This window comes from Paroedura picta, chromosome 4 (genome assembly GCF_049243985.1).
Source record: "Paroedura picta isolate Pp20150507F chromosome 4, Ppicta_v3.0, whole genome shotgun sequence".
NCBI lineage: Eukaryota > Metazoa > Chordata > Lepidosauria > Squamata > Gekkonidae > Paroedura > Paroedura picta.
Window position 1 is genome coordinate 60912266 of NC_135372.1, and position 144179 is coordinate 61056444.

At 41.6% G+C, this 144179-nt stretch overlaps 1 protein-coding gene and 1 long non-coding RNA gene across 5 annotated transcripts; one reads left to right on the forward strand and one right to left on the reverse strand.

Moving 5' to 3' along the window:
• Window positions 1–2826: 2826 nt before the first annotated feature.
• Window positions 2827–61715, reverse strand: PKN2 (protein kinase N2). 4 transcript variants are annotated; one of them, XM_077333076.1, is made up of 22 exons: window positions 61392–61715; window positions 37690–37990; window positions 27888–28039; window positions 24495–24612; window positions 21784–21929; window positions 21480–21693; window positions 19472–19657; window positions 18720–18829; window positions 15823–15966; window positions 15646–15721; window positions 15159–15333; window positions 14832–14961; window positions 13384–13541; window positions 13222–13297; window positions 12900–12991; window positions 10657–10833; window positions 9693–9755; window positions 8934–9010; window positions 6743–6885; window positions 6240–6347; window positions 5453–5533; window positions 2827–5374 (listed from the first exon to the last, which is right to left on the reverse strand). In XM_077333076.1, exons 1-22 carry the CDS (start codon window positions 61440–61442, stop codon window positions 5171–5173), a joined length of 2982 nt encoding a protein of 993 aa, XP_077189191.1. In that variant the 5' UTR covers window positions 61443–61715; the 3' UTR covers window positions 2827–5170. The 4 variants fall into 4 exon arrangements, with proteins under 4 accessions (XP_077189191.1, XP_077189190.1, XP_077189192.1 ...); XM_077333075.1 differs by lacking the exon at window positions 61392–61715 and adding an exon at window positions 61106–61342; XM_077333077.1 differs by lacking the exon at window positions 61392–61715 and adding an exon at window positions 37141–37184 and having other exon boundaries at window positions 37690–37807.
• A 217-nt stretch (window positions 61716–61932) lies between these two features.
• Window positions 61933–80042, forward strand: LOC143835457 (uncharacterized). The gene is made up of 3 exons (XR_013230154.1): window positions 61933–61947; window positions 62375–62584; window positions 76948–80042. It is a non-coding gene; the product is annotated as an uncharacterized LOC143835457 (long non-coding RNA).
• Window positions 80043–144179: the final 64137 nt, after the last annotated feature.

Consider the following 144179-nt stretch of genomic DNA (forward strand, 5'->3'; position numbering starts at 1 on the left):
ATTTGAGGTCGATAAAAGGGATATAGAGAGGTGTCTCCCTTGAGAATTCAACTATAAGGTGGTCAACTATTGCAAAATTATCTGATGTGGAATAACCCTCCCAAAGGCCCCTTGCTCTTCCACTAAAATGTTATTTTGCCCCAGCCAATCTCAGTGCCTGGTTTAGAGCGTAGTTATCGTACTAAGCAGACTTATTGGTCTGTAGTTTTTTGGGTCTTTTCTACTGACCTTTTTGGATAGTGGCATCACAACTGCTACTTCCCACTCTTTTGGAAGTCTGCCTGTTCTATCAACAACAGTGAACAATTTGGTCAATATGGGAATCCCCCATTCAGTTTTCTTCTTGATTAGACTAGGAGGGACTAAATATAAGCCAGAAGCCTTCCCTGTCTTCAAGGTTCCTATCAGGCTTCTATCCTCTGAAGGTTTGATTTGTGGCCACATTGGTAAATTGCCCATATATTTAATATCAGTCAGCAATGATGGATTTAATTCTGAGGAATATAACATTTTGAAGTGGACTTCATATTTTGGATGAGATTGTTGCAAATTAAAAAGGGCTTTTAGGGCAGTCTCTAAGCAGCCTCCAAATCTAGGTAGAGTTTTTTTGTGAAACTGCGTGTCTAATTTGTTCCTAACCTTGAAGCTGCTTTCTTTTTAAAGAGTTTGGTTCTTCTGTACTTTTGTTTCAGTTGATGGATTAATTCTATAGCTAGAGTATTTATCTCTTATGCCCCCTTTAAGGGTCCTACACTCACTATCGAACCAAGTTTTGGAGTAACAGTTAACTTGATCATTTTAGGTTTTATGCCAACTAAGGTGTTCTGAAAATCCTTGACTAAGTTTTCATAAACAGAAATGATTGTATTATCCTCTTCATTATCCAAGAGTATGTTCTGTTAACAAAAGGAAATAAACCAAACAAGTTACCAATAATCCTTTCTGTCCACATATTCATTAACTTGTGGAAAATGATCTTCAGTAGAAAGACCTGCTTTATAGGTAAAGTATAGAATAATGTGAGAGGGAGATGGTCACTATCACAAAAAAAAGGAAATTCAAAAGGCCTACATTTTTTGACACAATGATATGATGAAGAAGCAGAAGAAGAGTTGGTTCTTATATGCCGCTTTTCTCTACCTGATAGTCTCAAAGCAGCTTACAGTCATCTTTCCTTTCCTCTCCCCACAACAGACACCCTGTGAGGTAGGTGAGGCTGAGAGCCCTGATATTACTGCTTGGTCAGAACAGTTTTATCAGTGCTGTGGGGAGCCCAAGATCACCCAGCTTGGTTGCATGTGGGGGAGTGCAGAATCAAACCTGGCTCACCAGAGTAGAAATCCACACTCCTAAGAAGAGTTGGTTCTTATATGCCGCTTTTCTCTACCCAAAGGAGGCTCAAAGCAGCTTACAGTCACCTTCCCTTTCCTCTCCCCACAACAGACACACTGTGAGGTGGGTGAGGCTGAGAGAGCCCTGATATCACTGCTTGGTCAGAATAGTTTTATCAGTGCCGTGGTGAGCCCAAGGTCACCTAGCTGGCTGCATATGGGGAAGTGCAGAATCGAACCCGGCATGCCAGATTAGAAGTCCACACTCCTAACCACTACACCAAACTGGCTCCTTGCAGGATGATCCCCTTCTACTGAACCATTCAGTACTGCTAAATCTAACATGCAAACCATCTGAGCCTGCATTAGACCTGAGTAATTATATTTCGTATCTTTGGATTCTATACTGTATGGTAAGCCAATAAAGGTTTTTGAGTCTGGTAAGCCTGTTTTTCTTTGTTAGAGAAATACAAATATATCTAATAAAAAGGGAATGATCATCATGGCTCGTCCATGCATTAAAGTCTCTTCTTGTAAGGGAGATTATCACCTCAGACCGGTTGCCACTTTCTTAACCTTTATGCTTTTAAATATTATGCTCAAGGTCAGGGAGAATGAACAATATCCCTGTGGAGACTCAATGCAGCTCCAATTCATTCTACTCTGCTGGTATGACCAGGTATTAACCAAGGTGTTTTCGTGCATACAGACATTAAAGCCACTCTTCCCTCTTACTAGATTGTCTAATGTATTGTCCCCCCCCACAAGGTTGCTTAATATTTAAATACTAACCAAAGGGCCCAAACCACTATTTTGAATGAAGTGGCTAGTGCTTGCTCATTAACCCTGGACATTACCTTCACAATGAAGACCTAAGAAAGCTTTCATCTCTCCCCCTCTTGTCTCTCTTGCCCATCCTACAAACAGCAATATAGGCTTCAATAAAGCCAGCCCTTTTAGGAACCTCCGCTGCCCATTGCCATTTGTCAATGGTCCTGGTTTGCATACAGGAATGAACAACACATTTATAATGGGAAAACTTAGTATTAGTTGCTGTTTGCATCTGTCTGCCTAGATGATGAACCCTGTGGAGTACTTACAGGTCCAGATGCAGCCTTCAGGTATCCAGCCCCTAAGAGGGTGCCCTGAAGCACCTGCAGGCAGATTTTTATGCATACAGCCTCTACTAGATGAGGGACCATGCAAGAAAAGCTGTTGCGTGTATGTGAACATGTAAATGCAAAAAACACTTGATTTAATCTCTGCCTATAAGTGCAGGCAAGAGGGCTAATGGCTCAGATGTTGAGTCTCTTTTATTACAATGCTGGAAGAACTTACTAGAAGACTTTCACATGGCTTTGTCACTTATATACATTTATCTTAAATTCTAGAAGGGCATGGATAGTATTGACAAAGTCAAAATTTCAAGCAAAGAACCTTCTGTCCATCACCCTTAAGGTGCCATTAAAGGCAACATATTAAGCAACGGGACTCAATTTATTTGGACTAGGGGGGGAGTTTTAGAAACAAGCTTTTCAAACCCAGAAAGGAAGTATAATGCAGCCAAGTTCCACAGACATTTTACGCTAGAGAAATGTAACATACAAGATTACAAGATTCAGTTAGTAAATCATTTTCATATACAAATTTTACTATTTAAACTTTAATTTGTGATAACTGCATGACAGTTTGTAGTATGACAAATGTTAAAGGCACATTTCATTTAATGCATAGTGTACCATTCTAAAATATCCTAATTTCTTTACAAAGTGCTTGAGCAGCCACATACAAGTACAGCAAAATATATTTACAATCTAGAGTTTAAAATCTTAATTTGCCTAAATATTTTAAAACTAGATAAAATAGTGCTTTCTTTCAGCTTAAATGTGTGAACATACCCTGCCTCTAATATTTTTAGAGATTTACTTAGATTACAAACATTTCTGTACAAGATGTTCTTACAAAAGTTATTTTCTGAAAGAGTTTAAATTTGAAGCACCCTTTTGGGACCCAGCCACCTGTAGAATGGTCATTTGCAAGCAGACAGGGCTAACAGAGTACACCTCAGTGTGTAGTGTTTAAAAAAATAGACTATAGCTTCTATATGAAATAGGGAACAGCAAACCAGCATCTTGAAAAGGCCTAATATTTTTAAAGAGTTGTATTCCTGATTATTTTTAAGAGAGTCTCACCATTGTCACTTTTTGGACAAACTTGCACATACATTATTCTAGTGATCCTATGATACCTTATACTCCAGTACTCTCTTTAAAGACATTATTAGTAACCTAGGAGATCACATTCAGATCAATTTGACAGGACAAATCTCAGCATGTAACACCTTTGTGTTGCACTGTCTCCACTCAAAATCAACATGGTTTAGCAAGTACTGCTAATCTTTCAAGGGAAGGAAAATGTAGATAAAGCGGTTAATTTGAGTGAAATTAAATCCCCTAGAAAAATAGTGGTGGGTTGAGGCTGATCGCAAATGTTGATAAGCTGAAGTGGAATGTTACTTTCCACAAAGACTTGTACAGAATACTGGGAAAAGTAACCCAAGTTTGCAAGGAGTGCCCACAGTGTCTGGTCAAAGATAAGTTAACTTTTGAGGTACAACATAGTGTTATGAGGCTTAAAATACATGTTTTATCAAAAATATTTATACACATTCTTTTAAAACATTATTGCTTTTTTACCCCTTTTCTTAGTAATTGCCAATGAAGGTTGTGGAATTCAGTGGCCTTGTATACAAGAGTGTTTCTTTTCCAGTAAGTCTGGTTTTAACAATACATTCACATGGCCACTGGACAAAAACTAATGGGAGTGGGACATGCGTGAAAAAACAGTACACACATTGTGACTTCCAAATATACATGTACATTGCATGTATACACTGAAATTTCTCATTCAAGAAAAAAGATATGGTAACACCAAGTTAGCACATACAAGATGAATGAATGTTAGCCAATTGGGGGAGTTATTTACCTCAAGAGTGAGAAAAAATATGACTGAGAGTACAGAACAGTGACTGGATCTGAGGGAATGAATCCATTTAGAAAATTTCCGGGTTAAGACTGAAGAGACACATTCTTATCCATTACATTCTTCATCTCTGCTGATTATCTCTGAACCATGTTTAAAGATATTAAAGGCAAACAATGTTTGGCAAGTGACTTTGGTAAACTTTTCAGGACCACCATGGTCTCTCTGTATTTCAAAAATGGAAGCATTTACTCTGTTTTCATATAGCTAAGGCTTGAAACATCCCCCACCCTTAATAAATACCATAGGAAGGTTACCAAAAAACAAGGCATCTGTTCTTAATCCTCATTATTTTAAAAACTCAAGTCAACAGTGTGCTTAACCATCTTCACATCAACAGATTTTGGAGACCGCAGTAATATTTCCCCCCATTTCTAAAAGAGTCAGTTTTTGCCTTCTTTCAAATGAAGCCATGGTAGATGGTTGTCAGTTGGGTTGCTGTCCCACTTTTTAAGGCATATAATTTGCATGTCGTCTGCTGCAAACAAATTAAGGTACAGAGGACGTGTGTGCTCATCGGTGAATGGGACACGAACTGTACCCAACAATTCAGTTTAAAAAGCTGCAGAGAACTGCTTTCCAGTGCTCAAGATTTTTTTTTTTAAGAAAAAGGTTATACAAGAGGCCATTCCTTGGGTGTATTAAAAACAGTACTTTAAAAAAATCTTCATGTGGTTTAAAATCAGAAGCTACAGGTAGCAGAGAGACCAATCCAAAGGGTGGTATTCTTCTTGATCGGAGGGGGGGGGGTATCGTGCTCATGAGCCAGTCTGCAGGATTTCACAGCATCTAAGGAATTAACACCAATCAGCAATGTAGTCAAAGTCTCTGAACATTTCCTGCTCATCTTCTGAAAGTATCCGTGGCTCCCGGGGTGGAGTGAGAATAGGCGCTTCTGAGGTAAATTCATCATCAAAATTGCTGACATCTTCTCTGCCTCTTATGACTGGTACAAAAGGAGGCTTTACTTTCTTGGCAAGTAAGGCAATCCAATCTATCAACTAAAAACAGAATACTCGTTAAGTTTCCCCACTTCCAACCTCTACTGGATTTCACACACTCTTCTAGCTGGTACTCACCCGGAAAAAGTGATGCTTTTTGACATCTTCGGCATCTTTCTCGCCAGCTCCAAGACGCCGTTCTGGATTTCTTCTCAGAAGCTAAAAACAGTATTAAAAACTTGTGAATTAAAGTTCTGTGAAGATTTCTGAAAATAAAATTTCAATATAGTTCAGCTGGGAGTTCAATCCCAGCAGCCGGCTCAAGGTTGACTCAGCCTTCCATCCTTCTGAGGTCGGTAAAATGAGTACCCAGCATGCTGGGGGGGTAAACGGTAATAACTGGGGAAGGCACTGGCAAACCACCCTGTATTGAGTCTGCCATGAAAACGCTAGAGGGCGTCACTCCAAGGGTCAGACATGACTCGGTGCTTGCACAGGGGATACCTTTACCTTTACCTTTAACAATTCAAAGTTAAAATTCTAGAGTTAAATTTCATAGGGCCAGAGAAACACTATATACATAATGTGAATAGCCATGATCTGTTTTAATGAGAGAATGTCTAACTTTCCAAAACCTTTGCTCAATAATAAAGAAAGCAAAAAAGAGCACTGTCTCTTTGTACTATTTCATTAAATTTTTGTAAATTAGCCATTAAGAGGAGCGTGTTATTCTAAATGGTTAACTAATACTCTACAAAAATGTACCATTTGATGCTTAACTTTACATGAATTTGAGAGTATACCCCAAATAAAATATGGATGGCTTTAAAATTAATTGCTCCGTCTTTATACGGTGGTCACAGATCAGTAGACATACATTTGGCACTAATTAAACAGGTACATATGCACATTAGAATGGTCTTACCCGTCTCATTATGGAGATGGCTTCTGTAGAAAGGAACCGAGGATATCTAACTTCATCGTTTACAATACTGTCAAAAACCTCCTCTTCATCATCTCCAGGAAAGGGGGACTGCGGAAGTCACAAGTATCAACAATTACCAGAAGCCACCTCTGAATGTCTCTTGCCAGCACTTTCCTCCATCACCATCAACATTATTAGCGAAAGAACTATTCAATTCTCACCAATTACTGAATTAAACGGATCCTGTATTACATTCAGCACTATTCAGGGAAGGGGCAGAGAGGATATGTGAAAACCAGAGGCTGTGTCCCAGCCACGGGCTTCAGCTCGAGGCAGGAAATTTCTCTTCCCTTGATGCATTCTGGATATAATACATATTGTAAATCAGAAGGGTTCTGCCTCTCCCAAGCACGCACACCTTTTCCCTCCCCTTCCATGGACTAAGACCTCTTAAGGTCTCCTAGATCAATAAGGGAAATGTTTATATACTTTCTGATGCTCACCTCACCAACCAGCATCTCATAGATGAGCACACCAAGACCCCACCAGTCCACAGCTCTTGTGTAAGATGTTTCTGTCAACACTTCTGGAGCAAGGAATTCTGGAGTGCCACAGAATGTGCTCGTTCGGTCCCCGAATCCCATGCCTGAAAAATTTAAATGCAATTTCAGAAAGTCTAAGTCAACTCACTTTTGTTAAAAGGCAAGGAATTTCTTGAGTGACTCATATGAGAGTAAAACAAAAAGTATTGCTGTGAAAGCATAGAAACCTTTGACTTCCCTGATTTATTTGTTTCATTACTAAGATGTCCCACCTATCCATGGAAGTATCCACAAACTATCTTATAAAAACAAAACATTAAAAAAAAACCCTGCCAATAAAATTAAAGCAAGAACAGGAGCAAAACGAATACATTGGGAAGAGAGCCTAAAATAACCAGCACAGAAACCAAAAGCAAGCATTCTAAAAACAGCAGTGAAATAAAAGGCAAGATTCTGACAAACTTGGTGCCAGATGAGCCCATGTGGGAACGGAGTGCCAGAGACTGGGTGCTACCACTGAGAAGACTGTCTCTGGTACCAGCTTCTAGAAGCAAGAGCACACAAAGCAGGGCTGCTGCTGAAGACCTTAGTTGGCAGACAGGTTTATATGGGATAAAATACTCCTAGACTATGGACAATAAAAGGAAAACACCACTCATGCCCAGAAATGAGTTGGCAGACAGTGCAAAGTATTTAAAAATGGTGGGATACCTAGTCACTGCATTCTCAACTGGATGAACACTCTGTGGGCATTCATAATTAGGATGGGCACAAACAAAAAAAGGGTTTATTTTGGAACTTGTGGTGGCCCATGAATCAATCTAAGTGGCCTCCACCTAAATTCAGTTCAGCCAGCAAATTCAGTTCAGCCTTAGCCAGGAAAAAACAGTGAGGATCACCTGAGAACGATTAAATGGCATTTCACTTGTCTATTTCGCTCCCCCCCCATGCTGTTAGGTTTAAATGGCCCCCCACACCGAAAGTGAACTGGACAGAAGGTGCAGTAAATGTTTGGAGCTCCAAATCAGTCCAAGTTCATGCCCATCCCTATTCATAATCACTGTTTACAAGTATCTGAAAGGAATAGGTTTTTCTCCAACCCACCTTCCATTCAATAAAGCAAGGAACATTTTGTTCTATATTGCCTATAAAATGTAGCGTCAGAAGTCAGTCTTGTACACAAGACTGTGACCACCGAAGAAGCTACCATTTTCATCTTCCCCCACAGAAGTGGAAGTGGTAGCCAGAATGGAAGTGGATATAGGTTTTCTCTCCAATCTTTACAATGTCACCTGGGAATGCATTGCTTCCTTCTAAAGCCTGATCAGTCACTTCCAGTCTAGAGAGATGTCTGTAATCTTCATTCATTACAACAGTAGGAGAGGTAACTATTGGCATTTGAGAGTGTAATTGAAAACAGTAGGCTACAATGTTTACCAGGGATTCTCAACTGGGTGTCCATGGATACTTTGGAGGGGGTCTGTGGCTTTCCCCCTCCTGCCTTAAATGTTAGTGAGTTCCCATGGATGGGAAGAGAAGAGGGAGCCTGGGATCAAGTGGGGAGATCAGCTGGGGGGGGGGGGGGGGAGAAAAGAAAGAGGCATGATCAGAATGAGGCTCGCCTGTGATGGCTGCATTGGCAGGGCCCCGTCTCCTCCTTTTCTCCCCACCCCTTGCCTCAGTATTGTACACACCCTGTTTAGGTGGCACTGTCATGGAGCGAAGGAAGGAGCTGGAATACTCCAGCCTAGTTGAGGTGGCACTGGCGGCAGGCTCCTCCCTTTTCCCTACCTCCCTAGGCCCTCCCGACTCCAGCTCCTGCTGTGGCTGTAGCCATTTGGAAGGCTATGTAAGTAGGTGTAAAAATCAAAGGGGAACGAAGAATCAGTTGTGATGAGTTATGGAGGGGTCCAGGCTCCTGCCCTTCTTTCCAGCTTACACAAGGTGAAGCCACTATTGTACTAGTAAAGGTGGAGTGAGTGAAAGGAGGGCAAAGAGTGCAGATGGTGATGTCACTTCTGGGAGGCATGGTCAGTTGACATCACTTCCAGGGCTCGTTGATGTCTGAAAAACCATTTGAGGGGCTCCTCCACAGTCAAAAGATTGGTGGAAAAGCCTTATCATTATAAAGCATAGTTTTGAAAAGGCTTACCTTCCTTGCAGAGGCCAAAGTCAGCTATTTTCACAAAGCCTTCTGTATCCAGCAACAAGTTATCCAATTTCAAATCTCTACAAATACAGAGAAAACAATCTTATATTCTGGTCCTAGGCAGATCTAAAGTACTCAATGCAACCCTTTAAAATGCTTAATCGATTCCATCATGATCATCATGATCATGATCATCATACTTGGAAACAGTTTACACATTGTACAAATATCTCATGGCAAAACCTTTTATTAGCAAAGAAAACATAACGTTTTAATTTTACTTTGAGACTGTCCAGTTATTTGGCCTTTTGGGGAGAAAATAGAGATGGGCGAAACATACCAATTTTGTATTATGACATTCACTGATTTTTGAAGATGCTATGTACTTTTAAACCATTTGCCTGTCTTTTGGAGGCTAATGCATAGTCAATTAAATTGGATCCTCTGTGCCTTTACCATTGCTAAAAGACATACTACACAATGAGCAAATAAATGTCTAATTCCTGGAATCCAATGGACTTCACAACCAAATCATCATTTGAACGTATAGCATACAGAGGACAATGGAGCATGAGCATCTTTTTAGGTATTTGGAAACCTGTGCAGAGGCTTATCTGTAGACTTTCCACCATTTTTGTTATATTCTGAGTTTCTTTTCTGTTTGAGGCTTACAATTATTAAAAACATAAAAGGCACAATAAAGCAATATATAAGATTCAGACAGCAGTAAGTAATCCATACCTTCTGCGTTAATGTACTTACCTATAAACTATCTTATGCTCATGCAAATACTGCAATCCAAGAACCACACAGGCAGCATAAAATCTGTTTAGAGATAACAGAATTTGTCAGTTCTTTGTTTATACTTCTACAAAAGGATAAATGCTGAACATCAGATGAATAAAATCAAATCCTGCATACATCAGAGGGCCAAAACTCAAAATCACAAATAACTTTGAGCATTTATTTAGAAAGTGGATTTACAACCTTTTCATCAAATGTATGAGGGAAATAAGTTACATGAAGGACTCCTCTGTTCATGGTTACCTTCATGCACAGAAGATTCTTCTTAGGGTGCAAGTCCCCGTGCTAAACAACCCTAAAAAACTGGGTGCTTAACATTTATATGGACACATGGCTGCTACTGATTCATAGAGTAGCATGTACTGATCCAACTAAAGCACATGCTTTGAGCAGGCAGGGTATGCTTCGCAGTGCCTGTCAAATTGAAAGGCTCATTACAGCACACAGGAGAGCCCAGACTGTGTCACAGTGTTCCAAATTCATCAGGATGGTGCCTGGATTCATCTTGAACACCCCTTGGCTTGCCTAAAATTTTCCTTCTCTATTGAAATCTCACAAGCATAAGACAGTTGCACACAACTGCTGTTTTCTACATGGGAGAACATCTTGGGCACACTTATAAAGTTGGCCAATGATGTCTCGACTGCCACAGGCTTGAATGTCATATTGCTGCAACAATTATGGCCAGCATATGTGCTCCTGAATCAGCCTCACCTCCAAGACCCTGTTTCTCCTGCTCTATTTGGTATGTTAAACATCGTTCAGACTAATTGAGGTTTCTCTTAAATCAAGTCCTGGAACCTGAGGCAGAGCCAGTGCTATGCCTGGGCTGTTCCTTCACAAAACAAAAACACCAAAACGAAGCTATTTACTTCAATGCCTATACACGTATTTTCGGCCAACAGAAAAGAACAATACTTACACTGCTCTTGGTTCAGAAAAGACATCTGTGTGAATATGCATCATGAGGTCCCCACCAGCAGCATACTCCATTACAAAGCACACATGATCTTTGGTTTGGAAACAAGCAAAGAGGTTCACCAGAAAAGGGTGCCTTACACTGTTCACAGTTTCAAAAATCCGCTTCTCACACATCAGACTGAAAAAATAAATGTTTTAGATCAGTTATAACACGGCCAGAACTGACATTCAAGAGATTCCAAAGAGTCCAGCAGTCACATTTCAAGACAATCTGCAGAATTTTTTTTTTACAAATGTGACTTGAAAAAGTCACATGACAATCCCTCAATGTCTTTCCAAAATGAATCTGTATCCAGGTCTTGTATAAATATTACCTCTATCAAGTTGTTTCTTGCAGAAATTAGGTGCCATGTGTTTCAGGGTTGCCAACCTCCAGTTGGAGCCTAGAGGACTCCTAGAATTGCAACTCGTCTCCAGACTACAGAGATCAGTTTCCCTGGAATAAATGCTGCTTTGGCAGAGGTACTCTATGGTGTAGCACTCTGGTGAGATCCCTCTGCTCCCAAAGCCCCACCTTCTCCAGGAATTAACAGCCCAGAGTTGGCAACCCTAATGTGTATATTAAGTTTAGACATTTTTAAAATTATACTGTTGTCTTGCTATATTGTAGGATTCTAACCCCCCCCTCCCCCCCCGGAATATGAGGCGTCCTAGCCTATAAGTCTGTGGTCCCATTCCAGTTCTCACACATGTTGTTGATTTCTTATTACCTGTATGCCAATTAGCTATTTACATGTCTTACCAAATGTGTTCTTCCAATATTAGCTATATTTATTGCTTGGGTACTTATGCAGCTTGATTCTAATTAGCCCTTCCTGGAAACGAAACCCCCTACCCATATGTAACATTTAAAGAAATCTGAAGGAGAGCACGTGTACACATGCTAGGCCTCTCAGTCCCCACTTATACCCAGAACTGAACTATGTTGGTCTTGGGGTGCCATCAAACTCAAACTTCCTTCTCACATTTTCAATAGATCTGTATGCTAATGTACTGCCATTTATTTGTATCTTTATGCTAATTTACTATCCATATATGTCAATTCACAGATATGTTTGCTAATTTACTGCCATTCACAGATCTTAACTGCCTTAATCAAATCTCAGCTCTAATCACCCAATTTCTTATGCATGCAATTAGCCCCTCCTGTTGATTAAACCCCCCACCCGCTCTGTACTTCTGGCTGAAACCCTGGAGTTTCTTGATATCCTTGGAAGGGGGTCCTAAATGGTTGGGAGTTAGTTAATTTTAAATATATATATATGTTAAAATTGCTAAACATTTATCAGTTGATATGACCATATATGGCCATGTCTACCCCTCCTTTTATTATTTATTTATTTATTTATTTATTTATTATATTTATATACCGCCCTCCCCGAGGGCTCAGGGTGGTTTACAGAAAACAGGGAGGATACAATGAATTTTGCCATTGATAGGCCTGGAGGGAGTAGGAAGGGGAGGTCTCCGAGTGGGTGTGTACATAGCTACGCTTCCCAACCATATTCTGCACAAGTGCACCAATTTTGAGGTTTCCCAAAGCCTGTTCCAGGGGTCCCTCAATGCTAAAAAAGTCAAGAAAGGCTGCTCTATCTATACGTAATGGCTGAGGAAATTTCTTTTCATTGTATCTGAAAAAGTGTGCATACACACAAAAATTTATACCATGACTAAAACTTAATTGGTCTTAAAGGTGCCACTGGACTCAAACTTTGTTATGGGGCTTCAGCACATTAATGACAGGTGGGTCACCACTATTCTATCCTAGCAGAAGCTCATTTTACTTTATACTCTGAAGCTATGGGTGTACACAGATGCTGCTCAATCAAACACTGGCTTGTTAATCACAGGTATGAACTTTGCTTATTCTTCAGCATGCATGTTCCTGTTCCTATTGTACAACCAAAGCTGTTCCTTATCACTCTGATTTGGAATGCTTTAACAAGTTGCAGTTTTTCTTGACTATGTATGAGGATTCTAAACAAGCATTGTAGCAGAACTGCAGCCACATCCATACCCAATATGACACGTTGGTTTTGAAACTGGGAAATTTCAAGAGCAAGTTTGCAATATAACTGTTGTCTGCTGCTCTAAGGGGGAAATATCCACTGGATGCTTACAAGACACTGGCTCTCTCTAAAAGAGTCAAGACACATTCTGAATATTTCTCTCCTTCATACTGACCTGTCTACTTCATCACGAGCAACAATGTCTCCTTTCTTTAAGGCTTTAATAGCAAACATTTCATTTGTATTTTTATACTCAGCCAAAAGGACCTGAAAGAAAACAACAGTGAATGAGTGCACTTTTCAGCATTGTGAACACCCTCACCACCCCAAATTTTTAAAATTGTTTTGGACTAATCAGCACATTGACTGAGCATGGCAAAACTGATTTAGCTTACAACATCCAAATTCTTAGGTTTGCTCAAAAGATGAACAGTTTAAGGCCAGGAAACAAAAAGATGGGGGAAAGGGACAAACGTAATATAGACCATCCAACATACCTTTCCAAAGTGTCCTCTGCCTAGAACAGCACAACATCGGAAGTCTTGTAAACTAAACTGAAATCTCTGTTGTGTTCTGGAAGACAGCAATTTTTTTTAAGTGAGTAAGAATTTCTACTGTATACGAAGCCAGAGATGTTACAAAGTCAAAGGGCAACATACCTTCTATCTTCAGGTTCTCGTATAGTATATTCTATATCAGAGTTTGACATTTGAGTCTCACAAATAATTTCCGGTGGAAGTTTGGGGACAAAATTATTTCTGTCATGCTCAAATTCAAACGTTTCTGCATCCTGTGAAATGTGTAGAAGAAAAAAAATCTGAAAATTTAAAAAAATGAGAGTTGCTAGAAACTGGGAGGAGTGCACTCTCTCTAAACGACTAACTCTACAGCAGCAGGCTTTCACATGAGACTACGGAATTCAGGACCTTAGCTTAATGCATCTGCAAACTTTCCTTACAAGTCCACTCTCATAACAAAGTGACTGAAACGGCTGCAAAATTGTCAAAAGTCTGCCTCCCCCATGCTGCACCCTCATCATTCCCAGGCATGTGCTTCTGGGGACGCCTTTACAAAAGGTCCACTTTAACAGCAATGAGAAAAGTGAAGGGACAGAATTTTTCTCTTGCTGGCCTAATGTTTTGGACCACTCTGCTCCAGGAGAAACACAGAGAGCTTTCTTGTCTTGGAAGGCTTTTCATAGGATTCAAGGGCTGTTGATATCAAGTGGTGACATCAAATACTATTTACCTTATTACATTTTAACAAGTCTGTATTATGACATGAATTTAAATTATGATTTAAAGGAGCAGAATACATAGTCCAATATAAGAAGTTGCCTTATACCAAGTCAGATCACTGATCACCCAAGGCTGAGTATCCTTTGTGGAGACTGGCAGCAGTTCTCAGGGATCTCAGGGCCAGATCATGAAGAAAATTAAGCCCTTCCAACAGCTGTGTAAAACAACACTGCGAAAAACAGCTATATACAACTATCAACCCTCAGACTAAGGTTAGGTGAATATATTCTATAAACTGCCCCCAAGATGGTATGTCCCAGAGGGATGGTATATAAATCCCTAAATAAATAAAATATTTAAAAATTTTCAGGGCAATAAAATCAGGGATCCCAACACCCATTCACCTGGCTCTATACAAAGAAGAATGAATGCCTTGGACTTTTATTCCTTGACAACATCCTCTCATGCTCTACCAGCAAAGAGTGTGGAAATGCAAGCTGCAAACACTGTCTGCAACATGGAGCATGACACAGAGGTACAACATGTCTCCTTTTCCAGGAAAAGTAGCCCAAAAGACCCATTCTGGATACAAAACATCCAATTATTATTTGGATTATGGCCTAATTGTCTACTTTCCCAAAATATATTAAGTTTTTTTTTGGGGGGGGGCACACTCAATGGAAATGGTTCTACATCATGATCTGATCCTATGAACACTACTTATATACCCTGGCTGAGAGAAGTGCAGACGAAAATCTCAATGCTAGTGAACTCAAGGACAGCATACTCATGACAGCACGATACTTAGGAGCAACATTTCTATCAACACTGCAATCACCTATTCAATTATTCCAAATGAGAAGCCTTGCCTGAGTGGGTGTAGCTGGAGCCTTCGGCTCAGGTGAAGGTTCACTTATTTCTCCGAGAGAAGAAGCACGCGGTGGAGTAAGTGGGGATTCGGATTCAAGTTCAAATTCCAATTTGGCTACAGGGGAGTCGCTTAAAGAAAGCAATTTGCTTAGTGAGCATGGTGACAATTTTGGCAAACAAAACTAGATATGCTAAGCACTCGTTTACAATTTTCATTCACGGTAAAAATATCTTCGACAAACAAGCTCATGTTCCCTTGTTACATTACAGTAGTTTCCCCGTCACTTTTTAATGCAAAAGGCCCTCAACGTTTCTTTGCCATTTACCTAGCTGCTGACGCTAGCTCAGGAACGCGAGGATCGACCACTGGCACTGGAGCAGGCACAGAAGCTTGAGGGCTGAAAGTGCCAGTATGATTTACTGTAGGAATAGCTCTTCTCACCAGCCTTCCCCAAGTGGCAATATTAATATTCATTTGAGGAGCTCTGAGAAATGTTTTGCCTGTGGAGAAAGAAATCACAGTGCAAGTAATCTTGCTTATCATCAAAAGCGATAATTAAAAGAAAATTCATATTCATTAGTTTATTATTTTCGATGAATAAACTAAACACGTAATCTTCATATTTTCCTAAATAATGACTTTAAAAGCCCTGATTTTATTATCTGAAGCCCTATCGATAGATTCTAAATAAACATTTTACAGAGAATTGTAACCATTAGATTGGATTTCTATTCAGGTGGTTGGGCTAAGAAATGCAAGTCCATTTCAAAATTAATTTTATATCACAGTTATCCATATAAAAATTATGTTACCTTGCTGCTTTGAGAAAATTTTCTTCTGCCTTTGAAGTTTTGGTCTTCTTTCAATAACTGGATTAAAAAACGTAACCTGAAATTCAAGCAAGTAGTTTTAATATTCATTTTCAAAGTACCGCCTCTCCCAACTTCTTATTTGTCTCCTAGGAAGGCGTGCTGTCCTTGTGTTCTTACCTCCGCAAACAGAGTGCCCTGGGGCTCAAGATAGAGACACATCCCATGTCGCTGATTATCCAAGAAGTCTTCTAGCCTTAGAAACTTCACTGCACAAAGGGATCTCCAATCACGCCAATAGACGGAAATTTCTAATTCACGGGACTGTAAGGAAGTAAAAACACAAATGTTAATATTAAATGTGTAATTGCTACATTCCTAAAGACAAATTTTTTGTTGGGGGGGGGGGGTTAGTTGAAGGTCAGTTTATAATCTACCATCAGAGATCCACTTGAGCAGAGCAACACTACTCTGCTAAAGTAACATAAAGGTGGGGAAAAGTCACATTGGCAAGGCAAGGTGATGCAGGTCCTTTCTTCACTATTAATTGTACTCTGGTGATTTATAATGTTGGAGTGGAAAAGTAACTATACTGCTGTCCTTGCCTATGACTCCTTTGTACTATTTGGAACCAGCTTGCAAGTGGCTGGTGACCTGTGAACCACCCTTGATAGTGATCTACTAAGGATGGGCAACCAAGTTGTTGAATCATAAGGAGCCATAGAGGAATATTTCTCATGCACCCATGGTAACATTAAAAAAAACATTTCATTCAGATGTTTTTACAAGGTCTTTTGTAAAGCTCAAGGAACACGTTCCCTGGCTATTTAAACCTGAGACTATAAAAACACCCACATATAGATTCAATAACATTTACTTTAAAGCAATTCATTTTATGAAAAAGGTGAGTTATAAAAATATATGACTTTACAAGATAAATACAGCTTTAAAGAGCCATTTGCAGCAACTTCCGGAGAGGCAGAACAAACCAGCACAAGTACTCCAATCCTCAAAGCACCAAAAATGCTGGAATCAAGCAATTCCATTGTCTGCCTTCTCAACGATAGAGAGAGAGAGAAAAGCAATGCTACCAGATGTTTATTTCAAAAGCAAATGTTTATCCTAGAGTGCAAGCTAAGATATGCATATTTTATAACCTAATGTTGTTTCAAAGAGAAATTTCAAGTGTCAGGACACAAACAGAAAACTACTGTTTTGTCCTTTTCATAGGACACCCTCCCATCAAGAGGTTACAAAGTGAAAACTAGGTACAACTTTCAGTCATTTCTATTATTACCGGAGCCATCTCCTTTTACCACTGAGATCACACTGAGACTTTTCCATGCAAATCTGTTCACATACATTAGATGAAGAAAACCAAAGTAGCTGGACCGATAGCTTGTTCCATGTGTGAACAGATTTAACAGTCAGACCTTGCCTGTGTCATGTATGCATTCCAGAAGAATTTTCCCAAAGTGAATAATCACTGAAATCTGTGCTACCTGAGTTTCCAGTTCCACGCCAAGGTCATTTGAAGTCAGTGAGTTTTCTATACCTTTCCCACAGTCTCACACATGATGATGATGATGTTATCTACAAGGAAATCCCAACTCTTCCTTGAACAAAGCATGCCTAAACATTTTGTCAACTAGCCTTAATTCAGATAAGGATTTGGGGGGGGGGGGGAATGTGTCACATTTAGCCTTGGAACAATTTCTAGGTTCTGGCCATGTTTTTGCCCTCTTATAAAAACCAGCTGGAAGATTATGAATATCGAATTAAACATTCTTTTGGCTTTAAGCATAATTGGAGAAGCTTGATATGACATTTTACTTCAACTTGACCTGTTTCAGTCTCATAATTCCAGGCCTATTTCATACATTCTTATTAAAGGAAATGTTTTCTATCACCATGAATGCAATTAAAAAACTAACAATAATGTTGGTCTTCATAACCACATGCACTTAAGGACACATTGCAAGAGTTTCTTAAGTGTAATTCTGCCAAACATGTGGTCTATATTGCTCAGCACTTCTCTCCCCAAAGAACTTATTTTTCAAAACTGTGTTTTAAATTTATTTTAGAACACAGAATCAGAGTTGGAAGAGGCCATACAGGCCATCTAGTCCAACCTCCTGCTCAATGGAGGATCAGCCTAAAGCATCCAGGATAAGTATCTGTCCAGCAGCTGCCTTAAGACTTCCAGTTAGTGGGAGCTACCCACCTCCTTAGGCAGCTGATTCCACTGCTGAACTACTCCGATTGTGAACATTTTTTCCCAGATATCTAGCTGGTACCGTCCTATTCTCTGCTGTCATACTGTAAGATAGCGATCCCCAACCTGTGGGCCATGGACCACATGTGGTCCGTCGACTAATTGGAGGTGGGCCGCGAAGGACGCCTTCTCTCCCCCCCCCCCCGGGCCCTTTACAACACACTTCGGGTGTCATTGTCTCCCATCACTCCCAGATGAGACTATCTTGTTGCAGAGAAACAAGCTCAAGGTTCCCATTGATTTGTCATTGTCATGAGTTAAAATTTCCATGAAAATAAAATGTTCCTTATGTTCATTTTTGTGGTGTGTCTGTATCTTATTTTGAAGGGATGTTTAAACATTACCATAGTGATCAGAGAGTGTTAGGGCAGTGGTTGAGAGTAGAGGAGTAAACTACCCCCCCCACCAGGCCTCAGTAAAATTGTCAAGCGTTAAGTGGTCCCCGGTGATAAAAAGGTTGGGGACCACTGCTGTAAGAGATTAAATAGTTTTCCAAAACCTTTGCATTCAATTTACTATAGCTTACAAGAAAGTGACACAGATAAGGGTACAAAAAGTTGTTGGTTAGCAGTTCTGACTTCTGTGGCAAATGCAAATCATATTTGGCTGTTCTGAATTCAAATACTGAACCTGTAAGAGATGGAGGAAATCAAAGCACACGAGAAGCGGCGAGCATGCATGAACTGAAGTGTTGTTCATGTTACAAGCCAGGGTTTAGCATTACATATAAACTTATTATATCGCACACAAAAGTAAATTATTTAACTGGCAGGTACTGTTAACCAAATGAAAAGGTTCTTACTCTGTCTAACTCCAGTGTAAACTTCTGATCCCATGACTGATTGGAAATAGGCTTCCAGCTAGTTTGATCAACCACAGTATTATCCAATTTCAGAACAGCACAGACTTCATCTGTAAATAAATACGCAAACTCAACTTAAAACTCTAAGAGGATTTTTCAGATACAAAACATTTGAGTGTTAGAACTTCTCTCAAAAACACTGGCAAAGATCAATTATGTAATTGGAATGGTGGAAAAAAACACCAAAAGAAGACTCAAGGATTTTTAAGCACTGTTAAATATAAAGCCTACTTAAAACAATCCCAGTTCTCCAAACCTTCCCATTACCCTATAGCAACCTTATACGTTCCTCTTACTGAAATTTCTATAGATGGTTAGTAAACCTAACATCACTAACGGCCTCTTTAATTACCTAATCCTTGTTTAGTTACCAGTACTGATGGTGACAAATTCTGGAATGCCAGAAGTGGCTTGGGAAACAAGCCACCATTTCAGAACACAAAATTGAATCCCCCTTTAATTTGTGGATCAAGTCTTCCCCACTACCTATTGAACAGCTGGTCCTTTCATTAAATTTTACACAGAAGGGGAAAATGGCTGGAACTGAAGCTTCCATTAAGTTATTTATTTATTTGATTTCTATACCGCCCTTCCATATGGCTCAGGACGGTTTACATACAACATCATGGGGGGTTATACATGGAAAGCTTTTATGAAAATGCACTCAGTTTTAGAAAGTAAAGATACTCAACTGGACAGATCATCTGTTTTCAGAAGATTCCGGCTACTCCCGCTTTTGCTTTTACTGGTTCGGCTCATAAAAGATGATCTAGCTTCGCTTGGACTCCATCCAGGAAGAGTAATGGATGTGGCTTTTGATCGACCAGGTACGTTCTCCAAAATATCTTGGCATCCCATGAGTCTAACTTCCAAAGTACCTGAAACAAGACAGCCTTCATTCAAATTTCTAGCAAACCACCAACTGCAGCCAATAAGAACATCTCATGAATGGTGGTAGTGCTGACAGCTCAAAATTTTACAGAAGACAGTCTAAACCTCTTATATGTACAAACCTTATTTTTAACTAGAGAAGAAGACTATAATGAAAGGGCTGCTTCACATATTAGCAGAGACAAAGATTTTAAAACTGTACAGTTTCTAAGAAACTGTATATTCTTCAAAAATATGAACTTGTATCTTGCGCATTATCATTGCTAGCATTCACAGAGCAGAACACAATATACCAATCTAGGATCCATGTACTCTAACTTGATGCATACTATAAAATGTGAGAATGGTAGAATGAGACACTAACTACTGAGTGTGTGTGTGTGTAATCAACTAGTTTTGCCACAAGTTCAGTTTAAAACTAAATTCATTTTGGGAAACACAAGCTAACAGCTGTGCTAGTGCTTCTAATTTGGTTGTTTATTAAATAATTTAGTAAACAACATATTAGGAACAGTTTTTATTCAACACCTGCTCCAAGTTAGCAAATAAAATCTTCAGGGATATATTTAAGATCTTCATTAAGCATACGAGATATCTTGGAACTTATTTCCTTTATGAAGTACTGCAATTACAGAAGCACATACAGATTGTCAAGAGGAATGGCTAGACTATATAGTTTCAACTTTCATAACCCCTATGCAGACATTTATTCTTCTGGAATAGTGCCTCTTAATTTCTTGTATTTAATTACTTTAATCTAGAAAACTCATTAACACAAGTAAATGGGAGATGCATTTTTATGCATTGCTGCTATATGTAATTCTCTTTTCAGGTTATTAACAAGTCCTAAAATTTTGTAGAAATCTCACTGGAAGTTTTTTTTTTTAATTTCATCACAGCTTAGTACCACTGAATGAAGAACACAGTTTTATGAATACTGTTTCTAAGTAGAAGTAACCCACTTAACCTGAAAAATAATGGCATGGATGTATTCAAAGCATTCTAAAAACTAAGTACATTGTATCAATAATTCCAAAATGATGGGTCAGGACCCACCAACAGATAATAGCAACTTGCTGGTAGGATATTAAACTATTGGTAGTTTTCAGTTTGCACAAAGCACTGGAAAAGAGACTTGGGGACGTGATCTGTAAGTTACTTACTTGGACCATTTATGCCAGGGGTAGTCAAACTGCGGCCCTCCAGATGTCCATGGGCTGCAATTCCCAGGAGCCCCTGCCATCAAACGCTGGCAGTGGCTCCTGGGAATTGTAGTCCATGGACATCTGGAGGGCCGCAGTTTGACTACCCCTGATTTATGCACTGGAGGTTTCATGCCAGGCTGCAGGCTGGAATTTTCATCGTGGCAGGCTGCCCCACCTCTTCCTGCACCCACACGGGGGAGCATTTGGCCCGGTGCACCTCATCCGCTCTCGATTTATACTCCTGCATTAGAGCTGGAGCAGTGAAGTTCCCAGTGCATAAATGGTCTTGGTGGTTTCATTATGAACTTGTTTTGGGACTGCTGCATTATGATCTTAAGAGAGCCTTTTCTCAAACATCATCCATTAAGAAAAATAAATCTTTAAAATCAAGATCCATGGAAATCAACATTTTAAAAATTCAGCAGTTGAAACATGAATAACAATATAATGAGCACAAACAATTCCCCCCCTGAAATAAAATTAAAAAACAACCATCACTATTTTACATGCTAAGAGAAGCTCAGCACAACAGAACACTGAGTTATTCCTTTATGTTTAGAGGAGAGAAACAACACTAAAATACATGTATACTATTCCTACTAACCTGTTAAAGCTGCTGGTTTGGATAACGTACTATACTGATTCTGCGTAGATATCATGCTTTGCCGCGGACTTAATGTTGGTGATGACACAAGTGAAAGCTCTTCTATAATAATACTGCTTTTGGGATGGTTCTTAGGGAGTTCATTAAGTCTTTGTTCTAATGAATACTTTAAGAGGTCCAATTTCTGGCTTGATTCATTGAATCTTGCTTGAGCCTTGTTCAATAAAAAGAAATAATTAATTAGGACAAATACATTCAAAGACAACTGTTGACTTTATCTTAAGATTTATCATTTTATAATTACTTCTGAGAGAGCTTTTCTATCAGTAACTTTTCCCGATCCAAGCAACTTCATAACATTTTTTGCTCCTTCTGCTACTGCGTACTCTATCCTAAAATGATGCCGCAATTCCTCCATCCGAAGCTCAAGTGGGCTTATCACAGGCTTTGCTGCAAAAAAAAAAAAAAAAAAAAAAGCACACAGATATTCAATATGAACTGGTTCTTTTAATATCCAGAATTGTCAAACTGATTAATACAAGAAAGATAACACAGAACTTTATAGCAATAAGTCAGGCCTTGACAAATTGTCTTTGGATGCAAAAATCAAGAAACCAGATTCATTTTTCAAGCCTTCAGAGCTTTGTAGTTTAATGACCAGCTTCTCTAATTATTGCTATCACAAAACCTCATTCTAACCTCTTCCTGATCATTTTATTAAAGTTATTTCGATGATGGTGTAGGATGCTGTATTTATATATTTTATAGTATTTATATATAGGGCTAACACTGGTTGTCATCACTGGAACGCTCACTATGCACAAGGTCACCCCCGTCAAGGAGGGAGATGAGTCAGTGCAATCAGTTCTTAATGAGGTTTCTAGGGCTTTGCTGAAAAGACCATTCCTTACGCACTTGCTAAATACTGACTACTGGCTGCTCCACCGAGGGCTACTTTGCTACATTAACAGCAAAGAATAATTTCTTTTGCAATTTTAACTCCATGTTTGCTTTTTATCACCCCCCTGCTAATGCCCTCCCTTTGGTGTATAGTTCTCTCTTTGCCCCCTGCAGCATCATACATGTATCAGAATCACATCCCTCAGCCCTCTGCCCCACCTCAAAAGTTACCTTTCCCTCTCTCGGTCCACCCAAAGGTCCCTTTACAGCTCAATCTCCACTATTCCTTTTTTTTTTGTTTCTGTGACATAGGGAACTTTTTTTTTTTGCACCAACTCAAATCTTTCTGTATCCGTACAACTAATTTTGCTTCCTCCTGTTTTTTCTTCAATTCCCCTCCCATGTTCTATTCACCTCTGTTCATTTTTACTTCTCACAAGGTTAGAGGCGACAATAGTCTCTCCCAGGTTACCCCACACTGTCATCAAGCACGGTGCTGTGGGAGGCAGAGATGCTAACAGACCACATGTTTGAGTGGGGGAAAAGGATACCTTATTTGGCCTTTTCAAACTGAACTAAGGAGCAGTCTCAGAAGGTCTTCTACACAAGGTATTATTACCTAATGTGCATGGTGCTGACAAACAATGAATGTATTACTCAGCAAAGACTTACCTAGAAGTTAATTTCTCATTTTCTTGGTTATAATCACATACTTTCTCTGTAGTTATTAATACAGTTAGGGGAGTGCTAATGATCATGTTATAGTAACAAGCTCTACCTGCCAAGTTCATTAATTTCTAATGTGAGATAAAACAGTTTTAAAGACAGACTGATATTTTTAGGTTTTAAATGATTTTTTAAAACATCTGTGAGTTTTAGAATCATATTACTAAAATGTACAAACTGAAATGGACATTCTTTACTTTGTGTTGTTGGTTATCTCCTCCCTTGCTTATACTGGGCAATTGTATGGCTCAAGCCTTTAGCTGATTTCCCTCACTAAAACGGATAGCACTGAAATGGGGACTGGTGGGATCTGCAGCTATTAGTTTTGTCATGGAGTGCCCTCCCACCCTTTTTAGGCAAATTTCAAAAAGAGCTTTCTCTGAGCTTTGGAAAGAGGGGAGGGGTGACTTTGGCCCACTAGCTCACCTTTGTTCAAATGTTATTTGATCTAGCCAGGAAACAAAGGAGTTCTCCCAGCCGCTTTCCCTTCTAGAAGCAGGTATTTGGGGGTGGGTGGAGACTTCCCAGAATGCACCAGAGTGGGTGGGACACAGAAGATTATTTTAGTTTCCTTTAACTAGGGGAAGGTGTCTTTTGCATGATGATCATCAAAGCAGGAGGTTGCTCTGATTTGAGAAGAGATGGCCAACAGGAACTTGTAACCTCTTAAATAAGGGGCCCACTCTATTTTTAACACCAGGGTATGTTTTAGCGGTGAGACAGGATTCTGTTTTATCCAATTTCTTTTGGACTCTTTTGCTTAAATCTGTGTGAACTATATGCTTTTAAACCTTGTCTGTTTAATAATAAATCCTTTATAAATTTGAAGCTGGCAGTGATTCTTTGATACACGAAGTGCTCCCCCATCTCAGAAATGCTAGTCCAGGGCAAGAGGAAGCCCCGGAGCCAAGGGAAGGACCTTGGGAAACAGTGACTCCTTTGGAAGTGTACCAAGTAAACTGTCCCCATGGTGCTCAGGTGCTGGCTTGTGGGAGACACAGAGGCAAGGCCTTGGAATAGAGAAGGGAAGCTAGGAGCAATTATACAGCGATCAGTTGGTGGAAGTGGCTACCCAGAGGGGTATGTTGAAAACCCTTCAAGGGGGTGGACAAGGTAGAATAGGGCTTGCAAATGAAAGCAAAAGCAAGCCTGTTCCATCACAGCTTCTATCCTGTATTAAAAAGGGATGTGTCAAAAGACTAAGTGAATTCTATAATAATAATTGAAAATAATTCAAGTGTAAATATGACCAGAAATACTAGCCCTTCCCTCAGCATTCACAAATACTAAAACAAATAGATGTATTCACATATACAACCCCCATTCAAGATTCTATCCCATTCAAGAGTCTAACAACAGTTTAGAGGAAGGTCTACTCTAGTGCTTCACCATTATCAAAAGCCAATTCGTTAGTCTGGGCCGCCTGAAGAATTTGCATCCTTATAACTTCAATCTTTGTTTTGCTGTCCTGCAGCATCTGTTGAGCTGTTGCAAGAAGCTTTCTGTCCTAAAAGAAAGAAATTTTTAAGAATGTGAATTCATTCCAGACCAAAGAAGCAGTAGTCCATGCTTTCTCTGAAAAATGTGGATTGTAATATGAAAACTTCAAAGGAAATCAGATATTGCCAACTTTGTTTCATACTTCTCCCCCCCTACCCCTATTTTGACATGGAACCAGATTTCTTCTTTGGATCTATTTGCCACAAGAGCTGATGCACTAAGGAGGACCATGCTTAATTGTAGCACACTGAGGAAAACAGCTACTGTCTTTCCCAGTACCAGGCTATCAGACAACTAACATTCTGACCCCATATTTGCATTTCTCATAAACATGTGGACTGCCCAGTATTGTAGTAAAATACTCCCTACCAAAGCCACATGCCACCAATCAAACAACAACTACCAAACACCCCCCCACCACCACCACCCACACACACACCTTGCTTGGAGTTTTTCCTTCTGCTTCTGTATATGGAAATACTCCCAGCATACTACACACATCTTTAAACAGCCCCGTGGCGCGGAGCGCCACGGACTGAATAAAGCAGTAAGGGCACTGTGGGAGGAGTTAGGGCGGGCCCTGTCCGGGATAAAAACTCGGAGGGGCCAATCAGGAGCCGCGAAGCAGCTCCTGATTGGCCCCTCTGAGTGTCCATCCCGCCCCAAGCAGCCTGCTTCATCCGCACAGACAGCCATAGGTGAGTGGTAGGCCGCGCCGCCTTCTCCCGGCCGCCGGAGCGGCCTCGCCGCGTCGTAGACACGGTGAGGCCGCTCTGCCAGCCGGGAGAAGGCTCAAGAGAGCCTCGGCGGGGCGGGGGGGGCCTGGCTGCCTTCTCCCGGCCGGCAGCGAGGCCGCTCCGCCGGCCAGGAGAAGGCTCAAGAGAGCCTCGGGGGGGCGGGGGCTGGCTGCCTTCTCCCGGCCGGCAGAGAGGCCTCGCCGCATTGTAGACGCGGCGAGGCTGCTCCACCGGCCGGGAGAAGGCTCAAGAGAGCCTCGGGGGCTGGGTGGCCCTGCTCCCAGGCCATCTAGTGCCCATTTCATTCCTCAGTGAAATGGGCTTTAGATCTAGTTATACATAAGCCTCTTAAACTTAACTGAGGGCAGAATCTGTCCTGATATCTTCCACTTTGGGTTATGTGCAGCCCAGACACTCAGACCCTGCTTTGGGAACAGATCCTTTGCTGGGACTGCATGAACAGGTAACTATATCCAGCTCTTGCCTTTTCTCACTCAACTGACTTCTTGGCTTCTTTGCCTCTCCTCTTCCACGAAGGACATAGCAGTGTGGGTGCTTGCATGATTTGAGTCCTTTTGACGGATTTTCTAGTGCAAGGCACAATACTGAATGGCTGATATTATTTAAATTGCTTAAAGTTTCCCAGTTGTGAAGCCCAGATCTTTGTAATATTCTCTTCCGTTAATCTGGTTTATGATTACACTATTCAGATTCTCAGTATTCCTTCCTTGTCAGCAAATTCCTTACTATTTCAGCAGGTCACTGCCCAGAATAGGAGCATTATTTTAAGATCGGTATAAAAACCTATCCAACACCTCCTTTCATATAAGATCTATCTTTGTTTCATTGAGGCCATTTTAATGTCCAATTGGAGTCAAAACTGGAAAAAATGGGGGACATTCACACTAACATGACCTTTTGAATGGCATACTGTTGTAGGAAAGGTGGCATGATATAGCCTAATCTCATGAGATCTCAGAAACTAAGCAGGATCAGTACTTAGAAGGGAGACTACCCATGAAGACTTTGCAGAGGAAGGCAATGGCCAACCACCTCTGCTTCTTATTTGCCTGGAAAGCCCCTTTCCGAGGTCAGCATGTCACCTGTAACTTGACTCACACTTTTATACACAGTTATATCCCCACAGTTTAGTTTCTTTTCCAGAGTTTTATATAAAAATGCTTTTTATTATTTGATCTATAACATATTAAAAGAAATATTTCTAATATTTTTGAAAAGCCAAAGTTTGAACAGAAAAATACAATCTAAGTGGAAGCTCTCAATGTATTTCTGTTCTCTAGAACAGTGGTCGCCAACCTTTTTATCACCGAGGACCACTCAACGCCGGGGACCACTCACCGGGGACCACTCAATGCCTTTTACTGAGGCCTGGTGGGGGGGGGTAGTTTACTCCTCTACTCTCAACCACTGCCCTAGCGCTCTCTGATCGCTATGGAAATGTTTAAACATCCCTTCAAAATAAGATACAGACACGCCACAACAATGAAGTGTGTTGTAAAGGGCTAGGGGGGATGAAGTAAAGGGCCGGGGGGGGGGAGAAGGCGTCTTTCGGGGCCCACCTCCAATTAGTCAAAGGACCACATGTGGTCCGCAGCCCACAGGTTGGGGATCGCTACTCTAGAACAAATCAAAGTTCAGACTGAAACTAAAATGACACACTATTGTATTTTAACACATTGTGATCAGTGAGTCCTGTGCTGACTTTGATGATATGGGATACATATACACTCAGGGCTTAAATTTTAGCAAACGCATGAAGTTATTAAAGCCATCCAGCAATTCCAGAAATCAGTCAAAAGTAGAATTTATACAAGAATGGCATTTGCAGTTTTAACAGTACCATTTATAGGGAAAAGATAGCTTTTTAATATTTGAAGGTAACAGAAAGAAGCTTGGAGGAAACAGTTCCCTTCCGTGCTAGGAATGCTATATTAAGATTAATAGGGTAATTTAACAAGTATAATTGAAACTGTTCCCCAAAAGCTGCAAACTGAGTTTCAAAAAAGTTCAGTGAGCCACCAGGAAGCAATTCCAAGTGGCAGCTCTCAATCTCTGCAACCCATTTGGCTCACTTGCAACAACCTGCATTTCTTTAGTCCTTTCTCCACATTCTAACTTCCATGCTCCCAATTATAGTTGTGGAGTCGCAACAGGGACATAATAATATTTTTTTTAAAATAAGACGCACACTTGTGCCATGGGGATGATCTTAAAAAGAAGCTAAAAGAAGAATGGTCTTCCCCAATACAAGGCCACTTTGTCAGTTGGCAGCAAAAAGGAATGTATACAGGAGTACGTTTTAAATGTAGCATAATTATGGAATCTCATAATATAGTCACTTGAGACACTGTCAAAGTCTTAATGGCTACACTATGCCAGATGCTGTACTTTATAGAAGTACATATTTATTTTATATTATTTGTCTTGCTCAAGAAACTTTCATTCACTCAAACAAAAAGCACCGTGTTGTTTGTATGCAGGGTAGAAATGAAAAAGTATTTAACCAGATTTTAACAAGTCGTACCTTTGAAGAACCATTTGAATACATCTGGATCATATTTTCTGCTCCTTGTTTCACTTTCAGTTCTATATCCAACTGTTTTTTTAAGGCCATCAACCTGTTATTTGTAGAAAAACGGGGATCACTGTTTGGTGTATCCGGAGTCCTGGGACAATCTGCAAATTACAAATAAAACAACGATGTGATGACAAGCCAACAACTAATTTTCTGAATACCCCCCCCAGAACATTAAGCATCGAAAAGAACAAAAAAAAAAAAGACAAAATAAAATTTAATATCCTTATCTGAGATTATAAGTGTGGTATCAGTGCTTCTTTTTAATGTGATCACTTTCCAGTTTTTCAAATGGGAATCTTCTGGACAGATTAGAGAGGCCAGCTCCATGTTGGAAAATTCCTGAAGAGTCAGGGGAGGGTGGAGTTTGGGGGAAGGGAATAAGCTCAGCACAGTATAATGCTACCGGGTCCACCTTCCAAGGCAGCTATTTTCTCCAGGAGACCTATAATTGTTATCATAGAATCATAGAGTTGGAAGGGGCCATACAGGCCATCTAGTCCAACCCCCTGCTCAACTCAGGATCAGCCCTAAGCATCCTAAAGCATCCAAGATTCTGGTCTGGAGACAATCTGGTCTGGAGACAAACTGTAATTTCAGAAAGTTGGGAATCCTCACGGTTGGCAATCCTAATACAAAGTCGAGCACACATGAAGATGTGGAGGTTTGTATGGATTCTTTCCCATATAAAACATGTAGTAACATGTGAATCTCCCTTTTCTTTCAATGACCCAATGACAAACAAAATTTCTTTGCTATTCAAAGCAAGAGAAAGGGGTATGCATTCTTGTATTTCTGATAGGAAATGGAATTTGCCATTTCATTAATACTGAAAATAATAAAAGCATGCCTGATATTTTGGGATGCCTGAAATTCAGCTCCCTCTACATACCAGGAATATTGTTTCTGTTTCCCTTTTTAATGGGCAGAAGAGACCAGGCCTACTCCTGTTCAGCTGACGCAACATCCAGAGATCAGGCCTACTCCAGAAATAATATTTCTGAAATCAAAACTATATTCCTGAACTGATAGTCATACTCCCAATATTTTGTGAAAATGACAATCATGCCCTTTCTGAAACTATGAACTAAAAACAAAAATTCTAGCACATTCATAATGAGAGAGACCTTACCAAGACCTGAAAGAGATCTCAAGATAAAAAATAAGAATGTCCCTTTACAGACCGTTAAACATTAATGTCTAACAGAGTCTATGGACCTCAGAGTGACATGCTGTGCCAGTGGAATCCTATTCATACTTGGTAGAGGAATGACAGTTGGGAACTGACAGTTGAAGAAGAGTGAAATAAGCACTGACTAGACTGGAAAGGAGGTAAAGACAGTGAGTGGATCAAGGAAGATCTTCATTTAAGCCAAAAAAAGGGGGAATAGCTTCTAGTAAAGAGAAATGATCCCTAGGTTGTGTATAAAGAAAAGTCTGGGGAACTTGGTTATATGTTCCTACATTATAAACTTTGTATGTTGGTGAAACTCAGAAAGCTATGCCTGAGTGTTTAAGCAGAAACTGTAAAGAAAGCCTGTCTCCTCAATGTTTTAATAGCAAAAATACTGGAATAGCAAAAATAGCAAAATACTTACTTGCTAGCAACTATCTGCTGTTTTTGTGAATACAAAGTCATCTAACTTTTATTATATGTTCACCTGATTCCACCTGATCTTTTCTCCTCCAAGTTAAATCAAATATTTTGTTTACTTTGAACTTTCAGAAGCCCCTTTTGTGAAATTTCAGAGTATACAAAGATGATTTTGTCTCTTCCTTCAGTTCATAACACACCATTCTATGCATTAATTAAGTGGAATCTAGATCAATATTAAACAGTCAGCTATCCAGGCATCGGTACACACTGAATTTTTAATTTAAAAAAATATTTATTTATTCATTCAATTTATATACCACCCTCCTGGAACGCCGGATCAGGATGGTGTACAACATCAAAGTAACATAAATTAAATAATTAATAGTACATTAAAACAATTTAAAAACATGTATAACTAGCAGCAATGTCGATTACACCTATTATTCTAGTGCTGTCTCTCTCAAAACAATTATTTCCAGAGTAAGATAAGATGTTGTCATGGAGGGGTGTTTTTATTAAGCGGGACCCATTAGATGTTATAGGACCACTGGCCCCAGCTAAAAACTTGGTAGATGATCTCTGTCTTCCATGCCCTTTGGAACTGTACCAGTTCCATCAGGACTCAGGTCTATTCTGGGAGCTCATTCCACCGAATAGGGGCCAAGACTGAGAATGTCCTGCCTCTGCTTGAGGCCAGACATACTTCCTTGCGACCAGGGATTACCAACTGCTTGGTATTTATGGAGCAAAATGTTCCCATGGAGGACATAGGCAGAGGCCTATGCTTAGACCGCAGGTGGCCTTAAAGTTAAGTGCCAGTGCCTTAAATCTGATCTGGAATTCAGCAGACGCAGCTGCTGAAATGCAGGCCAAATATGGGCTCTCCAAGATGTTCCTGTGCAGACCCAGTATGCTGCGTTTTGGACAAGTTACAGTTTCTGGTCAGGGATAATGGTAGGCCTGCATACAGTGAGTTACAGAAATTCAATCTAGAGCTGACTGTCACATGGATTACCATGCTACTATGCTACTCTTGTGATCTATGCCTTCCTCGTAAGGAAGGCAACGAAAGTCACACCCAGATTCCTGGCTTTATATGCAGTCATAAGCTGTACACCATTGGGTTTTCATGGCAAAGATACTGGAGTGGTTTGTCATTTCCTTTTCCAGTGGACTCCGGGGAATGGTAGAGGACAGGAAGGCCTGGAGGATCATTGTCCATCGGGTCGCGATGGGTCGGACACGAATTCGCACCTAACAATAACAACAAGCTGTACACCATCTAGGCAGGGAAGGTATGCTTCCTTGCCTGGTTATTTCCTACCCAGTCACAGAACTTCTATCTTTGAAGGGTTTCCCCATCACTGCTTCCAGACATCTGGTGAATGTCTGGGCAGCCATTCATCAGCAGATAGAGCTGGGTGTCATCGGCATACTGATGACATCCCAGTCCAAACTCTCAGATGAGCTGAGGAGGTAATAAACAGAAGCGGACCTTCAGGACATTATGATCCGCCCATGGCATGGAATTGGTTGCTACCAGATCTACTTACATCCTCTCACTAAAGAACAAGTCCAGTGTGTGGCTTGCCTGATGTGTGGGACCAGCAACAAACTGCAAGAGCCCTATTGATGCCATGGATGACACCATGTATGGGGCATTATCAGAGGACTAGATCTAAAGCCCATTTTACCATGAAATAAAATGGGCGCTAGCTGGGCGTGGGGTTTCCCAAGGCTTCTGCATAGCCGCGGGCGACATGGTGCGGGTCCGCAGAAGCCTTTCCCCCTGGCCTTGGTACCCTTGGCCTTGGTGGCTTGATCGTCGGGGGAGTGGGTGGGTGGGAAGCGGCCTACCTGTCCCCGGTGCTGGCGGCCTCCGAGCGGCTGCTGAGGGCAGGAAGTTCCTGCGGCGGTGTTCAGCGGGCGTGGGGCGGCTGTAGTGTTGGCGGCCATCTTGTGAGCAGGCTGGGGCCGCGTGTGCAGGGCGTCGCCGGGGAAGTGCGTGGGCGGCGGCCAGCGTGTGGCCGGGGCCGTCGTGGAGCGGCAGGCCTGGGCTCAGCAGCGTTGTCGGAAGGGCAGTGTGCGAGGAGGTGTGGAGGTGGAGGCGGCGGTGATGGGCAGGCGGGGCGATGTGGAGGCGGGCAGAGAGGCGGCGAAGCGGCACACCGGTGAGTGGGAAGTGCGTGTGTGGGGGGTGGGAAGGTCGCGGGCGCTGGCGAGGGGCGGTGGGGGTGGGAAGGGCGGAGATGGGCGGCTTGGTGGGAGAGGGTGTAGGTTTAGGGCAGGGGGTGGCCGGAGGGGAGGCAGTTCCCCCCGAGGCCAGCTGTGTGGGGCGAGCCTCTCCCGTGGCGGCCATCCGGCAAGGATGGCGGCTCGGGAGGAGTGCAGAGTTGGAGGTGCGGCGTTCGGGAGACGGGCCAAGTGTCCAATAGGGACGCGCGCCTCCCAATTGGACACTTGGCCCTTGAGTGCCATTCGGCTCCTGATTCGCTCCTTCGAGTTTTTATCCCGGACAGAGCCCGCCCTAACTCCTCCCCACCACCCCTTACTCTTTTATTTAGTCCGGCAAGGATGGCAGCTCTGCATGGAAATTAAATTTCTCCAGAATTACAAGTATGGAGGGCTACAATGCCTAGGCAGTCATGGCTTCTAGCAGACCTGACAGGACATCTGGAGGTACATTGGGTGGCTGATACATCAAACAGATGGCCAAGCCCTCAGAATTCACAGAGCAGAACACAATATACCAATCTAGGATACATGTACTCTAACTTGATGCATACTATAAAATACTAGATTATAATTCCAAATGGGCAGGAGTGTTAGTTTATAGCAACAAGATCAGATAAGGATAGTGGACAGATATAAACACAGTAAGTATAAAGCTTTCACCAGAAATTAAAATCATTTTCTAAAGCTACATAATACCATTGTGTTTTTGAAATGTAATATTTTTAAAATCAGAATGCATAAAGCAATCACATACTGATGAAATTAATAAATTTTCTCTAGGAACTTTGTTATGTTTGCATCTGGAAAAGTACTGCAAATCTGTTTCCAGATAATCTGGATCAGTGCTGCCTGTCTGTAAGAATCTCATCCCACATTAATAGCTTCATTACCACTCTTTTGTATGACAAGGGTTGTACTAGTTCTTTGGTAGTAGTATACTGCACTAGAAATATAAGAGGAATCCTCTCAAGGAGGCACTTAAGATACGAAACTCCAGCTCAGGGGCCAGAATTGACATGGCTACCTTAATTATATCAGGGACCTTGTTTACAGAAGCTGTTGGGCATTCAACTACTCCATGCTCATCAAGCAGGGTTACTGGTCTGCACACTTTGTTATAAATCTGAGTGCATTATATTTTCAAGATGCTCAAAAGGAAGTTGGGAATACCCAGGTCAATTTCTGAATTTTGACTCCCACATGGCAGGACAACATGACACAAGGCTTTCCAATTATCTCCAAAACACACTTTGTCATTTAGTTAATTTCATTTATAATTATTACAATTATTTGACTGTATTAGTTGCATGCGTGTTATGCTTGACAAAAACACCTGAGATACTCATGTGAGATTCTTCAGTAAATATATGTTTTGACAGAATTCTAAAGTTACATCGTTGGTTAACTTTCTCCCAGCTTTCTCCATTTCACACATTAATTTTTCAAAACAACATTATTATTGTTAATATTATAACTTATCTCCTTCAACTCAAGACAGCTAATGCTGCAACACCAGTCCAATTAACAGTTTTTTTTAAATATGCTGATTAAAAACACATGGAATTATTTGTTATATCACCATCAGCCCCATCTTCTGTTTTCTTCCAACTGGAACTCTCCCAGATTCTTCCTAGCTTGGTTAGTGTGCACCTTTTTAATATACACACACATTTCTGCACATATATGCATAGATACTAATTATATGAGACAAGAAATAAAGCAAATAGTTTCTTTCTGATTCATTCTATTGTCATATTTTCAGTTGCTTCTGTTGCAATTTTAGTTGCTGCATTCACTGAACAAAGTGTGAAACAAATATTAATCACTCTAAGAAAGCATGTGTACATGTGAATAACATAGCAAAATTAAGCAGAACACACAATCCTTAGAATGAAAAAAATAGTTTTATCTAATAATGGCCAGTTAACACTCCCTCCCTCAATTTGTTCAATGTTGTAGCAATCTTTCTAATTAATAAATATTTCACACCCTTTCTCTCTATCTAACAGGATAAACTAATGCCTTCCATTAAATAGTTAACTAGATAAAAAGTATCAAATCTAAAGTCAAACGACTCTTTCAGAGGGGCCACGGCAGGGCAAGCAGCTTGGCCGAAGGGCCTTGTTGGGTAGATCGAAATAGAGCATTCGTCTGTCTGGAGCAGTGGAATACAGCAAGATTGGCATGGTGGGAAAGAGGCAGAACTGAACTGAGAAACCCCGGGGAAAAACCCAATTTATATACCATCATGAACAATGGATCTTCATGCCATTGGTCAGTTCAGTTTAATTTCTGTGAAAGAACCCTTGCATAATTTTATGGTTGGGAGTCACCACAACATGAGGAACTCTATTAAAGGGTCACGGCATTAGGAAGGTTGAAAACCACTGTTATTGCGGATTTAATAATTCCACTTAAAAAAACCCTGTCTTATAACGTAAACTTAAATGTCCTTTTTATCTCATCATTTTCTTGAAAGAGCTGCTGAAATAGTTTTCTGTGTTAGAAAAAGTTGAAATTCCAATTAAGGTAAAACATTACTGTATGGTTTGAGAGATATCCACTATACAGATTACATCATAAAACCCACTAAAAGGCTATTAGTTACATTACATGATGCAGGACAAACTTGCTTATTTATTTATATATTGAATATACCATCTTTTACCGCAATGGGGATTCAAAGCAATTTATGTAATCTCCCTTTCTTCTGTTTTAATCTCATAACAACCCTGTGAGGTAGGTTGGGCTGAAAGGTCACCCAGCAAGCTCCCATGGCACAACAGGAGATTTGAACCTTTTGTCATAGATTAAATGAAATTATATTGGGATTAGGTTTTATAATAAGAATTAGAAAGTATGTTTGCACATATTGTGGCGTAGAATGGTAAGCAGCAGAAAGGCTGTCTGAAGCGATGCCCATAAGGTTGGGAGTTCGATCCCAGCAGCCAGCTCAAGGTTGACTCAGCCTTCCATCCTTCCGAGGTCGGTAAAATGAGTACCCAGCTTGTTGGGGGGTAAATGGTAATGACTGGGGAAGGGAATGGAAAACCACCCTGTATTGAGTCTGCCATGAAAACACTAGACATGACTCAGTGCTTGCACAGGGGATACCTTTACCTTTTTATTGCAACATAATAGCAATAATTGAGATATAGTTGTTCAAATGTAAAGCTCTGAAGGCTGAACAATGAATTGTGCAAGACCATCCTTTTTCAGACAAATTTCTGCTTGGGTTTTTATGGCTTTATTGTATTGTCTGAGAACACTATCTGGTCCACCCATCCAAGCTGCATTATACCCTGGAAGGAGAAAAGACAGGTACTGGTATGGTATCTTTCAGGCCTTAAAGCCACCCGCTGGGACATTTTGACTGGAGAAACAATTCGGCAAAGAAAAAAAAAGGAGTTATGCCCTTCTCCGATTCTCCAGCATACAGACCCAATTCACGCTTACCCTCTCCACTTAACAGTAGCTTTTAAGGGAACGACAGCACAGCTGGACTACAGTGTCACATGCAGTTTGGCCAACCCTGCCACTTCAAACCTAGATCCATCAACACAAGCCTGCTGTTTGACAGTAACTTTTATAATGGGATTACGACAGGCATGCAGCACAGCAGGATAAACCTGTCAAGCAAACCATGCAGACCACTGTTACAGCTATGAACGACCAGCAAGATGGAGTTGGCATACTAATAACTGAAGTCATATTTAACTAGACAAGACTTTAAAATCTTTTCAGGGAAAAAAACAATGATGGTAATGGTAAAGGGATGACAGACAGCATCTCCCTCCAACTGAGGTAACAGGGGAAAAAAAGGGGGGGGGGAATTTGCAAGACCAGGGGGGGAGGTGAGCAGACAGACGCCCCAAACCAGACACAGTCAGCAATATACTAATACAAGACACCATAAACTCCAATGGCAGTATTTGAGCACATTATCTCACTCTGACCAGCAACTGTATTTACCAGCACATGTAATCCATATGCTTGTTCAGAGCACAAAAGTCAGTTTCTCTTTTATCTATATCCTCCTATTTTGTCCGATTCTCTCTCCAGTGCCTGCTCCATAATAGCTATATTTTGTCTCCTCAGCATTCAGACCACTGATTTCTAACTAAAAGAAGAGAAAAAGCAGCAATTCCTCTAGTAGTCTTAGAAAAACAAACTCAGCCCTTTCATGGTATGTTGGGCAGTCTTAGCTACCATAAGTGCTTTGAATACAAATAAAGTAAAAAAAAAACATTCCCTGTTAAAACTGCACAACTTTTAGTATTCTTTTCACAGATACCCTGAGTGGTATGCACAATTTATACAAACTTTTCTTAGCACAGTTGTAATTATCATGCTCACCATGCTTCATCAGCATTTCACAGTACTCCTGGCACCACGTGCTTTAGCATAGCTCCAAACCTGCTCTTATGCAAGTGAGCAACAGTTCTGCTTGAACTAATGGGCTATTTCCACCAAATCTCCTTGCCTATTGCAGCTCCTCATACCAATCCAGAGATAGATATTCTGCTTGCAATTCAATTGGGTCAAATTAATCACAAAATTCCATTTTAAAAACAAGATGCAACGTCGTATTTCATTATACTAGTAGCAGTACAGAAAACAAATACCAAAAAAGAACACAATTTATACTATTATTAGCAGTAGTTCCTGTACACAGAAATCTGTAAACTGATAACTATGTTTTTGTTGCACAATCTCTTCTTTCTAAATAAGCCTCATATGTTGGTTCTAGCTAGGAGGCATTAAAAAGTAACATTGAAACTTACTGTGTAGTACTGTTGTGTAAAAGTGGTCTATACCCATAGGATAGCATAATAGGGTAGACTCATGCTATTCAGCACAAAACAGGGATGATCCAAGACCAAATGTTTTCAGTCTATGCAAAATGTCAATGTCCCTTCCACGTGTCTGAGCTACTCTATTCCTAGTTGATTTTCCAAACAACGATCAAACAATCATCAGCAACATTGGAAGGTTTATAAAACAAGACTATATTTTCTTGGAGTAGCAGCATTCCATTTTAATTCCATTTCATCAGAAATGCAGCTATATGTATAATCCATGATATAGCAGATCTCTCATTTTTTGCCCTTTTGTTCAAAAGGTCTGCACTTACATCATTAAGGTTTCCTTACCCAGGCAATTCACTAGGAACTGAGGGATAATCCCTTAAATCCAATCCAGGTATCTTCCAGAGGAAGAAGAGCTACTATTGACACATGAAAGAATAGGTGGGCTAGAATGAGGATGCACTTGCCTACATGCCATTTGGGTCACTAACACACCATATAATTGGTTGCATGATGAAGATTAAAATGACACAGCACAGCAAGAGGAATTTCTATTACTTGCCTCCCTTATGTTAATGCAATGGAACTAAGCATATTTTCCATGACCTGTGGACACAAATAAATTTATTTCCAAGTTATTCGATAAAATCTTAAAACACCAAGCTACAGGATTAATAAAGATGCGAATGAACAGACCACCTGAAACTCCTTACATTGTTTTTCCATGCTAGAAAATACAGATGATCTCTACAAACATGAACATCTCCAGATAGAAATATAAGAATCCTAAAATAGTCATTATTTAGACATAGGCTGAAATGCCTGTAAATTATGCTTTCAGAAAATTAAGCACTGCAAGTCTAATTGTTAAGGATGGTCTAAAAGCTAGGGGGTGAAGCCAAAAATTTTTCCCACTGTTCCAAAGGACCTTGCAGTTAGGGAGAAAGGATGATATTCATTTCAGACCTCCACAATTGTTAATTGGGGTTCTTGATCCCTGAGAAAGCTGGGGGAAAGGGGTTAGCTGTAGAGAAAAACAGTCTAGTTCCATTCTTCACAGTACTCTGAATCTAACAACCCATAAAATACTAGTAATCTTGATTTACTCTACCTGTGACATCTTCAGGTTCTGTTACAACAATATGTGCATTTAATTCCTGTAATTTATGATGTAATTCTTCTAGTTTCTTATTTGATTTCTTCAAAATGTCATCCACATAAGCCAAGTTTTTTTTATCTGTAGTGACCTTCCTAAGGTTTTCTGCTCCTTCCTTGATTTTAAGTTCTTTCCTTATTTCCCGTTTAATTTGGTCCTTTACTTCATCCAACTTCTGCTGTACCATTATGTCTGAATAGTCCAATTTTTGTCCAATGCTCACACTGTCAGAGACAAGGATATTTCGCACATCTACCTATGGTAAGGGGAGAAAAAAGAGATTAAAAATCAAATGAGATTTTGCACAAGCTAGAATTAATACATATTGCGAGACCACTTTTACTAACCATTTGTCTGCAATGTAATGGATTAGATGCAGAGCTTTACCTATTGATTAACACTCACAGGTAACAGGTTTAAGTTAGTGACGCCTTTGCTATGCCTATTTTTAAACAGTGAGAGATTTAAGTTCCATTGGATTTGTCACACATACGGACTTTGCTCTGATATGCCTGACAAATAATAGCACACAATGATAGCTTTCACATGGCCGAAAAGTGGGCCTAGATGGCTATGTTAAACACATCCTGGTTAGTGACATTTCTGCATACCAACACATGTGTACCATGATGAGACACCAATACACTGAAAGCTATGTTAACATTTTCATGAATTTAGACCACAAGGCCATTTAAAGCTCTGACTCAGATTATCATTTAAAATCAGCAATTATTCTTTGCGCTGAGGAATTGCAGTGCATTTCAGCCAGAATACCTCACACATGCAAATTGTATCTTACTATCATGAGATATTTACACATTCGAGTCCCCCTCAATATACAATAAGTTACAACCCCGCTGTTATTTTTTTTAAAACACACACAACCAAAAACAATAACAATTTATTCCAGAATGATGATGTATCCCTGACCTTTTCTATTTGCTTCAACTTCTGATTTGCGTTCTGAACACATACATAGATAACACTTGAAGCATACTGATTTTTTAGCCTAGTTATTATCAGTGGTAGGGATGTAGAATGGCACCCTGATCTTGTCAGATCTTAGAAACTAAACTGGATTGGTTCTTGGGTGGAAGACCACCAAGGAATATTTTGCAAAGGAAGATAATGGTAAACCACCTCTGCTTAATCACTTCCCCTTAAAATTCTATGGGGTCACCAAACATTATCAATGATATTAAGCCCTTAGATAAATGCTGTCACAGCTGCTATAAAGATATTTACAGAAATTATGTACTTAATATAACATTTTATCTCAGTGCTCCAACAGCATCATAAACAGAATAATTTAGCTGTTAAACAGAAAGCAGTTCTAATCCCTATCTGAACAAAATCAAAAGTATAGGTATAATTATGGATAACAGTAGGTGGGAAATTGAAAAGATAAAGATACATGAATAATCTCATACTAGGCTAACTTTTACATTGCTAACATATATAAAGTAATTGTGACTTTAATTCATAGGGGAAATGATGCACTTTTTATATGGAAACATGACATTTTGAGAGCTCTGCTAGAATTTTATATAGTGGTAATTATAAATTAGCAAAATGCTTTCCACAATTACTTATGGAACAGAGGCTTATATACCATGAGAAGGAAAAAAATACATTTAGGAACACATTTAACAAAGCTCATATGGTTGTTTTGCCCTGAATATGCCAGGAAAAAAATACTATTTTGATGGCTTTGATAGCCAATGATTTATTTCTAAAGTTTGATTACATTCCCCCCTTAGTATAAATAGAATAGACAAAACAGGGGAAAAAAACAATTTGTGGACCCCTCTTCTATCTATATATAATGAAGAGTTCACAAATTGTGGCTTAGCTTGGTAGTAAGTTGCATTTTAGGGAGCTTAACTCCGATCCTCACAGTATTACCCTTAGCAACAAGATAATTCATGAACTAATCAGATTTTATACTATCTATATCACTAAAAGTAAAACAATTCTTCAAACTTAAGAAATTAAATTCACTATTTTTAGTGCTTGCTGTCTTGAATCTCATATAAATTATTTTTAAAACTAATTTAAAACCACATATTTTATAACTAACTGTTGTATTATATGTACATTTTCTGGTGAATTACATTTCTTTCACATACTTTTTTCCACTGTATAGTGTTTGGGCTTGTATTATGCACTGTTATGTACCTGCTAAAACAAGAACAGGCCAATGCTTCATTTAAACCACTGCCTAAAAATGTATTATAGAATTGTATTATAGAATGACAAAGATTTCCACAGCACTTTAAGTAAATAAAATAACTTACTTAAATACTGAGTAAATAAAAGTCAAGTCAATTTTATCTACAGTGTTCTCGATAAGGAGAGAGGCCATAGCTAAGTCTACAGAACTTGCACGTAAAATGCCATCAAGTACAGACAATTGACACATCCAGCTAAGAAAACTGTACTAACAGGGCTGGGCTGCCCTTGCAGCTTGAGATTCTGGGATCCACTGTAAGTCAGTATACACAGTACTGGGTTTGTCAGCCTATTTTTACGGGCAACACATAACTTGTTTGCCAGTCACTCGAAAACAACTTTTTCTTGCAGGATGTTTGAACCTAGACATTATGTTTTAATTGTATTCAACTCAAAAATGTTCACAATGAAAAATTAATGATGAAGATTATGTTCACAGACCTCTTCACATTGATCTTTACAAGTCACAAGTGTCATCTACATAGGAAAAGACAAAGAGCCAAACCAAGCATATCAAAGCATATTAGTGGAAAATATATACAGCAGAAAAAAGTAATGAACTGGGCCCAGATGTTGACCTTTTCCTCCTATCTCCTAGCAGCTGCAATCTCCCAGAAAGGGTAGTTCCAGATGTTTTGTACAAAATGTCACCAAGCACAGAGGGATTGTGCTGCAATGCCCACCACACTTCTTTTATCAGCAGAAGAGTAAGATGAAGGTCATTCTCATGGCTTTTCTGCACGCGATAAATATAGCGAAATGTTTACCTTGTGAAGATGCTCTATTCTGGCTGCACCGCATGATATCAGCAACGTCCCATGTCTGGCCAGCAAACTGCTCACTAAATCCACCATTTTAAAGCGCTAATTGGGGAATCGGATAAAGCGGATTCACCAAACTACAAGTGCTTTCCCCCAGCAGACAACTAGCAGGCCACCAGCAAAAGAAATGTACGGAGGCGAAGAACTGCTACATCCGCATTCAATGACCCGCCCTTGCACCCGCCTCCCTTTCCCTTCTTCTGGGGGATGGGAAGTGTTTTTTAAAAAATGGAGAACGGCCTGGACCAATGAATAGGCATACATGTGCCTCAACTGAGCTTGTCTGTGCCTCTATGAAGATTCGGATAGGCATTTCAACAAATAAATCTATTTAAAAAAAAACAATGGTGATCGCCAGAAGTTCATCTGTCAATCAGCCAGGAGGGGACTGGCTGGCCAAAGTGATTGACACTGGTAGGCAGGCCAAAGTGCAACAAGACTAAAGTGGGAAAAGCAGTCAGAAACATGCGAGACAGCTCGAGAAGTATGGAGTGCCAGTGAGTCGCAATCATTTCTCACACTTTGCAGCAAGCTTCACTCAATAATGCCAAATGTGTGGAAGAACCCTCATTCTGTACTAGTTCCACTGTGGCCCATGGCATTTTGGCCAAAAGATTCCCTTGCTCTACCTCAGTTGCTTTTTGGAGAATTGTAGTGGACTGCTGGAGGAAGGTGAAGGTATGGAAAAATCTATCTAGAATCCATTACAATTACCCATAGTGAGAGTATGAAAAAATCTTGGTTCAAAATACATTTACAGTAAACTACAAAGTTTGTTGTGTGAATGAGAGTTTAAGTGACAACAATATGACTAATTTTGTTAATGCATTCCTGGGCATCACAATTCTCACAGCTTGAGGTCTACAATCTTAAATAGTTTTCTTAGTTGGATTCAGAATGGACCTTTACTTCATATCATATATTGGAGAATAATGGCAGTCTGCTAGATATAGCTTTATATAGCCTTTCTAAATACGTTAAACCTCCTGTTTGAAGAGAATATTTAAACTATTAATTTTCCTGAAATATATAAAAATATAATCTATTATATGATAACTGAATTTTGCAGCTAATATATAGCACAAAATGCATGAAGACAGGTAGGAGAAAGGTATTTCCCCTGCTGGAGAAAAATTAACATTGAGTTGAAAACATCAGGATTCCAGTACCACAGCAGCAAACTGAATCAATCTCTGTTTAAACCAGAACCTCAAATTTCCAACTGCGGAAAATATGGCATAAACCTTGCACTCCTAGACTGCTCCTGGAGAATACAGCAGGGCTACTGTTTTGATAACCTGTTTATATCTAATATATGATCAACACAGGGAACAGCCTACCAGAAATTATATACAGTATTTGCTGGCGTATAAGACTACTTTCCCCCCCTGAAAAACATGCCTCCAAGTGGGGGGGTCGTCCTATACGCCGAGTGCACTTCAGTTGGGATAGACATAGTTGCCCATAGAGGCCCATAGTACTGTATTTTGAGTGGAAATGTTGGGGGGTTGTCTTATACGCCCAGTTGTCTTATACGCCGGCAAATACGGTATCTACATTAAATTTATTGTTGCATCTGCTGCATGGAAACTGTAACATTCTGAAATCCAGAGAAACAATGTAAATTAGGAAAGATATGCTTATATTTTAAAATTTCTCTTTCTGTGCAGCCCTCCAACCTGCTTGTCTGCTGCTATCACCATTAGAGCATTTCCCCTCAAACTCATACTGTTTGTCCTGCCTCAAGAGGCACCATCTACTCCTGTTCACCCGGTCCTTTTCTTGCAAAAAAGACAATAGCAACATTATTTGTTTTGGTCTCCATGGTTCCTTCTGTCAGCCCCCTCTTCTTATCCTCCATAATAGCATTTTGGCCATCCTAGGTGTGTTGCTAGCCAGCAAAGCTCAGGCACCCGTACCACTCAGCTTTTTAACTCCCCCTCTCCACGAACTGCCATGTTGAAGCTATGTATGTACGTATGTATGTACGTAAGTACGTAAGTACGTACGTACGTATGTATTTATCATATTTATATGTATGTATGTATATAAGGAAGGTAAAGTCGCTGTGTGAATGGGTTCAGGAGATGTCAAGTCTGCTTTTGCAAAAAAAGGTGGGAAAAGGACAGTAAAAGGCCTGGTATTGGGGGGGGGGTTACAAAGTGTTTTGAATACTGAACATTTCTAGAGGCTCCACCCATCAAAGCAAGGGGCTTCCAGAGTTACTCGTGAGGTTGCTGCTGCAAACAAAAGCATTCTTCCTCCCACAACAAGAACTGGTTACTCTGACTTCTAGCCGTGCTTTTTCTGCCTCTCCTGCCTTCCTGACTCCAACTAGGAGTCTTCTTATATATCTGCGATTGCAGAAGCCAGTGAGTGGCCCTTTCAGTACACTCTTAGCAGGGAAATTTAGGCCATTCTCCTTCTAACATCTTCCAGCCAAGTTTCCCTCTGGCTGCCATTTTGCTTCTTGAGGCTTGGCTGGCAAGCAGTCATGTGTATGTGCACACTGCATATAATTTGAAGCCATCTTAATGGCATATCCTCTGTTCCAGTTGGAAGGCTGCCCTCATTCAATCTTTCTGTCTACTTGCCCTTTTTTGGAGGTCCCACAATTTTAACATATCTGAACACCGCCCGTGGCGCCACGGACTAAATAAAAGAGTAAATAAAAGAGTGGGGCGGGATGTGTCCGGGATGAGGAAGGGTCCGGATTGGACCCTTCCTCATGACAGACAATCGGAGGGAACAATCGGCAGGCGCGAAGCGCCTGCCGATTGCTCCTCTGATTCCCAGCCCCAGCAACTGCGAGCCGCGCGCAGCGCGGCTCGCAGTTGCTCCTGGCCTGACGCCCGAGGGAACCCACGCAGGCCGCAGCCCCCGCGCACCACCCCCTCGCCCCCAACTTACAATGGTCTCCGCCGTCCTCGCAGCCGCTCCCGGCCAACAAGGTTCCAGGAAGAAACAGTCCACCAGCGGCCCTGCCAGCAAGCGGCCCGATGTGCGGGCGCGGCTCGCGGGCGCGGCCCGGGCGCGGCTCGCGGGCGCGGCCCGGGCGCGGCTCGCGGGCGCGGCCCGGGCGCGGCTCGCGGGCGCGGCCCGGGCGCGGCTCGCGGGCGCGGCCCGGGCGCGGCTCGCGGGCGCGGCGCGCGGGCGCGGTGCGCGGGCGCGGCTCGCGGCCGCGCCCCGGGCGCGGCTCGCGGGCTCGGCCCGGGCGCGGCCCGCAGGCGCGGCCCGGGCGCGGCCCGAGCCGGTCCCCAGCAGACTGACGGCGGTCCCCAGCAGACTGACGGCGGTCCCCAAGGTCAGTTTCTAGCGCCCGCTGTATTCGGCATACAGCGGGCTTAATTACTAGTTAAAATTAAAACACATTAGCAGGTGTATATTTAAACTTCAATGGACTGTGTTTATTAAGAAACAAATCTCATAGTATTCAATGTACTTAGGATTGTAACTCTACCATCTGGTAGGCCAGATTCATGATCATTTTTTAAAAAATTGTTCCTAACCTGTGTACATATCTCAGTGCCTCTGAGAACTGTACTTTTCTGAGAACTGGACTGGGTAGGGGGGCAGGAGTCTCTTCTCTTCTTTGCCATGGTTGAATTGAAAATCCCCAGCTAATAGCAGCTAGAGTAGAGTGGATTGAATGGGAAAAGGAGGAGTTAGGCCCCTAAAATTGTACTACTCATATTTATATTTATTCAAAGATAATATTGAAACTGCAACTACTGCTTTGCTAAAAACCCTGTAAGATGTCTGCAAATGGAAATTCTGTTTAAAAAAATAAAAAATTGCAGATGAGCAACATTTCTTTAATGACAAATGGACTACTGAGTGTTTCTTTGTTTTAAACAAGGATAAAGCAGTTTGCCTGATTCTTGAAATTGTCTCAGTATTAAAGGAGTACAATATTCAAAAGCACTTTGAAACCTGTCACAAGAGCTACTTAATATATCAAGGCGAGTTGTGAGTGAACAAGATAAACTCTCTTTAAAAATCAATGTTTTTGCAGCAACATAGTTTTAGAAATCAGGTTGAAGAGAACCTGTCTACAGTGAGGACCAGTTATCATGTTGCTAAACACTTTAAGAGTATCTGTTACAAACCTTGACTTGGACATAAATGCCTTGGCTAACATAAATGCCTTGGACATAAATGCCTTGGCTAACAGAAAACAGCCACAAAAATCACACTGACTAGGTAAGCATATGTAGTAAAAGGATTCCACAGTAAAATATTGTTCCAAAATGGATTACATTAAAGTTAACATTTTTTATTTACTTTTGAATGTTTACTTTTGATCTAAACAAGTAGGTTAATATTTTTTTTACATTTTGGTTTAATATGTGGCCATCTTTGGGCACTGGGCACGCTAATTTGGCCCCCATGTGCCAAAAGGTTGGGGACCCTTGCATCAGACCAAAGTTTTATGAACTGTGAACCACTAAATATATCAATGTGAATTCTGCAACTAGGGATTGGCAATTTGTTTAAGTTAGTCAGTCAGTAACCTTTTATTGGCATAAAATATGTATAAGACATATAAAAATAGGGTTTAAAATTTCAACAAAATAATAAAATAGGCCATGGGGTTATATAACCAAACAGATCTTAAAATGATTAAATAAACTGTAAAAGATCAAATACAAGGTAGGCAGCATATTATGAAAGCATCTTAGTTAAAACTCTGGCAACTAAAATGGTTACCTCTGGGTCTTTGTCAGAGAGCAGAAATTGCAAGGTCATAGATTTACTTACAGAAGGCTTGTTTCCCAGCAAAGCAACAAAGCTGTCAACCCGACACTGCTCATATAAGGGGCAATCTAACAAAATGTGTGAGACAGAGTCAGGGCAACCAGAACCACACGGACAGAGTCTCGCATGTTATGGGATATGGTGGAATCTTCCCTCTAAGACCTTTGAGGATTTAGGTTAAACTGAAAAGTATCCAAATTAATGCTGATTTAGTTGCTTTTTGGGTGTAGAAAAGCTGAATCACCAACCCCTGTAGTTTAAACTAGCTGAAACAGTGGTATCTGAACCGCAATCCAGCCAGTTTAAACTCTTCTTCCTTTTCACACCCTTCCTAAGCACTCTTAGCACCTTAGGAAGGGTATTGGGGGGAGGGGGAGAAGAGCAGCGCCAAACAGCTGATTTGTCAGAATCAACTGCTTGGCATGTTCTTTAAATGCCTCCCCCCAGTCTCCTCATGCAGTTGAGAAGGAGAGCTGGGTCTCTGCTGACTGATAAGGAAAGTGACAAACAGCAGACGTTGATAGATCAGTTATTTAGGGCAACATTTAAATGCCTCCCCTCCAGGGCTTCTTAAATTTCATAATTTAAATGTTTTACTCTATTGTTTAACATGTTGTAAGGTGCTTTGAGCCTCTGGAGAAGGGCAGCATAGAAATATAAAAATAAATAAATAACTACAAGCATCTCATAGCAAACAAGATGTGGAAGAGATTAGCTGCTTAATTAACCAATAATTCTACAGATAACACTTATAGCACTACTTCTCTTTAGGGAAAACAGCATGGTATAATGGTTAAAAGCAGCAGCCTTTAATCTGGTGAGCCGGCTTTAATTCCCTGCTCTTCTACATGCAGCCATATGGGTGACCTTGAGCTCATCACAGCCCTGATAGTGCTGTTCTGAGTATGCAGTCTTCCTCCTCCTCCTCCTCCTATTTAATTACTGAATTTCTTGGGTGCCAATTTAAAACATTACAATTTAAAGGCAGTTTACAATTTAAAACATTAAGAGACAATATAGTTTATGCTCACCTTTGTTTTTCTGTGAGTTTCTTGGAGGGAGATTTAAATTAAAAATGTACAGGGGAAGGGGTTAACTCCTCTATGACAGACTGGTTATACTCCATTTCTCCCGAGTCCTTGTGCGGGCGGCTGTGGCTGACTCCCTTCCCACCTCAGCGCCAAGTGTCGGTGAAGCGAACCTTTCTCCTCCTCCCCTCCGCAAAATCCCCCTGCGCGAGGGGCCGCTGCTTCAGTGGCAGCAGCTCTCCTTCCTGCCTACCTCCTCCATGGAAAGCCGGCAGCTCCTCGCCAGTCAGTTCCATGAGCAGATAATAATGTGCCCTGCCGGTCTGCCTCTGCCATTGCAGATGCCAGGCTCCCGGAGTGCGTGGCTTGAGTCCTGTAGCTAGCAATTTAACCCTTCAGCCATCCCACACATGCTGACTCACTTTCCAGGCTTGCCAGGACAATGCTTAGCCCTGCGGTGAGCTAGCAGGTGGGGCCAAGGGGGGGGGATTTCCCTAACCCTTCCAAGGCTGTTAGTATATTATATATCTATATATCTATATCTATAGATATCTTGATTTATAAATCATAAATTGTAAGGTAGGGGAAAAAATCAGGAATACTTGACATATAAATAATCAAGTTATACATTCACCCAATTGGTTAAATGGATCAAATCAAAACCAAAGGTATAATTCTTAGTTAAATTACTTCTGTCTCATGGTAGAAGGGATATTGTTCTCACCAGGCTGTTATGGAACTGACCAGTAATTCAAGTGGTAGGGTGCCCCAGTGATCTTCATGGGCAAGAGTTAAATTTTATTTAAATAAATGACCGCAAACCATGTTGACAGCATATCTCACCTGATTTTCTAGGTGCGAAAAAATTATGTGTCAACATTTGTCAGCACCCAGCATGTTTTTTACAAGTATTATTCTAATAAAATAAGTTCAATGAAACCATATTGAAGCTGTTTATTTCCCCTAATAATATATTTCAGGAGATAATGAACAACAGTGTGGTTTTGTGATTAGAATTCCAAGTTCCAATCCCCACTCTGTCATTGAAGCTTGTTGGATGCCTTTGAGACAGTTACAAACTCTCAGCTTAACCCACCTCACAGGGTTGCTGTGAGAATTAAATGGAGGAGAGGAGAATAATGTAAGTCAATTTTGCTTTCCATCAGGGAGAAAGATGGGGTATAATTGAAGTAAAATTAACCTGATAAATCAAACCACGGTCTATTTAGGGCTTAGAATGATTTTCTGGAAAGTTTTCCAATTTTAATGGCTACTTTTAAAAACAGTTCAGGAGGAATAATTGTTTGGGAGGTATAAACAGTATACTGTAAGAACTAGCAGGAAAAACACAACCAATTATACTTTTAAATGAGATTTTCAAAACAAAACAACAAATCAGAGCATACACTTAAGAATTCAATCCTATGTTAGGACAATAATTCCAAATTTTAGGTGCCAGTATGAAACATTTCACCATTGCCAGTTGTAATATTCATACCGGCCTCAGAATCAGACAAACAGGATAAGCTCTGTGGTATCTTTGATATCTTTGGTCACTGTAGTCAAAAGGAACAGATTATTACATGGTCAAACCTGCTAAACAAGAGTCTGTTTTCCAGGCTGAACTTCTATGAGTGTTTTAAAGCAAACAGTGACATTTGTTGTTCTTGCAGAGAAAGATAGTCAACTCATATACAAAATGTTTCCTAAATCAAGTATAAGAGGAACTACTTTTCCGCAAATTATTTTGAAGAACGCTTAAGAATTTTTTTTAAGTCAAACTCTTACACATTTGAGGCAGCTAACAACAATCCTTTTAATAGATTCAAGTGGGTAGCTATGTTGGCCTGAAGCAGCAGCATCTATAAGACCAACAAAGCTTAATTCAGGGTATACATGCACAAAAAAGTTCATACCTTGAATAAAACCTTGTTGGTATTAAAGATGTCACTGGACTCTAAATTTGTTCAACAATCATTTTAAAACACCAGTCTTTGTAATATTGTAAACATAATGAGTCAGACCCACAGCACATTTATGGACCAACCATTGTTGTACTATGTCTCAGCAGAACATGAACTAAGGAGCAAGTCTTACATCCCTTACATCCCACTCAGCCCCTATCATACTGTCTTTTGGGTACCAGCCCTGCTTTTTATCCAGGCTTTTGATTAAGGGGCTTGATAGATCACCTGCTTGGCAGTACAGAATTTTTCTAAATAAATAAATATAATGGATTTTGTGATCTGAATTTTTTGACTTTTGTAAGCCATGTTCAACCCAGGGTATAAGTGTTTAAAATAAACAAATACCGTATTTGCCGGCGTATAAGACGACTGGGCATATAAGACGACCCCCCAACATTTCCACTCAAAATATAGAGTTTGTTACATTACATTACTGTACTATGGGCCACTATGGGCAGCTATGTCTATCCCAACTGAAGTGCACCCGGCGTATAGGACGACCCCCCCACTTGGAGGCATGTTTTTCAGGGGGGAAAAGTAGTCTTATACGCCAGCAAATACTGTAGTTACAATTAGCCTCTATAAAATTGAATGATAAGAAAACCTCATGTCATTTCCAGCCAGTTTTTAAGGCACAAACTAATATCAGTTTTGCTAAAAGAACTTCAAACAGAACTTTTAAATGGTATAGCATTACTGCTATTTTAAAAGTCATTCTGCATTTCAATTTAATTCCCTAGCCCAACTTATAGGAGTTCCTGAAAGCTGGTGATTTTATGTGGCTTACGGAGCTGATATCCGCTTGCTGTACAGTTCCCACCAGTGACCGGATAGTATTTACAGGCTTCTCCAATGAGAGTTTCAAGAATCCACGTTAAATACTTCTTTAAAAACGTTCTCTATTAATGCTCGTTCAAATCTATGAACTTAAAATAACTTAGCAACTACTTCTGATTTTAAAAATAGCGTAAAAATGAACTTAGTTGATCAGATCATAATGTAGTAAGAGAACTAAATCTGACTTGGCAATTTTGAAATTATAAAATTAGAATTACCATCTTGGGGCTAAAATTCAGACTACCAAACAAACAAACTTGCTATCAAAGAAAACATGTCTCCATTAAAGGAGATTACAGAGCTCTAAATGGGCAGCAGTTCAAGAATGCTACAGCAGTAGTCAGGCATGCTTGATTTACACTACTCTTACTTTTCCAGTGCTGCTTCTAACTTTAGAACATATCAAAAGCCAGTGCAAGTTTTAAAATATCAGTTCATTTGTAATGAGCATTGTCACAAAGTCAAATTAGTTACATAAGCAACTTAATATGCTTGCACTATCCACTACCTTAAACTTTTCTATAATGTGCTTTATGTTCACTTTAGTTGGCATTCCTGCATCACAGAAATGACAACCTTCAAAATTACTTTCACCTCTTCTATATGAAATTAATTCTTTCCAGCAAATCTATCTTTTCTATTCTTTTTTAATGAATTTGTGTTTTTTTAATGGACTTGTGTTTTTCACACTGTGATTGTGTGTTAGATGAGAAACCACCCTTGTACTATTGAAAGAAATGGCCAACTTGAAGCCTAGTTAATACCATTTCCACAGACTTACTGTTTGGTATTGAATTCAAAATATTGTTTCTGAGTTTCAAAACCTCAAATGGTTTGAGACCAAGTTATCTTAATTAAAAAAACATTTAAAACTAGAGATTATTTTAAGAACCACATTCTCTTTCTCATATGAGAATGCACAACAAGTTCATCTACAAAGGTAGATGAGTTCTTCCCCTTCTTCCCAGTCTGAAATCCCCACATCAGGGCCTTTTCCCTAGTAATAACTAGATTATGTGATTACCCAAGGCAGCTCCACCTTCCCTCACTGTGGGTAACTTTATTAATTACAATTTATGCCTCACCTTACAATACCCGAGGCAAGGTACACAAGGTTCCCAGGAGGTTTTCTATCCAGTGCTGACCAGGTTCCATACTCACTGAACTTCAGCAAGTTCTTGTGCCTTCTGACCATACCATGGGCCCCAGGCACAAACTAACGTTCTTTTTTTAGGGGATTTGTGGATAGTGACTTGTATCTGATATTGTAATCTCTATGTGTGTTTTTAATTTGCTGGTTGCTTGGGTATTTTAAAAAGTAATTGTTTTAAATTTTGAAGTCTATTACTTGATGCCATTTGAGAAAGTGCAGAATATTTTAGGCATATTCGCCAGGCCCGACTACTAGCGCCAGGCCCGACTACTAGCGCCCTACCTGTCCCCCGAACACCTGGCCACGGTGATCCATGCAACGGTCACCTCCAGAATAGATTTCTGTAACTCGCTCTACGCGGGCCTTCCCTTATCCTTGATCCGGAAACTTCAGCTAGTGCAGAACGCAGCTGCCAGGGTCCTCACTGGCACACCTTGGAGGGCCCATATCCAGCCAGTGCTGAGGCAGCTGCACTGGTTGCCAATTGCTGCCCGGATCTGGTTCAAGGTTTTGGTTTTAACCTTCAAGGCTTTACGCGAGTTGGGACCCACATACCTGAGGGACCGCTTATCGCCCTATGCCCCCCGTAGAGCTTTATGTTCTGCGGGAGAAAATCTATTGGTCGTCCCCGGCCCTAGGGAAGCACGCCTGGCCTCGACCAGGGCCAGGGCCTTCTCGGTCCTGGCCCCTGCCTGGTGGAATGAGCTCCCGGGAGAGCTGCGGGCCCTGCGGGACCTTCCATCGTTCCACAGGGCCTGCAAGACGGAGCTCTTCCGCCAGGTTTACGGTTGAGACCAGGCTTAACATCTACGCCCCCCCGGGACCTGAGGATTGGGATTAGACACGAGTACCATCAGTATCTCCTCTCCACTTGCTAGGGGGGGAATGGGTAGTTGATTAGCCGCTCTTGCCATGTAGTCATTAACTATTGACATGTTAATTGGTTTTAATGTATTTTATGGGGTTTTATACTGTTGTAACCCGCCACGAGCTGCAAGGGAGTGGCGGGAAATAAATTCAATAATAATAATAATAATAATAATAATAATAATAATAATATTTAGTCCTAACCAGGCCTCACCTTTAGAATTCTACTGTGCGTACCTGTCACTATCTCTTCAATTCCTTCTAATTCTTTTTGCTTTAAAAATTCAAATCCTTTGCATTAATAAAGAAGAAAATGGTGGTGCTCAAGCTGGGTCCTGACCAGCCACTGGAGAACAAACTTGTTGTCCCATTGCAAAGCACCCCAAAAACCAACTGAACTCAGTTATGGGCAGAACTGACAATATGAAGCCACTTTCTGTTGCCTGCTTCGAGAAGCCAGTCTCCCTGTTTATGATTAGCTGCTCATACAAGAATGTGTTGGGTGCCAAGCTGCACATTTCCTCCAACCAGCAATCCTCTGTAGAAAGATTTCACTGCTTCACAGAATGCCATCCAAGGCCACAAATTAAAGATGTATCAGGTACATTTGGTGGACAATATGCATTATGCATACTTTTCCAATATATAAATCTTGACCAAATCTTAAGAAATGGTTATTGCATTCTCTGTTACAACAGCTCAAATTCCTTGACACCAGCATCATGTTTTAAGAGGCATGTAACACTCTGATGTGTTCCCAAAATGATTTGAGGGGAGCTTCTGACGAAACATTTTTAGCTTTCATGGCTGCTAGACCTTAAGAGCAAGATTAACCTATAGCACCATCATGCAACTCCTGCTTACTCCAGTTTACTAAAGAATTGTGAACACTGACCAGCTTTTCTGATGAAGCACTGAAAATTTAGTACTGAAGAATCAAAAGGGTATCAGTTCCTACCAAGTCTTCATTCTGTTTTAAATTACTTTCTATTCTGACTGGAAATGCCATATTAAAGATGAACTAGTCATTTTATATTTATGTGTAACCAGGTATCAGGTTTGGTTTGCCTACCTCAGCTAGTTAGAGGTTAAGACCTAGTTTTTCTAGCATCTGATGACTCCTCGAATCTGAGCACTTCCTTCAATTAGGGAAGAACCATGGAAGTATCCTCCCAAACTTCAATGAAACTGGCATTTTATGCCTGCTATGCATGCTCACTTCCTATGATCCAAAGTCTCCAAGCTTTCCCATTCTCACCAACTCAGACATGTTTGGCAACTCATCAGAAAACAGAATTTCACATTGTTGTACCAGAGATATGTGGACTATCCTCCACCGAGCTGCCTGGATAGAGCTCATGCACATATATACATTAGATAAGGCAAATGATCACATTACAGATATAAAACCATTCCGCAAGCTTAGATATTCATTTTCCTAATAACAGCCTACATAAGGTGAGGTAGACCTGGAGACTATCCTTGCCACCATGTCAAGAAAATCATGAGATGTGGATATCTATAAACATGGATATGTGTACTTTACTGTTTTAAAGGTCTTCCTTCCAAAGGGGTGGTTTATAGGAAGCATATACAATAACAACTCTCTTTAACCCTGCATCAGATACTAATATACTGCACACTGCCTGGCTGCAATGGATATTTGGAATAAATCTCAGTTGCACCTCAAAGTGCCAAGCAGAAAACATGGACACCAGCCAGATGTCAATCTCCAGGACATACCTGGACATTTCTATATAATAAAATCGTGACTATACACCCTGACAACATGCTAGCCTTCTGATTGGCCCATGGGGGAAGGGCCCTCCCTCCCCAAGAGCCACTAATAGGAGCTGGTGTGCTTTCAGGAAGCACTGGTGGGGCCTCTGATTGGTTCTCACTGGGTGGGCCCTTCCTCCCCCAATGAGAGCCAATCAGAGGGCTCCTATGTCATCCGAAGGCCCTTCCCTACTTCCCATGACTGAGGACAAGCCACCACCAGGTCAGGCTAGGAGCTGGGGAAATCCATCCAGGTGCTTTCCACTGTGGCCTACCACATGCCAGCCCAACTCCCTGTCCTCCTAAGTGCAGAGAGCCTGACAATGGTCATCCAGCCTCATGCCATACCAACTCTACACCCAGTGCTTCTAGCACTCCCCACTGTGTGGAGCGCAGGAACAGCTGACTGGCCCCATTCAGCAGCAGCAGCAGCCACAGCAGCAGCCACAGCAGCCCCATCCCCCCCCTCCAAAGCCATGAGAGACAGTGGGAGGCAGAGCATGCACTCCATGCTGGCCCTGCCACTCTTCTTCCCCCCATGACGGGAAATGACATGGGAGAATGAATGTGTGCCCTGCCACTCTTATCTCCCCCCCCCAGCTCAGAAAGGCAAAAAGACTCCAAGTGCCGGCTCCACGTTGGCCCCACTGCTCTTTCCCGCCTGCTGGGAAAGGGAATGCACACTCCACCGCTCTTCCCCTCCCCCAAGCCAAGAAAGGCGGCAGCAGTCTAAGTGCCCGCTTCTGCACCGCTCTCCCCCCCCCTCATGCCATGAACCACGGTGGCAGCTCCATTGTACACTTATCATCAGCCTGCTGATCTTCTTCCTCCCCCCTCCTGCTCTCGGTGGCCTTCTAAATGCCACAACAGCTTGGGGTGGGGGGTGCCATGCCCCCCAGCCCATTTTCAAACTGGGCTCCACAGCTAGTTTAGATTAGATTTTGAGAGATTATAGGGGCTAATTCACTAATGGCTTTCTCTCCTCACCTAAATGATATGCATACCTTTGGGACAACAGGTTCTCCAGGAAAATGTCACTAATCTCATCATCTTCCCAATCTTTCTCTCCCCTCACACCCAAGGACTCAATTAACAATTCCTAACACATTGTTCCATCATATGCCTCCTAGGTTCTTTGTCACACAAAGCTATTCCATCAACATACTGTTTTAGGGGCTGTGTGTGTTCTTTCAATGCCTTGCATACACCACTTGCGTGTAGGCCCTCTTCTTCTATTCCACAAAGTGCTGATCATTTTGCTGAATCTAGACTTCCCTCTTCATGTCATTTTGGTAAATATTGCTTCCTTACCCAAACACTATTTATTTTCATGCCTACCTTTCTTTAGATAAATCTATGTGTATGTTTCACTTGCTTTTGTATGCTTGCATACTCCTTCAGATTCTCTCTAATAAAAGCAAACTTCCAGTTTATACCAGACTGGTTTATTTACAGTTTCTTAAGGGGATAACCTGGTATGCATAATTGGAGATCCCATAGCTACCCAACTCTCACCAAGTCTCCAAATGAGATTGCTAATTTCCCCAATTACAGTCAGGAGATCTCCAATTTGGGTAACAGATGGAAAGAATAAAAACAAAAAAATTAGGATGATTGCACATATAACTTTCCCCGCATAACCTAACACAGGTACCTAGACGGGTCAGCATTAGCTGAGATAGGGCTGCTGCCAAAGACCATGGCTTCTGGCAGGGTCTACTATCAATGCTCTCCTTTCCATGTCACCTCCTTGCACACCATCCCTCTTCCAACCAGGCATTCACATACTTTCCCACCATCCATAACACTAGCCACACACACACAGTACAGAGCTATCCTGGGAATGGCATGAGCATGGTGTTTGCAGATGACAGCATGGGTAATGAGAGGGCTTGCAAGGAAGCTAGCAAACTGGTTGGGAAGAATTGCATGGACAGTCTGTGGGGAAGAGGCATGCTAGTGGGTAGTTATTAAGTGGGTCATGAACAGGGGGCACAGTGGTGAGCAGAGGAAGTGGGTCAAGGCATCCTTGTGAGAGTCCCTCCCAGCCATGTACCTAAGCATTAATTAACTACCAAAATCCCTAAAATTATTTTTAACTAATGAAAACAACCAATTTATATTAACATAAGCCCATGTATTCAGAATGTTATCCTTTTAGTTTAAAGTCATTTAGAGTTCATCTCAGCAATATTCTGGACTCTAAAATTCAGTACTAGTGGATCAATGGGCAGATTTACTGAATTGAGGTGGCAGAAAAGTCTAATTTACATGTCTCACACTACCAATAAGCTATTTTATTGCAAAGGAATGTAATTAATAGACTAGAAAGGGAAATTGCTGAATTATAAGTTATTACAACACTCAAAACAATGGAGTCCCCAGGACTTAACAGGGATACTGCTTTCCTGTCTCCCTACACATGTTAATTTCATTCAGCCCTTACATCTGTATTCTAAGCAATCCTCCAGGAGGGCTATACATCTTCATTTCATTTCTTATTTGGAACAGTAGATTAGTATAGTAGATTGTAATGTAATTAATAGTATAATGTAATATAATTTGGAATGATAGATTGAAATGTATTTCGCTGGCCTGGGGACAAAGGAGATACACTGCATAGCCAAGTCAATTGCCCCACCTCAAAGAGGATGATGCTTGAGAGGAAATGGGTGGTGAGTGATAAAAGTGTCTCAATTAATTATTCTCAGCCTTCTACAAATAAGAAGGGTATATCTGCCCCATCAGTCTCTGATTTTGAAATATTTATTTCCTTCAATATGTTTCCCTCTGGAATTAAACCCAAGCAAATGATAACCATTTTTTAAATTTGATGTACGCCACCCTGAGATGGCTGGCCAAGAGGGGCAGTCCTATAAATACTTAGCTTAATTTAGTATTCCAGTTTGATCCTTGTTTCTGTCAAACAACTTTATTAAGCTACATGCTATGGACTGGCAACTTCCCTTTCAATGTTTCTGAAGTGTGCATGCACACAAAAGCTTATACCTTAAATAATCCTTTGTCGGTCTTAAAGTTGACACTGGACTCAAACTTTTTTCTGTTGCTTCAAGCCAACATGGCTACCTATCTGAATCTTTTCTAATTCAGAAAGGACTGTAATGATGTTCTAGTATCTGATGTCTCCCATGTAAGACAAGATGCAGGCAAAAGTTTCTTTAACCTAATCTTTCTCATAGTGAGAAGAAGCAATGAGGGCATTGTTGATTTCTCCTCTCTAAAGGAATCTCAGAGACTCATTTCTACTTGCTTCTTAAAAAAAAAACAAGCAGCTGCCATTCATGAGTTGAAAGTTCTGACTGAGTCTTTGCTGCTGTTCAAATTAGGTAAAACAGGAGGTTGAAAAGCATAGTATTACTGTGGGTCAGGGCTATGCTATGGGATTTGGGGGGGCTTTATTTGGTCCCCAGTTTCCTTCCCCTGCATTAAGATGACAGCATGAATGTTGTTTTGTTCTAGGACTTGATTCCAAACCAATGTTTGTCTTGGTTCCTGAAGGAAGAAAGCCTTATCTTCCTCTAACAATCAAGATAAGTAGCACCTGCAGCTATTCTGTGTATTCACTTAAAGAACACAGAATCATCCTTAAGCTACCCACCTTATCTATTGATTTGGTGGATCAGTGCATGTGATTTTGTTAATCACCACTGAATTATTCCTGTTAAATTAATATTTATACCACCAGCATGACACACACAAGTATGTGGTCATTATTTTTGCAATCCTGTATGGTAGGAGTTCCCAAAGTGGGCATTATGCCCCCCTGGGGACAGCGGAAGAATCCGGGGGTGGGGGTTAAGGAATTTGGGGGCAGTAGGGGGCTGGTGAGGAATTTCAGTGTAGTAGGAGGGCAGCAGTGTAACACTTCCTGATGCAGCTGCATCAGTGAGAGACATTCCAAGGTGGTTTCCCACTGTCTGCCTCTGGGTAGTAGCAAGCCTGGACTTCCTTGGTGGTCTTCCCACTCAGTGCTGACCAGGACCAACCCTGCCTAACTTACTGGAGAAAACAACAGCTTCAAAAGGTGAGCTGGATGGGATGATATTCCTGCTGAGCTTCTTCCCCTCCTCAGACTTAGTCCTTCCCAGGCTCTACCCCAGATCTCTAGGAATTTCTTAACCCAGGTTTGGCAACCCTTTCCCAAAAGTCTCCATATTTAGGAGGCTGGAAAAGTCCTCTCCTGTTTGCTCCTGGTTACAGGATTTTCCATTGCTTGCTTCTCTCCCCTTCTCAAAAAAGGAAGTGTTTTGAATTTGCAGTAGACCTAGCATGAGAAAAGATGTGTGTATTCATATGTGTGGGGGGCACCAGGCTTGTCACCTGGGAGCCAGTTTGGAAACTACTGGTATACAGGAAGAAGTGACACCTGTGTTCCTAATAATCATTGTTGCAAAGGGGGAAAAACAGGGTAAAGTAAAAGCCACAGCATTACACCTGGTCAAAAGGGTAGACTAGTTTTATCAATGGATGTGGTAAAAATAGAAAAGATTTTTTAGCAGATGGCAATGAGGCATCAAAGCAGAACTAACTAGTAGTAGGACTGGAGAAAAAGGGAAGAAAGAATAATCAGTTTAGACATGATTATTTGATACAGATACCCTGGACAGTGTATTAAGGTTTGTCATTGAACAAGAACAGAATTCTGAAGAATTTCATTGGAGAAGAAGGCTAAAGTGATCTTCCCCCAGTAACAATGCTGAGTAACTGGTCTAACAGGTGAGAAGAGAAACAAGTCTCAATAACTTGTAGATGGAATCAAGGAGGGCAGGATGGTCATCCAGAAAGTGAGATTACTAATTTTATTGACAGGACCTATTCTGTTAAGTAACATACAAACTATAAAGAAAAACATATTTTGGTAACTTTAATTCCACACTGTGCCATGAGATAATAAGGAGCAATAAGATTCTATAATATTACCAGTAATCTTATGTTAAATCATAGGAAGGACCAGTTTGCCTACAGTTCAAATGTATTCTTAAAGTAGGACAAACAAGTTATCTGGTTAATTGCAAAAATATATATAATCTGAAAAAGTATGTTGTCCTTTAAAACCTCATACCAAAATCAAGAAAATATTTAATAGTAGCTCTATGCTTTAGAACAGAAGTTTGGATATCAGAATCAATATCACTGTAAATTAAGTTCCCCTCAGAGTGTATTTAAACTATTCTTGGAAAAATACAATATACATTAAAACAATACAGCTACAGTTCTGTGATTCTGTATTACATGAATTAAAGCAAATGGCATAATATTATTGTTTGAGCCATAAAACAATCCCCAAAGTATGTGTGTGATCATGAAGTGCCATTCAAAAGCCAATTTCTTTTAAACTTCCATTTTATCTCTTGGTAACTTTTCATACTTTATTTACTTCACACATACACCACTTTCCTTTCCAACAGGACTCAAAGTTACTTGCAACCTTTTCCCCTTCTCTATTTTATCCGCACAACAACTCTGTGAGGTAAGCTAGGCTGAGCACATGTGACTGGCCCACGATCACCCACTGAGGTTCTGTGGCAGAGTGGAGATCTAAACCTGGATCTCCCAGACTTAAATCAAACACTCTGAAACCACTCTAGCATTTGCCTCTTGGGTTGAAAAAAGCAAGCTATTGCTATTTCGGTTGTACGCAGAAAAATATAAGGATCTATTCCACAATCTGCCCATACTGTCCAGCAAAATAAATAAATAAATATAATGTTATTTCTTGCCAATTTTAAACAGTATCCACCATTATCAAATATGCAGGACATCATATAATACATGTTTACCATTGTTGAGGATTCAGCATAAATATAGAAAAGTAATTGTTATACTTAATTTATAGCTACATTTACATTAAGTTATATTACACTGGTTACACAGTTTAAGAATGTAACATACTCATAGAACTGCACAGCTTGATTTCAGAGACTTCTCTACAAACTTTAAGAAATCCATAGATGACACTCAGAGAATACATATAGCCATGTTGCTGACAAAATGCTGGTAGAAATACAACCCTGCCTATGCATATAGCTCAAGAAGTGAAGACAAATGCCCATAGGATACAAGAAGGATAATGGAAGCCCACAGGATGCTCCCAGTCTCCTAACTATGGTTAAGGAAACCATACTTTGTTACTCCTGCCTTGCTAGTTACATGGGTCAACATATCCTGCTCCAGATATGGCATATCGACCGTAGCAAAAATGTTTAAGTAATATATATTGAAAAAAGTAGAAAAACACATTGTAAGACACCCAGGTCAAAGGCAGACTTTTAAAAGGCACCAACAACTCAGGAAACATTAGAAGAATATTCTGCGGAATTATTATCTTCCTCTCTGCAGGTTCCCCACCACAAATGGTGGCCTGAAGAGATAAAGATGGGAACAAAGCCCAAGAAATGAATTCAAGTTCATTGTTTTAATTGGAAATTTTGTAATGATATAACTATGTTGTGCCCTGCTGAAAGCCTGATTTTAGAGAAGGGCAGTTTATAAATCAAATAAATAAACAATCAGTTTCTGGAAAGGACTATTTCAAATTAGACTACTATTGAAGTTTTTAAAAGTCTGGATTAATGTAAGTGGAATAATTCTGTTCCTGGCTTTTTTGTTTTTATTCCTTCTCTTTCTGCCTTTTGTACACGACCACATTTTTGAAACAGAAGATATATGAAATATATCATATGCTTTGTTTTATAACACCACGTGTTAGCAAGAAAACTGACATAGGATTGTCACATGAAATATTTTGACTTTCCCCAGAGATAAACAAAAAGGGAAAGAGACAACTACAAAAGAAAGATACTATGTATATGGAGTGCTTACCTGAACATGGTCTTCTGTAAGATATATGCGTGATAAATCTAACAAACCCCAGCAACCCTGAATATATCATCAAGACTATTTAATTATAGATACCATAACCTACTGTTATATCAATAAAACCCTGCAATGGTTTAAAATAGATCTGACAGTTTACATAAAGCCATAATTTCTCTACCCTGAATATGGCGCTAATTAAACTTCAGTTCTTAGGCTATGCTTTCCCCTCCAGTCACTTTCACATTATACAGTATACAAGTAGCGAAGAATACTTGACCTAACTCTTTGTATCTCCAATATGCCAGTCACAAATATATGGTTATATTTGCCACTTATTATGTTACACCAGCTTATTATACACACGCAGGAAATTGATGTCTTCCAACCTGTGTAGTTGGCTTTTCATTTCCCATTTGCAAGTGGAAAATAATGTTCCAAAATGAGTGGATCTTTATTATGACAGATAACATCAGGTACAATTTGAAGCATTAATAATAGTGTTAATACGAGACAGTGATCATGGTCCCAAACCAGGCATTTGCTTTGAAAAGAAACCAAAGGTCACCAAGAACCAACTCTTCTTCTTCAAAATTTTGTATGGATTTCAATTATTAGTTTTGGTTACATGCTGCTGGATTCTGGGCTTCAGAAACCCCAAAGTGCATGTATTTTCACTCTTATTTATGCCAGTCTTCCTATATGAAACTTGAACCTGACACTTCTTCATGGAGGGGGAAAAGTTTTGCCAACCTGCATTTTATACTCCAAAGAGAGACTGACTGAAATTAATGCTATGGGAAATAAAGGCAGACAATTCTTTGTGGTGAACATCTCAATCCCATATGGAATTTGGAATACCAAAACCCACCGATTTTAATGGACAGAGGTGTACATAATTTCTGCAGAGAACTGGGATGTAAAAGGACTTGCACAAAACTCACACAAGGAAAAAAGCTACCATGCCTCGATAGTTTTTGTTCCTTTCCGTGAGCAATGAACATAACTTTGCCCTGGTCCCATATACCAAGAAAAAGAAATAAGATTCTAAGCAGGGAAGAGCCCCTCTGTTTCACAGGCATAGATTCTCACCATTCATATCATAACGATTTCCTCCAAATCGTAGTTGCGCTTGAGGAGACGGGGAAAGGCAGGATGCGGAGCCCACCGCCCTTCCCAGAGACTCGATCGGAGGAGGGGGAAGAGAAGCTGGATCTGGAGAGTGGGGAGTGAGTGAGCCAGCCAGCCAGCCAAGCGAGGAAGGGGGCCGGGAGGGGGCGGCCCCGCCTCCTCCGTAAAGAGGCCTGAAAGAGATGAGGGAGGGGAGGAAGTTGCTAGGAAGTTCACAGCAGCCACTTTCTGTTTGTTTGTTTGTTACCTGCTGCAGGTCAGTGAGGAAAATCTCTCTCTCCGCCGCGTTGGACGCCATTGCTCTTGGGTCTGGACCTGGCACCTGGGCGCTGCTCTCGCCGCCACCGCCAGCGGGGAGGCTGGTCCGGACGGGAGGGGGGGCGCCCTCTCTCTCTCTCTCTCTTTCCTCCGGCGGCGGCAACCCCCTCCGCTCACACTCCCATGAGGGGGAGGGGGTGTTGCGCCGCGTCCCGCTCGCTCCCGTGCGCGCCTCCTCGCGTCCCCCCCTCCGCCCGCCCGCCACCTTTCGCGGGTCCCGCCTCCTTCGCCGCCGCTCCTTGTCGCACCCTTTGGCTGTCACCCTGTCGCAAAAGCGGGCCTGCTTTGCGGCTCCGGGAGCACGTGATTTGGCCAGGGGCGGTGACTGGGACTAAGGGGGGAGGGGGTCTGAGGAGCGCGGCGTTTTCCCTTTCGGGGGCGCCCGCAGGCGCGGGGTGGTCGAGGGGGCTTGTCGCCGCCGCATTGAGCAAGGCGAACGACACCTGAGAGGCGGAGGAAGTGAATGCTAGCCTAAGCGTTCGGGGGTGAGAAGACGAGCTTATGTCGGAATAAAGGATGGGGGTCTTTAGTGTGCCCCCGGGGCGCTTTCGTGGCGGTATCGCCCCGTTTTGCTTTTGGCGCGCTGCAGCCCACCAAGGCGCGCGGGGGAATAGATTCAAGTGGGTCGCCGTGTTGTTCTCAAGTAGCACAAAATTTAGAGTCCAGCGGCATCTATAAGACCAACAAAGTTTTATTCAAGGCAGCGCGTGTCCACGAAAGCTCATACCTTGAATAAAACTTTGTTGGTGTTAAAGGTGCCGCTGGACACTAAATTTGTCCCACCGGGGAATAATTAGATTTTGAGGTGCCACCGGACTCCTGCTTATTGAAGCCATCGCAGGGTTATTGAGAAGGATGTACGGTTGAGGAAAAGAAAATGTGACATACTGCCCCTTCCTTGGTTCTCCTAAGCATGAAGAGGCGACACTGCCTTTCAGATCAGTTACCATGGCCACAGACTGCATGTCTATGAAGTCACAGCCTGGAGATACAACAGAGACCATTACCACCATATTGGTGTCTAGTTGATGAGCTTCCTGGATTCATAGATAAACCTTTAGAAACGTTGTGAAATTTCTAAGGTCTTTCCATGGAGCTAAATGGGAGAATGCACCACTGAAGGTGAGAGGACATCTTTCAAAATTCTTCTACTTTAATCATTACCTGTAAATGGAAAACTAGCCCAGCAAGGGAAGGCAAAAAGTTTTATTTCTGATGCACTTTTTTCTACATTTGGAGAATGTTTTCATGTGGGAGCATAAAATGTGATGTCCCCTGCGGGGCTTCAGACCATTTTACAGACTATTATCACCTTATTTTGCTGCATATGTAGACCAGGCCTGTGGCATTGTAAAGGTTAAATGAATCTTTTAAGGTGCCACAGGACTCCTGTTTAGTTTTGCTGCAACAGGCTAACAGCTGTGTTCCTTGAAGCATCTTTCTGATCACCTTGTTGGAGGCAATATTCTGTGCTAGATGGACATTTGGGCTGGTGCAGCTGCACTCCTTATGATCTTTATACAAGACAGGGTGTCCATGATTACCAGGCACCGGAGGGCATGGACAATGTTTGTGCATATCCAGGCAAAACATCCTCAGATATCAGCACACACTTCAAGCTTGAAACTTGCAAGATTTCTACTTGCCAATTGGGAAGCACCCCACAACACGAAGGAATGGGAGAATGGAATGCGGGAAGTTATTGTTTTAGTTCAATACTAGTAATCAAGCCCATTGCAGTTCTAAATGCAATGGGCGCTAGCAGTGAGTGTGGGTTTGGGGGGGGGAATACCTGCAGTCTTTGGAGGGGGTTTGAAAGGGGAGAAGAGGGCAGGGTAAGGGACACACTCTCAGCCACCCACCCACCCCCTCTCTCAGAACCCCCCCCCCCCCCGAGAAGCAGCGCCGCGGTCCTGCCTCCCAAGGCCAGTCAGAACCCCAGGTCCACTTACAAACCTTGCGCTGGTCCTGGTTGCTGTCTGCTGGTCTTCGGCCCTCGCAGTTCCCAGGAGAAGGCCGGCGAAGCCGCTCCTGCGGCCGGGGAAAGGCGGGCCCGGCCACCCCCCCACCCGCGGCTCTCTGGAGCCTTTCCCCGGGCGCAGGAACGGCTTCGCAGCGTCTCCGACGCTGCGCAGCCGCTCCTGCGTCCGGGGAAAGGCGGGCCCGGCCACCCCCCCACCCGCGGCTCTCTGGAGCCTTTCCCCGGGCGCAGGAACGGCTTCGCAGCGTCTCCGACGCTGCGAAGCCGCTCCTGCGGCCGGGGAAAGGCGGGCCCGGCCACCCCCCCACCCGCGGCTCTCTGGAGCCTTTCCCCGGGCGCAGGAACGGCTTCGCAGCGTCTCCGACGCTGCGAAGCCGCTCCTGCGGCCGGGGAAAGGCGGGCCCGGCCACCCCCCCACCCGCGGCTCTCTGGAGCCTTTCCCCGGGCGCAGGAACGGCTTCGCAGCGTCTCCGACGCTGCGAAGCCGTTCCTGCGCCCGGGGAAAGGCGGGCCCGGCCACCCCCCCACCCGCGGCTGTCTGGAGCCTTTCCCCGGGCGCAGGAACGGCTTCGCAGCGTCTCCGACGCTGCGAAGCTGCTCCTTCGGCCGGGGAAAGGCAGGCCCGGCCACCCCCCCACCCGAGGCTCTCTGGAGCCTTTCCCCGGCCTGACGCTGCTTCAGGCCAGCGGCAAAGGAGCAACTGCGAGCCGCGCTGCGCGCGGCTCGCAGTTGCTGGCGGCGGGAATCAGAGGGACCAATCGGCAGGCGCTTTGCGCCTGCCGATTGGTCCCTCTGATTGTCTGTCATGAGGAAGGGTCCAATCTGGACCCTTCCTCATCCCGGACACATCCCGCCCCAGAACCTCTTACTGTCTTATTTAGTCCGTGGCGCCCGCGGCGCCACGGGCGGTGTACAGATATTAATTTGTTCAGCTTTTGAATAGTAGATCAGAAATATCCCAAAATGAAGACAATATAGGATCAACCAAAATGATACTTAATAGTGTACGAGCTCTTAAGGTTTCCAGAACTCTCCCATGAGGCAAAATTTTGTTTGGACCAATGTGGCTACCTGCAATCTCATTCTAAACCAGGGGCTTTCCTGCACGCCATAAATTTAGCATCATGCTTATTATCTGAAGACGCTATATTCTGGCCACTCCACATCACATCGCCAACCTCCTGTGTCAGGCCAGCAAACTGCTCGCTACTTCTGCCATTTTAAAGTGCGAGTTGGTGAATCCCAAAAAGTGGATTCACCAACCTAAAAAGCACTATTCTCCAGCAAACCACCCGCCTGCAAAAAGTGGGAAGGAGATTTGGAGAGGAAAACGCACTTTAGCCCATGCCCCGGCCCCTACTTACTCCCTCCATTACCTGCCAAGCAAGGCCGGCAGGCCCCTGCCCCCCCCCATTGCAAAAAGCATAATTTTCTTAAACATTCCTATCTCTACGCAGCCTTCCCTTTTCGGTCCACAGACCCCCCGTTCTATCCGCTGCTCTCTTTCCCTGTTGCGCTGCCATTCCATATCAGTCCAGTGTACATTCCTAGCCAGGGAGGCACCGGGAAAAGAGCCCAGCCAGAGAGCCAGCCTGCTTCCAGCCGCCTGCTGCCTCTGTTCAGGAGATGGAAAGGTCATTGGTGGGGTGGAGCGCTTGGCCCTCAGCTCCTTCCCTCCAGTGAGCCCGAGCTGCTGTTAGTGTATCGCCCAAGCTGCTCGACCTGCATGGCTCAGGCTCACTGAAGGGAAGGGGCTGAGGGCCAGGAACTCCCCCCCCCCATGCTGACCTTTCCATCTCCTGAGTAGAGGCGGCGGGTGGCTGGAGGCAGGCTTGCTCTGTGGCTGGGCTCTTTCCTCTGCACCCTCCCCCCCCGGCCAGGATCGTACTCTGGACTGATGTAGACTGGCGGCGCAGTGGGGAAAGAGAGCAGTGGACAGGATAAGGGTCTGCGGACTGAAAACAGGAAGGCTGAAGAGAAGTAGGAACGCCTAAGAAAATTATGCTTTCAGCAATGACAGGTGGAGGGGAGCGGGAAGTCTGCTGACTTTACCGTGCCCTTTGCTGGTTTCCATCCCGCATTTGCTGCTTGCACAGCATGTGGGGAGAGGAAGATTCAGCAAGGAGAGTGCAATGTGTGGAGGGGGGGAATAGCGTGATTAAATATCACGTTACTGCAGGTGGAAAGCATCCCGCCATTTTTGCCATTGTGCGGAAGTTGCCCAGGAATACTTTAGATCTCGATAATATTTATGTGTGACTAGGCTCAGTGATTTCAAACTTTGTTGTTGTCGTTAGGTGCGAAGTCGTGTCCGACCCATCGCGGCCCCATGGACAATGATCCTCCAGGCCTTCCTGTCCTCTACCATTCCCCGGAGTCCATTTAAGTTTGCACCTACTGCTTCAGTGACTCCATCCAGCCACCTCATTCTCTGTCGTCCCCTTCTTCTTTTGCCCTCAATCGCTCCCAGCATTAGGCTCTTCTCCAGGGAGGCCTTCCTTCTCATGAGGTGGCCAAAGTATTTGAGTTTCATCTTCAGGATCTGGCCTTCTAAGGAGCAGTCAGGGCTGATCTCCTCTAGGACTGACCGGTTTATTCACCTTGCAGTCCAAGGGACTCGCAAGAGTCTTCTCCAGCACCAGAGTTCAAAAGCCTCAATTCTTTGACGCTCAGCCTTCCTTATGGTCCAACTTTCGCAGCCATACATTGCAACTGGGAATACCATAGCCTTGACTAAACACACTTTTGTTGGCAGGGTGATGTCTCTGCTTTTTAGGATGCTGTCTAGATTTGCCATAGCTTTCCTCCCCAGGAGCAAGTGTCTTTTAATTTCTTTGCTGTAGTCCCCATCTGCAGTGATCTTGGAGCCCAGGAAAATAAAATCTGTCACTATCTCCATTTCTTCCCCATCTATTTGCCAGGAATTGAGAGGGCCGGATGCCATGATCTTAGTTTTCTTGATGTTGAGTTTCAAGCCAACTTTTGTACTCTCCTCCTTCACCCGCATCAACAGGCTCTTTAGTTCCTCTTCACTTTCTTCAAACTTACTGTTTACATTAATCTGAATAATACATTCCTCGAACACTTGGCTGATAAATTTAGAATTTGTTTCAATATGGGAATGTGGGTAGTACACAGTGGTAGTAGTGCAATGATATCAGTTTTTAATTCTACAATTTTATATTCTTTTTACTTCTTTTAAAACAATACTACCTAGTTTTTCACTTTGAAGGAACATGATGATACTAAAGTTTTCGAAGCAAATTAAACAGCACAAGAGACATCACAGTTTGGGGTGGTATATAAATTGCCTATGTAAGTAAGTAAGTAAGTAAGTAAAAACAATAGTGACCTTTTTTATCTATGGAAGCTTCACTTGGACAAGACATGCAATTCAGTATTGTTCCTGGTGTTCCATTAGGTAATAAATGTTGGTTATTTACCCTTAAATTTATCCAAGCACCTCATTTTCCTGGTGTTCCCAGGTAATGGCAGTGTTTGATCATTCTGGCAATATCCCAGAAGCCATTTTCTTTAGGCACTTACACCCATCCAGTGTCGAGAAACTATAAATTTTGCACTGATCCATAAACTAATAGCCACTTCATGATTCTCCTCTGGCACAGATTCTTTAGATATCCCAGGTAAATAACCCTTGGATTGATGCCAGTCATCATGTTAATAAAAGACAATTCATCTTTCCACTACTGGGTGATCAAGGGACGATCTATAATTTTCTACCACCTTGTCTTTGGCCAAATGGATGAAAAAATTTCATTACAAGTATAACTTGTCTGCATAAAGATTTAGGTTGATTCTTAAATCTGTGTCTCTTACTAGGGATGCAGAAAATATGAAAATAGAGAAAACTTTTGGAGACATTACCCTGCTTCCTAACTATTGATGACTTGAGCCTCTGTGACAGTGACAGTAATATATGTATCTAGATTACTGTATCATGACTTAATACATCAATAAAAGAATCCCTTGACAAAAATGTTTTCAACTCTATCCATGATTTTTTAAAATATATGAACAAAAATATTGATCATTAAGCCAGTTAAGATCCTCCCCCCAAGCCCTCTTCTCTGTGCTCACCTGCAAAGATCAGACAGGTGATAACCAAAGAAAGCTTTTTTCAATTGTGGCACCTTAGCTACAGTCTTGAGGCTCACCTAGCACATACCCTATGACAGGGCAAAACATTTCAACTAAGGAGTCATCTTTTTAAAAAAAAAATTACATCCTCTTTCTAGCCTGAAAATGTTTTTATCAGACTCGTGTTTTATGCTGTTATATGTCCTGACTTTTTAAATGTTTTTGAAATATTATTTTAAAATATGTTTTACAATATTATTTATTTATTTATTTATTTATTCACATTTAAAATTATTATATAATTTACTAGCAAGAAAGTCTGTTAGTAATCAGGTTCCTCCTTCTGATTGGCCTACAGAGTGTATCTGGCTGGCTGGAAACCAAGCCAGATACTCTCAGGGCCCCAGACACCCTTCACCCACTGGCCCTTTTCCCAGTTATTATAGGGCCACAATGGTTAGGATTTATTATGTTGCCTGCCCGTTCTCTACCAAAATAGCTTAGTTGTTAATATTTGCTGATTTATTGTTTTACTTGTTTATTTTACTGTGTTTTACATTGTAAGTTGCCTTCTACAGATTCTCTGGAGTGGTGGCATATACATTTGCCTGAATAAAGTACTTTCCTTGGAATGCCTTGCTTGAGTATTATCATTTGGAAAGAATTGTCCCGTATACAGCCAAGAAAAATCCAGACAGAATTTAGGCTGCACACTTGTGCATGTTTACTTGGGAGCAAGTCTCCCGGAAGACAGGCATTCTCAGCAAATATGCATAGGATCATGCTGCACACAAATGCATTTATAATGTACAGTGCTATCGGAAGTGAAGTTATGCCACTATAAGATGACTGATGCTAGTGGGTGTAGAAGGGTGTAACACTGCTAAGTATGTCACTGTATATTTATTGCAACTTGAATGAACTGCTTGTGAATCTTGGAGGGCTATCTGTACAAAAGACTCCTAAAAGTTAGCTGCATATGGATCCTGTGACTTCTCTTTGGACTCGTAAGCCCTGCTGAAAAACAATATATTTGACAGATGAAGATGCAGGTCTGTCACACCTGAAAACTGCATTCAGTCTTTTTTCCTTTGAATGCCATTTTCTGCCTTCTCTCAGTCCAGTTAAGCAGATTCACAGGCAGGACTCAACTGTATACCCTTTCATGTTTCAGTCATACAGTTGTCTCAAACTGTCTTTCTATGTACCTGACCTGATCCATCTCATTAAGCACCTTATACCTCACCTTCCTCCTTTTTGTGATAAATATCCTGAAAGGACCATAGGTTGACTTATTTCAATGAAAGAACGTTTGGGTTTTGCTGGCTTCAGACACAAGCCAAGCATTTGGGGTTAGGTTTCCCCTGAAACAAACTGATAATCATCAGCAGGATTGTCTTTTTATCTTAAGGTATACATTTTGTTTACAGGGGGAATTTTTCTTCCATGCTGTTTCTGTTTACAAAGTTTCTGTGGGGTCCCTGTCCATGCAGTTTGAACACATGGTTCTTTTTCTGAATATACTAAAGTAGCCCAGTGCTACTGAACATTCCCTTGTGGAAGAAGGAGGCATAATAGGCCCAAGTTTCAAACAAACAATAATCTACCTGTGAAGATGGGGGGAGGCAAGGATTGTATTTAGCCAAACACACTGGGAGCAAGTCAAATGGCACTACCAGCCTCTTGAGGTCTCTTTCACCTTGAATCCTGCAGACAGCTGCATGAGAGGTGATGATATGCCTAACCATTGACTTCACCCACTGCTTGACCTAGTGGCACAGCTGGTGCCCTAAGGGGTTGACTGCTGTTGCAAGGCAACTAACACTCTGGTAAGCAAAATCAGGCATGTTGCTGTTTTACATGCATCCTGGGGATTAGAAATCCTACAACACATGAGCATGGGGGTGGAGCTCTCCCCCTTAAATGGGACACAATTTTTAAAAAAAGACATTATTTGGACTTGTGAAAGGGAGAACCAAAATCTGGTGCAATGTTATCTAGTGAAGAAGAACATTTAACTTTACCTTGAGATAAATTAAGTGTTTATTCCTTCTGGAGGTTCCTCGATTCCAAAGGCTTCCTTCTGCAGCCTTCACTCCCATGGTGTTTCCTCAGGAGCTGGCTTGTGCTGAACAGCCTCGGTTTAAAACCAGTCAGTTGGAGCATGCTCACTCAGGGTGGAAAACAGGGTGGAGGATGTTGACTCAGCACCATGTTTTTTCCCTCAGATTTTTTTTTCTTAATTTAACTTCGTTTCAGGAGAGTGTGAGGCCAATGTTGATCTGGAAATATTTTAAAAGGAGGATGTGTTCTGAGAAGTTCAGTCAGAAACACTAAAGGTTTTATTTAAAAGTTTAAAAATTTAGTTCTTTTTGTAGAATAATTCAGGCTGATTCTTGCTAGACTTTCTTCTTTTGAAGACAAGGCTTTTAAAAAGGCATTTGAAACAAGGAATTCATTACTGGAACCCTGTTGGTTTCTTTTTTAAAATCAGGAGGACTCTTATGTGTACAAAATGTTTTCAAATGAGGGCACTGGGCAAAATTATGGCAGTGCTGAGCCAATGGAAATTTGGCAGTTGGATAAATTAAACCAGGAAACTCTGATAGATTGGAAACTCAACGGCAGTCTTAGTGAAACTTGTTTGGATGGGATTGAGGAGGAACTGGATGGTACAGCATCCCCAGAACTATTATCACTGAAATTCTTAAAGTGTATTCATATTCATTGCAATGAATACATCTTGGGACCCTCCTTGTAGGTAAATGTTTATCTTACTGGCTTCTAATTGTACTGGACAGCTTTCAGTTGCAACTTATCATTTAGGCAAGTAGGAATTTGGACAAACATGCAGGCCAAATGGAAAAGGAACTTCTTACCCCTACTGGAACCACTTTTGCCTCAGGGGTGAAGAAAGGCTCACTCCATTCCACTCAGCTTCTTTCATCTCCAAATTATTTTGGGGACCCAATTCAGAGGAAGCATGTCCAAAGGGGTGCTTGTTTAGCAACCGGATATATTTATAAGCTGGGTGATAATATTAAATATACTGTAAAGAGGGAGGCTTTGTAGGTTGTTCTGGAGACAAGTTTCAAAGTAATTTAAGAAGTGTGCTTAATGCGTAGCTAAGGTATGACTGAGATGTGGGATTACTTGGAAGTTTATAATATGAGCTTATTTTACCTTATTATATTTTTACTCATGCTTGGCTGTATTTGCTCCTTATTGTTTTATGCCAATAAAGGTTTGTTATTATTACCTTGAAGTTTCTCATGTTGGGGAAGTCAGGCTGAGGGACTGACTCTAAACCAATATATATATGTTCCCCTGATGACTACAACTGTGAAAGCAAGGGGTACCATAAAATATAGAGTACAGAAATTGTGAGTGTGATAGGAAACAAGAAATAGTTTCAGTCTGATTTGGGGAAGTAGGAAGTACATTTTTAAAAGGAACTGTTAGAGAAGCAGTGTGGTGAAAAGGAAATATGGTATGGCCTTATGGAGGAAGCAGAATACAACTTGAATGCTTCAAGTGAGGAATTTGAAAATAAATTAAAACTTTGGTAGATGTTTAGCATTTGATCCTGGTAAAGCAGGATCAAATGTATCAGTGGAGCAGGATGATCAACCCAGAGATCGCAGAACTGAAACTTAGTACATATGAGCTCCAGACAACCTAATTAAATACAGGGAATCATAGAATCATAGAGTTGGAAGGGAACTCCAGGGTCATCTAGTCCAACCCCTGCACTATGCAGGACACTCACAACTACCTACCCAACCACAGTGGCTCCAATTTCATGCCAAGTGATCCCTCCACCAAAAATCTCCAGAATCCAGCCTGGCCTGGATGAAATTCACCTATCCACAGTGACAATTAGCAATTCCCTGGGTATGCAAGGAAGGGCCACAAGAGACAAACACTAGCACATCCCTTTCTGCCCACTCACTCACAATCTGCCTAAGTTCATAAAATCAACATTTCTGTCAGATGAGTATCTAGCCTCTGCTTAAAAACTTCCAAAGCTGAACTCACCACCTCCCAAGGAAGCCTGTTTCACCGAGGAATCGCTCTGTCAGGATCTTATTTTGGATGTTTAACTGAAAATTCTTTTGAATTAATTTAAACCTATTGGTTCTGATCTGACTCTCTGGGGCAACAGAAAACAACTCTGTTCTGTCTTTTATATGACAGCCCCTCAAGTATTTGAAGATGGCTATCATATCACCACTTAGTTGCCTTCTCTCCAGGCTAAACAGACCAAGCTCCCTCAACCTTTCCACATATGACATAGTTTCTGTGGCTTAATTTCTCTCTCATAATTCAGGCCAACTCTAGCCTAGAGCAAATAAAACTTAACAAACTTCACAGACAAGTGCCTTTGGGTTTATTGGGACACATGAGAAGAAAAACCTTTTCAGAGCAGAAATTTCTTGAAATGTTAATGGCTGGAGTTAATCAAAGAAGTACACATGCTGATTTTATGAACTTAGGCAGATTGTGAGTGGGTGGGAAGAAAGGGATGTGCTAGTGTTTGTCTCTTGTGGCCCTTCCTAGCATAGTCAGGAAAATGCTAATTGCCACTGTGGGATGGTACGTAAATTCCCTCCAAGCCGGGCTGGATTCTGGAGATTTTTGGTAGATGGATCACTTGGGTATGAAATTGGGGTCACTGTGGTTGGGCAGGTAGTTGTGAGTTCCTGCATTGTGCAGGGGGTTGGACTAGATGACCCTGGAGGTTCTTTCCAACTGTATGATTCTACAATGTAATTTGCAAGCTTTCTCTCCATTGCTAGAATGTGGGCGGAAAATAGTTCTAGTAAACAAATTGTAGGTTAGATTTTAATTCTCTCATTATGCATAATAAGATTGTATGACATAGGTGAGAGTGGTTTGTAGTATCAACATTTTATTGGTTTTATTGTATACATGGCTTGTGGACTGTAATAAAGGTTGATTCAAAAACTGTATGAAGAACATAGGACTGTTGGGATTCCACTGAACCTTCATAGGTTGGCTAATCATTCCTAAGCGGAGTTACATCCTTCTAAACACAATGACTTCAGTAGATTTAGAAGAGTCTAACTTTGTATATAACTGCACTGTTGAGGAGGATTTCCAAAAGCAGCTATAAACATGTGTTTCTGCTTCTGGGAACAAATCCAATCTATGAGCAATTTATATAGGACAGTGGCTACTGTGTACTGTGGGTAGACTCCCCTTGCATGAATGGAGTATAGGTATCTACTTTTTTTTAGTGATGCTTTTACTAGAGTTTGAGTAATGAAAACTTGTCTGAGACTAGATGGGCAATATTTGAACAATGCAGTTCGAATACAGCCCTTGTCCCTGGAATTTGCTTTTTCTCTTGGCCATCTAAAACAGCACAACATACAAAGTCACGACCTTCTAATCTCTCAACTGGTTTGAAAAAATGGAAACTACTGAGGAGTATCGATAAGAGTCAGGCTACATCATTCATACAGCACTTATTAATCCAGAGAGTTAAACAGAATTATACAGCCCAAAGTTCAGTGACTGTGCACAAGCACATATAAACTGAAAAATAGACAATTTATAAATGCCACAAAGCCATCACAACACAAGAGCCGAGCCAAAGATGGAACCGAAGAAAAAAAGTCAAGAACCCAGGAACAAAGTCAAGAACCAGGCTGAACCAGGAACGAAGTTGAGTAGTCAAACCAAAGTCAGGAAAATTTTTTTCACAGTCAGAGTAGTTCAGCAGTGGAATAGGCTGCCTAAGGAGGTGGTGAGCTCCCCTCACTGGCAGTCTTCAAGCAAAGGTTGGATACACACTTTTCTTGGATGCTTTAGGATGCTTAGGGCTAATCCTGCGTTGAGCAGGGGGTTGGACTAGATGGCCTATATGGCCCCTTCCAACTCTATGATTCTATGATTCTAACCTACAGAAAAGCTTTCAGTGTTGACATTGTATCTGAGGAAGTGTACATGTACACGAATGCTCCTACCTTGAATAAACCTTTGTTGGTCTTAAATGTGCCACTGGACTCTACATTTGTTCTGGCTGTGCCCAGGTTGCTCTTCATCTGGTGAGTTGGGCTGGTCCCGATCCCCAACTGGATCCTCAACAGCAGGTGCTGATGCTGAGGGTGGCATGCTGGGGCCATGTTCTGGGTCTAACCCGATTGTGGTGCCCGCTGGTGGTGGGTCCAGAGGTGCAGGGAGTGCAGGTATGACAGGTAGATAGTTATGTATTTCTCTGGTCTGGGGACAGGGAAGATAGCTCTCATCAGCCAATCACTCCACTTGAAAGAAGAAGATACTGTGAAGATGCCTTCATGTTGAGGGGAGACAGAGAGAAGACATACTCTCAGCATTCCACAATTAGAGATACATCAGACCATTAATCTTCAGTCTTTACATATTTATTTCTTTCACTGTGTTTCCCTGAGCATTTAACACAAACATATGGTAACCTTATCACTAAGCCTGTTATCCCTGCTTGGTCCTTGAGTCTGTTAAACATCTTCATTGTGCTGTATGCTGATTTACTGGTCACCTTCTCTGTGTGTGTATGTATATATATAAATGGACTGGTAACTCCCATTTCATTGCACCTGAGAACATATCCATGCAAATGAAAGCTTATACCTTAAATAAAACTTTGTTGGTGGTAAAGGTGCCACTGGACTCAAACTTTGGTCTGTTGCTTCAGGCCAACATGTTAGTAACTGCACCCCCCCCCCCGCTTTAATAATAATTGTGTTTTTTTTTTACTTCCAGCTTCTTTATCCAAAAACAGGGGATTATTTAAAACAGATGGTTTATGTTAACTTCTCACTGTCTGATACTGTAAGAACAGAAATTGCTTTCTATGTCTAAAAAAAATGGGGGGGGGGATTAGGTTTTTCTGGAAATATAGAATTCTGAAATAAAATTGCTCCATCTAGTGGCTAGCTGGAATATTTTCCTTTAGTACAATCATTGGATATGAAAATAGTATGGTTATTATAAACACTCATAATTCTCATGGATTGTTCATCTTCTGAGATTTATGATCACAGTATGTAATAATTCTAGCTTATTTAATGGAAAACTTATAATGGATTGAATTTCATATTTTGTCAAGGCATTATTACTCTAAATGCAATTCAGGCAAACTGCCTGTTAACTCTGTTAACTCCCCAAATTATTATTATTTGATCATTTCCAATCTGCCTTTCTCACTGAGACTCAGTGTGGTTGGATCATATCCATATTTTCCCTTAAAATAAGAATTTTTATTCTAATAAGAGAAATAAGTATGTACTTAAATCTTGCCTAGCTAAATCAGCAGGAAACCATAGTAATTGATTTCCCTTAATGTTTATTAAGACTTCTCCCTCTGAATACCAGTTGCTGGGGTGCACCAACTGGCGGAGTTTTGGGTCTCTATAAACTTCTTGTAGGTTTTCCAGAGACATCAATGGGTCACTGTGGGGAAACAGGATCTGACGTTAGATGGAACATGAGTTTGATCTACCAGGACTCTTCTTGTGTGCTTAAAATGGCCTTTCTAAGCAAGAAACTTCTGCCAAGGGATATCAGAACTACTCTACTATGGAGAAGGAACATATCATTGTCTGGACCATAGAGAAGCTTTTGCAGACCTCTTGAGAGGTTGAATTACTGAACTGAAAATTGATGAGATGAGCTATTGACTTACAAGATTTTGGGTTTGAAACCCAGCTCTTTCTGGGGAGGAACTATGTGTTTTTAGATGGTTTATTTCCAGAATGTACCTCCATGCTATGGAACCAAATGAGTGGTCTTTGATGTGTATAACCCTTAAATATCGGTATATGTGGACTTTAGAAGGGCTTCCCCCCATATACTTGCCTTATGGTATAGCAAGACCAGAAAAAATGTTTTGTGGAATTGTAATGCATAGTGGGCTGTATCTAGTCAGTTTTACTTCTTAATATCTTTCAAGTTGCTTCCTTACTATAATCTCTATCCCATGTGGCTTTTGTACACACTGATCCAGTAATCTCCAGCATAGCCTTTGTGTGTTGTGTATGTGTGTGTGTTCATAGGGAATCCCTCCTCCTTTTTTATACCAGGAAAAAAAAAACTAATTAGATGCAATTTTAGTCATAATGGGAACTGAAGTTTAAAGTAATATCTAGGCAACGGTAAACTTATTTAATTGGAAACCAGTAATTTAAAATGATATGACTAGATAAAAAATGAATTCCTGTCAAGAGGCGGGATACAAGAATATCAGTGCTTACACTATAAGGTAGCAAACAGTGCCTTCATATCTTACTTGCTGGATATGGATAGACTGACCATAATTTGTTAGGTTAAAAGTTGGCATCCCAAAGGAGTAATCATACTTTAATCAATAGCAGTCCATGATAATAGAAACAGGATTTGTTCACCCTCAAGGGTCTCATCTGATTCCTAATTAATTTCAAAAGATGTTTGCTTTGAACTTCTCTTGTGGAGGGCAAGGAACTTCAGCCTTTGATTTTGTTTTTCTCTTTGGGATGCAAATCAGATGCTCAGATAACCACTGCTAGCAGAAGCTATATTAACTGCAACAGAACTCCTTCAGGACATATTTTATCTTTGCTGAGATTTTCTGCATGGCTTAAAAAAAATTGGTCAGTTCTGGCCCCATACGACTTCAATTTATCCCAATTTCCATGTGCATTTTTGTGCTTTTAGTTCTCACTGACCAAAAATTGGTCAGTTCTGGCCCCATACGACTTCAGTTTATCCCAATTTCCATGTGCATTTTTGTGCTTTTAGTTTTCACTGACCAAAAATTGGTCAGTTCTGGTCCCATACGACTTCAGTTTATCCCAATTTCCATGTGCATTTTTGTGCTTTTAGTTTTCACTTTGCTTTTTTGTCGTTGCCCCCCCCCCCCAAGTATTTTTCCATTTCTTTTGAGAACACTTTTAGTCCAGTCTTCTTCTGGTAGCTGATTTTGAGTTGTTCTTTCCTTGGACATAATGTTACCATTGGTTTTCTTTGTCCTGCCCACTCCCCCCCCCCCCCAACCTCCATCCCACTTTTGATGATTGGATTGTCATGATCAAACCACTTCCTCTCTTCCCCCCCCCCACCTTGAAGACAAGTGACTTCATTTTTCTTTTCATTTAAAAACAGTACTAAAATATCAATATATGGTTAGAGTATTAGAAATGTGGGCTTATCAGGGGCTCTGAATTCTCACTGTTAATTAAAAAGGGTGGAGGAATAAGAATCTAATATCTTCCCTCACAGAGATATACGGAAAAAGACATATTTCCATGAAAGGGAGGGATAGAGACTTACTTTTCTTTTAATTAAAGGTGGAAATTCAGAGAACTTGCTATTGTTACAATGGTCTAGCGATATACTGATGTTATACCATCCTTTTCTACAAAAGGGGGTGCTGTGATGCTACCAATGATACCACCTGTGATGACAGCACACTCCATTGAAAATCCTCATTACTGAAGACATGTTGGAAAGAAAATAAACTGACTCCACAGCTGTGAAACTGCAGAGGGAGGGCAGACATGCAGAAGAGCCATGTCCCAAACAATCCCAATGTTTGTGGAATGACTGCCAAGAAAATCAGGAATAAGTTGAGTGTGTAGAGAAGCCCATTATGATCAGACCTGATGTCTACTTCACAAATGCAATCTGTTTCATTGTCTTGACTCAAGAAAACCTTTAGTTCCCTAACAGTGCAATCCTGAGGAGTTACACATCCTAAGACCATTGAGGTCAATGCTCCAGGACTATGTTCAGGATTCTTGGCAAAGGAAGATTTTCAGCAGTAACACATATTGTATAATGAAACAGATGTTTGTTTAGGAAGCTTACTTTACTGTATAGACAGCAATAGCATAGTGACTATATAGCTGGTGGGAAAGGGTCGCCAGGCCGTATATGGCAACCAGTAGGATCTTTAGAGGTGGGAATATGGGGAGTGTTGTCTGCACCATAATGTCACATCTGGGAAAACCCTAAAGTAATACCGAGTAGCCCTGGGACTTGCTGGAAACTCTGTGGCGCTTTTCCTAGAAATGATGTAATAGTATAGATGGTGCTGACTTTTAATTCTTTTTTCTCCTGCCACTGCTTGGAGCAAGCAGCAATCAACAAGGACTTCTGGTGGGAGGCCTGATAGCCCTAGGCAGGCATGAGAACAATAGAATTTCCAAGAAGAAAGTAGATACAGTGTCGGGATGACAAGAGGAAATGACACATAGTATAATAATGTAGAGACCCCACATTCCTACCTGGCTGTCCCCTGCAGGAGCCTCTCTTCTTTCCTAGGCACCAGATTTTGCAGACGCCCATGGTCAGTGTCAAAAGGAAACGTGGTCACCAAAGGATCAAAGCCGACAGGGATGACCATGAACCAACTAAAAGAAGCGGTCATTGACAGAGACGTGTGGTGGAAGCTTTCCTGTGGAGTTGCCGAGGGTCGGACACGACTGAACAGATGACATCATTGCAGAGTCCAACAAGGACAGCACTGCAAATATACTGGGGTTTCCATAAATGGATTCTCAGTGCTTTCGCAAAACTAGGTATCTCAGCGCATAGCATGTTATAACATGTTACTGTATGTTATCTGTATCTTTCCTGTTTCTTGTAAACCGCCCTGAGCCCCCGGGGAAGGCGGTATATAAATATAATAAATAAATAAATAAATAAATAGCAAATCTTTCTACCTTCAGCCAAGCAAGTTGGTGCAAAACTACCAAACTCTTTAGGTTTTCAGGCTGTGATTGGCAGCCAGTGGGAGGATTGAAGGGGATGCGGTATTGTGGAGCACTTTAAAAAAATAAAAAGCAGCCTCTTGTGCCTTCCAGAAGTTCTTACTGGAAGTGACATAAAGTGACTTAAGGAATCACTGGAAACTCTGTGGTAAAACCATTTGCCAATTTCAGTACAAATATGAGACTATGCTTAAAAAAAATATTATTCTGCCTCCTCTCCAAGCGGTGACAGGCAATAGAACCTAGTGATGGAGTCAAGAGATCTTCACCCTTGAGGACTTAACACCCCCTGCTCCCTGTTCTGTTTCTGTTGTTAGAGGAAATTTGGGGCATTATGTGAGGTGAGTCAATCAAAAGCAAATGAGTGAAATGTGGTGAAATGTTCACTGAATTAATTTGTATTGTTCCAATACAAAGGAACAGGAAGTGTTATCTCACAAAAATACTTGGACTGCATCCTATAATATTTGGAAAACACTTCTATATAACACAGAAGGCTCTTTTGTGGTCCTACAGATGACATGGCTACAAAGAGCAGCTTCTGCATCCAGGTGTGCTAAGGATCAATTACATCAAGCTTATCTAATGACACCCTTTGATAACTAATTACCTAGCTATGGTGAATATGGTAGATATTACAGCCTGTATGACATACAATTGTACCTTCACCTTGAAGTCACCTTGAAGGCTGGGGGCAGGGATCATAGAAGGATGGAAGGGGTGAAGGGATTCTTAGCACCAGATTACTCACCATAGTTGAGAAATGTGCATGGCACAATTATATGTCATTACTTTTCCCTTTAGATGGGTGTAATTAATTCTAGATTAAAAATTTAAGATACCTGAGTCCTTCACAGCACACTGTTTTTTGTTTGCTTGTTGCTTGATGTTAATTAACAATTGCTTGTCAGTCATCTGAGAAACAGGAAATACCATATAGGGCTGGAAAACAAAGATAATTCTTGGAGCTTCAAAGGGTTAAAGAGTAGAAATGGTTTGATGGGAATAAAACCAAGAGGCCCCCACAAAATTACCTATTAATCAGTTCAACTCCAATTCCAGGGAAAGTACTTAGGCTACCTAATTGGAAGGTCAGTTGCTGACCACTGGCAAAGAACTGTGTGATAAGTAACACTGTGAGTTCATTCAATCATTCATGTCAGTCTGAGGATCAATTACATCAAGCTAATGTAATGGCATCCTTTGATAAGATAACTAATTGCCTAGCTATGGATAATATGATAGATATCACAGTCTGGATGCTAGAAAGATCTTAGATATTATTCATTATTAGGTATAGTGACTTTCAAAAACAAAAATTGGAGAATTTTCTAATGGTATTGTCCTTCAATGCAGCAATATTAATATAGTGGATTTATAAGCTTATTGAGACCCAACGTGGTACAATAGTTAAGAGTGGTTGCCTCAAATCTGGAGAAACAGGTTGGATTCTCCACTCCTTCACATGAAGTCTGCTGGGTGACCTTGAGTCAGTCACAGTTCTCTCAGAGCTTTCTCGGTCTCACCTACCTCACAAAATATCTGTTGTGGGGAAAGGAAAGGAATGTAATTGCAAGCCACTTTGAGACTCCTTAAGGTAGGGAAAAGTAGGGTATAAAAACCTTTTTTCTTCTTCTTGATGAAGAGATATTAAAAGTACTTCTGTTTTCACTACCCATTATTGCATATGTACTTATTCATGGATTTCAAAGCATGTCAAAAATAGTCCATGTTATCTAAACTGACCAGAAGACCAGAAGACCAATAGTTCCACACTGGAACTCTCTCAAATGAAGAGTGAAATATGTCTTGCATCTTGGGTGCCATAAAATGGCCAGCAACCTTTGCACATTAAATCGGCTATAACACTATTATTGATGGTCTTGCATTAACCATTCATAGCTCAAACTGAAAGTACTTTCAGGTTTTTAATGGTTATATGAAATATAAATTGATGAGAAAATCAGTTAAGGTGGCATTTTCAAAAATCCGTCAATCAAATTATATTTTCATACAATTTTTTGACAAAACAGCTACAAATGAATCAGGATCTTGACCATATTGTACTTCAATTACTAGGTCACCCAGAATATTTCAATCTCATTTATACAAAAATGTTTGTAATGCTGAATTGCTGAAACATACCAATACTGGTATTATAACATTCCAGATATACTTTTGGTAGGTTAGAGTGCATTTAGTCACTCAAAGAACAATCATCTTGATATTTATTTTCAGAGTTTTAGCCCATCCTTCCACGAGACCTCAGGGTGGGCTACAGAAAGATTTAAAAAATACAATCCAAATCATTTAAAACATCTTAAATTTAATTTTAAAATCCTTATCCATCGTTCCTCTATATATTTGTGAAACAGTCTGGGGGGTAGGACGTGTCCAGCTGTCCAAGTTGGAATAGGGCCAATCAGGGTGCAGCCAGCAAAGCTGATTGGCCCTGCCCCTGCAGCTCCCGCCCTCCCTGGACTCTAGCCTCTTTGCTCTCAGACGTTCCTCAGTGCCTGGAGCCAGAAGCAGCTAAGGGGAGAGGGCCCTGGGCAAAGGGTTGTGGTGGAAGGCTTGCTAATGATGGCCTCTTGGCCTGCTAAGCAGGGCCTGCTAATGAGGGCCTTCTGGCCTGCTGACTGCCTGCTATGGAGCTCTGCTAACGAGCTGGCCAGCCCCCGCCACCCTCTCTTGATCTGGCTGCAAGCTGCGGCCCAAAGCCACCTTAAGCTGCCTAGCTGGGGCCCAGGAGGGGGGGGGGAGCGTTCTTTGAATGTGCTTTGGAACATGCTTTGAAGCTAGTAACATTATAAGATACAATATAAAATAAGGCAGGAAGGCCTGGAAGATCATTGTCCATGGGGTTGCGATGGGTCGGACACGACTTCGCACCTAACAACAACATAAAATATAATATAATCCAACCTAAATATATAACTAACTATACAGTTTGCCTTATTATCCCTGCTGTCTGATTTCTGCTATATAGAAATCAACTCCTATAGAGTTGATTTGATGGAGTCCAGATGGGAATCCATCTGATTTCAGCTGCCCTCCCTGACATTCAATCACAGAACTGGCAGAAAAGTTCCATTTTACAGGCTCAGTGGAACTACTTAAGGTCCCATAGGGACCTGATCTCACCAGGCAGAATGTTCCACCAGGCCAGGGCCAGGACTGAAAAGGCCCTGGACCTGATTGGGGCCAGTTTGGTCCTGAGCAAGTCTTGATCACTAGATGTAATTGTAAGTGATCTTTGGGGAACATTATGGGAGAGATAGTCCCACAGATACAACGGTCCCAGACCATTTAAGGCTTTAAGGCTTTAAGGTTTAAAAACTAGACCTTGAACTTGATTTGGTCTTCAATCTGGAGCCTGTGCAGCTGGGAGTGCACTGGTCAAAAGTTTGCTCTCCACTGGGTCCCTATGAGGACCCATGCTGCTGCATTCTGCACCAGTTGAAGTTTCTGGAGCAACTTCAAGGACAGACCTAGAGCAAGGTACAATAGTCTTGCCTGGAGGTGGCTGTTACATGGATCACAGTGGCTACGTTGGATGCTGACAGGTAAGGTGCTAACTGTTGTGCCTGGCAAAGGTGGTAGAATGCCTGGCATGCAGCATAGGTGACCTACACCTCCATAAATAAGAAGGCTTCCATCATAACTCCTGACAGCCACTGAAGTTGTTTGTTGGACTCTGTCAAGAGCTGGGAATAGTACTGTCTTACCCAGGGCATGTCAACCCAGCCACAGCACCTCCATCTTAGCTGTATTTAACTTCATCCAACTGCACTTGAACCATTCCACCACGGCCTCCAGGTACCTGGTTAAAGACTCAGGGGGTGGGACAGATGGCTGCACATCAACAAACATGCCTGGGTGTCATCAGCATATTGATGACACCTCAGCCCAAAGATTTCCCCACAGGTGCCAAACATGCTAGCTTAGACAGGAAAAAAACCTTTATCATTACCTACCTCTTCCAACTTTGCTTTCTTCCCTGTGTTTGCCCACTCTGACCACAAGGATCATGCCCAATAGCCAGAATGAGTCTAGCCCAGAACAATCCAGTGATAGAGAATGAGAGCTCTACCCAAGCGACCAATGAAAATCAGGAATGCTGCTGTGTAGCACAGACAGAGGGTTAGTGTTCTGACTGGGCAAGGTGTCCAACAGGGATTTACCCTGCATATTCAGAGGCAGTAAGCCCTGAATACCAATGCCAGGAGTCAACATCAGTGGGTAGGCCTCAACTCCTATGCCCTGTTGTTGGACCTCCAGAGAACTGGCTTGCCAATGTGAGACTGATCTGATCCAGCAGGGCTCTTCTTATGTCCCTGAATATGATTACCTCCTTAAAATGCAACACACACACTATCTTTACACCGCTCTGTGATAGCGGTATAAATAAAAGGCTAAGAAGTGTGGGGGTGGGGTCAGTCCAGGATAGGGAACAGAGGCAATTGGCTCTTGGCCCTGGAGTGACAAGTGGAGGGGTCAATCAGGAGGCATGAAGCGGAGGGGCCACAGAATTCCAGGTGTAAACTGCATGGAGCTTTTATTCTAATCCCAGGTTGATTCAGTCCCTGCTGTCTATACGGAATGCGATTTTCGTTTTGATTTTGGGCAATTTAAATTTTCCTTCTGCAGCAAGAAGGATTGAGCCACAGTGACCCTACCTTTATTGTGCGATAGAGTGCTTTTAATGCTCAATATTTCAAGATTCGGATTGAAAAAGCAGGCTGTTTTGAAGCTGGGCTCTCCTCCGTGGTAGAGAACCTCTGATTCGCCAAAGCTGGTCATGTGACAAGCTTGCCTTAAAGGAGAAGCCCCTAATTTCTCTCAATTTCTGTCGGTCTTGGATTTTTTCTCCCTTCTCTGCCTTCTACGATCCTCTCTCCCCCCCCTCCAAGAAAAGAAAGAGGCTCTCTGCTTGGCTCCCCCCCTTTAAGAAAATAAAGAAAGAGGCTTGGCTCCGTCCCCTTCTGAACTACCCTAACCACATGCAGAACATTTTCCTGTTTCAATGGGGAGGGGAGGGAAGAGAAAGACCCGAGTTCAAATTGATCTGAATTCAACAGGATTGACAATGGAATAAACAAAGTAAGTGCAGACTCTGCCCTAGAGAGAAGGCAGACTATATATAACATAAAAATATTGGACACAAATATACCTTCTAGGTGAAAGTAAGGTAACCCATGCTTTCTTTATGTGAAACACCCTAGTTTTGCATTTGAGTAAAGAATGTTATCTCCTCAATCACTTGTCCCCCCAGCTACAGTGTTAAAGTTAGCACGAGGAAGAAGAAATTGAAAAGAAATGGCAGCTGCAGATGTTGTGTCACCTCAAGGGAAACAGCTGGATTGGGTCTGGTTCTGAAAACTGGCGCAACCATTTTGGCTTAGTCACCCTTTCGATGTTAGCAAAACTGATCCTGTTTATCTTGAATTTGGATTAGCTGCATTCAGAGTACATGTGCGTAATGGACCTAAAGGCACATAATGCCCTAAGGGAATGAGATGCGAGGTTTCCTTGCAGCAGTACCAAATGAACAATATCAGCTTTTTCCTGGGCGAAGCCCATTGAATTCAAACTCCCAGGGCTGCATGCTCTGCTCTTAGCAGGCATTTGCTCTGGGATGGCAATTGTTTTCTTTGATGCAGCTTCCAGCAGCATTTTGACAAACAAGGAACGAACAGCTTATCTTATAAAGATTTATAGCCTATAGCTTCTCTATTCTTGTGAAGAAGACATCCGCTGTGCAAATGGCAAGGTTAAAGTGATTGTGTATGAAGTAAATACAAACTTCGGCTAGTATTTCATTCTGAAAACCAGTTTAAACAATACTTAGATAACTTTAAATGGAAGCTCTTTCATACACTTGACCCTTACATGAAGTTTTGTCACACTCAAGGTCAGATAGAAATAAAAAATGATCTTTACATGAGTTTTAGTAACAACCAATTCAAATGTGTGGACACTTTCCCACCCCACCACCTTCTCATAGAAGAAAATTTCAACATTGTTTTTAATACAGCAGTTGCAATCCTTGCTTAATTTATCATTACCAAAAAAAAACACAGCTTTCTATTTGTTTGAAGAGTGTCTTCTGAACCATTACGCCCAGAGTCAAAAACAGTTCATTCTACATTGATTAATGTACTGTAAGTACCTGGAATTGCTTGGCCTGGTTACTTTTTTTGCTTTTTCATCTCTCTAAACAATCAAATGAAGCATCTCTGAAGACACCTGATTGATGCCATCAGCTCTGCACTGATATTAGTGTTTTTTTCAGCCAATGTTCAAAGCAGGGCAATAATTTCCAGTGTACTTTCAAACCTGCCAAGCAAAAGGCTTTGGAGTATTTTCCCCCTCTTAAGCAAAGAAAGTGTCCCCTACAAGGCCTTGATATCTCTTCTCTGATCTATTGGCCTACTTTCTACATGCGGAAGAACAACCAAATGAGTGGCAGAACTCTAAGGCAGCAGAATGGACTGTACCATTCTGAATTGCAGATGGAGCATCACATTCATACATATTCCACTACACTAAGAAAACCCCCTTCCTAGTAATTAGAAAACCAGTATAGGAGACAATGGTCTGAGTTATACTCTCTGAAGAGCTAGATTTTTACTTACACAGATTTTTTAAAAAATATGGACAGTTACAAAAATGTACCTGATTCCACATCATCATGTTTGTACTGTTTACTGTATCATTGTTTACACTGTTTATTGTTACAACTACCTGTAATTATTTTGGATGGTTATTCATGTGTTATTGATTATTTTATGTATCATTCGTAAGTTCCATGGAAACCGCCCTGAGCCTCCGGGGAGGGTGGTATGTAGATAGATAGATAGATAGATAGATAGATAGATAGATAGATAGATAGACAGACAGACAGACAGACAGACAGACAGACAGACAGACAGACAGACAGACAGACAGACAGATAGATAGATCTACATGTGTATTAGCAGTTACAACTTTATGTGGTCTTTTTTTGTTTTGTTTTACTAGACAGAATAGTAAAGTAGTTGGTTTGTGCCAAAGCAGGAAAACCATGCAGGTGTGTGAAAATGTGCCCCTCCTATTGTAGCAGCAGCAAGTGGCATGAAAACAGACAGGAACAACATGAACACTGCTTGTCTGTGCACCTTTTGGTGCTGTTGCTGTCCTTCCTCTCCCTCCTTATCTCCATTATGTCTATGCAAAAGCTATGACAACCTACCCAAGCTTGGTGTAGTAGTTAAGAGCAGCAGCTTCTAATCTGGTGATCAGCCTTTTCTTCAAAGTATGATTGTTTAATGACTGTTGCTGGAGGAAGAAGAGAAAATGGGTCAAGGGAGACCCGATGGAACTTTATATTCAGTCATCTGAACCTTTTGCAAAGTTGCCACAAGACAACTTTGTATCCAGTCTTTGTATTCAGTCATCTCTGAATCTTCAGTCTCCTTCTACTTTTGCTTGCCAGTGGAAGAGGCTTCTGGAAGGTTCACCAGTTGCCTTGGTGTGTGCCTTTGTCAACTGTATTAACAAGTAAACTTAGTCAGCAAATTAAAATCTAACAGTAAATTTCCATACTCCTTCCCTTAGCCTCACTGATATCAAGCGGTGTTTGTCATTCCCATCATTACCTTTGGAGAAGCCATAACAGTCCATCTATTTTAGGTTGTAGTAGAATGTATTGTCACCGCTGCTTTCAGCTCAAAACTCATTTTTTTTATCCATAATTGCATTATATCTCTGTTCTTTGGCCTTCAGATTATAAATAAAAAAGTTCTTTGAATGCTTCTGCAGAAATTTTAAAAAATCTTCAGATAGAAACACTCCCTCCCCCAATAAAGCCATGACACTGCAGAAAGGCCAGGCTAGAGCCCCATCTTGGCAAAGAATTTTCAATGAGCAGGATTTTTTCCCCCAAACATGGCAGTAACATGAAATTGTAGAGGTTTGCAATTTTATTTATCATTTGTGACAGTGGGCTTTTGTGGAACACCATTAAACAGGAAAAGATCTTTAAAGTATTTGATCAAAATTGCTCTTATAGCAGCACTAAAACCAGATCTTGTGCTTATGTAGGTCAATAGCACATAGCAGTGACCTTCAGCTGCAGAGTTTACAAGGTGGGTATGACAACCTTGCCCTATTCCCTCCACAGGATCCCCCCCCTGGTTTTTCTCTTCCTTTCTGACTGAGTAGCCCCTTTGTCTATTTTCTTCATCCTGAAGATCTATAGCTGCCCTACCCTGTCACATTATTGTACTTTAATGTTGGCTCAGCTCAGGAACTTAAGGGAAGAGACAAGATCATTCTCTTACCTTCTGAAATGCCACATGAGAGACTTTATGTTCAAAAATAAAGTATTTTATTCAGTGTAGTGGGAGAAAGGTCAGGTGAAATCAGGTGTAAAATGTCTGAAGGAAATCAATAAGAACTCTGAAGGAACTTGATCGTTTCAAAAACTACAGTTCATATGTTCCTAACAATTGTTTTAAATTTTTTCACACAGTCTTAGAATCTTTGAGATGAGATGCTTTTGTTTCAGTGTTTCCTAAATACTCCTGTTCATTTTCTTGAGTTTAACTGAGTCTTCAGGTTCCAGAACCTCAAGCACCCAATTCCTTCTCTGAGCTCACAAGTCCTTTCTTTAGAGCTATCTCCCTTTCAACTGAGCAGGGAATCTCAAGGCCCGAATTGTGTTTTTCACTCATCCACCCAGTATGACATTGTTTTCAGTCAGAGCTAAGTCCTGTGCAGTCAAAGGTTTCCACAGTTAGGGCTAAACTCAAATGGAATTTAGCCAAGGGACCAAGCCCTATGAAGATAGGTTGAAGGACTTGGGAATGTTCAGCCTGGAGAAAAGGAGGTTGAGAGGGGACATGATAGCCCTCTTTAAGTATTTGAAAGGTTGTCATTTTGAGGAGGGCAGGATGCTGTTTCCGTTGGTTGCAGAGGAGAGGACACGCAGTAATGGGTTTAAACTACAAGTACAATGATATAGGCTAGATATCAGGAAAAAAATGTTCACAGTCAGAGTAGCTCTTCACTGGAATAGGCTGCCTAAGGCAGTGGTGAGCTCCCCCTCACTGGCAGTCTTCAAGCAAAGTTTGGATACACACTTTTCTTGGATGCTTTAGAATGCTTTGGGCTGAACCTGCATTGAGCAGGGGGTTGGACTAGATGGCCTATGTGGCCCCTTCCAACTCTATGTTTCTATGATTCTGTGATTCTATGGAGCTCTTCAACAGTCAGTTCCTAAGTCTTTCTGCTCAATTGATATAACTCAAGGCTCTCTTGAGTGTATACGTTTATTCAGTACTTAAGAGCAATCTGTCACAGTGGGCTATACCAATCATGGCTGCCTCACCCACCATTCTGTAGTCTTTTATTTTTGCTGTGGGGAGCAAAGGTGGCTCTGTCTAGTTGGCAATTCAGCTAGAGATGGATGGATTTTCCAAAGCAAAGTAGAATCCTACAAATGTGTATTGCACACATACCTTTTTGATTATTCTAACACTCTGCACTATCCTAATCTTCAAAGCTGTCTCTTATTGTTAGTGTACAGATTATGAGCATGCTATATACACCTTTTGTTGGTTTTGAACTACAATGGAAACAGAAATTTTCTGGTACACTATAAAGCAGTTACTCTGCTTGTAGTTTTGTGTTGTAATGATTCTGGACTAAGTTTCACGTTATATAGAAGAAACGTGATATATCTCTTAATGTTTTGATTATCACTAACAAGCAATTGGTATCCCTTAAACTGAACTGGTGCCATGGCACTAGGGGGTGGGAAATGGCTTTCATGCTGTTTCCCCAATAGAAATTACCCTCCTTCACCCAAGATGCTAGTACTAATTGTATGAGGGAAAGAGAAGTACATGTATTGTACTTGTCTTTTCCCCAGTTGCAGCTAAGAGTACTTTCACAGGGAAAGCATTTTTCTCATTGAAGGAACAGCATGGGGAAGGATTAACCTCTTCTCACTAGCACCCCAGTAGCACCAATTCATCCTTCCCCCCTCATGGATCTTCCAAAACCACATGGCAAGCAGCTTGGCTATGAGAAAATTGATTTGTACACTCATGTGTTTTACCATGACTAAGTGGTTTCTATTTTTTATTTGGTCACTTGTGAGTTTAAAAATACCCATGTTATTACAGTCTAATTGGGAAACTTTCAGGAATATGATTGGATACAGTTTATGGATACATTAAAGTCTCAAATAGTTTGCAAACTATGGAGAGTGGGATCTCTCTAAACCAAAAAAAGATTAAGAAATTAGACATTCTCTTATAAAGTCTATCTACATGATTATGACTACATAGATTCATGTCGTTCATTGGTTGCACTTTGGCCATGTGGTTGCTCCTGACCAGTATCACCAATCTGTGATCTTGGACGTAGGGCTGTGGCTCAGTGGTAGGGCATCTCACCTGTAAGCAGATGGACCTAAATTTGATCCCCAGCCTCTGCTGATAAACAGATCAGGTGAGAGTTTCTTGCCTTAGATTTGGGAGAGCTGTTGCCACTCAAAGAAGATAATGCCCAGTGGTCTGACTCATGTATTCAAGGTGGCATTCATATAATATAATTTAATGCAGCAGTTGGAACAATCTGAGCCTTTTAAATATGTGACCCTACTGGAAGGCAAAGATCCCTCTGAAAAATATAGTTGCTGGCCATAACACCAAAGTCACGATTGACAATGAGAACATTGAATGTATTGATGATTTCATCTTTCTTGGCTCTATGATCACTCAAAGTGGTGGATGCAACCGTGAAATCAAATGGCGAATAACACTGGGGCAGACCGTAATGTTAAGCATGAACCAAATATGGAAAAGTAAAGATATCAGCCTTAATACAAAATGCTGGCTAGTCAACACTATTGTCTTCCCCATAACAAGCTAGGGATGTGAAAGCTGGACCCTAAAGAAAGAAGAGAGGAAGAAAATAGATTCTTTCGAATTGTGGTGTTGAAGACGAATGGTGCGAATACCATGGACAGCCAAAGTTACCAACAAGACAGTTTTAGAGAGGAGCAAACCAACTATGTCATTAGAAGGCAAGATAAAGCTCACTTACTTTGGACATATCATGCAATCAAATTTGTTAGAAAAATCATTAATGCTCAGCATGGTCACCGGCAAAAGGAAACCTGGTTGCCAAAGGATCTGCTGGCTCGACACAATCAAAGCCAACACAGGGATGACCATGAACCAACTAAAAGAAGCGGTCATTGACAGATATGCATGGCGGAAGCTTTCCTATGGAATCGCTGAGGGTCGGACACGACTGAACAGATGACATCATCATCATGTGCCTCTTATTGCCTTTTGGTTTTGTATCTTCACTTTGTAATTTTAGGCTGTCATATGGAATAGAGATATAGAGATATATTTTCCATCCCTCACACATGGGGATTTCACTGAGAGCCAGTTTGGTGTAGTGGTTAGGAGTGTGGACTTCTAATCTGGCATGCCGGGTTAGATTCTGAACTCCCCCACATGCAGCCAGCTGGGTGACCTTGGGCTCACCACAGCACTGATAAAACTGTTCTGACCGAGCAGTGATATCAGAGCTCTCCCAGCCTTACCCACCTCAAAAGGGTGTCTGTTGTGGGGAGAGGAAAGGGAAGGTGACTGTAAGTCGCTTTGAGCCTCCTTCGGGTAGAGAAAAGCGGCATATAAGAACCAACTCTTCTTCTTCTTCTGAAGTCAAATGGTTTTTGAAAACAGAATGACTTCACATTTTACACTGTACTGCTGGTTCATTAATGTCTACTGAAAACAACAACAACAGTGAAATGGGAAATGAGTCGTCAACCAAGGAAGTTAAAACAATCATGGCTTATCAGCTCAGACACCCTATGTGTCCTCTGCATGCTGTCTGTTTGGGTGGAGAAAAATGGTCAAACACTGGGATACCTACAGAAATTGCAAATAAGCTCCAAGGGCCAGACTACATACCACAGGAATCTCTGGGCTGGCCATAAGGATATTCAGTCAGATGCTTTCTTGATGACAATGCAACTCTGATTTGGATTGGGGTCATGGGACATGGAGACAGGGACCTTGTGCCATTTCTCTGATGTGAAACTACCTGGCAGACTGATGTTTTCCCACTAGAGACAGGATATGTAGCCCTACAATGCATATGCAACCCCAGCAGGTCAAAGAACAGTCCCTCCCTGACCATTTCAGGCCAGGAAATAGAATTGGGGAAGGGGGAAGGAAGACTTAAGCCCCTTCGCTGTGTTCACCACAGTGCCAATCCCTATAGGACGGACCCTAAATATCTTGGAATTGCATTCCTAGTGAGAAACACAATCTGATTGAAAATTAAGGTAACTAGATTGTCTGATCTGGCAGACAGCCTCTTTCTCTCTTCTTTGGTCCCTTGCTGGGACTCAGTAGAGTGGAGGAGGGAATGCCCCCCAGTGGTATCCTGCAACACTACAATCTCACTTCTGGCTGTGGAACAGATGTCACGTCACTGCCGGATACTATAAAGGTAAAGGTATCCCCTGTGGAAGCACTGGGTCATGTCTGACCCTTGGGGTGACACCCTCTAGCATTTTCATGGCAGACTCAGTACGGGGTGGTTTGCCAGTGCCTTCCCCAGTCATTACCGTTTTACCCCCCAGCAAGCTGGGTACTCATTTTACTGACCTTGGAAGGATGGAAGGCTGAGTCAACCTTGAGCTGGCTGCTGGGATTGAACTCCCAGCCTTATGGGCAGAGCTTTCAGACTGCATGTCTGCTGCCTTACCACTCTGCGCTACAAGATACTTGCAGGATACTATGGGAGTCCCCTAAATCTCTATGATTATTACATAGAGTTTTGAGAAAACTCTAGAGCAGTGGTTCACAAACTTTTTGGGCTGCCACCCCCTTCGTTCCCAAGCTCATTCCTAGTCCCTCTGACACATATGAACATGTACCTCTTTCCTGGTGTTAAGTTTACTGCAAATTCAACACACTTTATATTGCCTGCATTTTAGTTGTGCAGCACTCATATTTTAGTCTGGAAATATATATATAAGTTATTTGTAAAAGTTATTTGTAAAATACACTTTGCTTCCTCACTAGGGAGAAAAACATATGGGGAAAGAGGGAGAGAGCAAAGATGGAAACATCTGGGGAAGTGTTGCCAACCCTGGGTTAAGAAATTCCCTGAGATCTGAGGTGGAATCTGAATGTTAGAGTTTGAGGAACGGATGGAGCTCATCAGGAATATGATCCCATCCAGCCCACCTTCTGAAGCTGTTATTTTCTTCAGGAAGCTAAACAGGGACAGCCTTGAGTCAAGTCTGCATGGGGCTTTTTATCCACTCCCAGCCTAAATAAATCCCTCCCATCTGCACTGAATTCAATTTTGATTTTGATTTTGGGCACTTTAAACTTTCCCTCTGCAACATGCATGATTGATCTGTGGTGACCCTGCCTTCCCCCTGTGATATCCAGGAATGGATATAAGCCGCAATATTTAAACAAACGCCACCAGTATAAGTGTAGATTTCTGCTTTTTGCGAAGTAATTTACTGCTCCATGCCTGCAACACTGTTCCCTGATTGGCCAGGGTATCAGTTCAAAGACTTCCTGGTTCCTGGTTGCAAGGCTTCCCTCCCTGTTTTAAAGAGATTGTGCTGCGGAAACCCAGGCTTCTCTCAGCAGAGATTTGCCTTGTTCTCTGAGAGGCTGCTGCTAGCTCAGGAGTCAAAAGAGAAGAAATAAAGCACTAATGCTGGCTGGACTTCACCCAACCCCCCTGCTTGCTAGTTCAGGAAAGATAGGTCAGCTTCATTAACACCGCTCCCCTCCATTCCCCTCCCTCTAAGCTTCCTCAATCAAGTGCAGCAGGCTCTCTGTTTCAATTCGGGGGGTGGGGGGAGGAAAGAAGGAGAAAGACCAGGGTTCAAATTGATCTGAATTCAACAGGATTGATGACAGAAAAAAAAAGTAAATGCAGAATTAGCCCTGGTCAACACTGGGATGGGAGTCTATCAAGGAGGTCCAGGGTCACTACTACCCAGATGCAGGCAGTGGCAAGCCACCTTGGAACAGGATGAGTCAGTCTGCTGTCCCTCTGTTGCCCCCAGATTCCTCACTGCCCCCTGGATCCTTCTACCACCCCCAGGGGAGCATACCATGCATTTTGGGAACCGTTACCCTACAGCAGCGGTAGTCAAACTGCGGCCCTCCAGATGTCCATGGACTACAATTCCCATGAGCCCCTGCCAGCATTCACTGGCAGGGGCTCATGGGAATTGTAGTCCATTGACATCTGGAGGGCTGCAGTTTGACTACCCCTGCCCTACAGTGTCCTATGATGTGGTGAAATCACTACTGGTTATTCAGCCAGAAATGCTATTTTGGCATTGTGGGACACAATTTTGATTAGCTGCCCCTACCCAAGTCTCCCAGTTGATGGGAATCCTCATGGCTAATATGAAGACAACCACTACTGCAGTACTTGAAAGTTTTGCTGAGAAAATATAATTTTATAGCACATACACTTTCATTTCATTGGTTCATTATTTTCCTCATATATCTCTTGCTATTCCATTACTGTTTTGTTCTGCTTTATTCTATTCCATACTCAAAATTTTTATCTATGTCTCTCCTAATTTGCATGTTCTTGGAATACTGGTTGATTCAGAACCACCAGAAATCATTATGAAGTGGATAATATCCACTTTCATGCTTGATGGATGATTAAAACTGCCAAGCAAATATCTTTTTAATATTATAGTTTGAGAGTTATAATGAAGATGCAAAATGGTCCCCCTCACTCATTTCAAAATACTGGTCTCTTCTTTTCATAAGATTAAGTACCATTACATTAAATGTGCTCTGTTTCAAACCATTTGAAATGAGCATAAGTATTTCTGAAACCATATGTGATATACTTATTGCACAAAGGTACTAGCATGGGTTAGATGTTGTACAGTATATATTCTGCAAGCCTGAGGCCAAGATGGCATCTGTCAAAAGGGAACACATACGCCATACTTTGCTGTGAAACTGTGATTCAGGTAAATGTGATAGTTTACTTTGTACAGTGATATCCTAACCCATTAATCTGTTCCAAGTATGGGAACTGGGATACCTATAAGGAACTATTTCACCTGCCATGCCTTCCCTATTCATTTGAATGGATGAAACCAATTCATGCTTGTAACTTCTTGTGTCCCACTCAGAATTAATGGAATAGATGGTTCCTGTAAGAAACCTGCGCAAGAATAAAAAAGACAAAGGTCTTGGATCAGGTTCTGTGAATAGTAAAAGCATGTAGAAACCAGCATGTATTTTATTATGGAGGATATAAAACTTCGTATCCTTGGTAGTGTTACACCTTTGGTGTTGTGTCATTTTTGGAAGGAAGAAAGACTGTCCTATGAAATAGATACATTCTGCACAATTTTTTTTCTCCCAACATCTGCATCCATGTCATGAGTCCCAATATAAATCATCCCCTCTACATGGCTGCTATCTGTACCATAAATAAAACCGGAGAGGGATGGTGGAAAGAGTTGGGACTTATTGCCTACCTGATTTGGCCTTTGGGAGTCACTCGCTCCGGAGCAGCAATCAGGCAGGGGATGGCCCGCCGCTAACTGCCTCCACCTCCCTGATTGACCCTTAGGGAGGGCAATTGACCCGCAGAGGACCAATCAGGTGGGGGATAGGCCATCTCCGACTGCCTCCCCCTCTGCCTTTCAGCCACACAAAGATGTGGCAATCAGGTAAGGCAGCTCCAGCTCGAGCCGCCCCACTGCAGCCTCACCAGGCCTCAGTGGGGCTACCCAGATGGGTGGGTGGGAGGAAGGCAAAGTGCGCCCACCTGAGCTCACCCCCACCCTGACCAGCCTTACCCTGGCGTAGTGAAGCCTCGGAGGGGCTGCCCGGGTGGGAAGGTGAGGTTGAAAGTTCCTGCCTGAGCTTGCCCCCACCCTGACCAGCCTTGATGAGGCCTTATGAGGCCTCAGTGAGGCTGGCCGGCCAGGTGGGGGTGGTGGGGAATGTCCACCTGAAGTAGCTCCTGCCTAATGAAGCTGTGGCAGGGCTGGCCAGGCAGAGGTGGGAGTGCCTGCCTGATCTCGCCCCCACCACAACCAACCTTGCTGTGGTCTAATGAGACCATGGTGGGAGTGGCCAGTGGTGGAGGTGGGAGCGTCCACCGAAGCTCGCCCCTGCCCCGACCTTCCTCTGCGCAGCCTTATGAGGCCTCAGCAAGGCTGGCTGGCTAGGTGGGGGGGGGGAGAGGTGGGAGTGCCTGCCCAAGCTCGCCCTCACACCAACTTGTCTTGCCATGGTGAGTGGAGGCTAGAGTTCATGGTATTTTTTAATGCAATGGGCTTTCCTGCTGGGGAAGACATATTTATCAGATATTAGATCAGAAATCACCAGCATCTCATCTAATGTGGCCAGGAGAACTAAACCTTGCTTTCATTTCAATATCTTTGGAGTGTTGTGTGTCATTCCTCATCCATGTCCAAGCACTGCTAGAGGCATCTTTCATGATATGGTCAATGGATGAGGCAAGGTACACTTCTAGACTCCAAGCCACTGTCTTGGGGAAAACAGAAGTGGAGCCGGATGATTCCAATAGTGTTGTGTGTTTGTGTGGTGGGGGGGGGGAGGGGAGGAAGAAGTATTATCTGTTTTTGGTACCTTGTATTTTTAATCCTCTCATATCTGGAGTGAAAGTGATTAGATAGAACGACAGGGTTTCACATTTCTGTTCTGTTGCAGAAGCTGGGGCTCTTTGTTCACAAGTGATTCATACTTTGCACTGTGAGCTGCAAACCTGCAATTAGTAGCATAGGAACTTACTTGAACACTGAATAATTTACAGAAAAAAATGATTTGCTGGTGTGGACATGACATATGTCACTTTACATGCCATTCTTATAGGCCTCTTTGTAACAACAAATTTCCGAGTTCTCCCTAGAAGAATCAGATTAGGTTTTAAGACAACTAAACAGATACTCTGCCTTAGGAAATCAAGTAAAGTCTCTCTCATCAGAAAGAGCTGATTTGCATTAGACTTGTTAGCCATAAAAAGATTGCCTGATATTGATTCACTGAGATTAAAGAATTACCTGACTCAGTAGCTAAACAAAGAAGACAATTAGGAGGGAAGTTTTGCTCCTGGTGGCAGTCAGTGTGGTGTAGAGGTCAGAGTGTTATAGTAGGAGTTGGGGACCTAGCTTTGGTTTAATACATGCAACTATGAAACGCACTGAGTGACTTGCAGTGCAATCCTGTGCAGAGTTATTCCAATCTAAACACCTTGAAATCAACAGACTCCTCAGAGGAATGCACGGCCAGTTATTCAGCCCAATCTACCTTACAAGGTTGTTGTCAGGATAAAATGGAGAAAGAGAGAACTTGTAGACTATGACTACTTTGAACTCCCTGGAGGAAGGGATCAATAAGTGACAGAAAAAACCTATTCTGACAAAAAGAGCAGCACCTTGTTTGTTAAGGATGGGTCCCTGTTCCTTCTACCATTCAAGCTTTCATAATGAATTAGTGTGTGAGTGTGTGTAGAGTTGATAGACAAAATCATACATAGACTGAAGGACTTAATCCACCCTGCATAGCCTCACTAAAGGGGGGTATAGAAATATAATAAATAAATAACTTTAGTTTTTAAAAGACAGGGGGAAGATCTGATTGCAAATCTTCTAGCCTCTTCTGTTTTGACTATAATCCATAAGGCTGAATTGTAATACATCTAAAAAGAAAACTGATAAGAAAATAAAATTAAATCATACTAATTATATGGTTTATTAACATTGCACATCAATTTATTTGCAAGAAAAAAATTGGTATAGCATTCTGTGCAGAGCAAATCAGCAGACTTAAACTGAAGTAACACAGCATAGGATTGCATTGTAAGTAGCCTTCTGAAAAATCTGTACAACAAAAGATTTTTGCAAGCTATAAATGTGAAGAAGGCTCAATTCCTTAAGCCAAAGCCAAATCTTCCTGACATTTTATGGTTTTAAAGTAGATTTCTCAGTTGGGAAACCTTCTGTTTTTCATGTCTGTTGTCTGTCTATCAAGGTGGAGTGTCAAGTAGTCTTTGTGTCCAGGGGGTACCAGCTGTCAGTCCAACAGATCAAGAGATAGGTAGTGCATTATAGGCTAGACAAAGGTTAAACACTGAAAATACTAACTAAAGATCAGAAGCAGGTAATGTAATCCAAGGTAAACAGAAATAAAGTTCCAAAAGATCTAGGCATTTGGCCTAGCACAATTCTGACTCACAGATACAAGGTACCATAAGAAAAGCAACTTCTAAGACTGGAGAGTTTTACAGCCAGCTGCTGCTGGAATTGTCCTTGGGATCAGCTTAACTGAATGCAGTTTATCATGCTAAGCCTCTGAGAGATGCAGCCCTGGTGGCACGGGAGACAAGGGAAGGAGCCAGGGCTAAGTTAGGACATACATACACTTTGTATGCGGAAGATGCCAGGTTCAATATGGATCCTCTAGTCAAAGAGCCAGTTTGGTGTAGTGGTTAGGAGTGCAGACTTCTAATCTGGTGAGCCTGGTTCAATTCTGCGCTTCCCCACATGCAGCCAGCTGGGTGACCTTGGGCTTGCCATGGCACTGATAAAACTGTTCTGACCGAGCAGTGATACCAGGGTTCTTTCAGCCTCACCCACCTCACAGGGTGTCTATTGCGGGGAGAGGAAAGGGAGGGTGACTGTAAGCCACTTTAAGACTCCTTTGGGTAGAGAAAAGTGGCATATAAGAACCAACTCTTCTTCTTCTTCTTCTTCTTCTTCTTCTTCTTCTTCTTCTTCTTCTTCTTCTTCTTCGTCTTCTTCTTCGTCTTCGTCTTCGTCTTCGTCTTCGTCTTCGTCTTCGTCTTCTAGTGAAAGGATTTTCTCAGCTATCAGGTGTTAGAAAATACCTTTCTCTATCTGGGGCCTTGGAGAGCAATTGTCAGTTGTAATAGGCAGTAGTGATCTAGACCAGTGGCTTGACTTATTCAAAGTGGTGGAAGCTGAACACTGGATACTCCAGCCTGAGGCCCCTCCCTAGAGACATATACATCAATGCCCCACAGCTTCAAAAAGTATTACACCTATGGCTTTTCCTCTCCTATACTTTTTACCAGCTAGATCCAGCAGAACTCTATGCACCTATGGGTGAGGATAGCAGCACCAAGAAAGGCATGGCCACATCTTATTTCATCACTATGGGACTATTAAAGATAAAGAAGGCTGGCATTTCTATTTTAAATTCAGGATTTAAGCCACTTGGTCTAAATATCTATGACATTCGGATTTTTCTCCCAGACATAGTGTTCATTTCAAATACATTGTTTTGGGCCTGTCTGTATTGAAATGAAATGTCAAGATGGTGTCATTCTGATATGACAACCGCTAAACTAGCATATGGGTACTATTTTCTAAGATATGACATGACAACAATATCATTTCATTACAGGTATATAGGGACTCTTTAACCATGACATCATGTCTCTGCTATAATGTAAAATGTCAGCCAAAATACAATTCATTCTAAACCTGCAGAAACTATGGAGACTTTGGGGAATGGCTATTAGAATCCTGTCTGTGTTGACTGGAAGCGAGTAATGGATTTATCCCCACAATCACTTGAGGATGATAAAGGGTGAAAGTGTAGGCACCACACATGAAAATATGGACACAACCCTCCCAACATGCATAATGCCCCTACGTCAGAGAGATGTGGACACCTTCCCCCCATACATAAATAAGCCAAGTACTAGAGAATCCTCACTGTTCCAAACAACTGTTGTATACATCACCCCTCATGACATAAGAATCTTGCCAAGGTGCCAAATACAGTCATCTGAGAAGGCCAAAAGCCTGTTTCTTGTGACCTCACCTCTTTATAGACACTGTAATAGCTGAGACTAGCCCAATCTTATGCAGAGGAAAGCAATGGTAAACCATATCTGCTCATCTCTTGACTTGAAAACTTCTGCTGAATTTCCATGAGCTGATTGCAGCTTTATAGCACACTTTACCTCATCAAAGTCCTTGCAACAGTGAATTCAGAGGTTTAGGCTGTTGGAAAATAAAAGATCTGTGGTGTGCACCATTGGACAGAATATGAAGGAGTCCACACTCCTATCCATTAGCTCTTGCGGATTAAGTATAGTATAGGAACTTCCCAATGTTTCTCCAGTGTCCTGATTGGCTCATTTGGAGATTTCTGACTTCTCTGAGCATACTTCCTCCCTGCTTGCTTTCAGACAGACTGAATTAAGACAAGACAGACTGTAGATTCTCTCTCTTCTTTCTTTCTATACAAAGTTGTTTCTCTTCACAATAAAACTATTTTATTATTTTAAACAGTCTGGTGCTTTGCTCCTCTTTGCATATTGAAACTGCCAACATAGGCAGTATAAAACTCCCTAAGGAGACGGCTGGATTAATTAACCATTAGGGCAGAGTCTGCATTTACTTTGTTTATTCCATTGTCAATCCTGTTGAATTCAGATAGATTTGAACTCGGGTATTCCTCTTCCATGCCCTCCCCATTGAAACATGAAAGTGTTCTGCACGTGGTTAGGTTAGTTCAGAAGGGGGGGGGAGCCAAGCCTCTTTTCTTTCTTTCTTTTCTTGAAGGGAGAGGGAAGAGGAGCCAAGCAGGGAGCCTATTTTTTTCTTGGGGGGGGGGAGGGGAGAGGATCGAAGAAGTCAGAGGAGGGAGAAAAAATCCAAGACCAACAGAAGTTAAGAGAAAATAGGGGCTTCTCCTTTAAGGCAAGCTTGTCACATGACCAGCTTTGGCCAGTCAGGGGTTCTCTACCATGGAGCAAAGCCCAGATTCAAAACAGCCTGTTTTCTCATTTCGATTTTTAAAATATTGAGCATTAAAAACACTCTAAGATATCACTCAATAAAGGTAGCGTCACTCCAGATCAATCCTTCTTGTTGCAGAAGGAAAATTTAAATCGCCCAAAATCAAAACGGAAATCGCATTCTGTGTAGACTGAATTGACCTGGGATTGGAATAAAAGCTCCATGCAGTTTATACCCAGGTTATTGCTTTAGGCCTCCATGATTTCAAGCTCTCAGTTTCCCAGCTCACCTACAAAGCTCAGTGAGTGACCTTGGGACAGTAGCTTTCTCTTTCATCCTAACCCACCTCACAAGGGAGTTGTAGAGACTGAAGTAAAGAGAAAGTCATGTATGTCACCTTGAGAGCCTTTGAAGGATTTAGAATAAAACCTATTTATTTATACAGTGTCAAATGTTCATGTAATAATACAAGCAGCACTGACCTGTCTTGGTCAAGCCACCTCTGGAGATCATCTGTAACAGCAACCAAGGCCATTTCCACCCCATAGCCAGGCCGGAAACCTGTCTGAAAAAAGCCCAGGACTGATGCATCTCCTAGGAATGCCTGCAATTGGTCCATGACAGATCATTCAACTACCTTGTCCAGGAATGCCAAGTGTGAAACCAGGCAGTACTTGGCTGGGTCACATGGATCTAAGGATGGTTTCTTCAGTAAAGACTGCACCACTGCCTCCATTAAGCTGCTTGGGAATGTCCCTGAAAATAAAAAGTTTCCTGATCCCCTTGTTGCCTGCTCTCACAGCCATGAGGGACAGGGATCTAAAAGGCAAGTGGCTGGCCTCTTTGATGCAAGCATCCTATCCACATCAGTTTCGGTGAGTCCCCTGAAGCCTGAGTCCCCTGGGTAATGCAGTGAAGCACTGGCAATGGAGAGATTCACAAACTCAGGTACTCTTCATATCCAAGAGGGAGGGCTTGGGGGAACCACACAACATTATTTTTATTGCCCAATAATGATTTGCAGCACACACAGGCCAGAAACCCATTCCGGAGCTAACTGAAGTGCAGGCAATTGGTGGGATGCAGAAGAGTCCAGCCTCCTCTGTTTTGTGTATCTCTGATCTTATAGGCAAGGCCACCCTGACTCTGAGCTCTGAACTGTCACTTGGATATGGCTCATCTCCATCCTTGCCAAGCTGTCTTTAGTGCTAGATGGAGGTGTGCCATGTCCAGTGCCCCTAGCTTCAAGGTCTATGAGTCAGGTATAGTGGCATCCTTTGAGGGGTTTCTGTTCCAGGTCCATAAAGGCACTGAAGCTCCAGGATTCTGGTCTGAGGGTTATCCCTTCATCTTCCAAACGGATGCCTCCATTTACTGTGGCCAGTGAGGGAGGTCCAGTATGAAGCAGGCCCATATGTGCCCCTTCCTTGGGCTGCCCCCACATCTGGTATCAGGCTCCTGGCATGAGTGTAGGTGGCTTTCCTTTCCCTCCAGCCAACAGCCAAAGCCTGCCCCTACTCTCTACTTATTCAAAGGGGGAGGGGAGAGGATGGCTTTCTTCACCTGCTCTCCCCTCTAGAAAATAAAATACTTGTCAAATACTTCTTGTTTTTGGTTCATGTTCTATTAGTTGGGTTTGAAAAAAAGGATTACCATTTATTGTTTAAATTCATATTATTGTGATTATTTGTGCATGCATATTTTCCCACACCATTATGGGAGGAATATTCCCTGAAACCTTTATCCATGATCCTGAGGAGTAATCTTTCACCTAATGGGTAGATGCAAAAGCACTCATGATACAAAGAAATGAAATGTCAGGACCAGATAAAAACCGACCAAGCCACAAAGCTGTTTGGTCCCTGTTGGATGTAGCCAGTAGCCAGGTGAGGACATACCAGTGATCACGGCTGTCTAACTTGGTATGTTTGCCTGTCACATATTACCACTATGAGGTTCATGGCATCTCTAAGGGGTCCCCATGAGAGAAGGAACATCTTAATATTCTACAGTGACATAGTAAAAATGTCCACAGACAAAAACTAGATTTGAGACTAACAGGTTTTGAGAGTCAAAGCTTCCTTTCTCAGATACAGAGAAAAAGAGAACGTGCTATGGGAAAAGGTTAGCAAGACAACACTGTGTTGAAAACATGGCCAAAGCGGACTGAACAGAGAACTGTAAGAAAAATATGTAAGTGGTTCTAAGACTGATTTGAGTTGTGTTCCCCTGTTGTAGTCAACTGCAATAGGAAGCAGCAATATCTCCTCCTCCTCCTCTAGGAAAATTGTGCCTTTTCCTTTCTGCCCCCTTAATCAAGGCAAAGCCTAAGAAGAAGGAGATAGCACATGGCCCGAGTGGCCAGACATCACAATCCCTGACATCAGTGAAGGCTGCAAGCGCTTGCCCCATTGTCTGTAATCATCCCCTAGAATGGGAGCCCTGTATAACAAACCTCTGTCCAAGTTGTGCTTGGAATGTGCCTACCAGCTAGGAAAAAATGGTTTATTGACTTCAGAGAACAGTGAAACATGTGCTCAGCACCACTTTTCCACTGAAAGCAATGAGACCTAAAGGTGCTTGGCTTTCCAAGTATTACACCCTTACTGCTACTTGGCTTTTTGTTTTGTTTCATGTTTGATATACCACTAAAATTGAATATTTGAGAAAATGAGCTGCCATTCTCTCTCTCTGCCACTTATAACATAGATCAGGGGTAGTCAATCTGCGGCCCTCCAGATGTCCATGAACTACAATTCCCATAAGCCCCTGCCAGCAACCGCTGGCATAGATTATTTGACTACCCCTGGCACAGATTATTAACACGAAACTCTTTGTTCATATTCATAATATAGTTAATTCCTATAAAACAAATATCCCCCCAGTCATAATGTTTAAGGTGTCTGTTTCCTTTTGGGTTTAACCCCAGAGATAGAGTTATGAAAAAAAATTGGCCAACTGACTTCCTGAGAAAGGTTTGCTACAGTGTTTTTTCCACACTGTGCACCATCTTTCCATTCTGGCACCAATCTAGTCTATGTATACTTGACAAACAAAATACTAAGGTACCATTGCAATGTTTTTTCTTCTTCTTCAAAGACCCTTTAACTCACCTATTTTGGTTACTTGGATTGTACAACTAGTTAGTCTTCTACAACTTTTTAAAAAAGCTCTCTATTTTTACAACCAATGTAAGAACCACTTAATCACTTTTACATGGTAGGAGCCATGATATAGAAACCCCTGACATTTGGGATACTTGAGGAGACCTGGTCCCTAATCCATTTTTTAAAAAAGAAGTTACTTTAAGGGGGCAGGGAACCTAGGAATAACCTTCAGAGTGAGGTTCTCTTTCCTACATCAGACTTAACCTTTGGAAGATGAGAGTGATGGGTCAGTGGTAGAAGGTGTCAGTTTTAATCACTCCCTGTCATCACCAGTCATGGGGATTGTAGGAGTCACTAGGAAGGCATATTCTCTGCCCAGCAGTCTGGAAGGCTGCTGCATATCAGAGGAGGCAACCTAAACTGGATGATCTCAGACAGTGAGATTCTGTTTAAGGTGTGCATTGCAAAGCCAAGCATTTTGTTTGGAAGTTATCAACTTCTGTTGTTGATCATGTCTGTAAAAGGCAGCTCTGCTTTTAGCCATTTTTGAGACTCTTGTTATTACATTATCAAGTTTAGATAAGAGTAGGCCTTGTGTGTTTTTTAATTGAGAAGTAATGTACTGATATATTTTTTTTAAATGAATACGAAGAAAATGTATGTCCCTTTTTTCTTTTCTTTAAAGTTGGCTCCATGCTGGTATTAACTGTATCATCTTATCAAGCTCCTTTATGGTGTTTTAGTGTAGCAGATTGTTTTTGGCATACCACTGGGAACTGTTAAGATTGGCAGCACAGAAAATAAAAATTGGTTTAAAATGTAATTTATTGCATAGATTTTAAAATGTTAGCCACCTTTTGAACCTTGAAAGGACAGAAAGGCAGGGTAAAGAAAGAAAGTAGGCACTTGCCTTACATTTGGCTCATCTCTTTGGGTCTTTTCTGGAAGCAGTTTCAGATATGACCTTGTGTTGATGTTTCTTATTTAGATTACCTGAAGTCACTTTTTGAATGCAATTTGAATTGGCTCATGTTACTTGACCAGGGATGCTTTTCAAGTTCTTCCTGAGTGTCCTCAATTATTTCAGCATCTCAGTTTTTATCTCTTATTTACAAATGAATCAAGGTGAAAGACTGCCATGAAGAGCACGGGGTGGGTGCGAGTGCATTGGTAACAAAAATGAACCTATTTCATGGCCGTTATTGACTCTTCTCTGGGAAAAGTGAAGGGTACTTAGGAATGCTGTACTCTTTGCTTGCAAGATGCCACTTAATGAGGTTGCTGAGTTAATAATTCTTTCTGGGTTTTTTTTATTTGTCAAGAGTTCAATATTTTTCCAATATGAGGTTTACTTCAGCGTGCTTTAAATGGCAGTTTCTAATTAATGGTACTTGAATACGTTCTCAACTTTCCCCCCTCCCCCAGCCCCAAACTCATTCTTGGGTTACAATTTATAAATGATTTTAATGTATAATTAACATTCATCATTACAAGATATATGCAAACAGATATGCAAATTTGGAAATAAATATGCACACATATAAAATGGTGTTGGATTAAGTAGTCCTTAACATTTTTAATGAAATCAATATTTTATGCATATCTGTGTCACATCTTTAAGTACTTATGCCTCACTAGGTGTCAGATTTAGGACCACTTCTGAAGATTGTGAAACTGTTTGCCAACTGGCATGACATTTTGAGAGCTTTCTTATGGGTGGGCTGGATTATTAAAAATATACTCATCCAGTGTGTATAACCAGTATGTTGAAGACCACCACCTAGCGGTTAAAAAAAAAATCTATCTGGCAACTTACTATAGGGTTAAACCATTATTTCTATTGAATTTTACCTCATTGCCTAGAAACGTATTCCATTTTGCTTTCAGGTCATTTTGTTGCTGAATTCTAAGTGGTTTCTATTCTTTCAATTCATATGCCACTCATAAAATTTGATCTCTGCTGAGAAAATTGGATAGACTGTAGGAGCACATAAAAAACTGAGCATGGGGCAAGAAAATATTGTACAGAAAGTTATTTGGGTTTTGTAAATGTGTCTTCAGTTGCTATGGGGAGAAATGCCCCCTGAAAATCTCAGCCTGCATTACCGCAGTGACTGTGATGAATATTCGTTACTACAAAGGTATTTGCTCTCTGGGCAGTACAGAAGAATTCTATGGAATACCTGTGGTTTGTTGATTCTTAACAGAATGAAAAGCCAATAATGTTAAAGTTCTACAAAGATACTTGAAGAAGTGTCGTCTCCCGTTGGTACTTTCCCACTCTTTAAGATCAGGTACAGATAAAAATGGTTGGTGGCCATCACAGCGAGTACTTTCTTAGTGATGCCCCCTAAATTATGGTCACCATTGCTTAGTGAGAGATATCAGATTTAGGAACTTGACCCTTTTATGTGGGCGTTAGAGACTTTTTTGTAAGCTAAGTGTTGATGATTGTTATGTTTATTTTTATGGGTTGCTATATAATGTGCCTCCTCTCTTGCATATTACCTCCTTTAGATTGTTTTGTGGGTGTTCTAACCAGATTTGATTTCAATTCACACAGACACAGAGTCTTTGCTGGCATAGCAAAACTAAAATAAAGCAAGAATAAAATGCAGTCACATTGCAAAACCGGTTTGCAAAATTAAACAGTTACAGATAATCATGTGCAGTTACAAGCAGTCATGGCATTCATCTTTTCCAAGTTAACAACTAAAATCCAAACTAAAATCGATGCAATTACACAAACGTCTTAACTAGGGTTGTGTGCATCGGCTGCCGAAGCGGCCATTCAAGTCCAAAGTGGCCAGTGCCATGGCACCAGGGTGGTGGGGTGGTGCCAGTGGCGGTGCACGACCTGGCGCCCAAACAAAGGCGCAGAGCTCTGTGTCTCCCTGCGTGTGCCGACTGGCACACTGGTGCCAGTGCCGCCCCTCCCCCCACACCGCAGTGCTAGCTACTTTGGGCTCGAATGGCTGCTTTGGAGGCCAAAGCGAACAACCCTAATCTTAACAGGGTCCTTCTTGTTCAATACTATCTCAATACAGTGTTTCCCATCCAGATGGGTGTCAATTATATTATCTGTTTTCAGAAACATAATATCGAGATCTAAGTTACAAGTTGTCTAAATGAATAGAATGGGACAGCCTAGCTGGCTGCTTCCATGCGCCATGAGATACTAAGCTGGCCTCCGTTATTCCACACTGCAGTCCTAAGGCTACCCATCATCACGTTTTTGCATTTAAATACATTATTTGTATCTCACCTTTCTTAATACTTGAAGCAGCTAACAACCTGATGCAGGAGAGATTCAATAACATCAAACAAAGGTTTAAACCTAAGCAGAGCAGCTCTGTTTATCACTTACACAACACTGCAAAGCCTTGTTTTTCAATTGGATTTAAGCATGCTGACCTTTTCATGGATTCTACTCTCAGTGCTTAATGCGTAAAATGACAGATGCCGGGATGGTAGAAAAGGTACCCTTTGACCTAGAGAACTTGCCCCCTGGTCTCCAAAGGATGAGAACCAGGAAGGGATTTTGTCTGTTGCATATGATAATTAACTTCTAATTTAAAAGCGAGACCACTGTAATGACATGGGGCTGACCCTAAAAACAATTTAGAGGCTCCTGCAGAAATATGGCAATTTCTTTTCCTTTCAGGGATGGTTTGCTGGGAGCATATTCTATCAATCATCCATCTTCTATACTGTGCATCCTCAAGCCCTTCTAGGACACCCCTGACATGCTGTATGACTGTATGGCCACTCAGAGGCAGGTTATCACCCCAATTCAAGGTCTGTAGCAGTTGCTGGCTTCTCCACTGGAGCTGCTGGCCTCTCTGCTGGAGCCAGGTATTCACCTATAGGTCAGGGCCTTGATGCCGATAGGTTTCACTGCCAGGTTGCATTCTCTCTGCAAGGAAGGTGAGTGCAAGCTGGCCTGTATCTGTGATCCGTAGATAAAAGGCAGCATTGTTCTCCTGAATGCAGAACACTTGCAAAGGAAAGAAGTGCAGAGGCTACAGGCCAACAAATGTGGCCAGAGGGAACAGTGGGTGAAAGGGCTGAGGAGGAGGAGGAGCCCAGCACCTCTGTCTTAGAACCCAACCAGAGACAAGCCTCACTACTGGTTGTCAGTAGTAAACTGGAAGGTCAGCAGTGGTGGGGTTGTCAGGTGTGCAAAGGTGGAGGATATGGCAGTGGTGATAGTGAGGTAGTACCTTGATAAGTCCCCTGAGCACACTGATGCTGATCCCATGGAGTGCTTGTTGTGCAAGGCTGTCATGTGGCCCAAACTCTCTTGTGCGGCCATGAGACCTGAATCCACCTAATACCCAAACCCCAGGAGGAGAGAGGAGTTCACAATCAGGAGAGTATAAAATGTTGGTCCTCATCTGAGACACACAATATCTAAGCCCCCACTACGCAGTGTGAGCAGAGAGATGGGGTAGGTCAGAGTCCTAAGTCCACCTAACACACAAACCCCGGCAGGGGACAGAAGTTCATAATCAGGAGAGTCTAAACATGGGTCTGCACCCAAGGTATCGAATAATAAATGTTGAGTGATTCAATCAGAGTGTTCCAATCAGTCCTGAAATTCTACTCCTTGTGTGGAAATGGTGTAGAAGACCAAAATTCTGATCTATACAACCATGAAGTGGTAATGCTGTACTAATTGTTCTTGATCAAGTTTATTTCAGAAAGTTGTTGTAAGTATAAAACTGGAATCCTACGTACCGTGCCTTGGAGAACAGAGAGAATACCAGTGTGATCACCTATTCTTCAAGTAGATTGTGAGGTCCAACAATAATGATGCCAGGGATGTCCCAGTTATATAGGTGATCTAGTAGGTTGCCTACGGTGATAGGCTTTAAGAAGCAACTTTTTACTGTCTCCGTTATTCACTCAGAATGCCAAGTAAGTGTTAAAAGTTTATTGTAGGCTCCTTACTTTTCTCTGTATTGAATGGTGTTTGTGCCCAAGTCCTAAGCCACACAAAAGTAACAGTATATCTGGTGTAGTGGTTAAGAGCAGCAGCTTCTAATCTGGTGAACATGCCGCCAACTGGGTAACCTTGCAGTACAGGCCTGATAGAGCTGTTCTGACTGAGCAGTTCTGTCAGGGCTCTCTCAATCCCACCTACCTCACAGGGTATCTGTTGTGGGGAGAGGAAGGGAAGGTGATTGTAAGCTTTTTTGAGACTCCTTTGGGCAATGAAAAGCGAGGCACAAAACCCTTCTTCTGGAATGCCAGAAGCCCTTGACTCTAGTTAAAAATAGTTAGTGGAAGTGGAAGATCTGTTCACCTCCCAGCAATATTAGCTGAATACATAAGCCTAGTTGAAAGATGTAGCTTCTCTTCTTTACTAAAGGTGCAGCTTGCAAAATGGGCTATCATTGCTTGCAAAGCCTGAGGGCTTGTACATCTTTTTCTGTCTTATTAATTAATATCCCCTTTTCTATGTCAAGGGGCTGTGCCTTTGTGCTGCCTTTGTGAGGAGCCTTTGCTGAACTCTGGCTCAACTTCAGCCTTATAAATGACAACAAGATGTGCTTTGATGGTTGGAACCTTTGTGTTGCTCCCCAAATGGGAGCTGATGATGACAAAATTTGATACATGATTTGGATGGGAACTACAGAAACCATTGTCATTAGCCAACTAACCCTTCCACATGTGGGAAAGGGCTTGCAGAATCCACTTGGTTTCATCATAATGGTGGGTTGTCTCAGTGGTTTGCATAAGGCTGATTCTTAATTTGGAATTGGCCTGTTGTCACTAATCAGGTTTTTCTTCCAAAAGCCTGCTGTCACTGAAATAAATGCACATGCTGTATGTACGTGTTCCTGGAAGCTGACAAAATATTTTACACCAAATAGCAATGTGAATTATACAGATTTATTTGTCACTGCAGGTGTGAAGTGACTGTGATGCTGCTTCAATGCAGACAGCCCTATAATTAAAACACAGAGAAATATTTTTGCTTATTTGCTGCTATGCCACAGGTATAGCAGGCAAAACAATACAGCTGTTTTCCCTGAGCATCTGTGTAGGTTTCCCCACTTACCCTATAATTGGATGCAAAAAGGACCTATTGCACTTAGCCAAATGTCATTCAGAGCTAGGCAAATCCCTCTACTTTCCTGCCAAATAACCTTTGTTATTAAAAGACCATGACTTCACAATCAATCTGTTCCATATGCCTTTTATTTTCCCAACATATTTCAGGAGTGTTTTTTTCCCAGTGTTTTATTTCAGTGAGCTGGGTATCATTGCAGCAGATTGGGCAAGCTCCACTTTTCATTCTGTCATAATTGTTTTGTGAATTGTCTCAAATTCTCCAATGGATTTATGACAATCTAAAAATTGACAATGGCCTCTTAATTGCACGGGGCTGTGTGAGTCACAAACCCCTTGCTTGACCGATTTTCTTTCCCCTCACTTGAGTCTGAGCAGCCCTAAAAAATAAAAATAATCAAAAGGCTGTAATGCTCAAATGCATCTGCATTTCTTCCAGTTTTGTACCCTCTCATTTAGAAAGCAATCAGAGGCTTTTTTCTACTGGTGGATGTTACTATTCACAATGGGGAAAAATCAGCAAACCTGGGAAAATATGATTTTTTTCATTGTGCTAGTAGGAACTGTTGCTTGCAGATAGCAGGAGGATGAGCCAGCTGAACCTTATATAGGAATTCAAAATGATAATTAGCTCACTTCTATGGAAATGTTACCCACAAAGCTATTCATTTTTGCCCTGGTTAGTTCCTGAATGGCAATGAGGTAATTCTGATTGCAAAGGGTGTGTCAAACAAACTCTATACCTCACAAATGGTTTGGGGTCCTTAAAATGGTGTGAGTTTTGAGTGACAGTGGCACAGGGAATGAGAGCGGCACAGTCTTTGCAGTATAAGGTGCTTCCATACTCTGTTTCCAAAAAGTGGATCAGGAAACATGAATGGGAAATGGGTCAGAGAGAGAGGCTGTATGCATGTTATCAGGATTACTGATAATCTGAATGCCTTTGATAAATGTTTAAAAAGCTACAGCCATGCTGGGGACTATCAGCTATTCAAAATGGAAAATGTAGTATGTTTTTTCTTTAATTACCAGGAAATCATTTGTCATGATGGCATGTGGGTTGACTGTGGAAGGATTTACTAATTTTTTGCATGTAGGAATGTTTCTTTTAAATGGAAGAGCATGTCACCATCACTAGTGACCTAGCTGAAACAGAGTAATCAGCTCAGAGGGAAGTATGGGAGTAAACTTGTTTCCTGCCCCTAGCAACCACAGCCATTGAAAATCAAACCATTGAGGGGAAAGACCAAGCTGCTTCAAGCTTCATAGTCTGTTCCTGATCCATGTCTTGGTCATCACTACAACATGATGGAAATGTTGGAAACTGAAACATTCTGGCAAAATTGCTGTTGGTATGATGGTTAGTTGGCGTATGTGATGGTAGGTTTCTTAGAACTTGGAAGAAGTTCCAAGGTTTATCTCAAGACACTCAAGCTCTTTCTCAGTCAGCTATAACAATTTCTTGCATGAAAAGCTCATAACAGCTAAGGTTTCAGAGAGCCAAACTGACTCATTAAACCTGTGGTCCGTGAGAGGTGGTATATGGTAAAGAGTAAGCATATGAACTGAGAAGGGGCCATTCCGTACCCGATAAATATAGTGAAATGATTACCTTATGAAGACACCATATTTTTGGCATTTTGCATGACATCACCAACATCCAGCATTCAAGCAGCAAACCGGCAACTACATGCTCCATTTTAAAGCGTTAGCTGGAGAATCATATAAAGTGGATTCCTCAGCCTAAAAAGTGCAAACTACAGGAGAGCAACCAGCAAGCCACATTCTAAGGAAATGTATGGAGGTGAAGGAGCACTATCTCCTCCTCCAATGTCCCACCCTTGTACCCGCCTCTCTTTCCCTTCTCCCAGGGACGTTTTTTTTTAAAAAAGCAAACTGTCTGGATCAACGAATAGGCATTCAATCATTCAAGCAAAGCAAACCATCCCCCCCCCCAGTTGAAACACAAAGCATGTTTCTCTAAAGTTCCCTCCCCCAAAAATCAGGAACGAGATTAATTTTTTAATGATTCCAGACTCATGATTCCAGAAGGGTTGGCATTATTAAAAACACTATGATTATATGCATAGGCATTTCAACTGAGAAGTCTTACTTAAAAAAAAAATTAGTTGGCACCACAGGCCCTTTACAGTATGGAGAAAGGAGATTAGCTGCCTGGCTTGATTGACAGGTGGAAGAGAGTTGCATGTAAAGCGCATTGCTCTCTTCTGCCATTTCAAGCAGGCACGTGAAGTGCAAGGAGTGTGAAAAGGCAGTAGATGAAGGCGAGAGGGCCAGAAGGGGAGGAATGGCCGGAGGCGCGTTTATTTTTAGCGCTACACCATTTCACTGGTGTAACGTTAATTTTTAAATGTGCGGAGTTGCCCAAGATCTTGGTTCAAATTTTTCTTTGGTAAAGAGACATCTGGATAGCCACGAGGCCACCCTTTACTCAGTTTCAGGCCACAAACAGCTATGGAAATTATGATATTGGCCTGTTTTACAGAAGGCTTTTGGGATAATGTCCACATGCAAAACACTTTGAACACTTGGAATTCACTCTATTAATGTTTCTTGTCATTGGTGTACAAACTTCTATTTGAGATTTATAGGTATAGACCCATGGGTTGGCACAGTTCCAGATTTGGGGGTCTATAACATGTGGTCAGTGATCAGCATTTGGCACAAGTGTGTGTTATTTCTATCTCATGCATCTCATTGCCTTGATGCAGTGGCTTTAATTTATGAAATTATTTTTTGTAATTTGCTTTGATTATCTGCTTAATTTCATTGCATCAAGACTATTAAACACATACCGGGCCAACTTTTCTAACTCCATTGATGGTAATGAAATTGCCAGGATGAATCTGTCACCTCAATTTTAAATGTAGTGATTGGTTCGAAACACTCTGCTTAAATCCAGTGTTGTTTTATCCTTGTGTCAGCACTTAATTCCATTTGCATATAAGCCTATTTTCCTTCTCTAAATTTAATTTGTTAGAGTTTGGCCCTCAGCAACAACAACTACAAAAAGTAATTGCATCTCAGTGTTGGGCAATGGTGCCAACACAGCATGTGCTATAAAAGATGCTTCACACACATTTTTAAAATGTAGTCATTAGTGTCATTCTGCCCAGTAACTGGAATGTGATGGCATTAAAATGGGTGAAGTGTTTTCTGTACAAATGTTACACCTTATCATCTGCATAGAGTGAAGCTTCTACCAAAGGGCACATTTAATTACTTAGTGATAGATCTGTGGTAAAGCTGCCATCAGGTTTATAAAAACAGAATTATAGGTCCCACAATAATGACTAGGGGCCACAACAGAAAGCAAGCCTGGAGTAGGTTAGTTTTCTTTGACATTGTCTGTCCTAAACCCCATTGTGTGCAGAGTGGCACAGCCAGTCCCTGGGTCATACATGAAGCAACAGTATACTTGACCAGCCATTTTCAATGGGGACCATATGGTCCCCTGGGGGAGCCCTGGCATGTTTGAATGGGTCTACAGACTGAAAAATATGAGAAGGGAGCCCAAACGGTTTAGGGGGACCCAGGTAACTGAACCGATGAAATACCCTTTTTGTCATGTATGTCACCATTTCTTTCTTTCTTTTCTTTCTTTCTTTTCTTTCTTTCTTTCTTTCTTTCTTTCTTTCTTTCTTTCTTTCTTTCTTTCTTTCTTTCTTTCTTTCTTTCTTTCTTTCTTTCTTTCTTTCTTTCTTTCTTATACTGCCCTCCTGACCAGCTGTCTCAGGGCGGTGTACAACACTGTTCTTTTTTAACAATAAAGCATATTTTAAAAAAGGGAAATAAAAAGAAATGATGTAATCTGTCCCTTTGTGTGTGCTTGAATTAATGCATTCAAGAAAAAAAAAATGATCACACATGCTTCTTTTGGTCAAGTATTCTAGAAATCTGTCTTGCATATATATAAGACAATGTATGTTGAATATTATTAGTTCAGTCTTAGCTTAGGCCTTTTTTAGCCTTGCTCCTTGCACAAGGAGCCAGCCTACTCCAGGGGCCTGAAAACTGAGAAGAGCTTTTAAAAGGGCTGTGGCTGAAAAAGGTCGAGAATGACTGCTCTTGGAATGCATGGTCAGTTCTCCACCCAAGGGAACAAAGTAGCATTCTCAGAATTGCTACTGGTTGTGCACAGAGGGCCAGCTAAACAGGCACCCCTGAACAGAATCACCGTGGGTGAGGATACTGGGCCCTAAATAGGGTTGCCAGCTCTGGGAAGAAAACATCTGGAGATCTGGGTGAGCAGCATGGAGCGAATGGAGTTTGGGGTCAGGAGGGACCTCAGGAGGGTGCAATGCCATATAATACGCCTTCCAAAGCAGTCATTTTCTCTAGGACAACTGAACTTGGTCATCTGGAGATAAATTGTAATAGTGGGAGATCTCCAAATACCAAATACTGGGGGTTGGACACTCTAGTCTAAGAATTCCTTAAAAGTGGGAGTTTACTGTTGACTTTCTCATCAAAACCATGGGGAAGATCTCAAGATAGAAATAGCAATGAAGTGCCTAAAAGGGAGGTGATCAATACTATCAACAAATATTTTCAACAAATACTTCGAACTATCCTCACATCTATTGGGGAAATTCGTGCTCGGATCATCCTTAAGAAATGAGGTTTCTAAATCTCATAAATGACAGTAGTGAAGCAGCTGGTCATGGCCCCAATACTAGGCATAGCAACTCTGAACTACAGGCTGCCTAGTTCAGCTTCCCCCAGGAATTAGTATAAAAGCCGCTCTGCTACCATTTTGATACCATGCCCGCAATCTAGTTCCTTTTTGGTATTTTGTACTATTTAGTAAAATTTCCCTTTATATTGTGATGTTATGTCACCAAGTATTAGAATAATTTCTTATATAGAAAGATCAGAAGTGCCTTTGGACCCACAGATTCCAACAAACCGTGTTGTTGTTGATTTTTTTTTCCATAGTGGGAAATGATACTTGGTTTTACTCTGGTTTTCTGCCTGCTCCATCTCTGCTTCTGTCTCTCCCCACTTCATCAATTCATTTACAACTTCCAGAGATTCAAATGGGTTGCCATGTTGGTCTGAAGTAGCACAATAAAATCAGAGTCCAGTAGCACCTTTAGGACCAACAAAGATTTATTCAGGGCGTGAGCTTTCTAGTGCAAGCACTCTTTCGAGTGAAAAAAAAAGCACTTCCAAGAGTGCTTGCACTCGAAAGCTGAATAAATCTTTGTTGGTCTTAAAGGTGCTACTGGACTCTGATTTTATTTTACAACTTCCAGTTATGTTGTGTGGAGCGGCTTAGTTGAGTGAGTAGTTTTTTGTCTGTATGCGCTATATTTGGGAGTGTTTAACTTTCTCTTCTACAGAAATTTCTCACTAGGATAATTAGTGTTGAAATTACAATCAACAAGTAATTTGGTGAAGTCAGCCTTGAAGGGCTGTTGTTAAGCTGTTTAAGCACCTAAAGTGCATCCGTGTGCTAACTAGTGGTGCCGGATGGCCAGTGCTGGGATTGCAGTCATGAGCCATGGAAAAATCCCAGCACAAGTTCTGAGAATTCCCCTTGTTTAAGCTGGGCTCCTGACCACTTCCTATTTCTTCAGTAAGAACAGTACAGTGTGCTTTTACTCACTTGGCTTCAGTAAGGAGACTGAAGCAGATGAATATGATATATATTTGTAAATAATTGTTCACAGTAAAGATTATCTTTTTTAAACCTCATACGGAGTCTGGATCCGTGCCTCATCCACAAAGATAACTAATTATTGCATACTTTCAAAACACTCTGTTACTCGGCAGCTCTGTTTCTCTGAAGAACTCAGAACCATGCCAAGTCCAAAAGACCGAACAATCATTCTGTGTAAAACCTAAAATATCCTGTAGGAAGAGATAGCAAATTATTTGTGCAGGCACTGTCCAAAATCTTCATTGGGAGCAGGCCCAGGGCATTCTTAGCTCTCTATGTCTCCTACCTGCTTGACCAGCTTGAAAATCTGGAATTATCACTGTATGACTGACCTGGAACTCTGGTACAATGTTGGATATCTTCCTGGGAGTGCAACCTCAGGTAGGAGACTTGAAAATTTCAGGTTATGAGGCCCTGCTCTGGGCTTCAATAGTGGGAGCATCTCTTGATAATGGGTTTGAAGCTGAGTTCAGCTCTGACAACGATTTACGAGTTTACATTCTTCCCCCTTTAACCATTCCTGTGCACATAGCATGTATTCATTTTAAATGTCAGATAAGGTTAATCCTTCTGACATTACTACAGATGGGCACAGGGTGGTCTTTACTGAAAGCAGATGCTCTTTGTCTAGCTTATCTGAATGAAAGCGGGTTATCTAAATCAAATCAATTTGATGTATTTTTGAGGCTGTCAGTATACCCAGAATCACTTGTTCATATTAATGGGTCCTTCTATAGATCTGCTTTTTAGCAGTAGCTCCTTATTATATTTTTGATGCACTAGTCTTGTCAACTCCTGTACACACATCAGTATGCACACATGTTATGGGTTTAGAACTACATGGGACAATTATTCTTGAGCAGAGATTTTAATTTTCAGTGCAGTGCAAAGTGTCATAAAACAGATGTTTGTGACTGTTCAGAATATTCATTGGTTCAGTTTTATCAGGCAGTTTTCAGGCAGGCTACCCTGAATTAATTGGAAGCTTACACTCACACATTTTGGTGGTGTTTGGTGGCAGGAGGACAGTGTGATGCCTCTGAAAATGGTGGCATCCAGGGACTATACGTATTTCATCAGTGCAAAGCAATCAGTCAGAAAAAGTTTGGGCAGTAGTTCAAATACATTTTAATTTCACAGTTAACCTGCATGCATTAGGCCATCTGGGTGGTATTTGACTTTAAATTATGCACATGTTTATAGACTGAACGGAATAAACCCTATTTTGGCTGGGATAACATAAAAGCTAGATCTTCTGCTTCTGCAGACAAGTCCAGTCTTACCCCTAGGTGGCTGCCTAAAATAGCAATTGGCAGTCTTTTTCCTTGTCCGAGCTTAGTATATTTCTTTCTATAGTTCACAATCAACAGATAGATGAAGGAATTGATGTGGAGAAATATAGGTACTATTTGGAAGTATGGAACATAGGTCTGCCCTCTTCTAATCTGGCAAATGATAGCCAGCTGTTGATCACAAAGTATCCCTCAACTACCAAGAGTCTAGGACATTGTAATGGACAAGATCATGACATTATAAGAGGGAAGGTGTTAGAGTGAGAACTAGGCATGTGCACTGGGAAAAAAATCAGACTGTTTTGGATCTGGCCAAAGTTGATTTGGATTGAATGCAGTTCAGCCAAAGCACCCTTTGCCAGTTCAGATTCGATAAATCAATTCAGCTGAATCCCAAAAGTGGTGTTTTAACCTGTGCACATGCCTCCCTCTGCCCCCTCCTCTCCTTCATGGGCAGGAGAGACAGTCTCTGCTGCCTGAGAAAGTGGGGAGGCATTTGAAGGGTGTGCCAAGCAGTAATCATGACATATCAGCTGCTTGGTGCACCCTCTCTCCCCCCTTCCCAGGCAGTAGAGAGCTTCTTCACTGCCTAAGCAAGGGGGGCATTTAAAGGGTGCATCAAGCAGCTGAGTCTAAGGGTCAGCTGTTTGACACACTCTCTTCCCCCTCCTTCCCAGGCTAAACACTGCTGGCTCTTTTTAGCCTAGAAGGATTCAGAAGGCATTTAAAGGGGCGCCAAAGAGCTCACAAAGAGACAGCTGTCTGGTGTACTCTCCCCCCCCCCTTTCCAAGGCTAAGGAGAGCCAGCTGTTTGGCAGATTCAACCAACAAATCTGAAAAGCCCAAATCAATTTGGGCTTCTCTGATTTGGCTGGTTTAAACTCATGGGATGTTTGATTGGGCTTGGATCAGTCAGAAAAGTACCCAAATTAGCATTGATTTGGGTACTTTTCATCTTATCCAAGTTGAATCGCCCAAGCCTAGTGAGAACATTTTGATAATGACAGAAATGACTATATATAGCTTAATCAGATGTTATTATTTGTAGGTTGTTGATATTGTTAAACTTTCCTGTATTCCTAACATATTTCAAACTGCACTATGGTGCTGGTATTAATTAATTATTTAGGCCAATTTTCATGTCTTATATTCTTGAAGCAAGTACAGGTTTCTGGTATATATAACAAACTCCAACTTAATACGAGGGTTACTTAAAACAGAGCACCCTATTTTAAGCTCAGTTGAAGTCAAGGTATTTAGAATGGTGTAATTTTGCCTAGGACTACAGTGTACCTATTTGAAGATTTGCTTTTATGGTTGTAGGAAAACATATTTTGAAATTAATTTTTCCAAAAATGTTTTGCAGTGGCATGTCTGAAGGAATAATTTGCTCAGCCTAACTGTTGTTTTATGAACCCTTTGTTCCACCAACAGAAACCAAGTAACTTTACCAAACATTATAAGTGCCACAGTTAGATTAACTGTGCAGTCCTGAACAGAGGTACACCTCTGTAAACCAGTGTCCTCCAATGGATGAAGAACAGAGTGGCACTTTTTAGGATTGCACTTTAAAGTGGCAATCCTAAACCCTTTTAGGAAAAAACCCCACTGAGACCTTTATAAAGAAGACATACTTGGAAATAGACATCAAGCATTTCACTATTATTCAATCACTTTTTTCTTTTTCAAAAGTTCAATTTTAAAAGTCAGCAGATCAAGCAGCCGGAAGGATTTACCAATAGTTGACTACAAATATCGCACACACATGTGGTGGTGGTGAATTCACTTTTCTGGATTCCCAAAATTGCACGTTAAAAAAGGTGAAATCACGAGCTGGCTGCTGGCCAGCCTCTGTATGTATGCTACGTCAGGTGGAGGGGCCGGAATATGTCACCTAGATTCAGAGGCTGTACGGCTACATTTCTCATGGATATCTAGAAAACAGGATGGGTTTTTTTGTCTGTTTGCTGGTCCCAGTTGGTTGGTTCCTGTTCTGTCTCTCACACTTCTTTCTCCTCCACAGCTGTGGTACCTGCAGTGTCTTTTTCTCTATAATCTGCTTCTTTTGGTATGTTTATGGACTCAGGTGTCTCTTCTAGTTTGAAAAGTAGCTCTTGAAGTTCTCCTTTGCACCTGTTTATAAGAATCTTGAATTCTATTTGCTGTGCCATTTTAACATAATTCGGTTTCTTTCTGTTTCTTCTGTATCCTTTTCCTCTGGTGTCTGCCTGATTGATAAATGTGGTGTCTCTGATGTTGTGTGTTCTGACGATTCCACCCTTTAGGATTTTGGGTAGTAATTGTCTATTGGTGTTTAGGAGATTGGATTTCAGTCATCTCCTCATGTACAGTTGTGATGGTGGTGCATTTCCCACTATTAGTGTGTTTCTGTAATTCAACAAATTTAAGTTTATATCTTGATAAGTCTATTTTGCCTTTTCCATTATTTTTTTTCATAAACTATTTTTCATAGAAAAATGTCATAACTATTTTTCTGCTAGTTCATCTGACTGGATAGTATGAGCCTTCGCAAATATTTCAAACTCTAGTAATATACATTGTACTCCATTATCTGACTCCTATTCCACGCCTTGCTAAGATGGACTTTAAAGAGCTCTCCATGGTGCTTGCTCATGTCATCTACCCATATAACTTCTGGATATCTCCAGTAATGATCCACCACAAGCATATAATTCTTTTGTCTCCATTAACCAAGTCTGTTCCAGACTGCTGCTCTGGCCTGTTCAGTGTTGCTCTATCATTAGTTCTCTGGCATTTCTTTGTTTGGTGTCCTAAGCATGTTGTATGCCTTGACACCATGTCTTCTATCTGAGCACTCATCCCAGGCCAATATAATATATCTCTTGCCCTTCATTTGCATAAGACCGTTCCCATGTGTCCTGTGTGCTCTCTGAAGTGTGTTTTGTTGCAGTGATTTTGGAATGGCAATTTGCTCACCTTGCAATATAGGACCAAAATGAACTGTTAGTTCCTCCTTGACATTTCAAATATTGTTTTTCCCATGGCAGTTGTGACTTCAAATTGGACCATCCCCTCTTTATCATCTCCATTAATTTCTTCATTGTCTCATCCTTCTTTGTTTCCTGCTTTATTTCTTCTACTCTCTCCTCAATGTTTGGATAATTCTTTAGGATTATATGAGCCTGTTTCTCTGGCTCTTCTTCCTGTTTGGCATTTATACCTGGTAGAAATACTCTGGATAGTATCTGCTACAGGTATTTCCTTCCCTGGTTTGTATGTGATTTTCAGGTAATATTTTTGGAGACAAAAAACCTTTGTTGCAAAATTCTTCTGTTTTCATCACGTGTTCTAATGGTTTGTGATCTATTGTTACAGTTCTGCCATAGTTATACTGATCGAACTTTACACAATCTGCTGCAATTGCAAACATTTCTTTTTCAATTTGTACATAATTGTACTGTGCTGTGGTTAATGACCATGACATATATGCCATCTTTTAGAAATACTGCTCCAACTCTAGACTTGGATGCACCCACTTGTACTGTCCCCTCTTTTTCTATACCCCTTGCTCATGTGCTTGCATTACATCTCTCCACCTTTTCTGCACATGTTTTACTCCCTCTAGTGGTTGCTTCAATATCACATTACTGAATCTCCAGTTAATTTACAGTCATTTTTAAAGTGCTACTTTCAATGCTTTCTCTACTGTAAGGTATTCCTCACTGAATAATTTCTCTTGAATTTCCTTTGAATTGGATTCCATATAAATCCTGTCTTTTATCCTATTTTCACTATCATGAAAAACAAAATTTTACCAATAAGGTGCAACTGTGTCACCCACTCACCCACTGATTCCGATATCCCTTGGTGCCTTTCATAAAATAATTTATATTGTATGGAGGCATTTCTTCTGAGTGTGTAATAGGCCTCAAACATTGTAAACAGAACTGTGGATTTCTTTCTATCTTCTGCTGATATTTTGCCACCAGCACTCCAGCCCCTGCAAATGTCTCCAGTGATTTGAAACTGTGCAGCTGTCTGTTCATCACACCACTTCTCTGCCTCTAGGCCTGAAAATATCAATTCTGTAATTTGCCTCAACTGGCCCCAATTCTCAGCAACATGCCCATGTTCAAAGTCCACCCATAGTGGGTACTTGTCTGGTGCCGAATGCCATTCTGTTCAGTCCACTTTTCAATCTGTCTTCACTTCTGACACCATTTTATGTATTTGATCGCTTACAAACAATTTTGCACAGCAAGGCCTCAGTAACTTAACAGCAGCTTACTAATTTGGCCATTTTGAACATAACCCTACAGAAAGTGAATATGATATCACTTCCTCTGGTCTACCAATAAACTACACTTCCTATATACTCTGTACATTACACAGAACACCTATTTTTGCCTTGTCTTTTGTAGGTGTAGTTCCTCCGCTATTCCTTTTAGATGAACCAGCAACTGGTCACAGGACATGCAGAACTGCAATGAGAGATACTGCTAGAAAATGCAGTCCTCCTGTATGTTCACTCCCACCAATATAGCTGCAGAATATGCCCATTCATTTCATCCATATTAGTCAATGGGGCTCACTGTATGTGTGAAGGGAGACACTGTGGTCCTTGTCCTGGAATAGGTATGCTGATAATTTTCTGTTCTGGAAATGACAATATTCATGAAGGATTATCAAAGGCTATTTGTCGCAACAGCTAAAGAGATCCTTGTGAATCAGAGCAGTGCAGTGGTCAGGGAGTGTCATAGGGGGAGAGTGGAGTTCAAATTCCTTCGTGGGCCTTTTTTCCTTTTTTTTCCCTTCCTTTTTTCTGCCCACCTACCTCCGAAGTTCCTTTTTCTCTTCCTGTTTCAAAAAGGAAGATCTGTTGTTTCCTTTGGTCCCATTGAAGAGCTATAACTGGCTTAGGTTGGGCCTAGAATGTTGTTCTTTCCCAGCTAGGGCCATTTTCATTTTTATGGCACTGAATGCTTGGGAGGTAGGTCATATTCCTCTTTCTCCCCCCCCCCCCGGTCTACCAAAGATACTATATAACCTGTACTGCCTGTACAGAGTACAGATCTGTTACATTAGATATGGGCTGTAAAGCATTTCACTGCTGTGGGATATAAATGTAATAACTAAAATCCCAACGCAGGTGAGAAATTAATGTAATAACTGAACCACCATTGTGGGGGCAATGTATCTTTGACTCAGAAGAAACAACAGAGATAGCTATCACCACCATGTACCGTTTATGGGTTTCTTGGAAACATTTGGTTGGCTACTATCAAAAACAGAGTGCTGGACTAGATGATTCTTTCATCTGACCCAGTAAAGTAATCCTCATGTTTTTTATGATCTTATCCCAAAGGATCATTAGTTTGGCTGCAGCAGATTTGGAAACGACATCTTTGCACTGGAAAAGGCTGATAGGCAGAGGCTGAAACATCATCTCCAGATGTACTGTTTAGTGGAGCATGTGCTGTATTGTGATGCTGACGGTCAGGAAAGGGTGGGGGTTGGAAAGAGATGCTGAACGGTAAGTATTTTTATGATGTACATCTCTCTAGCACAGCTTCTGCTTTTGAAATCAAACACATGTTGGAGTTGCATTGATACATGCACTTCCATATTATAGCTAATGGGCTATTCATCCTCTTTTTGTCCTTGGGATAATCCTAAATATGTGTATAAAACTCAGATCATGTTGCCCGTAAAAAGCAGTCAGCCCACAGATCTCCTGCAAGGTGTCAAACATTTTGTCCAGTGCAGATGGCAAAGATATGTTTAATAAAGAGAGAGAGGATTAGTTGGAACAGAAACAAGCAAAGAGAAAAGGGTAATTTGATTTTATATGAACCACCATGACATTTCAGTGACCCAAGGACTGATTAAAATTATACCAAAGCTGCTCCTTTTGGGCTGCTTGTCCTAATTCTGACCCTGCTTATCTTGTCAATTGCTTTACTCCCATCTATAATTTCACTGTTTGATGAATAGCTCAAAAGCAGTCTTTCCTTGTGTTTGTGATTAAAAACTAATTTGTAAATGAATAAGTGCATGGGAGACCTGCAGGATTCTGTTAAATATGCTTAATGCTGAATAACTGATACCTGTCATTGACGTTTCCACGAGAAATATATATAGGTCACCTGAAAAATAAATGCATTTTTAAAAGGCACTGTCACAATGTTTACTTCTGAAGTTTAAGGTTTCTCTTAATATTCAGAGGCTGGGAGGGAAAATGGGGTCTTAGTGTGATGTATAAATAGTTCTGTATTATGTTTTTTAGGAAATCTGCTCATTTTGATTTTAACTCAGAAATGCAAAGGAATGGATAAAAGTGCGGACAACGTGTATATTGTCTAATGTCTACTATGCAGATTGGATAGTCCTCATCCAAGGTTTTATCAAGGAGACTCAAGGAATTGCATCAAACGTATACTTTATGAATTGAGATTGTATTTCTTCAGAGTTTTTTTGGTTTGTTTCACAACTCAGTAGGAGCTGTTCTGTTATTGATTTAAATGCATCTTGTTGCTCTGACAGTGTTTGTAATTGTAACTGGGGCACCCAGTTTTGGTTACAGAAATCCACCCCCCACAACCAGGAATTACAGAATCAGCTCAGGACAGCGATGCTCGATTACATGCCAGTTTAGTATGTTTGCAGCAGTTGACAAAAAGTTTGCCTTATGTCCAAATATATTTAATAGCTTGCCACTTCCTTTAAGTACACAAACAGGGCTGGCCTGACCATATAGCTGGACTTGATGGCTCCTTCAGGGCAACAGGCTTTAAGGGAACCCAAATCAGACAGAAGTGTTTCTTTTGCATTTGAAAACACCCTTTCCAACATCTTTATGTGCCCTCTGGCTCAGCTGGTATGGAGCTTTGAGCTGGGTTGCCATCAGTACGCTGATGACACCCAGCTCTATCTCCTCATGGATGGCCGACTGGACTCCCTGCCAGAACCATTTGCCAGATGTTTGGAAGCTGTAGCTGGATAGCTTGAGCAGAGTCGCCTGAATCTCAACCCCTCCAAGAAGGAGGTCCTATTGCTGGTTATAAGGGAGGCAGGGCAGGAAGCGTGTTCTCCCAATCTGGCCAGAACGCAACTGAACACTGTGTCCCTGGCCAGAAATCTGGGGGTGACTTTGGATTCCTCACTGTCTATAGAGGCGCAAATCATAAAAGTAGCCTGCCAGACGTTTTTCCATCTTTACCAGATGAGGCTACTAGTGTCCTACCTGTCTCCTGAACCATGGTCTCCTGTCTCCATGGCCATGGTGGTCCATGGAATGGTCACCTCCAGAATTTACTTCTGTAACTCGCTCTATGCAGGCCTGCCATTGTCTCTCACCCAGAAATTGCAGTTGGTGCAAAATGCAGCACTGGTACACCTTGAAGAGCCCATATCCAGCAAGTGCTGAAGTAGCTGCGTTGGTTACCAGTTGCAGCCTGGGTCAGGTTCAAAGTTTTGGTTTTGACCTTCAAGTCTCTGTGTGGTCAGGGACCCACATATTTGAAGGACTGCCTGCCGCCCTATGCCCCATGCAGGGCTAGATGCACTGTGGGTAGTAGCTTGTTGGTGATTCCTGGCCCCCAGAAGTTCACCTGGCTTCAACCAGGTCTAGGGCTTTTTTGGTCTGGCTTTGACTAGGGCCAGGGCTTTTTTGGTCCTGGCTTGACATGGTAGAATGAGCTGAGGGCTCCCAGCAGAGCTGAGGGTCCTGCAGGAGCTTCTGGAATTCTGCAGCCCCTGTAAGATGGAGCTCTAATGCCAGGTATATGGTTGAGGCTGACCTATGAAAGATCTGAAGGCCCCCCCCCCACTTCCCAAAGACTATGAAGTCTCTGGCATCAATGGGACTTGAGTGCTTTATTAGGGTAACTAAAGCATGCCCCACATTCGGTCATGAAGCTCTCCAAATGAAAGAGCCTTATGTACTACCTTGGTTTGGACATCTTACATAAACATGGCATGATAGCCTGCCTGCACATCTTTAAACCGCCCGTGGTGCCACGGGCGCCACGGACTAAATAAATGGGGTAAGTGGTTCTAAGGCGGGATGTGTCCGTGATGAGGAAGGGTCTGGATTGGACCCTTCCTCAGGACAGACAATTGGAGGGACTAATCGGCAGGCGCGAAGCGGAGCGCGAAGCGGAGCGCGAAGCGGAGTGCGAAGTGGAGCGCGGCTGCCGGGGGCTCCATGCCCAGCAGCCTGACGCAGTGAGAGGCGCAAAGCGCCTCTCGCTGCGTCAGACCGCTGCCAGATGAAGACCCCGGCAGTCGCGTGGAGCGCAGCTGCCGGGCCCTCCCTGCCTCCCCCGCCGCCGCCGCTTAGACACGACGCCACAGGGAGGGAGCCGCCGCGGAGAGCTGTCGCCGTGGGACACAACAAACTGTGAGTGCCTAGCGCCCGCTGTATCCCTTATACAGCGGGCTATATTTCTAGTTCTGTTATATGTTGTATAATTTATTACATACATTTAAATCCATCAATTGCTAGTGCTTTAAAGGCCCCCCTCCCGGATTTATCTATATTCAGCTTTGGGAAAGGTGGAATATTTTGTGTTCTTATTACATTTCAGAATAGATCGTAATGTTTTAGCACAGTTATTACTAATATCTTGGAAATCAGTGAAACTATCAAAAAGATATATTTTAAAAATGCACACCAAAGAAGGCACACATTTAATGTTGATATGTAGCACATATGATTGATTCACTTAACAGAAAGCCACAGTGTTCCAATCCCTTCTCTTTTCTTTCTTTTGCCTCATGGGCAATCCATTCTAATTACAGTATCTTGCTTTTTCATTGTGTTGGGTCTTTCTCTTTCCAGCTATGGCTGAGAAAAGTTAATCAAAAAATAAAATGGAAAAAAAATTGATGCTGCTAAACTAGGTCTCACAGTTTCCTCTGTTATTACCCAAATGCTCTCCAGTGATGAGTCTGATGGGCAAATTGCAAGAAGCAGCCTCCCAGCTGTTATCTCGCTTCAACCCTAGAGGACAACAAATTATTACCAACTCCTCCTCTTATTTTTACCAGAATTTACAGTAATATAAAGGGTGGCTTGGGAATTTGAAGACAGTGAAATCACATCCAATCTTTGGCACAGAGGGACAGAAAGAACAAATGACATTTGGCTTCCCCTCAGAAAATATGACTGACTACCAGACCTTGTGGCTGGTGGAATGCAGAAGACTATGCAATGCTTAAGAAGAATGTGAGCAATTGATTATATTAAACAGGGTTCACAAAGCCAAACAAGCTAAACTCCAGTTCACCAGAAGGGGAAACAAAGCATGTAAGAATTGTTACACCAAGTCAAACCAATGGCCCACTGATACAAGCCAGTTCTCAAAAAGTTGAGAAAGGCTCATATAAGCATTCAGTGCTGCCCTTATGATAATTCCATATTATCTATTGCTATGCCTGGTGTCTGCATCACAAGTATGGGTTCAAGTTACCTTCAACCTTTCCCCCATTCCCAGTCTCAGTAGGAAAAAAGCCTAGAAAATGATAATCCTTTTTCATAGGGAATGGTGCCCCTTAGGAGGAAGAAACAGAACTGACGTGCTTCTTGAACAGTGCATAATTTCCAAGATGGAAGACACATATTTCTGTAGCATATCTGCACACTCTTGTGTTCTCTTGAAATTGTTTACCTTTGGGAAGAGCGTGAGGGATGGAAAGAACATTGAAGGAAACTAGAGCCAAAAGTACTTTTAGAACAGCTTTTCTAAAATTTTTAACATTGAGAATTTTTTTTTTCAGGTTCCAAGAACCCCTGGAAATGATATCAGCAGGCCATACCTCCTTATCATGCCCCTGCAAGTCAGAAGTGACATCACCCAAACACTCCCACTGAATGTGACATCATACTCTTTTGCCCTTGCCCCCTGACATCAGAAATGGATCAGTGGCCTACTCCAGTGGTCCCCAACCCTTTTCTGGCTGGGGACCAGCGGGGCAACTGCCCCGCCCACGCAGCGCGTATGCGCAGCCGAAATCACACATGCATGGCACTTTCGCGCATGTGTACAAGTGCCGCGCATGCGTGATTTCGGCCGCGCATCGCACATGTGCACATGCGCAGCTGAGCCACGCATGTGTGGTGCACGGCGCGGCCCTGATTCCCTCTCCCCCCTCCCGCAGTAAGAAGCTTCCCAGGCCGCAACCTTGCGGCCTGGGGAAGTTTTTTACTGCGGGAGGGGCGGGGAGAGGGAACCGCGGCCCGGCGCCCAGGCCTTTGCGGCCCGGTACCGGGCCGCAGACCGCAGGTTGGGGACCACTGGCCTACTCCACTGGCCAGCAATAGGGCCAGGTAGGCATATGTGCTGAGACAACTGCACTGGTTACCGTTTTTTTTCAGGATCAAGTTCAAGGTTTTGGTTTTGACTTTCAAGGCTATATGCAGCTTGGGTCCTACCTATCTGAAGGACTGCTTGTCTGCATATGCCCCTAGCATAGCTCTTCACTCTGTGGGTATGAATTTGCTGGTTGTCCTGAGGCCGCAGGACATTAATCTGGCCTCAACCTGGTGGAATGAGCTCCTGGAAGAGCTGAGGGCCTTAATGGAACTGTCAGGGTTCTGCAGGGCCTGAAAGATGGAATGCTTCCACCAGGCATTTGGTTGAGGCTGGGGGGTGCCCAGAGTTATGAACTGGGGTTCCTGTCCTATACTATGTGCCCTGCACTGGGCATGGAAGATCTGGCACCTTGAGGGATCATCAGTTAGTTTTGTGGGAGTGGTGGAGGTTGGAACAGCTGGGTGAGAAAAGGAAGAGCTATTGATTTTATACTACCATTTTGATTGATTAGTAGATGTGATTGTAAGATTGTTATGAAGTATGTCGGTTTTTAATGCTGTTGGGGATTTTATTCTGTAAACCGCCTCAAGACGACATTGTTAGGAGAGGCAGCATAAAAACTGAATTATAAACAAACAAATATGCCTTTCCATCTTCCCCTGCCCACCTCCTCAACACAGTTAAGTTAAATTAAGAGTATGTAACTCTCTGGACCAGCAAGGATTTTTATGACTGGGGCCCCTCCCCTTTATACCCCCTCCAGGCTCAGCAGCCATTTTGGGAGGAGGGGTGGGTCAACATAACCACATATGGCCCTATCACCAATTTTTTAAATTTAAAAATATACTCCCACCCTATTGGAGAAACCCTTCCAGGGCTCTCAAGATAGCCCAGGGTTTCATGAAACCCCTTTTGAGAAAGCTTATTTTAGAATCTTAGAAGCCTCACAGGGCATAACATCCAACTCCCAACCAGAAGAAGAAGAGCTGGTTTTTATGTGCTGCTTTTCTCTACCAAGAGTCTCAAAGCAGCTTACAATCACCTTCCTTTTCCTCTCCCTACAACAGATATCCTGTGGAAGCCCTGATATCATTGCTCGGTCAAACAGGTCTATCAGTGCCCAAGGTCACCCAGCTGGCTGCATGTAGAGGAGTGGGGAATCAAACCTCGCATGCCAGATTAGAAGTCAGCGCTCCTAACCACTATACCAAACTGGCTCTCCAGAAGATGATATCATTCAAGATCACCCAGTATGCTTCAGTGGCAGAGGGAAAATTCAAACTTGGGTCTCTTGGATCCTAGTCTGACACTGTAACTAGTATACCACACTGGCTTGAGTCTTGTGTTTGGTCCATAAAACTTGCACTGGGTAGTTTTAGAGTTCATGGATATTTCTGCAGGTTCTGTTGAAAGTATGCGTGTGTTTCTGTTTGATACCTTGTATGCAAACTCACCAATGAACGCAAATGGATACCACATACATTTTCAAAACATAAGAAGCCAAAGAAACAATTGATGTTCCCAGCAATTTTGTGAATGTTCCATTTCCTCCAGTAGTTGAGATGAAGGTATAATACAGAGACAAATGAAATAATAATGTAGACTATCACAGGCTGCATGAAAAGTTGGGCATATATATCTTCTGCTTGGCAAATGTGGAAGAAGTCTATATTACAAAAAATCCTGCTGGGCCACAAACACACATCTGTAATGGTTTGTTTTCTGCACAAGAAAAATTGCCATTGTCATATTCCAAACTGTGTTTAAATTGTTTTATTATAAACTCTCTGTTGGTCTCTGCTTAACTGGGAAATCATTCACTCTAAATTTATCTTCTCCCTGCATGGCATTGACATCTTCTGGCACTGTCAGCTCTGTCTCTCTTACAAAAAAGATTCCCCCTAGAGAAGAGATGATACTCAACTGATTTAGCAATCTCCCAAGCGTCTTTGGCAGTGGCCCTACATGGGAAGTCTTCTGTATAATTTTGATGCTTCATTTAAGATGAGTTTATTTGAGGTTTTGCATTTACCAAGAAGTACAAATCTCTACAAAATGAACACCTTGGCAAAGTTTTAAAGTAAAGGAAAACTCATACCCCAAAGTGATTTGGTCAAGGACATGGGTGCAGCTCAGTGGTAGAACATCTACTTCAATATATGGCATCTCCAATTAAAAGGATCAGATAGTAAGTGATGTGAAAGACTGCTACCTGAGACCCTGGGGAGCTACTGCCAGTCTGAATAGGACCATGAAATACCTCAGTATAAGGTAGCTTGTACCCATGTAACTTATAAGGTCAGCAGCATGTGTTTGTGGATTGATGGGATAAAACTAGACCCAGAGGGTTGTGAGATGTTTGCATCAGTGTGGAGGGAAATGCAATAGGGCTTTGTGATTGATAGAATTGATTGCCAAAGGAGACAGAGCTTGAGAGCAATGCAAGGTCTTTTATTTTTCAGTACGATTTGAGATATAGATTATGATTCTTATATCTTCTGGTTTTAAAGTTCTTTGTTGATGAGATATTAAGCAAAATATTCCAGTACCTCCAAACTGACCCAGCATGCATTGCTTTCTTGTAGTCAAGCCATTTTATTGAAACTTCTAGATTTCTATAGTTCCCAAAGGATCTGACCAGATAGCAGTTCTCAAATGTATTACATACAGCAGGAAAACCTGACAATGGGATTCTGCAGCAACTTATGGCTATTTCTGATTTTTTCATATAATGTCAAATAATGTTTTTTCCCCCTATTTTCCCCATACCTTGTAACTTAGGAAATACCATTCTATGCTGAAGTTATGGTTCAATTATTTTATAGCTTCACATGGATATATGTCTCGTCCTATTATCTTTCTTATACCCAAGGATATAAGGCAGGATATAAATATTTTAAATGACTAAATTAAATAAATAGCTAACATGGAGCAATCTCAAAACTAAACCCCTTGAAGAACCAGGTATCCATAAGGTTCTTCATAAGGAAGCAAGGGAATTTTTTAGGGAAAGGGACTTCCATTAACTCTCTTTCTACCATTGAAAAGGCCTTTTCCCATGTGATTAGTCACCAGACTTCTGATGTGTATGTGTGGTGAGAAACAAGGAGAAGAATCTCTAATGAAGATCTTAAGAGACAGGCTGGTGCATGCAGGAATATGCAGTTCTTAAAGTAGCCCAGGCCCACACCCTTTAGAACTCTCAAGGTTAAAACCAGAGTTTGAAATGGGGCCTGGAAATACATTGGGAGCCAAAGAAATAGACATCTACTTGGCATGCAATAATCCATGCTCCTGATGGCAGTCTTTTTGTAATGTTTAATACAAATAACACACAGTGCAGTGTCATCACTCTGGGAGTCTTCCCTGCTCCCCTCCAGCCAACAAAGTGAGGTAGGGCCTTCATTCCTTTGCCTAGTATGAGACTGAGCTCTGCCTGCTAAATCATCTTTATTTTTAATAAGTTACACCATGGGAGATTCAAATTGCTTGACTTGGGGAGGCTCAGTATAGCAGTCTGAAAATCCCTCACATGCAGCTTCCCTATTTTTTTAGCATAGCTCCCCATTAATGTTCCTCTACTATTGTTGTGCTCTGGTATGCACAATTTCATTATTTCCTGCATATCCATGAAGAGTTTTGATTTTTCTTTTAATTGGTAGCGCATGGAGGTCAGAGCATAGCCAAAAGTTGTAAAGCAAGGGATTGTTGCTGGTGTGTACATAGGCTCTACCTCTCTAGTTCTTGGCTTGTGAAGACCTAGTTGAGCAATTGCAGTCACTGTTTCCCTGTGGTTGAGTCTGCATGCAGTTTCCTGAGAATTGGCAGCCAAGAGGTCTCAGCCAGTCCAGCTGTGGCTAATTTAAGAAGTCACAGGTGCAGCAATAACCAGCCAGCAGGAACTGAGGCAATGTGGATATCCTTCTATATAAAAGCCCCACAGTTATTCCTGTGGTTCTCATCAGGACAGAGGATGGCTGGTTGGGGCAGCTATCCAACCAAAGCCTCAGGTGTTGAAGCCAGAGTCCGGCACTACTGTGGTGTTTGGGCAACCAGAATGCATTTTAATGACTTACGCTGGGCATTCAAGCTGCTCATGTCTACTTGGTCTCACTGCAAGCACAAGATCCTGGATGAATAAATAATGTCATATAATTGAATGATGACCACGCTCCATCCCAGAATTGTCAGACTGGCAGGCATGGACCTCAAACTCCTTCCCTGCTCTCTCCACAACTAAAAGAGCTGATCAGAAAAGAGAGCCACATTTCCCCAATCAGTTTGAAACTGTGTAAATACACAAGTGAACACTTTAATGAATCAAGAAGTCAGGTGATCTAAATTGCTATCAGATCAAATGTGTTCTACACAATTCCTGGGTGTTCCTAGATTCTCAATCTGAGCATTTTATGAGAACTTAAAAAGCAGCTATTTTCCCCTATCCTGAATGACAAGATCCAATTATTCCTCTTTAGTAGCTACCAGGTGAGGCCAAAGAAGAATGAATTAGTGCCCAATATGATGTGCAACATGAATGCACAGGGGATCTTCAGTAAGAAAGTGTGAAAAAATAGATGATTAAAACCACTCTGCAGTCATGCAGGATCTGTTTCTAGATATCCCCCAATTTGCACCAACTCAGCTCCACAATCTGAATTAGGCTTGACATGGATTCAAACATGATCTATCATAAATTCAGAAATAGTAAGATCCAGTGATCATCTAAGATTTGCATATTTCAAACTAAACAGGTGCAGTGGTCATATCCCCCAAAATATGACTGCCTCACAGATAGTCACCAGTTGCTCATTTCTAATTGTGATCTGCAAAAAAAGAAAAAAAAAGGCTCAAATGGAAATCTAGCCCAAAAGGTCTATTCTCTCCCCCTGCTACAGTTAAATGTTTAATTGTACATCTTGTGCACTTAATGTTGTGACACTCTTTGCCCTGTCTTCTCAGTGTTGGACAGACTATCTCCTTCAAGGTTAAGATGAGATGAAGCTGTAACTTACTCAAGATGAGACGGGATAAGTAGATTGAATTAAACAGGGTAATAGGACCCACCCGTTTGCCAAAAGGTGGTATCTGATTCTGATAATGTATATCAGCTGACAGATGTCTTCTTGGGCTTTGTTATTGCCATTATGGCTCCAAAAGGTGCCTGCAATGAAGTAGAGATGACTATCTCAGAAGCCTAAAGGGACTAGCTTAATCAGATTGTATGCCAGTGCTTAGAAGCATTTCAAATACCAGTAAAGACAGCTATGGCAGAAGCAAAGAGTTCAAGGATATCCTCTTGTTGAATGAATAGCAAGCGAGCATATTTGTGCCATTTATACCTAACAATCAATCAGAGCCTCAGTCTTCTTTTTCATCACAAATTAAAGCATTATTACAATAAATTATAAAATGGAATTATAACGTGAAACATTTCTACTTGTTTTATTGCATTTATGACCTACATTTCTTTGACAGAACTGCCAGGAGGCCTCCTATACAGGCTCTGAATGGATGAACCTCAGTAAAGTTGTTGCATCTTCAAGCCAAATCCTGGGACCATGGGTGTGTTATGACATTATTGGGTGTATGCAGACTCTTGCAGAAACATATTAGTGGTTCATGCAAGACTCTTCAGTTGTTCATTAGTGGTTCATGCAAGAGCGGCTTCAGTAATCATTCATCTATCACAGAACTCATTTCCCTTCACTGATTTCTGGGAGCATTTAAAAGCGCTTTTGTCAACACTAGTTCTTCATACTCAGTGCCATTGTATTTGAATGCATGGGTCAGTACAGACAATCATTTTAGCATGCGGGAAATGCAGGAAAGTTTTCTTTCTTCTTAAATATGTGCTAATTGCTACAGTACAGTCAAATGTGGCTCAGTGAGCAATATTCTGCAGTTGCACCTCCTTCTCTCCTACCTGCTGATACCTTGCTAGGGGCAGGAAAACTCGACGGTCTTCAAGTTCCCACTGGACTACAACTTGTTCTATGGGTGAAGACGTCAGTTCTGAGAAATATTATTCAGCTAAAATCAATAACTTCTCCACTCTATATCACTAGTCATGGATTACTAGTAAAGCCAGTGTGGTGTGCTGATTAGAGTGTTGGACTATGACAGGGGTAGTCAAACTGAGGCCCTCCAGATGTCCATGGACTACAATTCCCATGAGCCCCTGCCAGCATTTGGCCAGGGGAGGCTCTCCAGATGTCCAGAGCAGGCTAGCAGGAGCTCATGATAAATGGAGTCAACGGACATTTGGAGAGCCACAGTTTGGCCACCCTTCTTTAGGCGGTGGCTACTCTTAGCCATCACTGTTGCTCACAAGGATCTTTTCTGCACCCGGAATCTGGCCTAGCACAGTGCTTGTCCGGTTGTGGGGCTAATTTCTGCTTCCAGACGACTTCGGCACCTTCCAGGGTAGTCCTGCAGCAAAGGAACAGGGTTGCGTTTCCTTGTCTCAGGGCAAATGAGTGCCTGCATGACACCAGGCCTGGGACTGCCCTGTAATGGCACCAATGCTGTTTGGAAGCAGAAATTGACTGCCCGACTGGATAAGCACTGCGCTGGGCCGGATTCCTGGTGCAGAAAGGGTCAAGGACAGATTGTCACATTCCAGAGGAACAGTGGAAACTTGAGGAGCCACCAATTCATCTCTTCAAGGGAGGGAGCAGTACAGGGAATAAGGTCTAATCCTTCCGAGGTACACAGTTGAGTTCAGCTGTACAGCAGTGGGTCAGGAGTGGGCGACAAGCCCCACCTGGGTCCTGGGGTTTTAGCAGGTGCCTGATAACACTCAGCCTTGATATACCTGCATGGGAGAATGCCCCAGAGTCCTATGAACTATGGTGGAATGTGAGAATAATATGCAGCTTTGCAGGGGCATACAATGGGATGGCTGCAAGCCTGTGCACATTTATTTGGAGAGCGCGGCTTATTTCTTTGGAGCAATAGGGTGGGCTGTAGATCTGCTTTTACAGCTGAAGAGTAAGTTGGTTTTAGGCCTCCTGCCTGCTATGTATGTTCACATCTGATGCTAGCATCTGGCCATAAGAAGAGAAAGCAATTGACAGATATATTTGAAGAGAATGACCACTTTGGCCAAGAAAGGTTTTCCACTAAGCAGTTTTTTCTGCCAGGGCCTCTTTGAACTGCTCCAAGTGTACACAGATCTGTCCAGCTTTCTTCATCCTCTTCTTGCCAGCAGTTGGGTCGCTTTCCTTCTTTATAAAAAGGAAAAAGAAGGAAAGGAAGAAGAAAACCAAGAGAAAAATCATTTGATAGTTAAGTGGAAAAGTCTGCCACTTTCCAGTAGAGGGCAATAATATATACATTTGTCTCAAATGCTAAGTTTTGTGCTAAAGACAGCGCGGCTGTTAGAACTGTTAGCCCAGGTCCTAGGACTTCTGCATAACAGGCAAGAACTCATTTTTCCAAGCCCCTAAATCAGAGAACACAGGAGCCAATTCACTGATTATGCTGGTATACACTTAAAACAACAATAACAATGAACCCTTATATTCAGATGCTAGAATCATATTGCCTCTCGGTTAAAAACAATCAGAAAAGTGTAATGATTAAAATGATCCCTATTTTTTTGTTTTGTTTTGTTGAAAAGGACACGGATTCTTTTTGGTTGATGTTACAGAATACACATGTTAAAGTGCAATAAGCGAAACTTTAAGAAAGCAAAAATGTACAACGAGCTCAGTTCATGCTGACATTTTCCAGTTTTTATTATTTATTACTTAAAACATTTGTATTACCCCTTTCTTCATGGCTCAAGGCAAATAATATTAGCTGTCTTCCAAGTCTTCACACACTGCTTTCACTCAGGATAAAATACATTACTGGGAATAATCAGAGGCTTATTAAAAAAAATACAAACCATTAGAGAAAGGGATAGCTCACTGTTAAAAGAAAAAAAAGTTTTTAACAGTTTGCATGTAGGGAGAGTGAATATTCAGGAGGACAGAATTCTGTTTTTTAAAGTCTAGTATTTTAAAAGACAAGTGTTCACTTTTATGACCTTAAGTAACAGCTTTTTGAATTTTAATAACATTAAACTACAGTGCATATTTCTTGATGCTAATAGACGTGTTAATTTCCATACAGCATTTTCTTATGCCATTTTTAATTCAGCTCCCTTTCCTGTTTTTAGTATAATAATTGCTTACAGTATTCTGACTTGATTTTATATGACTAATTAGAGCCATGCTGCAGAAACAGGTTTGCAGGTAATATTGAAATTAAATATGTTAATCTGTACCACAGAGTACAGATTTGATATGAGTTTTAATTTGGTATAGAATCCATAGTTTTGTGTTTATGAAGTGCCCTTGAAAGACTGCCCTGTTTTTTAAACATGAATACCATTGGGAAACCAATATACAGAGCTTTTTGCTAAAGGCTATTCCAGAGTAAATTAAATGGTCGCTAACATGGAGATACAGCACAGCTATTTTGGAAAATTTGTTGGGAAATTACTATGCTGAATGTAGTGCATATTGTTAATTCTTGTGTACACCTAAAGACATATTCATGAGATTTTATCACAGGAGCAAAACCTTTTTGCCCGAAACTAGCTTCGTGGTATGCAAAAGTGACTTGATTGTTCAGCATCTTTCTCTCTAAATCTTATCCTAATCTAGATGGAAAAATGGAGAATGACTGCGGTGGTTCCTGCACGTGCTTTCTCAATATCATCAAGCTTTGTGCAAGATAAAAAATGGATTCTTATTCTGCACAAGCAAGATTTTGCCTATGTAGGTACAGTGCACTTTCAATTGGTGTTTGTCTCTGATAGACAGAGGTCTTTGGTGCAGTGCTATTTGACCATGTACATAGAATGACCTGTGTGTAGACAACTTTTTTTTTATCAGGAGCACATATGGACTAGGGATTGTTCTACAGCTGAAAAAGGGAAACATTCAATGAGTTCTTGCTCTAAAGAGCACCAAAGAGCACTTCCCAATGTTTTACTAGTGGGGTACAGAAGTAGCATTTTTCATTAGTATAAGACAGTAGCCAGGATTGCCACAAATTTCACAGTGAACCCATTAGGCAGTCAAACATATGCTGTTTGACATTCATGATTGTACTGTGCACTGATAGAGGATACGTTCAAAAACTTGAACAACTGTTGAACATGGCTGCAGCTGCCTGTTGGTCAGAAGCCAGGTAATTCACCCCTCCCCCCCAATATGGTTACTTAGTGAAGATGGAGATTTGATCTCCCCATTGCAAAAGGGAAAGCAGAAAGATAGTTTCTCCCCTGATCTCTGCATACAAAGCAATTCGTTTTTTTCCTCTGCATCTTATGTTTGAATTCTGTTCAATTCTGGTCATCTCAGGAACACCCAACAGCATATAGGAGACTGTTTAGAACTGTGAAAACTAAGGTAGATTGTGAAGACTAGGGATGGACACTGTCTCATGAACTAAAGTTTGTGCTCATTAGTAAATAGATACATTCACATTCACTCAATCATAGCCTTCCTGTATTATTTCCAATTTTCTTGCACAGAGCATTGAACTGGTCTCTCACAGCTCAACAGAAACTGTGGGTGGGCATGCCTCATCGAAGTCACAAATACAAATAGTATAAGTGAGAAGTTACTCATTTCTGGGATGAGGGGTTTTAATATTTTATGCTGGGCACTAAAAAGCCTTGGAGCATTCAAAATAACTACGATGGCTGCAAAAATCTGCTTCTCCCATCATAATTGCTTTAAGATTAATTAACAGTGCTGAGGTAGTGTTTACTGAATCTGTCTCATACAGCATGGGACAAATTTGGTTTTCAATGTCCTGTTACAAGATAATGTCATGAAGTGTATGCCCTGGAATAGCAGCAATGCATTACACCTTGTGTGTGTAAAGGGCCATCAAGCCACAGCCGTTTAGAAAGAAATGCATATAACATGGTTTGCAAATAACCAGAAAGCCTGGTGTGTTGACCTTTTGTGAAACAGGATTAGAACAAATAGAAAAGCCATGACCCCATAGGCAAGATCCAGCCAATTTGGAGTGGAATTACCTTTCTTGCTGACAAAAGCTTTCTAAACTGCTTTTGCAATGAGAATAGTTAATCTGGAATATTTCATGGCAAAGAACTTCATTTTTTATTCATTCTCTTCATACAAGGTAGAGATCATGTAAGTGAATACCTAATATTTTTTACCTTTGAGGAAACGACATTGGCAGCAACACCTTGAATTAATATGCAATGAAACCAAGTAAGTCAGAGAAGTTTATTCTGAAACCATGTACTTTATAATGACTAAAGTATATTTAAAAAGGAAACAGTAAAGGGTGGCCTTGCTCTTGAAATTTCTCAGTTCTGCCCAGAGTTGCTGATGCAGCTAATCCTTTGGGAAGTCTCAGTTCACTGGAAAGTCAACGATGGTGGGTTCTTCTTTGAGCTGTGTGAAGAGGCCCACTATCTATATTTAAATAAGTGAGACAATATAATGATAGCCAGCAGTGTCTTTCATAAAAGGAACAGAAGGCAATTGCCAAATGAAACATTCTGAGACTGCAAAATAGAAGCATTTGGCTAAATGTGTAACTGCCGCATTGTTGAAATTAGACAGCCGATGCGTAATCTGTGGCCCTTTAAAACAAAATCAATAACAACAAAAAACCATGCCAAGGTCATTTCATTTTACATGCCTAATTGCAGAGGTTGTACTTCAAGGAACCAGGCATCCAATACTTTGATTTCATGTTTTCAAACAGCAGCCTTGCAGCCCAGTGTTATATAGGAAACTGCTATAGAAATTAAAGGCATGTTTAATTCAAAATATACATTGGTTTCCCATCTCATCACATCACATGTTCAATATCTCTATGGTGGAAGAGGTTCAATATCTCTATGGACTGAGAGAGGTACATGTGTGTGTGACATCACTAGTTGGCAAAACCTGGAATTAACATCATGCCTTTCTTGGAATCACAGAGAACTTTATAAAAAACCCACAATTTCCAATGATTTCTAAAAACGTGGCAACTTCCAGGTTTCCCCCAGAAATGACATCATATCACTGGCTTGAAAGTGAATTTTCCATTTATTCTTCTCCTGCCACTGTTCAGTAGGTTGATCCTGGGTAATCCTGGGACCCACCATAGCAAGAGACTTGGCAACTCTGATATTTCCAGCACCCCAATGCTGTAATGTTGGAGCCATGGTGATTCTGCACTTACTTTGTTTTTTAGAATTTAGATTGATTTGAACTTGGGTTTTCCTCTATCCCAACCCCCCCCCCCCCCAACTGAAACAGAAAGTGTTCTGCACTTGATTGGGGAAGCTCAGAATAGGGGGGGAGGAGCCAAGCACAGCAGGAGCATCTTTCTTTACTTGAATGAGGGGGGTGGAGCTGATTGGAGAAAGCAAATGAGGGGGAAAAAACAAGAGGCAAATCTCTGCTGAGAGAAGTTAGGGCTTCTTGAGCACAGTAACTTTAAGGTAAGCCTTGCAACAGGGAACCAGGAAGTCGTGGAACTGGCCAATCAGGGAAGACTTCTTTGCTGTGAGGCGCAGAGAAGGGAGTTAATTTGAAAAAAGCAAAAATCTGCACACTTCCTGATGCTGGATTTTCAAATATCGAGGCTTATATCCACTTCTGGATATCGCGGGAGAAAGGTAAGGTCACTCCAGATCAATCATGCATGTTGCAGAGGAAAACCTTTAAGCACCAAAATGAAAATCGAATTCAGTGTAGATGGGATGGATTCATTTGAACTGAGATTGGGTAAAAAGCCCCATGTAGACTACACCCAAGACCGCAGGCTACAGAAAAGTTATTGTGGACAATATGAAGCTCTTGTGAAAGTCCGTAGTTGGAATGGTCACCCCTGCAAAAAAAGATAGTTTCCTAGCAATTAAAGTGATAAATTATATATGATTACACTGTAAAACCTGGCAGGTGCATGGTAAGAAGACAGCAGTGTGCAAAAGAATGAATATAACTTCACTTCTTGGACACTGCCCATATGTATACGTGTACAGTGCTGGCTGCATTTCCTGTAAAGTTCCTAAAAACAGGTATATCAAAGGTGTCACCTGTTACTTGTGCGTATTAATCAATAGGTACAGCTCTGCATCTAATCCATTATAGTGCAGACACATAGTAAAAGTGGTCTCACAATGCATATTAGTTTTAGCTTGGGCAAAATCTCATTTAATTAGGTATATGTGTGAAATATATTTCTCTCTGACAGCATGAGCACTGGACAAAAATTAGACTATTTAGACATAATGGTACAGCAGAAGTTGGATGAAGTAAAGCAGTGGTCCCCAACCTTTTTATCACTGGGGACCGGTCAACGCTTGACAGTTTTACTGAGGCCCGGGGGGGGGTAGTCTTTTGCCGAGGGACATCGCTGCTGCCTGAGCCCGTGCACTGCTTGCTTTCCCACCGGCACCCCTGACTTCCCACCATCTGCTGGGGGGTGCTGCCAGCAGCAGCTGCGCAGTGCCATACCAAGGGGGAGTCCCAACCATGGCGGCCGCTGGAGAGCACTGAAGGTGATCTGGCAGCAGAGTGGCAGGGCAGCCCCTGAGGCAGCTGCTGGGGAGGAGGACGAGGAGGAGCTGCGGCCCAGTACCAACTGATCCACAGACTGGTCCTGGTCCCCGGACCGGGGGTTGGGGACCACTGAAGTAAAGGACCAAATTAAATAGGAAATAGGGAAGGCCTTTAAAATCAAGGAGGGAGCAGAAACCCTTAGAGAGGTCACTACAGATTTTAAAAAACTTGGCTCAAGTGGATGACATTTTCAAGAGATCAAGAAAGAAACTAAAAATTACATAATAAATTACAGGAATTTAATGCACATATTGTAACAGAACCTGAAGATGTTACAGGTGAAGTAAACCAAAGTTATTGACATTTTGTGGGTTTTCTTGCTAGATTCAAAGTGGGTAGAGTTCCATTTGAAGAATGGCACTTGACATCTCTGGCATGAACCTAATCTCCCTCCCAGGCTTTTCCAGGGATCAGAGACCCTCATTAACAACATTAACAAGTGGGCTGCTACATGCTTCTGAGCTGTCTTCAAGGGCAACCTTGCATAGTGGTCAGAAGATAGGTCAGTTGTATCCAAAGGGGGCAATGCTAGATAAGTTAGTGAGGAAAGAAAGTGTGCCTGGCAACTGCTCCAATCTTTTTTCCTACTGTGCCAGAGTTAAACCCTGTGGGGTCTTGACACTGTGGCTGATGCGATTGAAGCTCTTCTTTAGGATCTGAAAACTATATACCCTCTCAGTGCTTGCATTTGTCCTAAGAGAAGGAAAGGCACATAGATCAAATAAAAGAAAAAAGAAAACAAAATATAGAACTCTGGATTACAGTTCCAGAATTCTACATTTTATAGGGCTACTGTTAGGTGGAAAAACAGAAAGAGTCCTAGCACCAGTCTTATAATATATGTCATTCACATTTTGCTCCCTGGTCTCACAAGTCAGTGAAATTAGAGAAGCTTTCTTCCCTGAACTGCTAACCATAACATTATTGCTTATTCTGAATATTACTCGTCTCTGAAAGGTATTATTCAAGGCAGTCCTGATGGTTTTCAAATGTCTCTCATTTCAAAGCATATCACTTATTCTTGCACAAATAAAGAGCCATGAAATCAAAGGGGACAGAAAGTGTTACTCTAGGAAAGAATGACTTTAGCAATCTTTCTGCACGTATAATATTATTAATATGCTCACAATTTAAGGCCTTTGGGTAGAATATAAAAGTGCCCAAGTAATTTAATTACATTTTGATGGTGACTTATACTAGCAGAGTGGATTTGAAGGATCATCCTCACCTTCTTTCCAAATATAATAAAAGTTCAGTCGAATTTAGGCTGTAGTTCTTAAAATACTTTCTCTCAAACTTTGCCAGTGATGTCTGCCCAACTCTTAGGAGACATGACTGCAAATTTGGGCCTATCGCTTTTGAATGTTGACTGCTATCTGGAAGTTTAGTTTACTTTTGGTCAGTGTCAACTCAAAGAATTTGGGATTAATTATACATAGTCCAGACCAACCCAATCTCATCAGATTTTAGAAGCTAAGCAGAGTTGGCCCTGATCAGTATTATTAAATTTATTTATTATTAAATTTCTAGACCACCTCTATTGGCACAGCCTTCTTGGGGCAGTTTACAACATTGTTAAAAAACTACAATAACAATTATTTGGATGGGAGACCATTGAGGTATACAGAGTTTGCTATGCAAAGGCAGGCAATGAAGACCACCTCTGTTTGTCTCTTTCCTCGAAACTCCTATGAGATCACCAGAAATCATCTGCAATTTGACAGTAACCCCCCCCCCCCCAGAAATGGCAACACTATCATGTTGGTACAACACTTGGGGATTCTCACAAACTCTATGAGAAATCAGGAGTTTATGCCAGAAATGATACTGTGGCATTGGTGTGATAGCTATTCTCTCCCCCCCCCAAAAAAAAATTGTTCTTATTTTTCTCCCACTGGTCAGTGAGCAGTGGCAGGGAGCAACTGCTGCTGTCAGGTAGGATATATACCTCCATTGCAGCAGGTCTGGCAGTCCTACTCCAAATGAATATGGACATTTTTTTTTATCCCAATTTGTGACTCATCTAACCCCGCCTTTCTCATGATGTGCTCCGCATACAAGTTAAATAGGCAAGGCCTTGCCGAACTCCTTTCTCAATTTTGAACCAATCAGTGATTCCATGCTCGGTTCTCACTGTTGATTCTTGACCTGCATACAGGTTTCTCAAGAGACAAATAAGATGCTCTGGTATTCCCATCTCTTTAAGAACTTGCCACAATTTGTTGTGCTCCACATAATCAAAGGCTTTAGCATAGTCAATGAAGCAGAAGTAGATGTTCTTCTGGAACTCCCTAGCTTTCTCCATGATCCAGCGTATGTTGGCAATTTGATCTCTAGTTCCTCTGCTTTTTCGAAATCCTGCCTGTACTTCTGGAAGCTCACGGTCCACATATTGTTGGAGCCTAGCTTGTAGGATTTTGAGCATAACTTTGCTAGCATGAGAAATGAGTGCAATAGTGCGGTAGTTTGAACATTCTTTGGCATTGCCCTTCTTTGGGATTGGAATGTAAACTGACTGTTTCCAATCCTATGGCCATTGTTGAGTTTTCCAAATTTGCTGGCATATTGAGTGTTAAAACAAATTATTGGACTATTATTTTGCTCACAAATTAATCAAAATAATGACATCTCAGGCTGAGACCTTACTTGCCACATTGCTGCCTGAAGTTAATTTGTATTGCTGAGTTATAAACCTTTGTAACACAATAGAGTTGTTTGGGGGCACATATTTATATATATTCTTAGTTCTTACAGAAGGACTGGTGTCATTCTAATTTAAAATGACTTCACAATAATATGAAATTGGCTGGCCATTTCCTTCTAAAATTCATCTGCCAGCTTACAACATCATTATGCAACTAAGAATTTCAGCCACCTCTGCCAACCATTGTTACATCAAATTATGAAGAATATTTTCATGTGTCATTCATGGCTACCCGGTTCTCCCCAGTTTTGAAAACACAGAAGTCCTGAAGATCATGGCAAAAACCATATTAGCATTACCTGGTCTCATGTAGGGATGTCTTAAAAATTAGCCTCTCAACCAGATCTGATCCATCTTTATTTGGAAATGAGTCTAATTGATTTAAATAAAACTAGGGGCCAAACTAGAAATGGTGAGAGAATTAGTGTGCATTTTTGTACATGACCAGTTATTCATGTCCAAACCAGAGTGGATATGAGTGAAGTCTATTTTTAAAAACAAAAACAGAGTGTACGGATGACGGGTAGTAAACCCTGTCCCTTCCTTATGTTACCATGTTCTACTCTGGACTGGAAAAACATGCTGAAAATGCAGTAAAGTAAGATGCAGTAAAGTAGAGGGGTAGTGTTTTCTTTTTAAAAGTTTTATTTAAAATTTAGCATGTTTGTTAAAAAAAAATAAGGCCTCCTGCACTCTGTTTTAGATACATATATGTGGATACATGTAGATGCTTTATCACTGAGTCTAATTTGACTCTTATTCCCAAATAATTGTGCATATTATCCTCAAAAAAGCTCCCTGATCAAGCAATGAGCAATTACGAGCCATTTCAGTGTCAGTGCCTCTGTTTTAGTAGTTCCTTCTTCAAGAAGTCCTAAGACATTTAAGAAGCTACCAAAGATCTTCACCTTTAAGACCTAAATGGGATATTTAAATGGGGTTTCTAAATGTATGTCTTACTGTATGTTTAATGTATGTCTTACTGAAGTGATTACATGTTTATATGATTACATGTACTGTAATTATAAAGGTTTCAAAATGTTGTAAAAATATTAAGCCACTCAGATGCTGTCCTAGGATATGCATTCAATTAATAACAAACAATTATCAAAGGATCTCCGGGTGTGCGTGTGTGGGGGGGAGCAATTGGTATAAGACAGTATGCATCCATGTGAAGGATTGCAAGGGCCAAAGATGTGCCTGTACATAGGAGAAATGGGCAGTCTCTGCACCTCTGATATGCATTTGCCTAGCAATAGCTGCTCAGCAAACACTGTTTGGTAAGTCACATCATATAATGTTGACTTTTACTAGCTGTGACCAGGGAGACTCAGGTCAGCAGTACAGACGTACAAGAATACCTTCCTTCTCCAGTCACATATCTTTGATTCCAAATAGCTGCTGAAAGTCTGCCTTCCATGACTTAAAAAAAATCTAAGCTAGTGGTCCCCATCTTAGATTTTGGAGATTCATGATCAGTACTTCAGGTGTCTTTAATTTTCTTTAGAAAATTATTGGGTAGACAAGGATTTCCCAACCAGGGTTTTCTGAAACCCCAGGGTTTCTTGATGGCTCTGGAACATTTTCCAAAATGGGTGGGAGTTAATTTTTTTATATTTTTAAAATTTGTTAAATATTTATCAGGTGATATAACCATATAAGGTCATGTCGACCCACCTGCCCCTACAAAATGGCCAATAATGGTCCTGGAGGGGGAGGGGCTCCAGATGGGCCTGTAAACTGCTATGCTTCCCAACCATATTGTGCATGGTGACTCTACTTCTGAGGTTTCTTGAAGCCTGAAGCATGTTTTAGAAGTTTCTCAAGGGTAAAACAGTTGGGTAAGACTGGGGTAGACAACGAGACACTCTTCACTGTGACATTTTCCCTAAAAAAGCCCACCAAATGACTTTTAGGAATTTATAACTGCTTAGAATGCTGTTTCCCCTCTTATCAGAACTAGTTTGGTAAAAGGGGATATATTTTTCTTGAGAAAAAGCATGCGGAAAAAAGATTAACTCCACCTGCCAAATCATCATGGCCTAGCTCACTTTTCTGTCACCAGGGCTACAGTGAAGATTTGATCATGGATCACCAAAATCTTCTGTATAGTTAAGCACTGGGCCTTGGCTGTATCAACCTGTAGGTCAGCACATACAACGGGGTTATGTAAGCCGCCTCGAGCCTTCGGGGGGAGGCGGGGTATAAATATAAATATAAATATAAATATAAATATAAATATAAATATAAATATAAATATAAATATAAATATAAATATAAATATAAATATAAATATAAATATAAATATAAATATAAATATAAATATAAATATAAATATAATAATAATAATAATAATAATAATAATAATAACTTAAGTGTACAAGATTAATAATAAAACAAATATCTTAGTTGGGAGTTTGAAAGCAGCCATGAAAGTAGAAAGCCCCAGTGTTGGTCTCAAAGAAATCCCTTCCTGCCCATATAGAAGAAGAGTTGGTTCTTGTATGCTGCTTTTCTCTACCAGGAAGAGTCTCAAAGTAGCTGCCTTCCATTTCCTCTCACCACAACAGACACCCTGTGAGGTAGGTGAGGCTGAGAGAGCCCTGATATTACTGCTCAGTCAGAACAGCTTTATCAGTGCTGTGGTGAGCCAAAAATCATCCAGCTGGCTGTACGTGGGGGAGCACCAGATGAGAAGTCTGCACTCCTAACCACTACATCAAGCTGGCTCTTGGTATAGTGGTTATAGAATCATAGAATCATAGAGTTGGAAGGGGCCATACAGGCCATCTAGTCCAACCCCCTGCTCAATGCAGGATCAGCCCTAAGCATCCTAAAGCATCCAAAAAAAGTGTGTATCCAACCTTTGCTTGAAGACTGCCAGTGAGGAGGAGCTCACCACCTCCTTAAGCAGCCTATTCCACTGCTGAACTACTCTGACTGTGAAAATGTTTTTCCTGATATCTAGCCTATATCGTTGTACTTGAAGTTTAAACCCATTACTGCATGTCCTCTCCTCTGCAGCCAACAGAAACAGCATCCTGCCCTCCTCCAAGTGACAACCTTTCAAATATAGAGGGCCATCATGTCCCCTCTCAACCTCCTTTTCTCCAGGCTGAACATTCCCAAGTCCCTCAACCTATGTTCATAGGGCTTGGTCCCTTGGCCCCAGATCATCTTCGTTGCTCTCCTCTGTACCCTTTCAATTTTCTCTACGTCCTTCTTGAAGTGAGGCCTCCAGAACTGCACACAGTACTCCAGGTGTGGTCTGACCAGTGCCGTATACAATGGGACTA

Coding starts and splice junctions, on each gene's coding strand:
- PKN2 (XM_077333076.1), bottom strand. CDS start 61,442: ATGGCGTCCAACGCGGCGGAGAGAGAGATTTTCCTCACTGACCTGCAG. Junction 24,613..27,887: donor ATTCAAATGGTTCTTCAAAG/GTACGACTTGTT, acceptor TCTTTCTTTTAG/GACAGAAAGCTTCTTGCAAC. Junction 6,886..8,933: donor CTTTGGCCTCTGCAAGGAAG/GTAAGCCTTTTC, acceptor TAAATTTTTCAG/GCATGGGATTCGGGGACCGA.